Source organism: Dama dama, chromosome 31 (assembly GCF_033118175.1).
Source record: "Dama dama isolate Ldn47 chromosome 31, ASM3311817v1, whole genome shotgun sequence".
In the NCBI taxonomy this organism is placed as follows: Eukaryota; Metazoa; Chordata; class Mammalia; order Artiodactyla; family Cervidae; genus Dama; species Dama dama.
The window spans coordinates 28,176,044-28,320,222 of NC_083711.1; the positions used below are offsets into that span (position 1 = coordinate 28,176,044).

General features: G+C 37.1%; 2 protein-coding genes across 2 annotated transcripts; one reads left to right on the forward strand and one right to left on the reverse strand.

Annotated features, from left to right (window-relative positions):
* Positions 1-14,828: 14,828 nt before the first annotated feature.
* RBM11 (RNA binding motif protein 11) lies at positions 14,829-30,072 on the reverse strand. The gene is made up of 5 exons (XM_061134121.1): positions 29,820-30,072; positions 25,825-25,987; positions 24,454-24,526; positions 19,668-19,764; positions 14,829-16,552 (listed from the first exon to the last, which is right to left on the reverse strand). Exons 1-5 carry the CDS (start codon positions 29,913-29,915, stop codon positions 16,241-16,243), a joined length of 741 nt encoding a protein of 246 aa, XP_060990104.1. The 5' UTR covers positions 29,916-30,072; the 3' UTR covers positions 14,829-16,240.
* Positions 30,021-103,041, forward strand: LIPI (lipase I). The gene is made up of 10 exons (XM_061134048.1): positions 30,021-30,102; positions 53,445-53,830; positions 56,054-56,162; positions 59,373-59,474; positions 69,725-69,814; positions 70,916-71,083; positions 72,816-72,920; positions 79,815-79,926; positions 85,043-85,219; positions 102,954-103,041. The coding sequence occupies exons 2-10, from the start codon at positions 53,519-53,521 to the stop codon at positions 103,039-103,041; spliced, it is 1,263 nt and encodes a 420-aa protein (XP_060990031.1). The 5' UTR covers positions 30,021-30,102; positions 53,445-53,518.
* The last annotated feature ends 41,138 nt before the right edge of the window (positions 103,042-144,179 follow it).

A 144,179-nucleotide genomic window follows, 5' to 3' on the forward strand; every position in this document is an offset into this window, starting at 1 on the left:
TGGAAGGGGCACGGATACTCCATAAGTCCACGAGAGGATTGCCAAGGAATTTATGCCATTTTTACTGTGTGATAGCTTGCCTGTCCTCTGACTTCACAGAGGATACATTCAGCCCCTCCCATGACGCCTGCGTTTTCATTGCAGCATCACACTCAGGCCAGGTACCAGGTGTGAATGGGGTGCCTTCACTTTGGGGGCTTGATTTCTATCTGATAAGCTATGAACTAAAGACACAAGTTTTTCCACTACCACACAATGCTGAGACAAAATAAGAATGGTAGAAAATCCGGTTCGAATAAGGAGGGAATTAGAGGAAGAGTGTTTATTGAAATCTAGAAAGTGTGAAAGTGTTAGTTGTACAGTTGTGTCTGACTCTTTATGAGCCCATGGACTGTAGTCCTCCAGGCTTCTCTGTCCATGGGATTCTTTGGGATTCTCCAGGCAAGAATACTGGAGTGGGTTGCCATTCCCTTCTCCAGGGGATCTTCCCGACCCAGGGATTGAACCCAGGTCTCCTGCATTGCAGGCAGATTCTTTATCGTCTGAGCCACTGGGGATGCCCATTGAAGTCAGGGGTTGGGGATAATTTTATTCCTTTGGAATGATTCCCCTCTATTCTTGGCATTGCCTTCTAGCTCTTGGTTCTGCTTTTTAGGTCCTTCTCTACATTTACTGATCGATTTTTTTTTGCAACAAGGTGACCTCAACAGCCTGCTTCCTGCCCATGGTAGGTTGGAGAGGTCCAAAGACTCCTTTGTATTTTGTACTTTTAAAATCCACTCCATTAGCATAAACCATTCACAATTTTCCTTTTATCTTTTTCTTTCTTTCTTTTTAAACCAGATAGGCCCTTTCTACCTAGGGTTAAGAGTAATGATGCTGCAGGGAAGCATCTATAAGATCCTTTAGAGCCTAAGGAGTCAAGGTTTACCTTTTTTGAGGTCTCAACAAGGGGATATATAGCAGCCACACATTTACAATCTTTACTGTGAGTTTCTTTTAGGTGCATTGGATTTTACATTTGCTAAGGCTATTTATTTCTTTGAGAGTTTTTGGGGATGATTAGGTATGAAAAACAGTTTTCAAGCCCAACAATCCCTGGATCTTTTGTTATTTTCTCTAAATTCTTAAAGGCTAAGTGAAAATGGTACAATTCTTTCTTTTGTTTCTCTTTCATTTCCCACCCCCCCCCCCTTTTTTTTTTTTTTTTTGCATTTTGCATTTAATCATAGGAAGAAGCCTATAGGAATTTTCCACATTCTGTCTATAAGTTTCTTCAACAAGTTCATTAAATACCTTATTTATTTTCTACATTATGACTGAGAGCTATGTTACCAAACTTTCCAATAACAATTTTCTTACTGTTTTTCAAATTTTCACTGTCTTCTGTGGTCTCATCAATGTTAATCAGACCCTTCCAGCTTCTGCCTTCTATCTTCTTCCTGCTGTGCTGTACCCAAACCAATGTCAACTGATTTAGGTTTTTGCTATGACAGCACCTTGATTCCAGGCACCAAATTTTGTAGGATGCGACCCAGGAAGAAGTACTATGAGTGATAAGGGATGGGGTTTTATTCTAAGGATTAAACCTTGCACCATCATGGAACCTGGTATACAACCCTTGGAAGAATGTTATCTCTGCATCCAGTAGCCAGCCTGAAGTTGCTATAGGTCATTAGGGTCAGAAGCAGAGAGAAGAAAAGCGGATGTGAAAGTGGGTGATCAGGGACAAACTGGAACCACGTCTGTTTCTCAGAATCTCCAATGAGGATGATGTGGGTGACTGCAGAAGCAGCTGACACCTTCACACGGAACTATGCACATGCCTGCCCCAGGACTCAGAAAAACCGAACAAGGAGATCCCAGGGATAAGGAAGGGCTGTGGGCTTGAACGTTGCCCTGTACAGGAGCCTGCAGATCAGTAACCACGTGGCAGTGAGCTGCAACAGCTTCTGACATCCTTCATGCACCCGCAAAGCCTAGATTTGCTGCTTCCATGTGTCCTTCCAAATATGATTTTCACTATGCCTACTCTGACCTGAAATTACAGAGATAAGAATCCTGGGAAATGTAGTTCCAGTTCAGCTAAGTTGATACTCTGCAAATTCACTGAAAATGGATATAATTCCTTCGAGGTGAGTCCATTCTCTCAAATCTCTGAGGTACCCCAACTTTTAAAGAGTTCAAGAGTTAATAGGAAACTTATAAATATCCCAACCCTCAGCAAATTTAGAAAAAAAGCCAATTCCTAGCCATCAGGGCTATGATTCTGGAACTCAGTAATTAGCATTGCCAAAGTCTGTTGCAAGAGACTTAGTTGTAAATGAGTACAGTGATGGGTGGATGCGATGATGGATAGGATATTCTGGTTTCAGCTCTGACTGAATACTAGTGCTATCCATTTAATACCAGACAGTCAATGCTCATGGTATAGATACATAAATTGTAAAGTTCAACTCATTCCTGTAGGAGGATTATTTTGATGCAAGTATTTGCCATATTTCTGGGAAAAATCCACAGACATACTTTTTTTTTTCTTTTGAAGTGGCATTCAAAACATCGTTAATGTCTTAGAAAAGTGTGGATATTCGCAAAGTTGGAAGCTTTCTTTGAAGTTTGGAAAATCCTCTTCATTTTCACTCCCTGACTCCTCCCTGCTGTGTTAGAGGGGAGCTTGGTCAGGTAATGTGGGCTCCACATGTGGGAAGGTATTCTTAGTCCTGTTGTTTTCACCTTTCGGCTGTAGACTTGCTTAGACCCACAAAATCTTTCTGCTTTCACATTTGTTTCAGCTAGAGAAAACGTCCTCTGTAGGTTTCTCAGCTGAAGCTGCTGTTGATGTTTCTGGTGTCCATGTAACTAACTGCCCAGAAAGAACAGATAACTCTGTCAGTGTCTCCTCCACTTCTGAATTCCATAACATTCATGTACATGTTCATTTAAGACAGTTAATGTTAGCATGCCCACCTGTAATAGCTCTACCATCCTGATTATTTCCAATAACAATAGTGCTTCCTGCCCTTAAACTGGAGGTCAGGTTACATGAATTCCAGATTAGACTCTTCCTGTTTTCCGGATGCTAAAGGGCCATATCACTGAAAGTCTCTCCATAAGGAAACACTTGTCTAACATAGATATATTCAGGCACTAGGGGATGTTTAGTCCTTTTAAAGTGTTATGTGCAAATATCACTGGGAAAAGAGTCGACACATTTTTATAACTAGAAAATAATTTGAAGGAAAAGAATTTTCATGTTACAAGAGCTACCGTTGAACAAATAAGACAAGAGTCAAAAGAAAAAAGAGAGCAATATTAGAGTGTTCACGTTCCCTTACGATTTATTTCTAATGACACATTCATATAAATGTTCAAAAATATTGATTTTATTTTATCCTTTACACCCTGATTAGAGACTACTTAAAACTGGAATGACTGATAAAATGTAAATCACACTGACACAAGAGGGCAGGATTCTCATACATATTTTTGAAATAAGTTGCCAGGACTTAAAAAATTCTAGATATTTTGACACACTAGAAAAGAAGTAAAAGGTATCCTAAGCAAAATTAGCCCTTCAAGGTGATTGTTTTGCCAGGTTCTTTATTTAATTATTGGTAAATAGTTCTTGAATTTAAACTATTTACCTCAATAAAATAAAATAAGCAGAAAAACAAATTTAACTGAAGTAAAATTGTGCTGATTTAAATGTTTTATGGAGATGCAAGAAATAGCATCATGTATTCTTATATTCTTTGTTGTGTATTACAACTATGCCGTATTTTTGTAAAGCCAGATACTTCAGTGGAGTGTAATAAAAAGCATGGAAACAGAAACAAGTAAGAATTTATTATATAACAGAGAAATCATTTTAATTAACCATTTGAAGAATAAATAAGGTTAGATCCTTAACTTACACCATGCAATAATATTAGTTCTAGATCGATTATATATTTGAATGCTTAATATGAAATAACATGCCAGAGGGAAAGCTGGAAAAATTCACATAATTTAATGATGAAAAGGCCTTCTGAAGAATGCCACCCAAAAGAAGGCATCACAAAGGAGAAAATGACAGTCTTGAGTGCAAATTGCAAGATTTTAATTTCAAAGATCCCCAAGCAAAATGTGACAATAAGGAAAGTCCATTTGCAGCAGCTATGTTTACAATGGTTTGTATTCCTTTCATATAAGGATGTAAAAATGATTGAGAAAATTGTGAGTCCCCAAGGAAAAAAATGGACAAAGAACTTAACTTACATAGATCAGGAAATGATCAATAATTAAAGTAAAACACTCACCCTCTTTTCCCTGGCATGCTGCAGTCCATGGGGTCACAAAGAGTAGGACACGACTTGAAGACTGAACAAGAACAACAACAAAATCATATACTTGGCTTATTACATTAGTGATGGGCAATCTTAAAAGAAATTAAATATCTAGGAGGCTAAGATTGTTGGAAAAGGAGCTATCTAGCTATCTTCTATTGTTATGGATGAAGGCTTGTGTTCCCTTAGAGTTCATTGTTGAAGCCCTGTCCCCAGTGTCATGCTATTAGGATGTGGGGCCTCTGGGAAGTAATTAAGACAAGATGGGGTCATGCCTATCTGATCACATGGACCACAGCCTTGTCTAACTCAATGAAACTATGAGCCACACCATGCAGGGCGACCCAAAATGGACAGGTCATGATGGAGAGTTCTGACAAAACGTGGTCCACTGGAGAAGGGAAAGGCAAACCAGTATTCTGGCCTTGAGAAACCCATGAAAGCATGAAAAGGCAAAAATATAGGACACTGAAAGATGCTGTCTAGGTGCGCAATATGTTAATGGAGATCAGTGGAGAAATAACTCCAGAAAGAATGACGAGACAGAGCCAAAGCAAAAACAACACCCAGTTGTGGATGTGACTGGTGATGGAAGCAAAATCCAATGCTGTAAACAGCAATATTGCACAGGAACCTGGAATGTTAGGTCCATGAATCAAGGCAAATTGGAAGTGGTCCAACAGGAGATGGCAAGAGTGAACATCAACATTTTAGGAATCAGCCAACTAAAATGGACTGGATGAATTTAACTCAGATGACCATTATATCTACTACTGTGGGCAAGAATCCCTTAGAAGGAATGGAGTAGCCATCATAGTCAACAGAAGAGTCTGAAATGCAGTACTTGGATGCAACCTTAAAAACAACAGAATGATCTCTGTTCATTTCCAGGGCAAACCGTTCGATATCACGGTAGTCCAAGTCTATGCCCCAACCAGTTAAGCTGAAGAAGCTGAAGTTGAACAATTCCATGAAGACCTACAAGAACTTCTAGAACTAACAACCAAAAAAGATGTCCTTTTCATTATAGGGGACTGGAATGCAAAAGTATGAAGTCAAGAAACACCTGGAGTAACAGGCAAATTTGGCCTTGGAGTGCAGAATGAAGCAGGGCAAAGGCTAATAGAATTTTGCCAAGAGAATGCACTGGTCACAGCAAACACCCTCTTCCAACAACACAAGAGAAGACTTTACACATGGACATCACCAGATGGCCAACACCAAAATCAGACTGATTATATTCTTTGCAGGCAAAGATGGAGAGCTCTATACAGTCAGCAAAACAAGACTGGGAGCTGACTGTGGCTCAGATCATGAACTCCTTAGAGCCAAATTCAGACTTAAATTGAACAAAGTAGGGAAAACCACTTGACCATTCACGTATGACCTAAATCAAATCCTTTACAATTATACAGTGGAAGTGACAAATGGATTCAAGGGATTAGATCTCATAGACAGAGTGCCTGAAGAACTATGGACAGAGGTTCATGACCTTATACAGGAGGCAGGGATCAAGACCATCCCCAAGAAAAAGAAATGCAAAAAGGCCAAATGGTTGACTGAGGAGTCCTTACAAATAGCTGTGAAAAGAAGAAAGAAAAAGGCAAAGGAGAAAAGGAAAGATATACCCATTTGAATGTAGAGTTCCAAAGAATAGCAAGGAGAGATAAGTAAGCCTTCCTCAGTGATCAATGCAAAGAAACAGAGGAAAACAATAGAATGGGAAAGACTAGAGATCTCTTCAAGAAAATTAGAGATACCAAGGGAACATTTCATGCAAAGATGGGCTCAATAAAGGACAGAAATGGTATGGACCTAACAGAAGCAGAAGATATTAAGAAGAGGTGACAAGAATACACAGAAAACTATACAAAAAAGATCTTCATGACCCAGATAATTATGATGTTGTGAGCACTCACCTAGAGTCAGACATCCTGGAATGTGAAGTCAAGTGGGCCTTAGGAAGCATCACTATGAACAAAGTGAGTGGAGGTGATGGAATTCCAGTTGAGCTATTTCAAATCCTAAAAGATGATACTGTGAAAATGCTGCACTCAATATGCCAGCAAATTTGGAAAACTCAGCAGTGGTCACAGGACTGGAAAAGGTCAGTTTTCATTCCAATCCCAAAGAAAGGCAATGCCAAAGAATGCTCAAACTACTGCACAATTGCACTCATCTAACACACTCATAAAGTAATGTTCAAAATTCTCCAAGCCAGGCTTCAAAATTATGGCAACTGTGAACTTCCGGATGTTCAAGCTGGTTTTAGGAAAGGCAGAGGAACCAGAGATCAAATTGCCAACATCCACTGGATCATCAAAAAAGCAAGAGAGTTCCAGAAAAACATCTACTTCTGCTTTATTGAATATGCCAAAGCCTTTGACTGTGTCGATCACAACAAATTGTGGAAAATTCTTCAAGAGATGGGAATACCAGACCACCTGACCTGCCTATTGAGAAATCTGTATGCAGGTCAGGAAGCAACAGTTAGAACTGAACATGGAACGAAAGACTGGTTGCAAATAGGGAGAGCAGTACGTCAAGGCTATACATTGTCACCCTGCTTATTTAATATTTTTTGCAGAGTACATCATGAGAAACACTGGGCTGGATGAAACACAAGCTGGAATCAAGATTTCTGGGAGAAATATAAATAACTTCAGATATGCAGATGACACCACCTTTATAGCAGAAATTCAAGAAGAACTAAAGAGCCTCTGGATGAAAGTGGAAGAGGAGAGAAATTTGGGTTAAAACTCAACATTTCAGAAATCTAAGATCATGGCATTTGGTCCCATCACTTCATGGCAAATAGATGAGGAAACAATGGAAATAGTGAGAAACTTTATTTTCTTGGGCTCCAAAATCACTGCAGATGGTGATTGCAGCCATGAAATTAAAAGACACTTGCTCCTTGGAAGAAAAGTTATGACCATCCTAGACAACATATTAAAAAGCAGAGACATTACTTTGTCCACAAAGGTCCATCTAGTCAAGGCTATGGCTTTCCAGTAGTCATGTACAAATGTGAAAGTTGGACTATAGGAAAGCTGAGCACCAAAGAATTGATGCTTTTTAACTGTGGTGTTGAAGAGGACTCTTGGGAGTCCCTTAGACTGCAAGGAAATCAAACCAGTCCATCTTAAAGAAAATCAGTCCTGAATATTCAATGGAAGAAGTGATGCTGAAGTTGAAACTCCAATACTTTGGCCACTTGATGTGAAGAAGTGACTCATTTGAAAAGACTGTGATGCTAGGAAAGATTGAAGGCGGGAGGAGAAGGGGACGACAGAGGATGAGATGGTTGGATGGCATCAGTGACTCAATGGATATGGGTTTTAGTAAACTCCAGGAGTTGGTGATGGACAGGGAGGCCTGGTGTGCTGCAGTCCCTGGAGTTGCAAGGAGTTGGACATGACTGAGTGACTGAACTGAACTGAACTGAATTTACCCAAAGTAACCTTAATAAATTTGAAATTTGTACTAAGTTTAGGCACAGTCTTTACCCAGAACCTCATTTTTAGTCATAGTGACCATAAGGTGCAGGTTTATGTCTAGCACAAGTGACGATGAAATCAACCCTGAGTGAGTGAAAGTCTCTCAGTCATGTCTGACCCTGTGTGACCCCATGGTATATGGGGTTATCCACGTCAGAATACTGGAATGGGTAGCCATTCCCTTCTCCAGCCAGGGATATAACCGAGGTCTCCTGCATTGCAGGCAGATCCTTACCAGCTTAGACATCAGGGAAGTGAAATAATTATGATAGCTGTTAATAAATTTCCATTTAAAAGCACCATCCAGTTATTACAGATCCTGCAAGCAAATCTTAAGTACCAACAGTGTGGTAGTGTATTTAGAGCACTGGAACAGGTCTCATGACACTTTTAAACTAGGTTTTCTCTGCTGAAAGATGTGTAGTTTTGGGCAATTAAACTTCAGCTTCCTCATTTATAGGGTGTGTTTCTCATGACAAATGCGTGGCAGGCAGCTGCCTGAATAAGTAATATTTGGGTTTTCAGCCTCTTAAAGCTTCAGTCCCTTATTTCTTCACCAATTCGTCCACCCATTTATTCATTCCTACTCCCCTAATCAAGTAAGGACATCTTCTGCAGTAAACAAAGGACATCTGATTAATATTTTCTTCTGCTATTGCCTGAAGATTTAATTATTTGAAGCAGTTCAGTGAACTCATCTCCAGTGTTCTTCAGAAAAGTACATTATAGTAAACTGCACAATTCTTTCATGAAGTTCCCAATTACTTCTGGGGTATAGTGGGTCAGAATGATTATCTCAGTCCTTCTTTGATGGGGGACAGGGAGGAAAGAAGCTGCCTCATGGGTGGCTGGATAATCTGTGGGCAGAATGTGGTGGTGGTACCAATTTGCGATAAAGATAGATCTGAGATTTTCATCAAAGTAATGACTTGTAACTGCCTCTCTCCGATTTTCACATACAACCCACAGGCTGACATTTGGAGTTTCTTATCTTCTTGTTTTCTAAGTATGATGTTTATTTTAATCAGATTCTATTTTTGTGCTCGTATTCTGAGTTAGGGCAAGTTGGGTTGATGGCTGATCTGATCTGCCATCCAAAATCTGGCTTTGGGGTCTGAGCTTTGCTATTACTGAGGGATGCTCTTTTAAGTTTAGGCAATTTTATGTGAATTTTAAAGCAATATAATCACTCACTTAAGAATCTCTGATTAAAGGAAAATGACCAGGTGTTGCAGAGACACTCAATTTAAAAAAATGCCTGGCCACTCATAGAGAAGCATATGTTAGTTGGACTCAATATACTTTAGCTCATAATAAACAGAATTGAAGTGTTACTGAATTTTACCATTTAAGAAAGACTAATTTTTTTTTCTTCAAATTTTAGCATCAGGTTCCTTACCTGAATATAAACAGACAAGTGAATTTTCTATTAAAGGGACCAATCACCCATGAGAATGATATAAGGATTACTTTAAAAACATCTGAATGAACAGCAGCCTTGGAAAGAAACCTTACTTAAACTTCCTTTACTGGTTTAAGAGCTGTAATAACCCCTTGGAGGGAGTTTCTTGTTTAGGAGGAGACTGATTCTTAGTCCTGGGATGTGAGAGTTCAGCGGCCTTAAACTCTCCTTTAGGGGAGCTTTCCGTCCCATTAGAAAATACCTTGATGCTGGGAAAGACTGAGTGTGGGAGAAAAGGTGACGGAGGATGAGATGGTTGGTTGGCATCACTGACTCAAAGGACATGAGTTTGAACAAACTCCAGGAGATGGTGAAGGACAGGGAAACCTGGCATGCTGCAGTTCATGGGGTTGCAGAGTCAGACACAATTAGTGACTGAACAACCAGCAACCACCCCAGAAGAGAACCATCCCTAGCACCTGGATGGACGATTGTGTAAACAAACCTGAGAGAAGCTTCTATACTTTCCCACTGAAGCTCCAGCTGCTCCTCCTTTTGTTAAGCAGGTCTTGAAACCATGGTCTTTGGCAGTTTGGGGAGTCCTTCCTTCTCACATGCATGTGGATTCTTCTCCTATGTGATGGTTAATTTTAGTGTCAACTCGACTGGACTGCAGAGGGCCCAGACATTTTGTCAAACATTCTTCTGGGTGTTTCTGGATTAGTCTGATATTTAAATTGATGACTCCTTAGTAAAGCAGACTGCTTTCCCTAATGTCAGTTATCCTCATCTAATCTGAGGATCACAGTCCTGGGTGGAACAAAAGGTTGACTTCTCCCCCTGGAGAAGCAGGAACTCTTCCTGCTTGCTTGATTTCAAGTTGGGACACTGGGTTTTGAATGTCCTTCAGACTGGAAACATACCCCTGACTCTCCTGATTCTCAGGCATTCAGAGTTGGACTGGAACTACATGGCTGGATGCCCTGGGTCTCCAGCTTGCTTACTGCAGATCTTGTCAGCCTCCATATCATGTGAGAAAATTCCTGACAATCAATCTATTAATCAGTCAACCAATCCTATTGGTTCTGCTTCTCCAGAGAACGCTAATACATCTTGTTGATCTGTATGTTGTTAATTAGTACACAGGTCCCCAGCCACTTGGACACAAGTTGGTTGAGGAAAAGTTTTCCTCCCAAGAGTTTTGATAATGAGGATGGGGTATTCAGGACTCCCCACTCACTCTGGAGGGTGCAGTGATTTTGAAATCTGCAACGATGCCAGAGAAATTCAACTTTCTTATCAGTCTGACTCTTGGGTCTCTGCCACATGTTCAATTAAATGAGGGTGATAAGAACTTTCCCTTTTTAAAAATGGAGATACTCATAGTTTAGATATACAGGAAAAATTCTGGGCTAGAACCAGTTCTCTAGGTATTGTGATTCTCAGTTTTCTACAAGCAATAAATGCTGGAGAGGGTGTGGAGAAAAGGGAACCCTCTTACACTGTTGGTGGGAATGCAAACTAGAACAGCCACTATGGAGAACTGTGGAGATTTTTTTAAAAACTGGAAATAGAACTGCCATATGACCCAGCAATACCACTTCTGGGCATACACACTGAGGAAACCAGATCTGAAAGAGACATGTGCATCCCAATGTTCATCGCAGCACTGTTTATAATAGCCAGGACAGGGAAGCAAGCTAGATGCCCATCAGCAGACGAATGGATAAGGAAGCTGTGGTACATATACACCATGGAATATTACTCAGCTGTTAAAAAGGATTCATTTGAATCAGTTCTAATGAGATGGATGAAACTGGAGCCCATTATACAGCGTGAAGTAAGCCAGAAAGATAAAAGCATTACAGCATACTAACACATATATATGGAATTTAGAAAGATGGTAATGATAACCCTATATGCAAAACAGAAAAAGAGACACAGATGTACAGAACAGACTTTTGGACTCTGTGGGAGAAGGTGAGGGTGGGATGTTTCGAGAGAACAGCACGTATATTATCTATAATGAAACAGATCACCAGCCCAGGTGGGATGCATGAGACAAGTGCTCGGGCCTGGTGCACTGGGAAGACCCAGAGGAATCGGGTGGAGAGGGAGGTGGGAGGGGGGATCGGGATGGGGAATACATGTAACTCCATGGCTGATTCATGTCAATGTATGACAAAACCCACTGCAATGTTGTGAGGTAATTAGCCTCCAACTAACAAAAATAAATGGAAAAAAAAAAAAAGAAAAAAATAAATAAATTAGTCCTTCCCAGAGATAACAGCTTTTCCTAGTGACTCAGATGGTAAAGAATCTGCCTGCAATGTAGGAGACACCCAGGTTTGACCCCTTGCTCAGGAAGATTCTCTGGAGAAGGGAATGGTGACCCACTCCAGTATTCTTGCCTGGAAAATCCATCAGAAAAAGGAGCCTGGGGGACAAAGATTTAAACACGACTGTGTACCTAACATCTTCGCTTTTCCAGAGATAGTCATTGTGTCCATTTGTCCTCGTCTTTTGTGTTATTGTTTTGTATTGTGCTATCTATAAGTGTTTTTCATAAGAATGAGAATCATAGGGTAGACAGAATATACAGGCATAGGTTCTATATAGCTGTTGTTTGAACTGGCCTCAGAGACCAGTGAATTTGAGATTCTCACTGGACTGATGTTCACTTGAACAAACTTTGTTGTGAGTTTCCTCTAAAACTGAATGAGGTGCTTCACTGATCTTGATTTTTTTAAAATTAAAAAAAAAATTAATTGTATTTTGAGCTTTTTTTGTATTTTTAATTTTAATTGATAATTGCTTTACAATATTGCATTGGTTTCTGTTATATATCAACATGAGTCAGCTGTAAGTATACATATATCCCCTCCCTCTTGAACTTCTCCCACATCCCATCCTATCCCACCCCTCTAAGTTGTCACAGAACACCTGTTTCAGCTCCTGTGTCACAGAGCAAATTCCCACTATTTTACATATGCTAATGTTTATGTTTCCATGCTACTCTCTCCATTCATCCCACCCTCTCCTTTCTCCACTGACTATAAGTCTGTTCTCTATGTCTGTCCAGACTCATCACTTCATGGCAAATAGATGAGGGAAACAATGGAAACAGTGAGAGATTTTATTTTGCGGGGCTCCAAAATCACTGCGGATGGTGACTGCAGCCATGAAATTAAAAGACGCTTGCTCCTTAGACAAAAAGTCATAACCAACCTAGATAGCATATTTAAAAGCAGAGACATTACTTTGCCAACAAAGGTCCATATAGTCAAAGCTATGGTTTTTTCCAGAGGTCGTGTACGGATGTGAGAGTTGGACTATAAAGAAAGCTGAGCACCAAAGAATTGATGCTTTTGAACTGTGGTGTTGGAGAAGACTCTTGAGAGTCCCTTGGACTGCAAGGAGATCAAACCAGTCCATCCTAAAGGAAATCAGTCCTGAATATTCATTGGAAGGACTGATGCTGAAGTTGAAACTCCAATACTTTGGCCACCTGATGTGAAGAACTGACTCATTGGAAAAGACCCTGATGCTGGGGAAGATAGAAGGCAGGAGGAGAAGGGGACGACAGAGGATGAGATGGTTGGATGGCACCACTGACTCAATGGAGATGAGTTCGAGCAAGCTCCGGGAGTTGGTGACGCATAGGAAGGCCTGGTGTGCTGCAGTCCATGGGGTCGCAAAGAGTCGGACACGACTGAGCGACTGAACTGAACTGAACTGAACTATCTATGTCGGTGTCTCCATTGCTGTCCTGCAAATAGGTTCATCAGTACCATCTTTCTAGCTTCCGTATATATGCATTAATATGTGATTTCTATTTTTCTTTCTGAGAATGCTTTTGAACTCCTCCTAACACCATACACAAAGATAAACTCAAAATGGGTTAAAGACCTAAAAGTAAGGCCAGAAACTATAAAACTCCCCAAATTTAGGCAGAACACTCTATGGCATAAATCACAGCAAGATCCTCTATGACCCACCTCCTAGAGAATAGAAATAAAAACAAAAATAAGTAAATGGGACCTAATTCAACTTAAAGCTTTTGCAAAGCAAAATAAACTATAAACATGGTGAAAAGACAACCATCTTGATTTTGGGGTTCTGAGAGCTTGGCTTAGCTGCAGAAGGAGCATCCTCTCTTGTTGTCTGCCTATTGGGGGTGCAGATCATAGGGTCTGTGCCTGGATGAGGCCGGCTGTCAGGTCAAGGTTCTGAGAGATGAAGAACCATTATTGGCTCTCAGGGGACTGTCTAATCTACAACCCTTACTATCTCACTATCTTTGTAGTGTTGAGAATTCCTTTCTCAGTACTGTCTACCAGGAATCATGGGTTAGATGGCAGATAGATAGACGGATTTGTGGGAGACTGGAGTACCATCCTTACTGCCTGTGGCAACTTGTTCTCCTTCTTTTCAGCTATTTTTGGGAGTTCCTTTGGATTATGGAGGCTGCATTTTCTGTGTCCTCTTCTGCACCTCTGCACACCTCTGATGCACATAGTTAAATTATATTCTAAGCTTGGAAGTTTACCTCCAGGTCTTCCCCCAAAGAAACAATAGTTTGTGTTACATTTGAATAGATATACTCATGCAGATCCTAATTGTGAAAGGCCAGACAATGGATCATATAATTTATAAAAGCTTTTATATTTAAGGGGCTTATAGAATGCTCTCATCCTACACAAATACCCTCTTGGTACTCTGGGAGGATCAAATAGCAAGAAGGGCACAAAACGTATTAAACATGGTGAAACTGGCCTAAAATGTTCCCTCGGGTTTCCCAGCTGGCAAAGAATCTGCCTGCAGGGGACACTTTGATCCCTGGGTTGGCAAGATCATCTGGATAAAGAAATGGCAACCCACTCCAGTATTCTTGCCCAGGGAAATCTCATGGACAGAGGAGCCTGGTGGGGTACAGCTCATGGGGTCACAAAAGAGTCAGACACAACTGAGCGACTGAGTGACTAAACAACAAGAAAATATCTCCTTAACAAAATTCAAGAGCAGAAGTCAGACTTAGAACAGAAATTTGTTTTACTGTAAATTCTCCTCTGCCTCCTTCTTATACTTACCTTTACCTCTAGCTCCTTATTCCTGACTCCCCAGAAGATCTTTTAGATCCACCTTCTCCAAATCCAACTCCATTTCTTCAACTAATTCTTTTAATATCCCAAACTTCTAAGGCTTCCCCGGAAAAATCTCTTGACTACCTAACTACCTGCTTTAACTTCCCTTTCTTTACAATAATTACAAGAGGCTTTAAAAAAGATGACTTTAAAACATAAGTCAGTCATCATTCATTATGACTGTTGTCAACCAAAAAATAGGGGTCTCCTGCATTGCAGGCAGATTCTTTACCAACTGAGCCATCAGGGAAGACACCAGTGTAAACAGGTGAATTTGCCTTTTGGTTGGTTGACTTGGTAAAGTTGATATCCAGATAATTCCAGCCTGTGATGAAAGAAATTGCAAGAATGCCTTGCAGTTCAAAGATTTTAACTCATGTAACAATATTTCAAGATAATTTTCTTAACCTGGTACTTGTTAAGATATTTCTTATGTGTATATATTTCCTATAATGCCAATTACAATGAAATAATCTGGGGCTTAGGAAATTTGCAAGGTGTAAGAACTGAAGAAAGTGCAGAGGTGAAGTTAATGTGTTTTAGATATATAGCACTTCCTATTTACATAGAAAGAAATTTTCCCTTTGGTATGATTCTAAATTGCAAAAGTGTTAATTTTAAAAAAGGTCTTCATTTTTAGTTTGAATATTCAGCAATATGAAGTTATATAGATCAAGCTACATTAAGCAGAATTTAGATTTTCACATTTGCCAGATCAAATCAGACTAATATTTACATTTAAAACATGACTGCATTGTATAATCATACCCAGAAGTTAAATTCAGCTACTATTTTTGCTAAAAATATTTTATTATTTTAAGTCATAATAAATATCTATAAGGTGCAATGCAATACACAAAAGAAATATCAAAGAATGATTAAAATTGGGTGGTTAGCTCCTAATGAAGCTGTGGGATCCTTTCAATTGGATTCAATAAATAAATATTTTCAGCATTCTAGTTTATGATGAGCTACAAAGTTAACAAGATTGTCCAAATAAATCATTAATTTTACATGTAGTCTGTTTATCCCTGCAAATAAATGGTCCAGAAATAGGAAAGCTAATTTTATGATAAACATTAAATATCATACAATAGTGACATTTTCTATTGAAATTATTGTTCATTATCAAGATCTAAATGTGTCCAATATATGCTCTCCAACCCGGATGGAAAAAGAGGTGGACAATAAATACTGACATAGCCAACTAATTTTCATAAAATACAATTAATAAGCAGGAAGTAAAGAGGCAGGTATTTCTATTTATATATAATCATATGAAGGGAAGGAACCAAAAGCTAGCCACATGATAATCGTCTTTCGTTTGGTATCACTGTTGTATATCCTTGTTTTATGAAGTAAATATGTATGAGAGTAAGGCTGAGACAAGATATTTAGACATAAAATAAAGTATTAGTAATAAAGGAAACTAAACGCTGCTTATTCTCTCTTCTTAGGAAAAACATACAACTCAAAGATTTGTATTAGTTTCATTCAGAAAACTGACCATTCCACTCCTAATTTCAGCTGAGGGTTACAGGCAACAATGTAGATCATGGTGTCTTCTCCATAAGTGCTCAGTAAGTGACTTTTGATTAATGGTTTACTGTAAGTTCATCATTGATCCTAAAACATAACAACTCAAGAGTGTTTCTTGTTAACAACACCATTACAAATACAAAAAGCACATTATATTGTTTTTAAGATTTTTGTCATTCAAGACAAAAATTAAATAGCAAATCAGATATCATATTGTTATATATTTCAAAGAAGACAAGAAAGCCATGGAATTGGTCCTTTCGTAGAATACAGATTTCTCTTTTAAGAGAATGAAGACTAGCAGAAGTACATTTCATTTGAATGTAAATACTAGTATCTCTTTTTCTTACACTTTTGGAACTTTGGGCTATACTCATTTCCTCTGCTGTTTTCTGGGCTGCTATCGCTATCGCTGCTTTGTCTCTGCCTCTTTCGTTTATTTGTCTGATAAGGGTCTGAGTCACTTGGTTGCTGCTGAGTCCATTCGTAAGAGCTGGGTCCAGCCTCCAGATCTGAAACATGATTCAGCGAGGGAGATGCGGAGGTGCTACTAGGAAGTGGAGCTGTCATCTCATAGTAAGGAAGCTGCAGTGCTGGGCTATATGCAGGCCACTGCTGTGGGAAAAACCCGCACATATTCACCTACCGGAACAAGCCCACGAAGGAAAAAAAAGAAAAAGTTAGAGTATACACTTACTATACAAACAACTACGAGCAAACCAAACCATGGGTCAGTATAGGAAGGACAGGGATGCGGTAGTTTCCTTAGACGATTAACAAAGATTCCAGCTGGTGTATGGCGCACTACATTACAGATTAGTGCTGTCCTACAGAAATGAAAGCCACATAGGTAGTTTTAAATCTAAAAGTCACAGGATGAAAATAACAATGAAACAGGTGCAATTTAAATAATGTATCTTGAGTGTGTGCTCATCTGCTTGGTTGTTTCGATTCTTTGCCATCCCATGGACTATAGCCTGCCAGGCTTCTCTGTCCATGGAACTTCCAAGGCAGGAATACTGGAGTGAGCTGCCATTTCCTACTCCAGGGGATCTTCCTGACCAAGGGACTGAACAACCCACATCTGTGTCTCCTGCATTGGCAGCTGGATTATTTATCACTGAGTCACTTGGGAAGCCCTGATATATTTTATTTATCCCCAGATGTCCAAAATATTGTCATTTCAACATGTAACCAATATAAAAATTATTCATGAGATATTTTACTTTTTTATACTAAGTCTTCAAAATCTGGTGTGCCTTTTATACTTATGGATGTGGTTTAGTAGCTAAGTTGTGTCCGACTCTTGTGACCCCATGGACGGTAGCCCACCAGGCTCCTCTGTCCATAGGATTTCTTGGGCAAGAATACTGGAATGGGCTGCCATTTCCTTTTCCAGGGGATCTTCCCAACCCAGGGGTTGAACCCGGGTCTCCTGCACTACAGATAGATTCTTTACTGACTGAGCTACCAGGGAAAGAAAGAAAGTGATGTTGCTCAGTTGTGTCCGATTCTTTTCGGCCCCATGGACTGTAGCCTACTAGGCTCCTCCATCCATGGGGTTTTTCAGGCAAGAATAATGGAGTGGGTTGCCATTTCCTTCTCCAAGGGAGCTACCAGAGAAGCCCTATATATTTATGTACTTATACGTATATTCAAAAGCATATTCAATTTGGATACTAAATTTTCAATGAAAATATTTAATCAGAATTTAGATTATATAAAAATGTAGTTGAAATAGTAGATATACATACCCAAGTTTTTTTCAAACAGACTTCAAAGTTTTGCAATAACTGCATCAAGTTTCTGTTTCTAAACTTAAACTTTAATTAAAATTAAGTAAAATGTACCAGCCCTGAGCACTGGTCTCATGCATCCAACCTGGACTGGCGATCTGTTTCACACTTGATAATATATATGTTTCAGTGCTATTCTCTCAGATCATCCCACCCTCGCCTTCTCTCATAGAGTCCAAAAGTCTGTTCTATACAGTAATTAGCCTCCAACTAATAAAAATGAATGAAAAAATAAAAATAAAAAATTTTTGGAGTGGAAAAAAGATTAAATAAAATGAAAAAAATCACTCCTTATGGATGGCTGATAGTCACCATATTGTACAGCACAGCAGTCAATTCTTAAGATAGATTAACTCAATTTTCCAGCTATTCAAAGTGGATTAAGGACCTATTTGCAGGGCAGGAATAGAGACACAGATGCAGAAAGCAGACTTGTGGACAAGGCAGAGGAAGCAGAGGGTGGGACAAATTGAGAGAGTAGCACTGAAAAAAGTATATCACCATGGGTAAAACAGACAGCTAGAGGGAAGCCGCTATAAAACAGAGGGAGCTGAGCTCACCTCTGTGCTCTGCGATGACCTGGGGGGCTCGGATTCGGTGGGTAGGAGGGAGGCTCAAGAGGGGGGCATATATGCATACTTGGGGCTGATTCATGGTGTACAGCAGAAACCAACACAACATTGCTAAGCAATTTTCCTCCAATTAAAAATAAAAAATAAAATTAGTAACCAGTAATACTGAATGGGGCAACATTAGTACTTACTAATATTTTTGAATGAAAGTATAAATAGACTGTGGACAATGTGATCATAAAGTTATTTACTTTCATTAAAAAAGATTAATAGGGAAAACAAGCTCTCGTGTGTGCGTGTGTATGTATGTATTTCTCATCTCATCAAAGATAAAAATAATGCCACAAAGAAGATATTGATGGTTTTAGATGAGAATTGGCTGTTTATTAACATCTCACCATAAACAAGAAACGGGCTTTCCTGACGGCTCAGTGGGTAAAGATTCTGCCTGTAATGCAGGAGACTTGTATTTGATCCCTGGGTTGGGAAGATCCTCTGGAGAAGGAAATAGCTACCTACTCCAGTATTCTTGCCTGGGAAATCCCACACACAGAGAAGCCTGGTGGGCTACAGTCCATAGGGTCATAAACGAGTCAGACCCAACTAAGCACAGACCGTATAACCAAGAAAAATTTTTTCCAAAAATGAAATTATCAACTTTCATTATGTTTACCAAGTGAAAATGGCTAATTGAAAAATGTGAAGCTCATATGTATGTTGGATGTTTGCAAGAAATCACGTGTGAATCAGAATACCTGTGTATTCCGTGGGACAGAATACCTGTCCCACAGCTGTCATTAACAAGTTGTATAATCTTGGGCTTGCTGATTAATCTCTGAACCTCAATTTTATTATGTATAAAATGAGAAGTTAGAAGAAAACATTTCTTAGTTCCCCTTTAACAATATAGTTCACCACTGTGATTTCTAGGCCAGAACCACATTTTTGAGAGTCTTTGGAAATAAGGTAGTTTACTCTACCAATTGAGAAACTTTGCCTTTAGTTAAAATAAAAATATATGTACAAAAGCAGTATATTGTGATTGGTGACTACATTCTATCAAAATGCTTCATTAAATAGTATTCAATTCTAGAAACATACCTTTTAAATTTAAAAAATATAGTCATTTAAGTGATTCAAATTTTACTTTACCACAGTGCATTATCACTTGCATCTGTTATTTTTCATTGATACACTGGCTTTTTGTGGAGATAACATGTGTGGGATTTCAGATGATAAAAGAGCAGATCGCCACCGGGGCACAGTGCTCAAGGCATCTTCTGCCTTCACTCTAGGCTTAGAGTTGAGCTTAAGTTCCAAGCAGTTTTCATATCCTTTATAGTTTGTATTATCATGTTACATTTTCAACCAAAGGCATATCAAACTTACCATCTTCTGAAAGAGAAAATATTCTTGAGATAAAGATGCATTATTAATTGGAGAGAACTGCATGGAAAAGGGAGATCTGCCCATGGCTTCTTCATTTCTTTAGGGAGGTAAAAGAAGAAGTAATATGAAGTTAAAATTCCTATGGACTGGGTTCCTATTCCTAGGTACTCTAGTCTTAAAAAAAAAAAAAAAGAGACAGCTTCATAATTAAAGAGCATCTCTAAAAGCTCAATTAAGATAAATTAACTTTAAACATACAATCAATTATTACACTGATAATGTAGTGACATAGCAGTAACTCTTCTTATTAATTACTACATACTGAAATTTCAATATTTAGAGTCATATTTGGCTTTCTGATAGGAAAATGTTAATTCATGTTATAGTTGTATAAAGGCATAGAACACTCAGATTCTATGAAGAAAGCAACATAAGTCAATAATAATTACCAAGCGTACACTCAATCTTCTACAAATAAAAAAAGGTTAAAGAAAAAGAGGATTTTTTTCAATTTATTTTTGAAGGTACTATCACTGTTTAACTAAAAAAATTATGCTCTTTGTTAAACAGGCTGCTGATATTAGCATGAACACATATTTGCTGATTTCTCCCACACAGTGATAGTGGTAAAGAACCCGCCTGCCAATGCAGAAGATGTGAGAGACTCGGGTTCGATTCCTGGGTTGGGAAGATGCCCCGGAGGAGGGTATGGCAACCCACTTCAGTATTCTTGTCTGGAGAATTCCATGGACAGAGGAGCCTGGAGGGTTACAGTTCATAGGGTTGCAAAGAGACAGACACGACTGAAGTGATTTTGCACACATGCCCAATCCCTTATTAACATCAGAACTGTCAAAAAATTTCATTTATATATGTAATGTTTGCATCTATGGAGATCTCTAATAAATTCCAATGTTACATGTACTGGCTGGATTCTCAGCTAGTCCTCATTATAGCTAGTCTTCATTCTACTTGCTCCACAGTATGCCACAATTTTGACACTAATACTGCTAATCTTAGGACAGGAAGTTTACTGTGGGAAGGGTGAATTAAAACAGGCAGATGGAGGCAAAGACAACAGCGGGAGAACAAGAAGAAGCTGTCAGACTGACAGGCGCTGGTTCATGGTGAGAGCAGGATCACAGAAGCTAGTGGAAAAGTGGGTTTCAGTGAGGAAATACTTAGTCAGTGTTGGTTTTTAGAGTAAACTGGGTAAGCATCAGAGCTATTCTATCATTGATCAGAAGATTCCTGACAACAAACTGTTAAAAGAACAGCTTCCAAATAACAGTGGGGTTAAGAAGTGAATAGGAAGTAAAGATGTGAAGGATAATTTTTCAGTGAGAAGAAGGGGAAAAGATAACAGACCGATTTGGACAAAGTTCAAGGAGACATGAACATGTGTTTGCAGTCAGTGATGGTAAATAAACAAGATAAAGAGCACAATGACTGGGGAAGATGTGACCCAGTAGCAGAGGTGGTGAGATTAGCACCATTATGAAAATAGATGCAAAATTTCTAAAACCACTATCTTTCCCATGAGAATCTTAGGGCATGCATATGTTTCTCCATAGAGGAGTCACATGTAACTTGGGAAGTCACAAGTTGAACTGTGTCAACTCAAAATTTATATGTTATAGTCCTAACCCCAAATAGTTCAGAATGTGACCTTATATGTGAGAGTTACACTATAAAGAAAGCATAGCACCAAAGAATTGATGCTTTTAAACTGCGGTGTTGGAGAAGACCCTTGAGAGTCCCTTGGACTGCAAGGAGATCCAACCTGTCCATCCTAAAGGAGATCAGTCCTGGGTGTTCATTGGAAGGACTGATGCTGAAGCTGAAACTCCAATTCTTTGGCCACCTGATGTGAAGAAGTGACTCATCAGAAAAGACCCTGATGCTGGGAAAGACAGAAGGCAGGAGAAGGGGACAACAGAGGATGAGATGGTTGGATGGCATCACTGACTCAGCAAGCTCCGGGAGTTGGTGATGGACAGGGAAGCCTGGCATGCTGCAGTCCATGGGGTCACAAAGAGTCAGACATGACTGAGTGACTGAACTGCACTGAACTGAACTAGCACTGGTGGCTGTGATGGTAAAGAATCTGCTTGCCATGCCTGAGACTGGGTTTTGATCCTTGCGTTGGAAAGATCCCCTGGAGAAGGGAATAGCAACACATTCCAGTATTTTTTCCTGAAGAATCCCATGGACAGAGAAGCCTGGCAGGCTATAGTCCATGAGGTCAAAGAGTCCGACACGACTGGGTGACTAACACAAGCACACTAATACAGTAACTATTTACTAAAAGCAGAAGGTATAAGAGGTAGTAACAAGCACAAAAACACATTTCCAAGCAAGACTAGTGAAAGACTAGGGTATGACAAGAGCAGCATTCTCTGCACAACACTTCTAGGACACTACGGCCTTTTCTCATTCTTCCTTTATAATGCAGCACATACTAGAAGAATAAGGTATTACCAGTGAAGGGGAGTATTATGGAATATATACCTATCTCTGATCTTTTACCCTAGAATTTGTGATAATTAAAAGTATATCAAACAGAAGTAGAACATGTAAGAGTTACTGCTGTCTTTTAAGTTGTTTATCTAGTCTTTCTTCTTCTGACCCACACCTAGCAATACCTTGTTTTTTTCCAAACTCATAAGGAAAAAGAGGTATCTTGTGCCACTAGAAGAGGGGACGTTTTTATGTAACCTAAATGGCACAATTCATGAGTCCACAATTCCTTTCATACCAAGGGAGTGAATCACCACTGCCTCCCGCCAACATTTGCTGAAAGTACTCACTGGATACTTGCTATATGCCCACTATTTTAAATACCTTGAAACTATAACTTTTGATTCTGACAATAATTATCCTCATTGTAGATATGAGGTACAGTGTGATCATTTGTCCAGGGTTATACTGTTAATAAAGTGACAGAGGCAGGATTCAAATTCAGATAGTCTGAATTCAGCACCTACTTTGTCCCGATTTCACGGATTTAGAAATGTGGGGGACAATGGGGACGTGGAGCGCACTGTGTTATGTGTGGGGTGCAGTACTTCTGCAAAAGATGAGTCTGGGTAACTGCCAGTCCTAAGAGGTCACTCTTTTATGCTTAGGAGGGTAGATATAATTAGCAGGCATGGGAGGTTCAAATGTTGTTAGTTTACTTGAGAACATTCAGTTCTGCTACAGAAAACAAGAAAACCACCAGGGTGGATAAAACTCAGAAGAAACGCATATGGAAGCTTTTACGCAAGATACACTGATGGATCTGATGCAGCAGCAGAGAGAAACAGGGGCTATGAATGAACATTAGTGTAGCTAGAACTCAGCTAATACAGATTTATGAGATAGTGATGATACTGTAATTAGAACAAGCAAGTGACTTGGGAGACTTAGGCAGAATTCATAATATACATAACATTTTCAAAATAAATAATTTAGTATGTGTTAAGAGATGCCACAGATAGATTCAGTAGAAAATACGATGGAACAAATAAGACTGTTAGTCACAGGTAGAAAGGGAAGGAAAGACCAAGTCATTATCATGGCGCCTCTGGGCTAAGTTGTGCTGTTCTTGTGTCTGCTCTGCCTAAGAAACTCAGGTAGACCTTGTGGGTATGCAGCTCCTTCTGTGGCCAGGTATATTTGCCCCTCGGTCTCTTTGAGAAAGCAAGTAAGCGAGATTAGCTCTAGGAACTTTCTATCTGAATGGAATCTCTTACTCTAACCTCAACTCTAGGGCTCATGAGTGCGTGCTTGCTAAGTTGATTCAGGTGTGTCTGATTCTGTGCGACCCTATGGACTGTAGCCTGCCCAGTTGTAGCCTGTCCAGAGATTCTCCAGGCAAGAATACTGGAATGGGTTGCCATGCCTTCTCCAGGGGATCTTCCTGACGTAGGGATGGAACTTGCATCTCTTAAGTCTCCTGCATTGGGAGATGGTTCTTTACCACCAGAGCCACCTGGGAAGCCCACTCTAGGGCTAATAACCTCACGATCAGTGGGGAAGGCTGATGCAATGGAGAGAAACAGGTCGTATGAATATCAGTGTAACCAGAACTTGGCTAGTAGGGTCCTCTGCCTACTTGTATCCTATCCTCCAAATGTTAAATTATCCAATACCCAAAGCTTTCCTTTTGCTTTTCACTGTATCTTTTAAATTGGTTTAATAAATGCTGTGATTTGAGCATCTTAATCTGGTTTGGGAGACTTTCTGTTCCATGACCTTTGGTATAGCTAAACTGAGAGTGCCCCTGCAGGCTATGGTTGCATCAAGAAATAAGTCTACATCAAATGAGAATATTTTGAAAATTACCATAGAGACATACTAAAAAGTAGTAAAATAAATAGAGTGACTTAATGTTCAAAGGCTTAATTTCAAGCCTAGAAACTATCACCTTTTCATCTTTGTGCCCTTGGCAATTAGTTAACTTTTGCATCTCTATATTCCAGTATAAAATATGGATAATAGTATTTCTATGATCCATCGCAGTGAGACTTTGCACACTTAAATGATTTCACGGTAATGAAAAGTACACGGTAATCTATAAACAATGCTACAAATATAAATCTCTCCCACCTACTACAGAAAATATTGACTGAATTTTAAATGAAAATACTTTCTGTCACTTTTCATGGCTTTAGGAAATATGAATTCTTTAATATTAACTTATGTCTAAATAGAAAGGTTTTATAGAATATATGAAAACCCTTCCTGGTATTAAGACCATATTTATTTGCCTTACCTTTATGAAAAAAATATTTTTAATTACCTGTAGCTGTGTGAGTTTATCTTAACACAGCTTTCAAAACTTTGGTTAGCAGGTTCATAAGAGCGAGAGCTCCCTTCAAAAGAAAAAGAATAACAGATTACTTCATGGTACATCTTTTTGGAGTTCTCACATTAAGCCATTTTCAAAAACTCCATATAAAATACACAAGATGTCTCTGACCTCCCAAGTACTATTTACAAGGTTGCTTATATCACTGTAAGAGCCTGAATTATAACCAAGCTTTGTCCAAAGCAATGACTGTAGAAAAGAATTAGGCTGACATTGCCATACAAAGTAGGTAATGCTGCTTGCTAATATATACCTGTAAACTAAAGATGGCAAGTAATCAGTGTTATTTGCCTTCTGTGTAGAAGGCATGCATTCTCTAAACTGCACTGACAAATGTGAGTGTAACCTGAAGAGGCTGCTGCGCAGCTGGCTGGGGATGTGTCAGAACAGGACACAGCCCGACCTGTTTTACTGTCGGTATGAGTTAATCGGTGGTTAATTGAGAGCATGATGGGGCCAATTAATTATCTTTGTTAAGACAAAATGAAATGTGAAGTGGCCCTTTTCCTTTGCAACAAGACAGCATTGTTTTCTTGTTCTTATGTTTTTTTTTTTTAGTACAGCAAGAAGAATAAAAACCAAACAAGGGGTACATCCATAAACCTGAATCATTGAGCAAGGAAGGAACATAAGTACCATAAGCATTGCAACGTAACTATAAGCACTGCCTCTCTGAGTCCTCAAACTATGAAAGGGCTAGAGTAATAGTGCCATGTTCTCTGGGCATCTAATCAGTGATGAACAGTGTTGAGCAGGAGAAGGTGTTAGAGGCCATTCATGTCAGGAAGCTTTTCTCTGTGGCTATGAAGGGTCAGACTTTGGCCAGCTGCTTTTACAGGGCTCAGATCCAGGGTTATATGTATAACATGGTAAACCCAGGACAAAAACTAAGGCACCCACCCTATCATCCAAATGGTAGATATTTGATACCATTGACAAGAAGATTAGCAAATAGCCTTGCTGCATAAAAGCTAGAGTTGGGTATCCCCAGTGCACTTAGATTTGTTTAATTTTTAACAGCCAATAGCAAACATCATGGCTATTTTCTGGCTGACATTAAAAATGACAACTTTAAATTTTAATATAAAAAAGATGCTATGGATTTGGCAATGTCCTTGGTAGTATTAACTAATCACATAACATTATGAATGTGTTCTGAGAAATTTTAAGATGCTACAGGAGCACTTTTTTGGTCTTAGGCTATAACATAAAAAACATAGGGGAAAAAAAAAAGTTTACACCTCTGGGAACAACACCACCAACAAAACACACTTGGAAGATTTCATCAGCAAGAGAACCTACCAAATCGATACTGCACATTAATTGGTCTTCCATACAAACGAATTCCATTCAGCAAAGCTATGGCATAAGACACTGATTCTGGGTGTTTAAAGCAGACAAATCCAAAAGATTTCGGCTTTCCTTCTCTGTCTTTGCATATAGTCACTTTGGTTAATGGCCCAGCCTGCAAAAAACTTAAAAATTATTTTGTCATAAATCTAAAGATTTTTTTACACTCAGAAAATCGACTATATTCAATTTAGGCTAAAATTCCAAATCTGTTAGCAATAACAGCTTTACATACTTCTTTTGATCATGTATTTTCCTAACAATAAATATCATACTTCATCACACTTTCTTGGCATTTTCTGGCTCATCAAAAAACACTTATGTTGTTAAGGTCAGGAAATTTTAGGTAATAGTTCCAAATCTTAAAAGGAAAAATAGGCCTAACAAAACAATTTAGAGTGCATTTAGATCTAAGATTAAAATACTACTTTGCCTCTACACATATAAACCATGTTTAACTCAAAAATAATTGAAAAGATAAACATTCTCAAGCATTCCTTGAGATGTTAGCTTCATGTTACCATAAAGAAACTGGTAACATCACATTAAAACCTACTTTTTTTCTGACAAGATTAAAACGTTTTCACAAGAGAAATTAAATTTCTGATCTATATAGAAACTGTATTTTAATATGGTAAGCCCCTTTGGTAAATATTCTCAAAGGGAAAAGTGTTTTAATATGTTTAAGACTTTTAAGTAGGTGCACTATTTGTAAGAATGAAAAATTAGTAAGGGTCTAAGTCTAACAACTGGGGAATATTATTCCATGGTATATCATTAAAATAGGATAAAATAAAATTGAAAATATTCAGATCTTATTGTGACTAAAACCTATAATTAGCAATACAGAGTACAAAAGCAGAGTCAAATATTGTAGAAGAGTGCTAATTACACCCTCAAATGTCACATTCCCATCATGACAATGATTAGAGGAAGTACTTACCAAGCCTCACATAGATTTAAAGGTAGATGGCTCCTACTTTTTCATCGCACTTTAAAGATTGATTGCTTTTCTCTGTTGAGTTGGATACGTATATTAAGGAATTGTTTTTAATCTAATGAGAAATGTTAATTATCATCTTTAAAATGATACTGTATTTCAAGACTCAATCTTTCCTTCTTTATTCTCTACTTTCCCAGGGAAAGACTCATCCTCCCTTCTGGCTTCAAGAACCACCTTGTCAACAAATCTCTTCCTCCCGCTCACGCCTCATTCATGGAGACAGTCTCCTTGAGAGCTCCAAGCGATTATACTTCAAACAACACATTTGAGACTAAATCCATTATCTCTCCCTTGAAATCTCTGCACTGTGCTATGCGCAGTCTCTCAGTTGGGCCCGACTGTAATCCTTTGGACTGTAGCCCTCCAGGCTCCTCTGTCCATGGGATTTTTCAGGCAAGAATACTGGAGTGGGTTGCCATTTCCTTCTCCAGGGGATCTTCCTGGCCCAGGTTTCTTGGTTAAAAGTACAAAGATATTAAACCTGATTTTCACTCTTCCAAGGATAACCAGAAATTTGAAAGAAACTAGTAAAAAGGAGAACCATATAGTAATAAAACAAATCAATTTTAATCAGTGTTTTTCCACAAGTGATATTAAATATATGAAATTACAAATGGACAGAATATGCTTACATGCTTTGAATTTTACAAATGCAAAAATATACCCATGCATTTTTAAAAGATGAAATTCAACAAGAAGACTCGCTGGTAGTAAAAAATCACATCACAAGTTTTTAGGATTTTTAAACCAGAGTCAAACACGTCAACAGTGCTGCCAGTTGTCAAGATTTGCAAAGTTTTGCTGGGTTGAAGCCTTTCTAAAAGACACCTCACTTTAGTAAATCCTCCCAGAATACAGAAGAGCATAGGCAAAAATAAAAACAAATGCTTTGCTGCCTGATCTATTGAGAGATGAACATTTAGATAGAAATTATAAAAAAAATGAGACTATCAATCTATCTAATGTATCTTGTAGTTTCACATACAACTGATACAGATCCAGTTCCTATTGACTAGAAATAATATATGCACATGGGGGCATTCAGGTCTATCCATCCCACTGACCTCATCATTCCCAACCCCCTCTTTTTGTTGGCTCAACATGAGAGAAGCTTTCTGGAGAAAAAGAACTATAAATTTTCTTTCTACCTCCCTCTATCCCTCCTCTTCTTCTTTCCTTCATTTTTTTTTAAGTTAGAATGATAAATTCCAAATAATACTAGGATGAAAAATAACTGCAGGAAAAGATAAGTATTAGAGTAGATTAAAAACGCAGGTTTAAAAGGATGTCAAGTTAGGAAAATAAGCATTAAAGCCTTAAAATCAGCAATATTTTTCAAGTAATGTTTTATGTCCAGGAAAGGAAACTATGTTCCTGGAGAAAATTCTATCAAATTGTGTGCATCTCTTGGTGGTTCAGATGGTAAAGAGTCTGCCTGCAATGCAGGAGACCCAAGTTTGATCCCTGGGTTGGAATGATCCCCTGGAGAAGGAAATGTCAACCCACTTCAGTTTTCTTGCCTGGAGAATCCTATGGACAGAGGAGCCTGGCGGGCTACCATCTATGGGGTTGCAAAGAGTCAGACAGGACTGAGCGACTAACACTTCCACTTTCACTTCATAATTAACAGAGGGGCACTTTAGTTCAGACACAAAGGTAGAGCCTTTCAGAAACTACATAAAGAACCCCTTTCACCTCTGGTACTCATGCTTAGCCTTCCGTATTTAGTTTTGCTATCGTCTCCCTTGGAACTTGCTCTTATTCTGATAGAGGAAAGTCACTTTTGATTTCTCTTGAGATAAGCATCATTACTATTAATAATAGTAATAGTAGTATTATTTAGCAGTAGCAGCAGCAGCAAACACTTAGGAAATACCAGGTTCAGTTCTGTCTGATCTGGATGCGTTTACTCACTCTTCACACCACAGCATACTGTAGATACTATGACTCCCATTGACATTTGAGGAAACTGTGGTGCTGAGCTATTTATGTACTTGGCCAAAATCACATTGCAGATATCAGAATTCACACTTGAAATAACTTTGCTGTACTAAATGTCCCTCTTTTTGCACATTATTTTAAAACATGATGATTAATTTTAAATTTCTCCTTTTAGAAAGACCAAGGACTGTCTCCAATGTGTATGTCTAGCACCTTACTTACTGTCATTGTAATTATAGATCACTAAACGGTTAAATGAACGGCCGAATGTGGATATCTCTTTAGCAAGTAAGATCTATGTGTATACAGTAGGTGTATACAGGAGACATAAGTTATCAGGTCTGAAAAAGTTTTCGTAAGATCCTCTTGGTATGAAATAAAGGGAACTAGTCACGGTATCTATCGGTCTCAATCATGATTTGGCTGCCCAAATTATGCAGAAATCTCATTTATCATTCTGGTATCTATCGGTCTCAGTCATGATTTGGCTGCCCAAATTATGCAGAAATCTCATTTATCATTCTGGAGTAAAATCATCTCCTGTATAGAAGGGCTTGGGAGAGTAAGTAAGTATATGGAAGCATTTAAAATATCTTCCTCTCATTTCGCGGGATGTAAGGCGTCAGGGTGCTGATTAACTGAAGGAAGACAGTGACAGAGCTGTTTTCTGTTGTGCCTGAGCATACCAAGGCCAGGCAGCCCCTGCAAAGCCCTGACTCAGGGCTGGGGGTTGGGGGTATCCCAGTCACTGCACACCCCAAGCCTCTGCAATGGGGATGGGGAGGGGAAGGGTTGGGAATGAGGCGCACTTTTTGTCACTTCACTACCCACTTGCTAACCTGGAGACAGCTGAGCCAAAGCGGAACTAAATTAAAAGCAGAGCAAAGGATGCGGAGGGAAAGGGAGCCGGACTCCGGGTGGTTCAGGTGCGCCCCGCCCCTCCTGCTGCGCTTCCGGCTCGACGCGCTCCGCCCCTCCGATACCCGTTCCCTGCCGACTGTACCTGAAGGAACAGCTCGTAAAGAATCTCTTCCCGCACTCGAGCCTCTAAATTTCCCACAAACACCGTCCTGTCGGCTTCCTCCTGAGTAGGCAACATCCCTCCGGCTCGACCCCAGGATGGAGGAGGCTCCGAGGCCACGCCCTCTCTCCTTGCTGGCGGAGCCGACGAGGAGAGTAAGAGCGCCAGGGGCGGGGCGAGGCTGCGGGGCCACGCCCCCAGCACCCCGTGGTAACCGCCCACCGCACCTTCGCCGAGTCCCGTATCCGACCGTGACCGTGGGAGAGTGAGTGAGACTAAGATTAGTCTGCAAGGGGCCTTGACATCTTGCTTGTGGAGATACGTTCGTTTCTTCAGGGCACGACATTATTAATTGATTTGGGGTTTGTTCAACAAACATTTCAATAAAATGACTTTAGAGATGATTTAAGACATACTAACTTCATTACCGAAGCTCACAGGCTAATGGGGGAAGACTAATTTCTTTGTTTCCAAAGAGTAAACGAGTAAGTCATTGGGGTTTAAAATTGGTGTTTTTCATAAAACTCGCTTTGAAAGAATGAGCGCATACGTGCATGGATGTGAATAGAGTACTAGAATTACTTTAGCCAGGAAGTGTTCTCTAGTGAAGTCTTTGAAAATGGACACAGGATTTAGGTAGGCTGCAGAAGGCATTTGAACTTGAGAAAATAGACTAAACCAAGGAATGCTGGAAAGATTATAGCAAGTTTTGTTACTGAAGCCAGAATTTTTGAGAATGGCTGCTGGGTGACTGTGGGCTTCCTACCTGGCTCAGTGGGTAAAGTATCTGCCTGAAGTGCAGGAGACACAGGAGACAGGAGTTGGGTCCCTGGTTTGGGAAGATCCCTTGGAGGAAGGCGTGGCAACCCACTGGAGTATTCTTGCTTGGAGAATCCCATGAATGGAGGAAACTGGTGGGCTACAGTCCATAGTGTTGCAGAGACTCAGATAGGACTGAAGTGACAGCATGCACGCCTGCTGGGTGACTAGTAGGATCTTATGTTTGTATTTTATATCAGGGCTGTACTTTGTAAACTGTGGACCGAGGTGAAGAATTAACTCTTACTTGAGGAGGATTGGGGAAAAAATTCCTGAAAACAGTAAAGATAGTTGAAAGGAGGAAGAAAACTTACTCAGAATCTATTTTGATAAATTAATCAAAATATTGTCAACTGTTAATCTGGCTTCCTTTCTGATACCATATGTCTACAAAGAAATGTGGTGATAGTTCGTTTTGAATTGAAAAAGTATTCTTTTACATGGACCAAAGAAGAGTACTCTTTTACATGGTTACTGGACCAAAGAAATCATCTTTTTTGATGGAAAGGGACACATCTTTGGAATCCAGATTTCTAACTGAATTCTGACATTACTTAATTTTATAACTTCAAGTCATTTCACTTTTTAGAATTCAGGATCTATTTCTTAAGGATTGGGTTGGACTAATAAAATTACCTCATTTAATAGCTATTTTCTGAGTGCTCACTATGTGCCAGACACTATTTTTAATCCTTGGAAAACAAAGGTGCCTATAAAGATATGCCCTTCTAAATCACCTTAGAGCATAATGGGAGAAGCAGATTTCTTGAACATATAAATAGAAAATTATGTGTCAATAACTTCAGTTGATATATCATAAGTCTTTAAGTCCTGTCTCCACTTCTTTCTTTCTTCTTTCATTGGTATTGTAGTATAGTAGGAGGGGGTTGTGAAAATGTGCACATTGTATGTGTGTGTGTATGTTCAGTTGTTCAGTCATGTCCGACTCTGCGACCCCATGAACTGTAGCCCACAAGGCTCCTCTGTCCCTGGGAATTCTCCCAACAAGAATACTAAAGTGGGTTGCCATTCCCTCCTCCAGGGGATGTTCCCAACCCAGGGATCAAACCCAGGTCTCTCACATTGCAGGCAAATTTTTTACTGTCTGAGTCATGAGGGAAATCCTGCACATTACAAGCGGATGGCAAATATATGTTGATCAAATAAGTGTATACTTGAAGGTCTCTATTATGAGTAGATCTATTGATTTTTAAATTCATTTACCTCCAAATTTGTATCCAAACCAAGATATTTTCTCTTTAACTCCCCCTCAGACATTGCTTATCTGGAAGCTGTAATTTCAGGTTTGACTGTAAAATATGCAGGGCATGTAAGTCATCATGTTTTCTTGCTGGACTGAAATTTGCATCTTTTTTTTTTTTTTTTGTCTACAGTGTGTATGATTTTGGTGTTCTTATCACATCTTTTATTTTGGAAATACATAAGTTTATGGCATGTGTACCTTGAGAGTAATTATTTAATGTTTTAAGGTCTGAAAGTCAACTCAGTGCAGTTAGCTGTTTGCTCAGAATTTGGCCTCTCTTTGTATTTCCTAATTGATACTGAGTAAATGAATGGTGATAAACCTAGTGGTAGCTTAAAAAGAATCCACTTTATTCTCAGCATTTCTTGTACCATCAGTCACATATAATCACATAGAAGGTCTAATGGGTTAGATGCATGGACAAATAGTCTTTTTTCACTCATATCAGGATGCTTTATACCCCTAACTGCATGAAGACATCAAAAATGTGTGTGTGTGTGTGTGTGTGTGTGTGCACGCGTGCATGCACGCACTTCCCTGATGGCTCAGCAGTAAAGAATCTGCCTGCAATGAAGGAGATGCGGGTTTGACCCCTGGATCGGGAAGATCACCTGGAGGAGGGTATGGGTGACCCACCCCAGTATTCTTGCCTGGAGAAGCCCATGAGCTGAGGAGCCTGATGGGCTACAGTCCATAGGGTCACACAGAGTCTGACATGATGAAGCAACTAAGCACGCACACATGCTCACCTGTATATGGTGATGGTGGTTTAGCTGCTAAGTTGTGCCCAACTCTTGAGACCTCATGGACTGTAGCCCGCCAGGCTCCTCTGTCCGTGGGATTTCCCAGGCAAGAATACTGGAGTGGGTTGTCATTTCCTTTCCCAGGAGATCTTACCAACCTAAGGATCAAACCCATGTCTCCTGCATTGACAGGCAGATTCCTTCCTGCTGAGCCACCAGGGAAGCCCATATATGTATGTTTATGTATATATAACTAGAGCTCCAGAGTTCCTTTCTCCCCTTCTTTGTCCAGATGAGTTATTCTCTTTTGTAGTTCAGCCCAAATAGCATTTCTTGCAAGGCTTGCCATTCAGCACTGTAGATTCAGCACTGGTTGCTCCACCTGTCTGGTTCCATAGTTTTCTTGATGTACCTTTTCCAATCCCTCCTCTCTGTGAAATACTATAAGGTAATATGTTTCAGTATCTAGAACAATCCCTGATACCTCTGTAGATATATCATAAATAGTTGTTGAAATAATACAGTTTGACTAAATGAGTGTCTCTACTTTTTATGTTCAGCAACCAAGTTAAACCTGGGAGTCAGTAGATGCTTAATAAAAGTTGCATAAATGAATGAACACATGAATAAATGAATGGAGAAACTTGGGAAATTAATGTTAAGGGTGTGCAGTGGATATCTTTGAAAAATTAACCTCTCCTGTCTTCTTTATTTTTCTTACTCTCATTTTGTCTTTGTTTTGATTTCCTTAATCATATTTGTCTCAAGTAAATATAACTTGTTGTGTTGTTTTACTTGCATTAGATGTTTATTATAAAGAAATGTTTGTAGTATTAAAGAGATAACTAAGACAGTGAATTCATCAAGGAGTCTACCATGCAGATATAAATATTCTGGAGGAAAACCTTCCTAACATACATATATACAAGTCAGGATGCATGTCCTTTCCCCAGGAGACTCAACTCCTGCAATGTTCACCAGGTCTGCCCATGAGAGCTAGTCAGGCTGGTCCCCCTTGGAGCAGGGATTGAGCACCCACACATGTGTGGTGTTGGAGCGGTGTGCAGAGCTGGCGTGCCTGGGTGTGTGTCTGCTTCTGCAGCCAAGAGTGTCCTGAGAAGGAGCCTGCTTTTGTAGATACCTCTGTGATTTCAGAGAGCTTCCCAGGGCGCTAGTGGTAAAGAGCCCACCTGCCAATGCAGGAGATATAAGAGACGTGTGTTTGATCCTTGGGTTGGGAAGATCCCCTGGAGGAGGAAATGGCAACCCACTCCAGTATTTTTGCCTGGAGAATCCCGTGGACAGAGGACCTTGGCAAGTTATAGTCCATAGGGGCAAAAAGAGTTGGACAGTACTGAAGTGACTTAGCATATACATAACATAAAACATATTTTAGGAAAATACATGTGTATCTTACTATGTACGTTACTATATGTTTTATCTTTAGCTTGCTTTTTATCAAAATGCCAACATCTGTTGGATCATAGAAAAAGCAAGAGAATTCCAGAAAAACATCTATTTCTGCTTCATTGACTATGCTAAAGCCTTTGTATGGATCACAACAAACTGTGGAAAATTCTTAAAGACATGGGAGTACGAGACTACCTTACCTGCTTCCTGAGAAATCTGTATGCAGGTCAAGAAGCAACAGTTAGAACCAGACATGGAACAGTGGATTGGTTCCAAATTGGGAAAGGAGTATGTCAAGTCTATATTGTCACCATGCTTATTTAACTTATATGCAGAGTACATCATGTGAATTGCCATGCTTGTTGAAGCAAAAGCTGTAATCAAGATTGGTGGGAGAAATATCAATGACCTCATATATGCAGATGACACTACCCTTAAGGCAGAAAGTGAAGAGGAACTAAAGAGCCTCTTGATGAAAGTAAAAGAGGAGAGGGAAAAAACTGGCTTTAAACTCAACATTCAAGAAACTAAGATCATGGCATGCAATCCTATCACTTCATGGCAAATAGATGGGGAAACAATGGAAACAGTGACAGACTATTTTCTTGGGCTCCAAAATCACTGCAGATGGTGACTGCAGCCATGAAATTAAAAGACGCTTGCTCCTTGGAAGAAAAGCTATGACAAACCTAGACAGCATGTTTAAAAGCAAAGACATTACTTTGCCAACAGAGGTCCATATAGTCAAGGCTATGGTTTTTGCAATAGTCATGTATAGATGAGTGAAAGTGAAAGTCACTCAGTCGTGTCCAACTCTTTGTGACCCCATGGACTATAGTCCATGGAATTCTCCAGGCCAGAATACTGGAGTGGGTAGCCTTTCCCTTCTCTAGGGGATCTTCCCAACCCAGGGATCGAACCCAGGTCTTCCACATTGCAGGTGGATTCTTTACCAACTGAGCTACAAGGGAAGCCCAAAAGTACTGGAGTGGGTAGCCTATCCCTTCTCCAGCAGATCTTCCCAACCCAGGAATTGAATCGGGATCTCCTGCATTGCAGGCAGATTGTTTACCAACTGAGCTGTGAGGGAAGTGTTTAACCATAAAGAAAGCTGAGCACTGAAGAACTGATGCGTTTGAACTGTGATGTTGAAGAAGACTCTTGAGAGTCCCTTGGACTGCAAGGAGATCAAACCAGTCAATTCTAAAGAAAATCACTCCTGAATATTCATTGGAAGGACTGATGCTGAAGCTGAAGCTCCATACTTTGGCCCTCTGATGTGAAGAACTGACTCTTTGGAAAAGACCTTGATGCTGGGAAAAATTGAAGGCAGGAGGTGAAAGGGATGACAGAGGATGAGATGGTTGGATGGCATCACTGACTCAATGGACATGAGTTTGAGGAAGCTCCAAGTGTTGGTGATGGACAGGGAGGCCTGGTGTGCTGCATTCTGTGGGGTTGCAAAGAGTTGGACACGACTGAGCGACTGAACTGAACTTATCACCCCAAAACCATGTAATGAAGGCTTTCTACACCAATAAATATTGATTTCTCTGCATCACTAATTTTAATTCACAGTGTGTATTAACATGTAATTCGCTAGTGGCTCAGTGATAAAGAATCTACCTGCCAATGCAGGAGACGTAGGTTCTCTCCCTGGGTTGGGAAGATACTCTGGGGAAGGAAATGGCAGCCCACTTCAGTATTCTTGCCTGGGAAATCCCATGGACAGAAGATCCTTGTGGGTTACAGTTTATGAGTCAACACAATTTAGCAACACAATTTAGCAACTAAACAAACAGCAAAACAATGTATATAATTAGATGAATCCCCCACTGTTCAGCATTTATGTTGTTTTCACTTTTTTTGGCTATTATAAATGTGCTGAGATGAACTTCCTGGCGCATATATCTTTGTGCATGGGTGTGATTATACTTCTTTGGCAAAGTATCTGGGATATTTAATTATAGAACCAAAGGGTGAGAACATTAAGCATTTTGACACATATTGCTAAATTACACAACTTTTTGTCCAAACTATATTCTGACAAAAAATGACTCCTTCATCTAAGTCTACTCAACTACCTACTATAACTAACTATAACATGCCTAGAAAGTTACTTGGTATATAGGGCTTCATCAATTTTATATCTTCATTATCATCATCCTCATTTTCACTCTTATAGTATGATTTATACTGTATACATGTCTGGAAGGTCTTAAAATCATTCTTTTAAATACAAGGAGACTAATTAGTACATATATATAGTCTTAGTAAACTATACTCCTTTTATATAATATTTTGTCTTCCCTCTAGTTTTGCTGTTTAATGCAGTGGACATTAATGGCCTCAACTTTCTCACAGTTTAGAGTAAGTGAAATGTATGAAGTAAAGCATAATTTTATATTTTGAAATTTGGCCATGAATTGTTTTGTCCTAAATGCCAACATGATATTTTCAATATGAGCTCTTTAGGATGGTTAAGATGAAAATAATGTGCAGGGGTCATATTAAAGTATGACATCAAAAGCATAGAGCAAAAGGAAAACGATATGTGAAGAAAGACTTATCTGTTAATTTGACTATAAACTTGTTTAGAGTTTCTCTTAAAATGTATGACATTTATCTTTCTTCCCACATTCTGAAAATATGTAGTTTACTTATATCTTTGTTAGAAAAGTACACTTGTTACAGCTAAATGATTATTTGTTGGTCTCCAGTCAAATTATCATGTTGGCACCCTTTTAAAACTGAAGTCTCACATAAAATTCCCAGAGACTGAATAGGTCAAAATAATGACGACATCTCAGCAGCAGTTACATTTTTCATGATTTTTAAATGAATACCTCATTTTGTTTGTGGCTTCTCTGAAACATCTCCCCAGACCTCAGCATAGTTTATACTGATTGATGTGAATTAAACAGGCCTGTTCTTAAAGTATCTTTTGAAATTTACAGAGACTTGAATTTCCAAACATTTAATTTTTGAACTTACAATGCACATACATAGAGAATAGCGATTCACTCTTTTTCTTGCCTACCAACATCTATTGTTAGAAGGAAAATAAGGGAAAAATGAAGTAAATCGTTGAAAAGAAATCTTGTAATAATTTTAAAATGTTTGCTATGTTAAAAAAAATATTTTTAAAATCTTCAAATAGTAGATCTCAAGAGACAGGCTAGCATTTTCAATTTTAAAATAGCCACTGAGTTTGGGTTGCAAAATGATATATATATATAAAAAGGCCATATTTTATACTTGGAAGCTTGGTGGATATGGATTTTATTATTGATTTTACGGTTATAAAGACAACTTAGTTTGTAATCAGAATGAACATAAACCACAACTTTTTCTGACTCTTTTTATTTCTAGCATTTCCTAACATCACATTTGGTTTAAGGTTTCAACAAATATCTTCTTCCCAACCACTTCTGAAATCCTGAGGTTAAGAGGAATAAAGAAAGATATAATTATCTTTTTCTTTCCCTTAAATTCACCTCATGTAGTTGAATGTTTGTGACTTATTACAGTGTTTAACTTATAAAACCTTCTCACAACTACAAGCTAAATGGGAGAAAATGAACTGCCTCACCTTTTCAACAAACAGGGAGGAGCAAAAGCCAAGGATATTTTACATTAAAACCTATCAGACTGTGACAGTCCTACCAAAGAGAAACCTTAATGAATTTTAGAATTTCTTTTTTGGTGAATCTGAGTGCTTCTTTTACTTTTATCAGATTCCAAATGAGAGTATACATTTTTCTCTGTTTGATGTGCTGGGCAAGATCTGGTAAGAACTGATACTATGATTTATATTAAAATATGTATTAAATATTCAGTATGGTTTGAATTCTTGGGTAAAGAATGATATGACATTATGGTGTAAAAATATACTGTAATTATGGGTATTCATATACAAACAGATTATCATGAAGAATGTGTGTGTTTGGTACATTGTATGTTCTGTATTTTATTTTACTTACTAGAAAGCTTTTTCAAGGAGATATAAATAGAACAAATACAAATATTCAAGAGAAATTTAGAATAATTTAGTACTGGAGAATTTTCTTCAGTACTGGAAATCATGGCTTAATAAACATCTTGTTTTTTTTTTTCATTTATTTAAATAACCCTTCTTTTGAGGACAATTTTTTCATAGGTAAATTGTCAGTTGCAAAAGAAACAATAGAAGCATATTCTACAATGTTTTGTTTTTTCCTATCACGTTACAGCAAAACAAAAACCAGAACAAGTTTATGATAATAAAGTAGAACTTGATTGTCCTGGTTTACTGGCTTATGGTAATAAAATTTACTAATTTTAGTAATATCATTTACTACTTTATGGTAATAAATAGTTCAGTAGAACTACTTGTTCTGCTTTATGATAATAAGTAGCAATTTTACAACCACATTGGTTTTCTGTAGAGATTTTGCAAAAGAAGGCCATTTCGTTTGTTTTAAAATTCTTTTAAAAATTTTTTTGAATGCATACTTGAATAACCTTAAAATATCAACTGAAAATTCAAATTATTTCTTGTTTCTTTTCATTTGTATATATGAGCTTAAAAATAAATTCTGGAAATGTTTGTTTTATATTCAAATACAGACTTTGAATGGTAATAATATACAGTTCATTATTTATATTTTAATTACTTGGAATTCTTTTGATAGATGTTTTATGTTTTTGTAACGTACAGTGAATGTGAAAGTCACTCATGTCCAAGTCTTTGCGACCCCATGGACTATATAGTCCATGGAATTCTCTAGGTTAGAATACTGGAGTGGGTAATCTTTCCCTTCTTCAGGGGATCTTCCCTACCCAGGGATCGAACCCTGGTCTCCCGAATTGCAGGAGAGCCAGCTGAGCCACAGTGTATAGTAGTGGTACCTTAATTTGAAAGAATTCTTAAGTATAGACCCCTATCCTTTGTGTCATGTCGTAGTTGACATCATTCTACATCAATATCATGGTAGACTTTCTCAAATTGTTGCTTTGATTAGTAGATAGTAAGTTGTTCTCAATTGAGAAAACACAGATATGATTATAAAGTGTGTTTCTGGCTCCGTCGACAGAAATAAAATATCAGACCTTTTAGATATTAATAACAATAAATAAAAAAATAAGAAAAATTAAAAGATTTGCTGAGTCTTAGAATCATCCTTAACCCATGCAAGTGTTCTCTCATTTTACATAAGTTCCTACCTACATAGGATATTTCATTGAAATTTCAGTAATTTATTTCAGATAAATATGTTTTTATTCAAATTATACATGCTTTTCCCTTCTTCACTAGCGGTTCTGAAATATATTTTTCAGAGAGCATTTCTTACACTCAACGTGAGAATCGTTACAATTACATCTGCCTTCAGAAATGGAAAAACATCCTGAAAAACTGGAATTAGTCAGATCATTTCAAAACTTAAATAGAATCGAATAGAAGTAGAGAAGTAGCTGAACAAACTACTGTATATACAAATATATATGTATATGCATATATATTTAAATTATATGCACATGTGTTCTTAGTACACTTTTGAGTCCTAGTATCTGCTGAAATGGTGGTTGTGGCTGTTACCATTATTACTATAGCAAGTGTCAGCAAATATTTCTGTAAAGGGCTGGATAGTGAATGCTTTAGTCTTTGAGGGCCCTACTGTCTTGATTACATCCTTTCAACTCTGCTATCATGGCGTGATACTAGCCATAGACAGTTCGTAAGCCAATGAGTCTGGCTGTGTTCTAATTAAAATTTACTAATGGACACTAAGGGCTTCCCAGATGGCTCAGTGGGTAAAGAATTTTCCTGCAATGCAGCAGATGCAGAAGACACAGTTTTGATCCCTGGGTTGGGAAGATACCCTGGAGGAGGGCTTGGCAACACACTCCGGTATTCTTGCCTGGAGAATCCCATGGACAGAGGAGTCTGGCGGGTTACAATCCTTAGGGTCACAAAGAGTTGGGCACGACTGAAGTAACTCAGCACGTATGCACAATGGACACTAAAAGTTGAATTACCAAAATTTCACATGTCACAAAATATTTTTTTTTAATTTTTTTTTAATTGTAAAATCATTCTTAGCTTGCTGGTCAGATTTAGCCCACAGGCCATAGTTTGTCAACTCCTATGCTCCAGTAAGTAACTAATAGAAGAGATGTTCAAGCTAGACTAGTTCATCTTTCTCATTTCACAGGTGAGGAAAATGAGATTCAGAAAGGTGGAGTCATTTTGTTACGATGATAGAACTTACAGTCCTGGACTCCTGGGCATTGGTGTTTAAAATTCAGATTCTTTTCACAGGATGGAGGGTGAAGCCCAAGATTCTGCAATTTTAATTCACTCCCAGTTGATGCCCATGTGTATGCAGACCACACTTTTAGTAGTAAGAGTATATTTGTAGAACCTTACTAAGTGAACTGTCTATAGGGCAATAGTCATTCCAAAAGCCATGGAATTCTGAGCCCACTGACTCAACAAAGTCATCATTATTTTTCTCTAAACTTTATAAAAATCTTTCTGATGTGATTAGTAATTTATTTCTATTGATTTACTAACATCAAATGTCCACAAACAACTTTGTAATTTATTGTACCAAAGTTTCTTTAAAATAAGAGTGTTATGAAACAAGCTGGGATTTACAGTTAAAAGACTCAGATTCAAGTCTGGTGGCTGTTCTCCCAGGCCAAATCATTTAACCTCCCTGAGCATCAGTTTCTTCATTTTTAAGTGGAAGTAAAATTTATACCATTCAGTGCATTTTCAGGCTCAAAGGAGATAACATAAATGAGTGATTTGGTCAATTATAAAGCAATATAAATTAGGTTAGAATAATCCACTGTTTTCTTCCAGATGCATTTTCTCTTTAATTCTCTAAGATTGATTTCCAGCTGTAGGGCTTCATGCAATATCTACCCATGTACAGTTATGGTAGACTTGTATGTATTATGTATATCAGAATTCCCTGAGTTGTGCCTTTAAAAATGTTAGATGTATCTTCCAAATCAGAATCTCTGGGCATGGCCCAAGAAACCACGTTTGAATAAACTCTTCTTGTCATTTTTTATACCCATTTTTAAACTCATGCTTAAGAATTCCTGATCAAAATATTTATCAGTCACCTACTGTATTTTGCTTGTTTGGGCAACTGTTAGTGTATTTTCAACAGCTTTTCAAATATTTGCACAGTTGACAAGTTACTGATTGAATATCTTGATTTCTTATTACATGTTAAATAAATGTATCTTCTAAATGTGCTTTGTTTGCTCCAGAATCATAAAATTAAGCATACTATGTCACTCTCTCCTGGAAGCCTTCAGGGATTTTAAAGTTCTGCCTAAAGTTTTGTGCCTCAACTGGCTCTATAGCCATGCAAACCTCTGTCTTCAGTTTGGTCAATTGGCTCATAGTATCAAGTTAGTGGTCAGTCATTTGTACCTGGAATTCTACTGGCCCCTGAAAGTCTTCATTTTTATCACACATGAATAAATAATCAAGCTAGTGGACTCCTGGTAGAGTTTTATTTATGTTGCTCAACAGTTTACACAATAACTTACACAATAAATAAGCTCATGCCTTTCAGATCTGTCCCACAAATGTTGTGTTGCTTCTGTATATTTGTATATATATATACAAATTTATATTTGTATATAACCTTCCACAGGTTATTTAATCTTTTAAAATTTCACTTTCTTGAGGAAAAAGATAGCAAATATAAAACAGTACAGTGCCTGACATGGAGTGATTGCTAAATAACCATAAACCATCATTAATATTATTGATGTTATAGCTGTTAACAAGTACATTTTGCTTTTAGAAATGAAGAAAGAGGAGGAAGTACATTTTGCTTTTAGAAATGAAGAAAGGGAAGGAAGGAGGTTTTCATGCAGGCTTTTGGGGATGAATGTGGGTTTCAGAGGATTATCAGAGGAAGAAAGTAAACCTGTACAGAGTGTGTTAGGATTGGTAATTTTTTATGACTGGGTTTTGAGGACTCTTCTGTTATTCATTCTGTCAGTGCTTAAAGTAGCAAGACAGACTAATTGGTGTGCAAGTGGGTTTGAAATCAAAGAACATTAGAATAATAGAAGTCTCAGGGGACCATTTATTTCAACTCCTTCCATTTAAAGAAACCGAGGCTTAGAAATGAGAGCAGAAAAACATTTACTCAAATTCACAAGAGAAGTCTGAAAGAAATTGGAGGCATTTGGGTCTCAGTGGTCCATGTCCAAGGTGCTGTTCACACCTCTGAACTCTTGTCGGTTTGGATCTCCTTATTCTCTTCTTCACAACCATTGCAACTATAATGGAAATATACTTCAGAGTTAGAGCTGAACAGCCTAGAATCATTATTCCTATGTCATATGTCTTTGATATTTTTAAAAAGTGTACTGCTTCTATAATTTGAAACCTAGGAAGATTTTCAGAATTCTTTCTCATGCACTACTCTGTTGAGATTATTGCTAGAGTCATTATCTTTCTGCATATTTGATAATGAAATCCAGTATTGTGCCCTTGCTATTGAATTTCTAATCAGAGTAATTTAGACTAGTCCCCAGAACCTCAATTTGTTAAATTTTCAAACATCAATACTTATTTTTCTGTTCTAAATATCTTTATCTTTCAGCCAATAACATTATTTGTTATCATTTTTTTATCAACTCAAGTCTATTTAAACCATTTCTTCTCCCTATAACACTCACAAATTAGTATGTTAGTTAGATTTAGAACATTGAGGAATGTTAAAATTCAGGAGGGAGAAACACAGAGAAAATACAAAAAGATAGACAAAAAATCTAATCTTACCATCACCACAAACTACAATTATCATAGTGGTTTATTTCCTACCAGTTCTAATACAATAAATATGTGTGTATGTGCACAAATGCAAGTTGGAGTTTACTGCACGTATATTATGTATTATAGATAAAATTAGGACTATATGTGTATATTTATAGACTATATAGATTTCTTACTTGCTGCATTACTATGGATACATCATAATTTATAGACTCTGCCATGTATTTAGTTGATTCCTAAATAACCACTTTAAAAATGATGTGATATATATCGGTGTTAATGGTCATGGTATAATGGTAAAAATGATACAGTGATGTTATTTTAATTAATCTTTACTAATCTTTAAGAAGATTGAGCACATTTTGATACATTTATGTTTGAATATTTAATTTTGTAAAATGTCTTTATATTCTTCACTTGGTGTTCACTTGGGGCATTCTTTTCCTTCATTAATAGTTCTTTATGTATGTTAATTCCTCTTCTACTTTGTATTGAAAATATTGTCCTAATTTTTTTTTGTCATTTGGCTAGTTTATAGTTTTTATGCTGTTGTTGTTGTTTAGTTGCTAGGTCACATCCAGCTCTTTTGTGACCCCACAAACTATAGCCTGCGAGGCTTCTCTCTCCATGGGGTTTTCCAGGCAAGAGTACTGCAGTGGGTTGCCATTTTCTTCTCCAGGGGATCTTCCTGACCCAGGGATCAAACCTGCATCTCCTACATTGGCAGGTGGATTCTTTACCACTGAACCACCAGGGAAACCCGTAGTGTTTATGTGCAGAAGTTTTAAATTCACCTGCTGTGAAAACTATTGGTCTGATACTTTATGGTTTCTTCCTTCTTTTAATGCTAAAATGTCATTCCTCAATCTGAGATGAGATATATATATATATGAGATATATATATATGAGATAGATATATGAGATATATACATATATATTGTATATATATAAATTGTATTCTTCTTCTAGTTCACATAATTTTACTTTCAAATGAATGTTTTTATATAACTCAAGTCAAATAATTATCGTAGTAGTTATTATATTTAAAAATCCATCACTGTTGACTCCGAATGATGTTGAATTTCAGTTTTGAGCCTCGTGGCCATTAGACCACTCTGTTGTGAAGTGCCTTCAATTCCTTTTGTCATTTTTTTAAAAGTAACTTTTTAATTTTACATATATGTATATATGTACTGGAGAAGGAAATGGCAACCCACTCTAGTATTCTTGCCTGGAAAATCCCATGGATGGAGGAGCCTGGTGGGCTACAGTTCATGGGGTCGCAAAGAGTCGGACATGACTGTATACGTGTATACAGGGCTTCCTAGGCGGTGCAGTGGTAAAGAATCTGCCTGCCAATGCAGAAGACACAAGAGATGCGGTTTCAATCCTTCGGTAGGAAGATCCCCTGGAATAGAAAATGGCAACCCACTTCAGGTTTCCTGCCTGGAAAATTGCATGGACAGAGGAGCCTGGCAAGCTACAGATCATGGGGTTGCAAAAAGTCCAATATGACTGAGGGAGCATAACAGCACACGTGTGTATATACACACATAAAACATACACACATAATATATATATTATATATACACACACACACATATATATTTGGGATATAGGTGCTTTTTCATATGTACATTTTGCAAACCTGAACATTCACATTCTTATCAGTTCTTTTTAGGAGCAGACATTCTTCACTATGACAGTTTCAATTTATTATCTTTATGTTTCATGCTTACTGTATCATATCTGAAAAGTCTTTGCTTACCTCAAGATTGTTAATATTGTCTCTCAATATTTCACACACGTAGCATGTTGTCTGCCAGAGAATGAAGCCAAATCAGAGCCAGCAGAGCTGAGAGAAGGAGGAGAAAGGATCGGCCTTAGTTCTTTTTTGCTCTAGAGCTAGTTTAGCTCCGTCACAGTAAAGTCTGACCCTTCTAGAGTCTCCACTGAATGTCTGTGATGCTCATTAAGTTTTCTCCACTCTGGCTGGTCAGAACTGCAGTGCCTCCTAGCAGGCTGTGGCCTTTGAAGTTGTTGAGCTCACAGCTCTTTGTGGAGTTTCCCCCCATGCAGGCACGTTTGTCTTCAGCAATGGATTCGAAGGGACTCCTCTCAGAGTTTGGAGCTCTGCCTCTGCATAGCCCCCTCCTTTGTGGTACGCTGTGATACAAATTCTAGTAGATTCAACTTCCTCAAACTCCAGTCTTTGTCCCCAGCTTGGCAAAACCGCCATGTTTTGTTGGGTTCAGCCCTCCTGCACTGAAGTCTGGAAACTGCCTCCAGGTAGAAAGGTATTAGATATAGGGTTCAAATCATTTGTTTACCTTTTTAAAGATACCGTAGCTGTGTGCTTGTTGTTGTCCAGGGTGTAAACTTTTTTTTCATATATTTTGTCAAGTGTTCTAGTTGTTTACAGAGGTAAAGTAAGTGTAGAATCACATATCCATAATATAAGGATGGGAATTTGATTCCGTAAGATTTTTGTTTTTGTTTTATTGTTGTTGTGTGTGTGTGTGTGTGTGTGTGTGTGGTCACATAGTCATGTCCGACTCATTGTGACCCCATGGTAGGTCACTCATTGTGACCCTGTTGGGCTTCATTGACCCCAGTGTAGCCCTCCAGGCTCCTCTGTCCATGGGATTTCCCAGGCAAGAATACTGGAATGGGTTGCCATTTCCTTCTCCAGGGAATCTTCCCAACCTAGGGATCAAACCCAGGTCTCCTGCATTGGAGACAGATTCTTTACTATATGAGATACCAGGAAAGCCTTTTTTATTTTGGTAAGACATATATTAAAAGTTACCATTTTAAGTGTATAGGTCAGTGTTATTAAGTGCATTCACACTGTTGTGCCATCACCCATCTCTAGAACATTTTCATCCTTCCAAACTGAAAATCTGCACCCCATGAACTCCACATTTACCACTTTTTTCCCAGCCCTTGGCAACCATTGTTCTACTTTTTGCCTTGATAAATTTGACTCCTTAGGTACCTCATTTTAATGAATCATATAGCATTTATATTAATATTTTGTGACTGTCTTATTTCATGTAATATAACATATTTAAAGTTCTTTCATGTTGTTTCATGTGTAAGATTTTCCTTCCTTTTAAAGGCTGTGTAATATTCCACTGGATATATACACCAGGTTTTGTTTCTGCATTCACCTTTACTGGATACTAGGGTTGCTTACACCTTTTGGCTATTGTGAATAATGCTGCAATGAACACAGCAGCTGCACCTTTCAGCGGTGCATGCAAGTTCCAATTTTTCTACATTCTTGTCAACAATTATTTCCTGTTTTTCTTTTTTTTTTTCCCGAATAGTAGCCATCCAAATGGCTTTGAAGAGTCATTTCTTCCTTTTTTTTTTTTTAGTTGATTGTTTTGTGCTGACACATTTTGATCTCTTTATCTTTTTTGCTGTATATTCTATATATTGTAATTATCACAGGGATTATGTATAACATCTGAAGTTATGTCAGTCTATCTTAAATTGATACTACTTTAGCTCCAATAATGGCAATAAAGACTTCAGTAAAAACTTTCACTTAAAATACTCTACTCCTTTAAGCTCTGTTTTACTCACTTTATGTTATTGATGACACAGTTATATCTTTATATATTGCATATACATTGACATAGATTTGTAATTATTTCTATACATTTGTCCTTTAAATCCTATGGAAAATAAAAAGTGGAGTTACAACTCAAAATTTCAATAGTATTTTTTATATTTGTTCATAATTTGCCTTTACCAGAAAATTTTACATTTTATATGATTTCAAGTTATTGTATAACACTGTTTCACTTCAACTTGAAGGGCTCCCATTTGCACTTCATATAGAGCAGTTATAGTGTCAATGAATTCCCTCAGCTCTTGTTTGTCTCATTCACACAAAAAATGTGTTAGTCGCTCAGTCGTGTCTGACTCTTTGCAACCCCACCAGGCTCCTCTGTCCATGGAATTCTCCAGGCAAAAATATTGGAGTGGTAGCCATTGCCTTCTCCAGGGGATCTTCCCAACCCAGGGGTCAACCCCCTGGTCTTCTGCATTGCTGGCAGATGCTTTAACGTCTGAGCCACCAGGGATGTGAGTCTGGGGATGTCTTAATTTCTCTCTCATTTTTGAAGAACAGTTTTGCCTGATATAGAATTCTAGGTTGAAAGTTTTCCTCTTTAACCACTCTACATATATTATCTTACTGCCTTCTGGTTTGCAAAGTTTCTGCTGAGAAATCCACTGATAATTTTATTGAGAATCCCTATAAGTATTACTTTACCTACAAAGGTCTGTCTAGTCAAAGCTGTGGTTTTTCCAGTAGTCATGTATGGGTGTGAGAATTGGACCATAAAGAATCGGATATGACTGAGCAACTGAACTGAACTGTTAAGTATTTGATTTCTAGAACTTTATTTTTTTTTCTTTTCCTCTAATCTACCAGAGTTGAGTCAGTTTGATATTCTTTAAGAGCTTTACAGTACATTAGTTTGACTTTTTTTGTGTCATTTGAAAAGTTTTGTTTTTCTTTACCTGATATTAATATTATTAATGAAATTGACTATGTGTGTGTACATGCTGAGTTACTTCAGTTGTGTCTGGCTCTTTACAACCTTATGGACAGTAGCCCACCAGGCTCCTCTGTCCATGGGATTCTCCAGGCAAGAATACTGGAGTGGGTTGCCATGCCCTCCTCCCTGGGATCTTACCAACCCAGGGATTGAACCAGCCTGTCTTATGTCTCCTGCATTGGCAAGCAGGTTCTTTACCACTAGTGCCACCTGGGAAGCCCAAAATCGACTAAACAATGTCACAAAAAAAGCTAAACAAAACAAAACAAAAAACACAGACACTCCGGGGTGTTTAATGTAACGTAGCTGCTACGTTTATGGATTCAGGTGGGAATTGTATAGGCCCTGCTCTTCTTTGTTGGGTTTGCTGGCATGTTTGGCTTTTAATTGGGTGTCAATCAACTAGAGAGACTAACACAACTTAGCTCTTTTACACCTGTCTCTCCTTTTCTAGCAGGCCAGACCTGGGGTATTCTCACTGTGATGGCAGAGGTGTGGGATGCCCAGCTCTAACGTGCAAGCCCAGTTCAGCATCTGTTTCCATTACATCACCAAGGTCCTATTTTCCAATATTTCAAGGTGTAATACTTGTACCCATGTCAAAAATTGGGGCAGGTCATCCCGCTTATGATGGGAGAATACCTCAGAGTTACAAGCCACATGACATAGATTCAGGAAACCGTGATATATTGGAGCCATGATTGCATCTAGTATATCAACCTAGTTTGTCTTTATTTTATTTGTGTAGAATATACCTACCTATCCATTTATTTAAAATTTCCTGTGCACTTCTTTATTTTATAGCTAGATTTCTTTTTTATGAAGCTGATTTTTTTTAATAGGAAGACTTTGTTACAGTTACGCAACTTTATCTTTTGTGTAAGTTTATCATTTTGTTTCGTGCTTTCTACTTTCTATATTTTTCATTTTCTTTGTATCTTTTGTGTATGTACACGTTTGCTATGCTTTCATATATTTTAGTGTGTAGAAAGTCATGTCTGTTGTTTTACATAGTGTAATGGTTAATTATTAAGGTTATTGATATTTTTTAAAACCCATACATATCTATTTATTAACATTTTTTAAACTGAAATATTCTGAATCCCCCAGTTCAGGAATTTTCGTACCACCTTATCTATACCCCTTTTAACCTAAATTCCCATCTTACATTAGTATACGTTGAGGCCTCCCTGGGGCTCACACAGTAAAGAATTTTCCTGCATTGCAGGAGACCCACATTCAATCCCTGGGTCAAGAAGATCCCCTGAAGAGAAGGCTTCCTACTCCAGTTTTCTTGCCCTACAGAATTCCATGGAGAGAGGAACCATATTATTAGTATATATTGACTTATACTAAACATTCTTATTAAACATTTGAATAAGAATAATTTCTGATATTGCATTTATGTTTTACTCAGTTTTATCCTGTTTACACTTACATTGGTATCTGACTTGTTTTTATGCTCACTTTCTTTTTTACTGTGAGTTTCTATGGATTTTGTCTTCAATAAATCTCTCATTTATTTAATGGTGATGATGTCAGGAACTTTACTTACTCAACTTTGGGTGGTGTACTTTAGGAAGAATAGAAAATTATTGGGCCACAAACTTTTGCACTTACAGTCTTCATTTATTACACTTTTATATGTCTAATGTATTATTTTGGAAGACAAATCTGAAGTCATCATAAATTCATTCTTCTATCTGCAACCTGGGTTTTCTGCTTTAATATGTTTAGGATATTTTTCTTTTTCATTGAAACCAAAACTGTTCTAGGAGGTCTCTTAGTAAGTCTGATGAACTGAATTTCTCCAGATACTGGTGAACCTTTTTCAGTTTGCATACCCTGGTATGCAGTTATTTCCTTAATTGTTTTAACTGCTACCCTCTCTCTCCCCATTTCCTCTCTACCTGCCAAGGGAATGATGATTTTAATTTGATCTTTATTTTCTATCCCATGTCTATGTTTACCTTCATAATTTAAATATCTTTTCTCCTTCATTTCTTACTATATATAAGGTGAAATTTTCATGTTTTAGCATATGTGAAATGAATTTTTATTCTGCAATTGCACTTTTCCTTTTTGTGAATTGGAATATATTTTTATTCCGTTTTAAACTTAACCTATTGTTTTTGCCTCAATACATTTTCTCTTAATACCCTCCTGTTTTTGAGATGTGTTTTTTCCTTGCCTTCTAATGAGAGTTTTAAAGAGTTTCCTGCAAAAGCTTTTAAGTTTCATTAGGTCCCATTTGTTTAGTTTTGCTTTTATTTCCAATATTCTGGGAGGTGGGTCATAGAGGATCTTGCTTTGATTTATGTCAGAGAGTGTTTTGCCTATGTTCTCCTCTAGGAGTTTTATAGTTTCTGGTCTTACATTTAGATCTTTAATCCATTTTGAGTTTATTTTTGTGTATGGTGTTAGAAAGTGTTCTAGTTTCATTCTTTTACAAGTGGTTGACCAGTTTTCCCAGCACCACTTGTTAAAGAGGTTGTCTTTTTTCCATTGTATATCCTTGCCTCCTTTGTCAAAGATAAGGTGTCCATAGGTTCGTGGATTTATCTCTGGGCTTTCTATTCTGTTCCATTGATCTATATTTCTGTCTTTGTGCCAGTACCATACTGTCTTGATGACTGTGGCTTTGTAGTAGAGTCTGAAGTCAGGCAGGTTGATTCCTCCAGCTCCATTCTTCTTTCTCAAGATTACTTTGGCTATTCGAGGTTTTTTGTATTTCCATACAAATTGTGAAATTCTTTGGTCTAGTTCTGTGAAAAATACCGTTGGTAGCTTGATAGGGATTGCATTGAATCTATAGACTGCTTTGGGTAGAATAGCCATTTTGACAATATTAATTCTTCCAATCCATGAACACGGTATGTTTCTCCATCTGTTTGTGTCCTCTTTGATTTCTTTCATCAGTGTTTTATAGTTTTCTATGTATAGGTCCTTTGTTTCTTTAGGTAGATATACTCCTAAGTATTTTATTCTTTTTGTTGCAATGGTGAATGGTATTGTTTCCTTAATTTCTCTGTCTGTTTTTTCATTGTTAGTATATAGGAATGCAAGGGATTTCTTGCACTACAAAGGAAACTATAAGTAAGGTGAAAAGACGGCCCTCAGATTGGGAGAAAATAATAGCAAATGAAGAAACAGACAAAGGATTAATCTCAAAAATATACAAGCAACTCCTGCAGCTCAATTCCAGAAAAATAAATGACCCAATCAAAAAATGGGCCAAAGAACTAAACAGACATTTCTCCAAAGAAGACATACAGATGGCTAACAAACACATGAAAAGATGCTCAACATCACTCATTATTAGAGAAATGCAAATCAAAACCACAATGAGGTACCATTACACGCCAGTCAGGATGGCTGCTATCCAAAAGTCTACAAGCAATAAATGCTGGAGAGGGTGTGGAGAAAAGGGAACCCTCTTACACTGTTGGTGGGAATGCAAACTAGTACAGCCGCTATGGAAAACAGTGTGGAGATTTCTTAAAAAACTGGAAATAGAACTGCCATATGACCCAGCAATCCCACTTCTTGGCATACACACTGAGGAAACCAGATCTGAAAGAGACACGTGCACCCCAATGTTCATCGCAGCACTGTTTATAATAGCCAGGACATGGAAGCAACCTAGATGCCCATCAGCAGATGAATGGATAAGGAAGCTGTGGTACATATACACCATGGAATATTACTCAGCCATTAAAAAGAATTCATTTGAACCAGTCCTAATGAGATGGATGAAGCTGGAGCCCCTTATACAGAGTGAAGTAAGCCAGAAAGATAAAGAACATTACAGCATACTGACACATGTATATGGAATTTAGAAAGGTGATAACGATAACCCTATATGCAGAACAGAAAAAGAGACACAGAAATACAGAACAGACTTTTGAACTTTGTGGGAGAATGTGAGGGTGGGATATTTCAAAAGAACAGCATGTATGCTATCTATGGTGAAACAGATCACCAGCCCAGGTGGGATGCACGAGACAAGTGCTCCGGCCTGGTGCACTGGGAAGACCCAGAGGAATCGGGTGGAGAGGGAGGTGGGAGGGGGGATCGGGATTGGGAATACATGTAAATCCATGGCTGATTCATATCAATGTATGACAAAACCCACTGGAAAAAAAAAAATAAAAGTAAAAAAAAAAAATAAATAAAGAGTTTCCTGCAATTACTTCTGCATCTGGTAATAGACAGTAGACTTTTCTGTTGCTTGTTTTAGGTGATTTCTTTCCCTTATTTCATCATGGGGATTTTGTTTATTCATTACTCATTCCAGGGCCAGGTAAAATCTACCTTGGCTTTTAGTGGACCAGCAGTTTGGATGTATCAGTTGCATTTGGACTTCTCAGAGTTCCAGCTGGTGGGAAGGTGGATAAGCACAATTGTCTACCGTATTTGTATTCTGTTAAGCATTGATATTGCCTTGAGGTTTAATTTATTCCTCCTCTCCACTTCCTCATTCCTTTGTACTTAGAACAAATGAAGTATCAAAGTTTTTCACTTGTCTTAGTGTCTCTCAGCTGTTAATCTGGGAATTCAATTTCACTTCCTTCCTTCTTTGTCTTCTTCTGAATAATTATGATAATATCACTTATATAATTTCCCAACTAGAATGATTGCAACTAGTGCATATTATTATGTATTTTCCAAATATATTTGTGTATAAATAGATGTATAGTTTTAAATGTGTATTTATATATGTTAAAATAGATACTTAAATTTATCAAATACATATAAATATATGTAGTGACTTGACCACATTTATTTCTGTGCATTTAAATCACCTCTATTTCTGCAATATTCAAATAATGTATATTCATTTTTTAATGTGTTTTCAGACTATTTTCTTGGTATAAATTCTTAGAAGTGTAATTACTGGCATAAAGTTTACCAACACTTTTGTGAATTTTTTCTATGTATTGACAAATTTTTTCCCAACTCTTCTTACCAAGTTAAATTTCCAGAAGTAGTACAAGCATATGCTCGCATTAAAAAAATACTTTGAGATTGTATCCTCATTTTAAAAAAATTACAATTCTTAAAAATTATGAAAAGACAAAACAGACATGTTTCACAGCCTAGTAATAACAATTGCTTTGGTTTGGCGTAGATATTTCATTTTCTGCTCTGCTTTCATCTAGGATGGATGGCTGCATAGATAGATATGTAGGTATATAGATGATGGATAGGATGCACACATTGATGAAATTACATATGATGATAAATAAGGTGTTTTAAATTTTTGTGTGATTATGCATAACCCTATAATTAATATCTTTATATTTAACACAGTGCTCATTTCATTAGTGTGACTCTAGAAAGAAAATCAGGAAGAGTAAATATTTTAATATTTTGTATGTGTGGTATACACATACACACATATACAATTTCAAAATGATGTATCAACTTTTGCTCTCAGCATCCATATATATGAATCTTTGTTACATTTACCCTTATAAGTATTACATATTGAAAGGATTTTTTTCATTGTATTTAATTTGATAGGAAGAAATTGATATATTTTTGTTTTTATTTGATCACTAGTCAGGTAAAATATATTTTTCCTAATGCTTATTATCTATATCTTGATATTCTTCTGCAAAACTGTTAAAATTCATAATCAACTTGTGGACTTTGTATAACACTGTCCTTATTAACAATATTAATTATTTCAATCACATCATTGCTATTTTGTACTGATAAAACTAATTCTTAATTTTTAGCCAGCCACATTCATTTCTATATTTCATTGTAGATTTTGAATATATCTAGTTCAAAATTCTACTTAAGTAATCAATGAATTACTTTCAACATTGCAGTTGCTCAGTATATTATGTTAAACTGCTAATAAAATGAAATCCTCCACACTCTCCAAATTCAATTATTTTCTTTGCAGCAGTGACAAGAATAGAATCAAATAAATACTATCCCAATACTCAGCTTAGCTGACTTTTTTTTTTTTTTTTTTTTTTTCAGAGAATAAGGCACCATGCCTTGAATTTTCTCAGCTAAGTTTAAAGGATTCCTTCAGAGATCTGTTTAATCCCAAAATGGAGATATCTTTGATGTTGTATACAAGGAACAACCCGACTTGCGCTGAATCACTGTTTGAGAAGAATGACTCACTTAATGTTAATTTCAACACAAGCAAGAAAGCCGTCTGGCTGATTCATGGATACAGACCACTGGGCTCCACTCCTTCGTGGCTTCAGAACTTTGTGAGGATTTTGTTGAACCAAGATGATATGAATATAATTGTAGTAGATTGGAACCGAGGAGCTACAACTTTTCTTTACATTAGGGCAGTTAAAAATACCAGGAAAGTTGCTGTGAGTTTGAGTAGGTACATTCAGAATCTTTTGGTAAGTCTGGAATTTTATGGGTTATATATGTTATACAATAAATGGTGGCTTTATAATACTACAAAATGGTGATAAATAAAATACTATTTATTAATAACTTGTTAATCAAGAATTACTGCACAAATGTGAAGAATTACTGTTTTGATGTGCTTCACATATGCAGCCACTTTTCTTTTGTGTTAATGGATAATTCTATACCTAGACATGACCTATCTTATTTCTTAAAGTTCTCTTAAAGGCTCAATTATTGTATTTTATCTTAAAATATTTTAAGATTTTTATTTAACTCTGCCTATGCTGACTTCAGGATTAGTTAGTGATTTTATGTGGACAGAGGAAATAAACTATTTGATCATTAGACCTTTTAGATATATTTTCTAAGATATGTCTAAAATGACAAAGTGTACATTGGTCAAAGTGAAAAACAACTTGAAAAATAGCATATTTTTGCCACCTTGGAGGCAGGTGTCAGTTCCTTTTAGGCTTATCCAGTTTAAATGAAGTCCATTTAAATAAATTCAGGCCATTTCTATTTTCATCTGTGTTTCAAATGATCTTTAAGTCAATGCATGTGGAGATCTAGAGATCTATGTCTGTTCTAGAGAGAGGTTGTATTAATGGCGCTCGAGAGAAAGAAAGGTGTTATATGACTTGGGGTCATTCTTGAGCTTGAAATCCACCTTCGAGTTGTGTTATGCTGAACTTCCAAGCCTCTCCTGAAATTCAGCAAACATCATAGATCCAAGAAGCAGTTGTACGCAGTTGTTAGAAGTCAGATTAGAGGGATTCAAAGACTACCAAATCCACCCCATCAGTGTGAGGCTGAGCAATAGCTCAACCATTCTGCCTCACTTCCTTGTCTATTCATTTGAGATAACAAAACTTTATAACAATATTTTATTTGAGTGTTATGGGAAATTAATTCTTAACCAGTGCTTGTTATGTAATAACCATTGAATGAAATCAGCTATCATTATTATTTTTACATCCACAAATTTGGACAAAACTAAACCATCCCTCTGGAGACACAGAAGGCTATTGATTCACTTGTTCTTACTGGTAGCCTAAAAATTCCATAATTAATTTTTCCTTTTTGCAGTGATCTTTTCTATACTTAATACATATGTACGTCAAAGTGTGGAACTTGTGAATATTAAATACAGAAGTTTAGGAAAAGTCTAATGTTAGATAAATTTCTAACAGTGCTTTTGTTTGCAATGGCTCCATGTTAATAAGGAAGGATGAAAAATTCAGTAGCACTAAAGTTGAGAGAGATACTCCCTGGAGGTTGCAGGTACTAGTCTGAGAAATTTTGAAGAAAATTATCACCCTGTGCCTGGGAAACCAGAATCTAGTTTCTCATTAGAATAAATGTTCCACATCTTTCTATCAGCCATCAGATGTGTGACTGTGTAGACTGGACCATGACCTGCTGCCTGAGAGTGTAAGAGAATGTAACAAGAGAAATTCTCCCTTGTTTAAGCTCCCAGTGTCTCCATACCCTTCTCCTGGGCTGAGAGTCTAGGAGGTGATCAAAACTTGGGCTTGAAAAATCAGACTCCATTGCTCTCCAGCTTGTAATCAGGGGAAGTTACTTAAAATTCCTGCGTCTCATTTTATCATCTCTAAAGTAAGGGTGGATATTCACATTGTTCCGTCTTCCTCAAGTTTTTGATACAATTTACAGATAAAACAAGGAGGCAGGTTAGTTTATATTTTGAAGTTAAACAGACCTGGACTTGAAGTCTATCTTTTTCCCTTATAGTAATAAGTATATATGACTTTGGGCAACTCACTATAAAACCATATTTATTAAGCAGTTAATAGGTACCAGGGAAAGTTGTAGGCAATGGATAAAAATAAATAGCTCATAGGACTTTGTGAATATTAAATATGAGATTTATAAAGCACTTATCAAGGTCACTAGCACGAAGTATCCAAATATGTTTTATTTTTATTACTATAAAATACTTAATTAAATATATTATTTTACATATGCTTTTCTAGATAAAAATTTAATGGTATTAATATGTAAATAAAAATCAGATATTTTATGAAAAAAGTTGAACAAAGATATAGTTGTTTGAAATTATAAAATTGCATTCCCTGTCTCCCAGAAGTGGACTAAATCAGAAAAAATAATGATTTTTAGAACACTGATGCAACGAGGCATAATTTGTGATTTCTGAAATGAAAATTGTAACACTGCATTTTGAATTGCAGAAGCATGGAGCATCTCTTGATAATTTTCATTTCATAGGTGTGAGCTTAGGGGCTCATATTAGTGGATTTGTTGGAAAGATATTTCATGGTCGAGTTGGAAGAATAACAGGTAAAATATTTTTAAAACTATATTTATTTATTTTAAATATTTTTGATAAAATTAATGTTTTAGTATACTTTTAAGTTTCAGAAATTGTTACTTTATTTAACAGGGCAGTATTTAAGCAATGGAAATGATGCACAAACGTTCATCATTTTTCTATATTATATTCAAAGGCTGGTCTTTGTTTTAGTTAGACTCTTAAGTCTTACTTATTTCTTAACCAAACTTAAGTTACCCATATAGAAATGGAAGGAAAATGATTTATTTTTGCATGTGAATTAACTGTGCATGTGAATTTTAGGAGACCTTATTGTAACAATCCTGAGGAAAGTTTTACCCATTAAAACTTTTACACATGCAAAACTTTTTTCATGTATTAACCAATAATATAACCTGTTATCATATATTTAATTTTTAGAAACTTTGATATAATTTAATTCTTTTGAAATTTTTAATTGAACACCTGAAGAGAGAATCATGAGTTGGTATTTATACCTGGGAGATTCTGGACCCCAGTTCTCGTTGTATTTCCTTAACAAAGTTACTGCATTCACAAAGCTTAGTGACCAAATAATACTGACATGGATTTTCAGGCCTCCCTTTAGGAATGGCAGTGATTTTAAAACTAGAAGGATCGTATCCTTCCCCAGTTAATTTAGCTTTCTAGAATTATTGAGATCTATTCCATAGAATTATAATTTCAAATGTTAATACTAGAGTCTTAAGCAAAGGGGGAGGGGAGAAGTGAATACATTATTTATAGATATTTAGAGTCTTTAAAGACTTTAAGTATACCTTACTTGCTTGGATTAGTCTTAATTTTATCTTCCTTATAAAGGATGTAAAAATTGATGTTAACTGAATAAATTCAGGAGGGTCAAGAATTTAACATCTAAGCCAGGATTTATACAAAGATCTCTGGCATCCAAAGCCTATTCTCTTTCAACCACCATACTAGCTCAGTTTGAACTGTTGGTCAGCCTACTTTATTTTAAGATGTGTTTATTCACGTATTAGACTAGTTAGAATGACTCCACATGCCAAGCAATCATCAGGGTTTAAAAGCCAGCAAATGTGTTGGATCTACATCAGGGCAATTTACAGGAAGAGAGAAATTTCTGCTTCATTCAGTCATGTCGGATCTAGCAACCATTGGATCATAGAAAAAGCAAGAGAATTCCAGAAAAACACCTACTTCTGCTTCCCTGAATATGCAAAAGCCTTTGGGTGAATCACAACAAACTGGAAAATTCTTAAAGAGATGGGAATACTAGACCACCTTACCTGCCTCTTGTGAAACCTATATGCAAGTCAAGAAGCAGCAGTTAGAACCAGACATGGAACAACAGACTGGTTCAAAATTGGGAAAGGAGTATGTCAAGGCTGTATATGGTCACCCTGCTTATTTAATTTATATGTAGAGTATATCATGTGAAATGCCGGGCTGGATGAATCACAATCTGGAATCAAGATTTCCATGAGAAATATCAACAACTTCAGATATGCAGATGACACCATCCTTATGACAGAAAGCAAAGAGGAACTAAAGAGCTACTTGATAAAGGTGGAAGAAGAGAGTGAAAAAGTTGGCTTAAAACTCAACATTCAAAAAACTAAGATTATGGCATCAGTCCCATCAGTTCAGTTCAGTTCAGTCACTCAGTTGTGTCTGACTCTTTGCGACCCCATGGACTGCAACAGTCCATGCCAGGCCTCCATGTTTATCACCAACTTCTGGAGTTTGCTCAAACTCATGCCCATCAAGTCGATGATGCCATCCAACCATCTCATCCTCTGTCATCCCCTTCTCCTCCTGCCTTCAATCTTTCCCAGCATCAGGTTTTTTTTCCAGTGAGTCAGTTCTTCACATCAGGTGGCCAAAGTACTGGAGTTTCAGCTTCAGCATCAGTCCTTCCAATGAATATTGAGGGTTGATTTCCTTTAGGATTGACTGGTTGGCTCTCCTTGCAGTCCAAGGGACTCTCAAGAGTCTTCTCCAACATTACATTTCAAAAGCATCAATTCTTCGACACTCAGCTTTCTTTATAGTCCAACTCTCACGTGAATGCTGAAGAATTGATGCTTTTGAACTGTTGTGTTGGAGAAGATTCTTGAGAATCCCTTGGACTGCAAGGAGATCCAACCAGTCAATCCTAAAGGAAATCAACCCTCAATATTCATTGAAAGGACTGATGCTGAAGCTGAAGCTCCAGTACTTTGGCCACATGATGTGAAGAGCTGACTCATTAGAAAAGACCCTGATGCTGGGAAAGATTGAAGGCAGGAGGAAAGGGGGATGATAGAGGACCAAATGGTTGGATTGCAGCACCTACTTGATGAACATGAGTTTGAGCAAACTCCCAGAGATGGTGAAGGACAGGGATGCCTACTGTTCTGCAATCCATTTTGTCACATAGAGTTGGGCATGACTGAGTGACTGAGCAATAACCACTACTCAATCATGTGAGCCAAATAAACTAAGGTTAATAGAAGATTGAGATAAGCAACATTGTATTTTATTTTTAAAATATCTTTTAAGATAATTATTGCCCTATTGAATAGATGTTCTCAAGGCATTTCGTTTCATCTCTTCCTCAGCATTTTTTGATACTCTGCAGTAGATCATGAGCTTAGAAGTTTGTAGAATTCTGAATACACTAGAACTATTACTATCTTTTATAACACTTTTAATGTATTTTTTCTTTTTTGTGTGCAGTAAACTTTTGTGAGAAATGAATGATAAGCTAATAATAAATATGTTTTATCCCACAGCTCAAATTGCACTTAAAATCATTTTAGCCCTTTCAATAGACCCAGGATGAGCTGGTAAGGAATGAGATTGAAGATAGGACCAGGATAATATTTATTATTTTCCCCCCCTCAGGAGGAGTAGTGGTTACTTTCTATTAGATAGAATTTTACTGCCAGCATATTCTTAATTAGTTGTTAAATGAAAGTCCTAAAGAAAGCCACAGTGTTTTGTCAAGGTATGTGTAGTGTGGCTTGACAGTGCATCATTGATAAACTCAAGATTGGGAATAATGTTATTCAAATAAAACAGATACTTGCTATTAATCTAATTTCATTTATCTTTAGATTTGTTTTTGGACAGATTTAAACTTGTTATGTTTATAGTTAATAATAATGCAACCATGTGATATGAACTCTGTAATATAACTTGATTGATATATTAATAATTTCCTTCCTGAATTTCAGGTCTTGATCCTGCTGGGCCACAATTCTCTGGAAAACCAGCAAATGGCAGATTAGATTATACTGATGCAAATTTTGTGGATGTCATCCATACTGATACCAATGGTAACAATGCAGGATTTATTTCTTACTTATTTGAAAATGCAGAAAGTGATGTGGACACTGGGGAAGAGGAAAAAGGAAACAGTAGTGGATGAAGTGTTAAGTCTGAAATTATATGATTGTTATATTTCCCACAAGCAACATTTCTTAGAGTTAGTTTATTCTGTGGTATAAAATGACACTCTGCCCTTAGTTTTCAGGAACTGTCAGGTCATCCTAAAAAACTGAAATTTGATAAAAATTATACTTCATCCTTTCGTTCTATTAACAATTTTATTGATTTGATCACAATTTCCCCCATGCTCAATATTCCTGATATATTTAGGTTACTCTTCTCTCTTCTCATTTTATTACTTTGTTGTGTATCAGCTTAAACTAAGCAGATATATTGAAGCACAGAGAAAGAATACTTTTCCCTAAAGATTTTAAATTATTTTTCTCTAAATGTCTAACTGGCTATTGATAGTTTTGACCAGAGTACCTTGGACAAACACTTTCCAGAAATATTTTAGATGGCCCTGATCTCCTTCCTGTATTGAAACTGATATTGAGTACTTCCTATACACTAATCACTTTAAATTATTTATGTGGATTAATTTTGGAATGCTCCTAAGTCCCCATGAAATAAGTAAACATTTTCATCCCCTTTTTGGCTGACGGAGAGGCTCGGGTCAAAGTGACAAGGTCAGTAAGAGGCAGAGTCACAATTTGAAATATTATCTTTTGATTCTGATGTCTTCACTTCACCAGTATGTTGCTCAGATTAACTGGTAATTTCCATGTATTATGGTTGGTGGCATGGGAAAGATATAGTGCCATGATACAGATAAGAGAAAGTGACCCAAAGATGGTTCCCAATTCCCTGTTTCTTCAAGTCTATTTTCTCTTAGACCCAGGTAATTTATTTGCTCCTATATTATCCTGAGTTTACTCTGTGAGAATCGATATCAATGATTTTGTGAGATATAAAGGCCGTTAATGCAATAGGTGACAAGTTTTCAACTTCTATGTCTACATGCCAGTGTGCTGAGCCTGTAATCAGAACAATTATGCTCTTTATTTGGAATGTAACTTCACCTACATCATACAGAGTCATTGTCTAAAGTTTCATAACTCTAATATGATAGCCTCAGCCTTTTCTTCCTAATCTCGAGCCCTTTATTATCACACACGACAGCACACCTAGTACCCAGGTACTCTGCAGTTCTTTTGAAATTCCAGCTTCAGTTCTGCTTATGGCCTTTTGAATTAGTGTTTCATACATTTTATTGCTTTTAGTTTTCTTAATAAAATTTTTGGATTGTCTTATATTCTTAATATCTTTTGATGACTCAGTTTATCTAATATGACTTGCCACTAGGTGCCATAAATTGGCACCTTTAATTGACCTTTTTATGACTATCACCAGTGAGGAACATAGATTTTTGATACTGCATATTCATTGGTTTCAAGGAATCCCTGAATAAGACACTTGAGGTCAGCACATAACCTGACAGATTTCTCTTTCCTGAAATACTAACCCATGAGTGCATTTTCTACTTGCCAGTAATTCTTGTCCTTTTTCAGTTGTTTATGTTAAAGAAGCTTTGTTGCCTTTCATAATTGTTGATTAGATAATCTGAATAAATATTCTTTCTGGGATATCAGGAAAAAAGTATCAGTTCAATATCCAGAACATTAAAAAAAGCACAAAAAACTCCAGGGAGGTGAACTAGTAATTTAGAGTCACTTGTCTCAGGGATGGTTTTCTGACGCAGGGAGTATGAAAAGTGTTTTTGAAACCCTCATAAGAAAACATCTTATGCTATTTTTTTAGACCCCAATAGAAGTAACAGTAAGCTTGAAAGAAACCAGACTTTTTATAGTCTTTAGCAAGCTTTTAGTAATTCAATGTTGTCCAGAAAAATCTCACATATTAAGTTTTGTTTAAGGAGTTCCTACATTATCAGACCTTCTAGGTATCTGATAGAAGCAAATGATAGTCCTTTATGTACAAGGGTCATGTCATCTCTGGTCTCAAATTATTTTTATGAATATATTTTAAAATGCCCAGCATCCATTGGAGACAGCCAGGTACACTTGAAGCAAGAAACGCATATGAGAACCAAGAAACAATAGTCAACAGAAAGAGCCCCATAGGTCTCTGACTATTGGAATTATTGTACATCAGCTAAAATGTGCTTATTATTTTCAAAGAGATAAATAAGTTTGGAAATATCAGCAGAGAATGATATTTAAGTATAAATATAACCTACTATATTTGATAAAAAATAGTTCTTAACCTAAGAAGTAAGTTAATTGACAATTATTGAGTGGGTTTATCAAAAAATTTGAATCAGGTACAAAGAGAAAGCATGTGACTTGGAAAATGGTGATAAGTCTATTTCTAGAATGAAGGAAAAAGATCCAATACAGAGAAAAAAGCAAATAAAATAGACAATACAGAGAGGTAAGAGGTTCATAGGAAAAATAGCAAGAAGGTCAATCATATTTCATTCAGATTCCAAATAAAAAGAAAAATGGAACAAAAGTGATATTTAAGGATAATGTCTCCGAATTTCTAAAAACTCAGGAATTATAATCAGTCAAAAAGTTGAAATGCCCAGTTAATTCCAATGTGAAAAATAGACAAACTCATTGAGACATATGATGAAAAATTTACAGAAAAGACCACATCAAAGCATATAACATAAAATTAAATGATAAAAATGATCTAAATTACAACTAATTCCTAAAGAGAAACAATGGAAGTTAAGCAAGAATAGAGTTATATTTTCAATATGTTGAAAGAAAATAGCTTCCTAGTATTGCAGTGTGTTTCAGGAAAAACATGAAACTATACAGTTTCAGACAAGTATATACTGAGATAAATTATCATCAAAAGAAGGAAAATTATCCTTTTATGGCTATTCACAAAGGAAGAACACTGAAAATGGTAAAACATACTTCAGTTTAAATGTATATTGATGGCATAAAACATTGTCATTGTTTTATAGAATTTGGAATATATGGAGAATTAAAATATGTTACAAAAATAGTATATTGTTAGGGCTGTTAAATGAAATTCAAGCATTCTTTGTTCCTTAATTATATGTAAGAAAGTTTAAAAGTAATTGTCAACGTTTGGTGTTCATAAATCAAGGCTTTCTGTTAAATCTCTAGGTATTTAAAAAGATAAAAAATATATAAGAATACCTGACTTCCATTCTAATGGAGGACAAAGATGGAATAGTTGTGTTTAAGTCTAAAAGAAGGCAAGGAGAGAAAGAATCACATAGAGCAGGCAAGTAAATAGAAGTAAATAATCAGAAAATTAAACCAAGCTCTACCATTAAATGTAAATATTTCATAGAGGTGGAAACATAAAGAGTAATGTTCTCTATAATCAAAGAAATTTTGATCAAATTTCTTCTCTATAATCAAAGAAATTAAACTATAAATAGATAAGAAAAATATAACTTGAAAACCCATATATTTATAGAACAAACATAGTTTTAGATAAGTAATGAGGGAAGAATAAAAAAGACACAAATGTACAGAATAGAATTTTGGACTCTGTGGGAGAAGGCAAGGAAGAATAAATAATAATGGAAATATAAAATATTTTAATTCAATAGTATTGAAGTTACTACATATTAAAATTTGTTGGAATCTTGATTAGAAGTAATGTCCAGCTTTTAATACAGATACTTTTAAAGACTAAAAAATCAATAATCTAAGCATCTATCAAACCTAGACCATGTGTTAAAAAGCAGAGACATCACTTTGGTGACAAAGGCCCATATAGTCAAAGCTATGGTTTGTCTAGTTAGTCATATATGGATGTGAGAGTTGGACCATAAAGAAGGCTGAGTGCCCAAGAATTGATGCTTTCCAACAGTGGTGCTGGAGAAGACTCTTAAGAGTCCTTTGAACAGCAAGGAGATCAGACTAGTGGATCCTAAACGAAATCAATCCTTAATATTAATTGGAAGGACTGATCTTGAAGCTGGAGCATCAATCCTTTGGCCACCTGACGGGAAGAGCTGACTCACTGAAAAAGACCCTGATGCTGAGAAAGGTTAAAGGCAAAAGGAGAAGGGGACAACAGAAGATGTTTAGATAGCATCACTGACTCAATGGACATGAATCTGAACAACTCTGGGAGAGAGTGAAGGACAGGGGAGCCTGGCATGCTGCAGTCCATGGGGTTGCAGAGTTGGTCATGACTTAAAGACTGAACAACAAAAAGCATCTATCTTCATAAATTAAGAATTAATCAAAAAGCACACCCATACATATGGAGAAAGAAACTAATAAAAACATAAAAATGGAATAAAAAGTCAGTTAGAAGTGATTTAAAAAGCCAAAAATTTGCACTTTACTTCCAGATTAAGTAGTCCATGTAGAGAAAAAATAGAAAGGACAAGGAGAGAAAACACAGTATCAATACCAGTAAAGGAAATAGTGTTATAGATGCCATAGGTATTAAAATCATCGTAATACAATATAGTGAGCAACATTTACAGATAAATATGACAATATATGACCATATGCTATGATATGTAAAGTAGAAAAATTCTTATGAAAAAGCAAAAGCATTTTCTGACAAATGAAAAGGGAAAATTTGAAAACTTTTATAATTACTGACGAAATAGACACTGCAATTTAAAGCCTTCCAACTAAATACTCAGGCAAATTTTTGTTCTCTACTAAACAATTAAGTGATAAATAAGACCACTTTTACACACACTTTCAGGTAATAAAAAGTAAATAGGAAATGGTTTGTAAGCGTTTGAGAAGGCCATCACAAACTTAATGTCAAAAGAAAGACATTGTAGCAAAGATAGTTTGCTGCACATTCTCTGTTAAAAACAAAGATGCAAAAATTCTGTATCAAGTATCACACTAGTAAACCAGCAACATAAAAAGTTGGTATTGAATCACATCCAATTTGGATTTATTATTAAGAAGCAAATTTAGTTTACTATTCAAAAATCAACTTCTTAAGACCCAGCAATCCCACTCCTGGGCATACACACCGAGGAAACCAGATCTGAAAGAGACACGTGTACCCTAATGTTCATCGCAGCACTGTTTATAATAGCCAGGACATGGAAGCAACCTGGATGCCCATCAGCAGACGAATGGATAAGAAAGCTGTGGTACATATACACAATGGAATATTACTCAGCCATTAAAAATAATTCATTTGAATCAGTTCTAATGAGGTGGATGAAACTGGAGCCCATTATACAGAGTGAAGTAAGCCAAAAAGAAAAGCACCAATACAGTATACTAACACATATATATGGAATTTAGAAAGATGGTAACAATAACCCTATATGCAAGACAGAAAAAGAGACACAGATGTATTGAACAGACTTTTGGACTCTGTGGGAGAAGGCGAGAGTGGGATTATTTGAGAGAACAGCATTGAAACATGTATATTATCAAGTGTGAAACAGATCACCAGTCCAGGTTGGATGCATGAGACAAATGCTTGGGGCTGGGGCACTGGGATGACCCAGAGGGATGGGATGGGGAGGGAGGTGGGAGGGGGGTTCAGGATGGGGAATACATGTAAATCCACGGCTGATTCAGGTAAATGTATGGCGAAAACCACTACAATATTGTAAAGTAGCTAGCCTCCAACTAATAAAAATAATTGGGAAAAAAAACCAACAAGAGAAAATTCATTTAGTGATCTCATGTAAATGCAGAAAAAGCTCTAGGGAGGGTTTATGTATGGCAAAAACTGGCAAATTGGAAACAAAAGTAAAAGTCCACAATTTGGTAAAACATATCTATCCAAAAATCCATAGGAAATGTCACATTGCCGATAGACTATGGAAGACTTTCTTTTTGAGACTGGGAACTGGACAAGGATACCTATCATTGTCATTCTGCAGCAATAGTTAACTGTATGTCTTCAGTGCAGTAAGGGGAGAAATGTATTCAAAAATATGAGTATAAAATCATTTTCAGATGATATGCTTGCATAAATAGATAACCCCAAAGAATCTCCAGATAATTAATTAGAATTCACAGGAAAAATTAGCAAGGTTGTTGAATATAAGTTATATATACAAAATTCAGTTTCTAGAAACCAGAAATAGGACTTAGCAAATAAAATTCTAGAATTATGCCATTGTAATAAGATACAGCGTACCTGGTAATAACTCAATAAAATTGCACAAGCACATTATGCAGAAAACCACTAAACATTGCAGACCAAAATACTGATCAAAAGAAAGTAAACCACATATACAAACGTGAATTATTATTATATACGTGTCAATTTTTTGCAAGCTAACTTGCAGCCCTAGTGCAATCTTTATTAAAGGCCAATCATTAAAAAAAAATAACCTCACAAGCTAATTATAGGATTAATGTGGAATGCAAAGGGTCAAGTACCGTTGAAGTATTCTTGCAGAAGAAAAAAGCACAAAGACATGTTCTTCCAGTTATCAAATCTTACGGTAGTAATGAAGACAGTGTCATATTAGTGTAAGGGTAGACAAAAAAGTCAGTGAAACAAAATATAGAGTTATGGAACTTATTAGATTTGTTATGATTTGGATACCGCTAGACAGCGTGAAAATGATTCTCATTTTTTCTGGGTTTCATTTTTTAAATTGAAGAAGAGTTGATTTACAATATTGTGTAAATTTCAGATACACATCATAGTGTTTCTGTTTGTTTGTTTGTTTTACAGATTATATTACACTATAGGCTATTACAAGATATTGGGTATCATTCCCCATACTATGCAGCAAAGCCTTGTTGCTTATCTGTTTAATGTATTAATCCCATGCTCCTAGTTTGTCCCTCCCCCTATTTGCTCCCCTTTGGTAGCCCCTTTGGTAGTTTTGTTTTCTATGTTTGTGACTCTGCTTCTGTTTTTTTATATACATTTATTTGTATTATATTTTAGATTGCACATATAAGTGATATCATATAGTATTTGTTTTTTTTTTTTTTTTACTTATTTCACTCTGCATATTCTCTAGGTCTATCCACGTTGCTGCAAATGGCAGTGTTTCACCTTAGGCTGTATAACATTCCATTCACTTCTTAACCCGGCAATCTGTTATGGGCACTTGGGTTGCTTCCTGTCATGGCTGTTGTACATACTACTGCTGTGAACACTGGGGAGCATGTATCTTTTTAAATTAGCGTTTTCATTTACTCCAGATATATACCCAGGAGTGGAACTGCTCGGTAGTTCTGTTTTTAGTTTTTTAAAGGACTTCCATACTGTTTTCCATAGTGGCTGCACCAATTTACATTCCCATCAATAGTGTATGAGGGTTCCCTTTTCTTAACAATATCTCCAACATTTGTTATTTATAGACTTTTTGGTAAGTGGTTCTGTGTCAATCAATTGAAAACTCAAAATGAAATAAAACGTCTCTAATGCCCGTAAAACACAAAATAGGGAAATATAGGAAATATATAGGAAAATTCTTTTCCTATGGTGAAAGGAAAAGCAATAAACATATTATGAGCTATTATTTTAAAAATATTCATAATATAACATTTTTCTAAAGTGTGCATGAAAATCCGTAACCCAAATTGAAACATTAAGATGTTTGATTGTATTAAAATTAAGAACTCATTAAAGAACCCTTCATGAAAGCTAACAGCAAGCCAAAACAGGAAAACATATAAGTAAGCCCTATACATCAGTAATAAAGAAAAATGCAACTTAATTAAATCAAGACTTGATCAGACATTTTACAAAAAAGGAAATTCCAACTAGGCATTGGAAAGTTCTTAAAATCTTCAGTAAGCAGAAACATGTAAATTAAAACCTCATGTAATACCACATGCCTACCAGAATGACTAAAATTAAAAAGCCTGACAAGACCATCTATTGGAGGGTATGTAAAACAGCAGAGATACTTTTATGTTCTTGGTAGTGGTATAAATTGGTACAACCTCTTTGGCAATTTATTTAGGATCATTTATTAAAATTGAATATACTTATATTTTATAACACAGCAGTTCTATTCCTAGGTATGTGACCAACACATATGCTTTCAAATATGCATTAATGTGTGTGTTCAAGGATGCTCATAGTATTAACACATATGAGTTACTACGTTTATACCTGACAATGTGGTCTAATATCACAAATATACTGATAACTGAAAGAAGCCAGACACAAAAAGATGCTGGAAATATGAGTCAATTTATATATATTTCCAGAATGACCTAATATAAAATATATTGTTTTGGAAGCATCCTTATAAGGTAAAGAATAGAAATAGGAAAAAGTGTGAAAAGAAAACATGATTTTTATTTTTATAGAAAAGTAAGGTGCTGGTTATTGGGTTATTTCCTCACATTGGTTTGGTAGCTAAGTGGCTGTTTGCTTTATATTCATTAATTAATCTTTAGTTTTATGTTCTTTTCTGCATGTATGTGTTATATTTTACAATAAAAAGAAAATTAAAAAACCATACCTGCTCTCCCCACCCTTCTTGAAACCAAGAGAATGAATGAGCCAAGCAGACTCAACTGCCCTGCCCCTTCCGTCTGATAAAAGGGAAATGACATGCCTGAATCAAGGGCTACTTGTAAGTTAATAATAAATATTTTTTGCTTCTTCCTGATTCCTGAGCAGTCTTCTTAGTTTTGACTCTACTTCAGATGCAGATTGGAGAAAATGATGGCCCTAAACCCTCGTTTTAGAACTCTTACGATGAGTTCAAACATGAGTTTTTAAAGATCTCTAAAATTGTTGGACTTCACGGGGGTTATATTTCAAAGACTGTTCTTCCTTACTAAAATTCCACAAGCTAAGTGGGTGACGGAATGGAAGGAGGAGTTGGTTAGTTTATCCTCACCACTGTCACAATCAAATCCTACATGCGCTTCCCTGGATTCCAGGGGATTCTGAGGAAGTCACCTAAGTCGCCTTTTGTCTCTCCTTATACCCTGTATCCCCTTCCCTATAATGCTCCTGCCCAGTGTCCCCAGGTCCTGGTAATGCCTCTCCTGCGGTTATCTTGTTCTGATACAAACTAGAACTAAATCAAGTAGCATCTTGATCCTTACTGTCAGACCCAAGTATTTATCTTTGCTGTGCTCAGTCTATTTGCTGATCTCACTCAAGAATTCATTATGTTGTAGGAAATTTCTTGAAACCCAAGCCAAAGCATTATTATCTTAGTTGGTAGAGAGATCACAGTCCCAAATATTCTGAGCTTGCTACTTTTTTTTTTTAATTCCTATGGCTCCCCTAGGTTACAGACCCCATATTGGTTAATGTACCTAGAAATTGCACCTCCTCTAATGTCCCAAGGCTGTACAGATACAGTTGGCTGTCCATATCCATGAATGTGGAACTTGTGGGCAAGGGGAAATGACTGTGCTGTACCGTTTTATGTAACGGACTTGAGCATCCTCAAATTTTCGTGTCTCTGTGGGAGAGTGGGAGATGGAGGGGCATTCCTGGAACCAATACCCCATGGATGCCAATGGATGAGTGTATACAGAAGTTCTTAAATCATAGCTACATGTTTCATGTCACTCTGGCCCAACTTGTTCCAGTTGAAGTAGCATCTTTTGATTTTTCCAGTTAGTGTGTCTAGCATCAAATGCTATGCATTATTATCCAGAATGAGAGTGAATGATCACACCTAAAAAGTCCTAAATGACTTAGCTTCATTTCCTCCAGTGCGCTTTCTCACATGTTATACCTGCTAAACTGGATTCTTTAATAGCCCATATGCACACAGAAACCTGCTTGATTCTGCCTCACTCATCCTTCACACTTCACATCTTTGTTCACTTCTCACCTCTTCAGTAAGAAATTTCCCGAACTATTTAAAAGTCCAACCTACCACATTCACTGTCCCTTATTCTGCTTAATTTTTCTCTGCAGCACTTATTATTATCTGACATACTGCATTTTTACTTGTTTATGATGTCTCTCTTCTGCTAGGATGTAATTTCCACTACAGTGAGAATTTTTTGCTCTATTTTCCTTTTTCAATTGTACTGATATTTTCATAGCATAAAGAACTGTTATGGGCCCATAATACACTGATCACATGTAAATGCATTAAATTAATGAAACACAATTTGCATGAGAAGTTAAATTGAAGAAATAATACTAAAAAAAGTCATCTTTTGAAAAAGAGAATTTTATTTTCAATTCACATTTTGAGTTACTGTCAATGAATTTTATAGGAAACTTTGTTTTATGTGTGTTGCTGAACTGATTATATATACTTTGTGATTCTTGGGTCTTTTCTTCTCAGGTTTAGGCATTAAACAACCCTTGGGACATATAGATTTTTATCCAAATGGAGGGAAAAAGCAACCTGGCTGTCCTAAATCAATCTTTTCAGGTACACAAGAAATATTTTAGAATAAATTGTGCATGCTTCAAAAGAATGAAAGAAAAACAGTTTTTTTCCTTCTTAATCTGTGGGCAACAGTTTTTTCACCACTGCTCATCATTCAGGAGTTATTGGTGGCAATGGTGTAATTTGATCCTTCTGAGTTCGTAAATGTTACCAGTAGACATCTGATTTGATTATGGATGAAACCTATTATCTTATAGTCTCAACATTTTTAGTTTATCAGTTTAAACTAACTGATTAACTTTTATTAGAAGTTATGTCAGTGAAGAAGCATGTGTAGCCAAAGTATTATATAACACAATGGTTTCAGGATTTAATTTTTACCATTGTTGTTGTTCAGTTGCTAAGTTGTGACTGTTTTGTGACCCCATAGACTATAGCCCACCAGGCTCCTCTGTCCATGGCGTTTCCCAGGCAAGAATACTGGAGTGGGTTGCCATTTTCTTCTCCAACCATTACCATAGTATTATTGTGTGTTACTCACAGATTATCAACTCTTGCACTTCATCATTCTGTACATAAAGAGCTGAACAACTGCTCTCTGTGTGGAGTTTGGCTAACTTTAGAGCCACGGTGAGAAATGTCCTGAGATCTACAGTGGGAACTGTCAAGAACCACATCTTTAAAGGCCACAAAAACTAGAGTAGTTTAATCAAAGGGACAGGAATGTGAGAAGTTAGGAAAGGAAAGGGACATGATAAATCTTTAATGTCACCTGTTTTCACAGGTATCTTTGACATTGAGTAGGAATGTTAGGGATGAGAGTTTAGAAGGGAGTTATATGTACACTAATCATTAAATATGGTAGCAGTGTGTGTGTAATTTGTTAACGTACTGAAATTAAACATTTTTGCTACTTTATTACTTTAGAAAAAATTCTTATATATCTCATGTAAAAGGCATACTATATTTAAGCTTTCAGTGGTACCGTTTATTAAGTTGCCTGAGATAAAACTGCATTGTAGTCAGCACTGTGATATTCATAAAGTACACAGCATTAGCTAGAATTTAATCTTTAAATTTTTTTTTCTAATTTACTTGAACTTGGCTTAATACATCTAACTGCTTGATTTTTTAACATTTAAGGACTTGAATTTATTAAATGCGACCACCAGAGAGCAGTTTACTTATTCATGGCAGCTTTGGAAACGAGCTGCAATTTTATTTCATTTTCTTGTCGTTCATACAAAGATTATAAGACTGGTTTATGTGCGGATTGTGCTGACTTTAAGGAAAAATCATGTCCTAAACTAGGTAAGAGAGACTGTTATAATTACTCTAATTCTTTGTGGAAAGTGAGCAACATAATTGTGTTATTATTTTCTGCTGGCAGCTTTTATGTTTACTTGTTAGCATACTAACATTTTTTGGAAAAGTCTTCTGTGGGACAGAGAAAATAATTCATTTCCTAATAAATGGTTTTAAGATTCTTAGTGAGAGGAAATTGGTCAACCTCTTTTCTGTGCTGCATGTAGTGTATGCATGTGGTGGCCTCTTGATGATCCTTGTTCTTAATACACAGAAGGATCTATCATCCATCTATATTTCCACTAAAGAGAGAAACTTATTCATTTTTAGTGATACTGAGGGTTTTGTTTGCTGTTAGTTTGTATTTTTAAGGGAAGTCTTAAGAAGTGAAGAGATATGAGCCATGGTTAGTTTTGCATTTGTTATTAGTAAGTTGACATGAATTACACATGGTTTATACTTTCTAAATCAATAAACTTGGTAAGAACAGTTAAGTATGGCAACTTTTGACTAACTGAAGTCTGACGGTGGGAAATTAAAGAGAAAAAAGAATCCACATAAAACCAGAATTTTAAAGCTGGAAATGAATCTCAGAGGCTGTTTGTTCAGTGTTTGCCAAAGATAATAACAGATCCTAAGTATGTCATGAGCATGTAGACATCTAATCGTATCACAACAGGTCTACTAGGAATGTTTCCAAAGCCAAGTAGCTTCAATTAAGTGGGTAGCAGTGACAAAGTCTGAATAAAACAGCCTGCTGTGATCTTCTTTCATAGAAGGTTTATACTAATATACGTAGAGAATCACTAGAAGAGGCAAGCAATCTGAAGGCTTTGCTAGACTTATTTCCTCATAGACTCCTCTTTCTAGAATATATTTTAGTTTATATAGTATATCTCAGTGGGATTGGTTTTCTTCAGACCTCATGTTGGGGATTGCTTTTCTGGTTCTATTGCGTTTCTAAAGTAAATTGTGACCCAATCTGAACATGTGGATTGCTTAAGGGCACAAGTGAAAACTAGAATTAAATCTCTGAATTTTCAATTCAATATTCGGTCTACTGCATTCAGATTTCAAAGTTGGAGGTAGCAATGTAGAAATAGACACATACATGAAGTAGGAAGCATCTTAGATATGTGTGTATATATTACATATTCTATATGTACAAATAAGGTTTATATCTGAAATATATATTATACATACAATAATAGTATTGTGTGTATATATATATATAGCAGAGATGATATATATATTTCATATATAATAGAGGTGATATCTATACTATATACCTTGTATGTATAATATGTACATATATATGCTGTATCAGCATGAATATGTATATAAGAGAATTGGAGGCTGTGCTCATGAAGTTAAATTTTATGTTCAAGTTTTATCTAATCAGTTTATTCTGCTGAATTCACTAAAAGGAGTTTCAAGTAAAATTACCAATTTATAAACAAAAACTTTGACAAATGGACTTTAACCATATGCAGTATGCAAAGATCTGATATGATTTCCAGGGAGTAGATTTATTTGTGAATCTTCAATGTAAGAGTTGTTACAGTTGAAATAAATAGGATGTGAAATTATTTGAAAAGTGATTTTTAAGTTATAAAAATCCATAAATTGTAATTATTATTATAATACATTGATCCTTTAGTTCTTTTCAGTAATTTGATATTTTTGTATGCTATTTGATGAAAGTTCAATGACTGATATTCTATTTCTCAAATCTCAGGTTATCAAACTGAGCTATGGAAAGATATTTTAAAAGAAAGGATAGAAAACACAACTCTCAGGACAACTGTATTTTTGGATACTGTTGGAACAAATCCATTCTGTAGTAAGTTAATATTTTTTAACAAATGAACTAATTATTAGTTTTATATACTAATTTCAATTTTTATCCAAAATTCAAATTTCATAATGTGCTTTCAAGGAACTTTAAAATTTGCTAGAGGGTCAGTTGTACAAATTCAAATAAAACTTAATTTTTAAATAAAATGAGCATATGCTTTGAGTAGTATTCTTCCAAAAAACAATTAATGTCTTTTGTTTTCCCCCTCAATTTCCATGGTTATTCTCCCATGTTTAGTATTATGTCAGCATATAACAACTCACAGAGTTTAAGACATCTATCTACACTGTTAGTGCCACTTTGGAAACTGAAACTAAATTATATAAATACAAAATGCACAAGTAAATAATAATCTTCCCAATTTATTTAGAGTTAAATAAGAAGAGAAAATTTGGAGAACAGGAGAAAATCTCAGAAACTTATTAACTAATTAGATTTATGAGGAAATATTAAAAAAGTAGAATTATTATGTTTAGCGATTGGGAGCTTAAAGTGGTTTAAATAAAGCACATCCTATTATATGAAAATATTATGAAATATGTTTCTATAAGTTTGCCATTGATTCTGGTTCCTGAGGAATGAATATTTGAAATAGACCCAATAAGATATTTTTGGTAAGTTATTGTAGATATTTTGCAGTCAAAGTTGTTATCAATTTTTAAGATATTCTTTAAATGTTTGTGATGTGTCCTGTCATTCAGAATTGTTCAGTTGCTAAGTCGTGTCCGACTCTGCAACCCCATGGGCTGCAGCATGCCAGGCTTCCCTGTCTTTCACTATATCCTGGAGTTTGCTCAAACTCATGTCCATTGAGTCGGTGATGCCTTCCAACCATCTCAGCCTTTGTCGCACCCTTCTCCTCCTACCCTCGATCTTTCCCAGCATCAGGATCTTTTCCAATGAGTTGGCTCTTCCCATCAGGTGGCCAAAGTACTGAAGCTTCATCTTCATCATCAGTCCTTCTATGAATATTCAGGGTTGCTCTTCGTTAGGATTGACTGGTTTGATATCCTTACTGTCCAAGGGCCTCTCAAGAGTCTCCTCCAAAACTAGAGTTGAAAAGTATCAATTCTTCAGCGATCAGCCTTCTTTATGGTGCAGCTCTCTCGTCCAGACATGACTACTGGAAAAACCATAGCTTTGACTCTGTGGCGCTTTGTCATCAAAGTGGTCTTTGCTTTTTGATAACATTGTCCAGGTTTGTCATAGCTTTTCTTTCAAAGAGCAAGTGTCCTTTAATTTTGTAGCTGCAGTCACTGTCAACAGTGATTTTGGAGCCCAAGAATATAAAATCTGCCAGTATTTCCACCTTTCCCCCATTTATATGCCATAAAGTGATAGGACCAAATGCCATGATCTTAGTTTTTTTGAATGTTGAAATTTAAGCCAGCTTTTTCACTTTCCTTTTCTGCCCTCATTAAGAGGCTCTTTCAGAATTCAGAATTGGGCTCATCCATTATTTTTCATTAAGATTTTTATTGAATTAAATTTAGAGTCACATGCAGATCTAAGAACCAATGCAGAGGGATCCAGTGTGCACTTTATTCAGTGGTAAAATTTTGTAACACTATAGAATAAATATAATATCACTATGACATGATATTGCTGCAATTCGTCCATCTTATTTATATTTCCTCACCGGGGGTGTGTCTAGTTCTCTAGAACTTAATCATCATATATAGAGCTCTGTGTCTATCACCCCAGTGAAGATATTTAGCTGTTCCATCACTATCAGACCTCTTGGGTGGCACTTTTATAGACATATATATTAATACCACTTTCATATCCTGCTGTTTCTAATCCTTGACATCCATTAATATATTCCTAAAAATTTGTCATTTTGAAAAATATTTTATAAAGGGAATTATTCACTATGTTACCTTTTAATTGGACTTTTTAAACTCAGCATCATTTCTGGAGGTTCATTTGTGTTGTTCCATGTATCAATAATTCATTCCTTTTTATTGCTGAATGGTATTCCATGGTATGTATGCACTAAAGTTTGTTTAATGGTTCATATGTTGTAGAACATTAGGGATGTGTTTAGACTGGGCTATTATGATTAAAGCTGCTTTGGATATTTGTATACAAGTTTTCATGTGAATTTATCATTTCTCTGGTATAAAGTCTCAGGAATAGAAATACAGCATCAGAAGTTAATTGCACATTTAGCCTTATAAGAAACTGAGAATTTTTTAGTGTGGCTGACCATCTTATATTTCCCGCAGCAAAGAATGAGTGATCCAATGAATGATTTCTTACTAGCATTTGGTGTTGTCATTATTTTTTTTTTAAATTATCCTTCCTGATAGTATATAGTGATATCTTGTTAAGGTTTTAATTTTTGTCATCCTAGTGGCTTATGAGTTTGCATATCTTCTCTGTATGGTGAAATGTGTGTTTGTGTCTTTTGCTCATTTTCCAATTGGGTTTTTTAAACTATTGGCTTTTGAGGGTTCTTCATATATTTTTATTGGTAGTCCTTCTTTCCTTGTTGAGGATTTGGTCTGCAAATATTTTTTCCTAGTTGAAACTTGAGTGGCTTTTCTTCTTCCTTACAAGGGCTTTCACAAGGGCACAAGCGTTTACTTTTGATGAAGTCTAATTTATCACTTTTTCTTTTCAAGGAACATTCTTTTGATATTTAAGAACTCTTTGATGAGCCCTCCATCCTGAAGATTTTCACTCAAATTTTTTTCTAACAGTTTTATAATTATATGTGTTCCTTTAAACATAGACAGTCTTGTTTTAAATTTATATTGAAAAGCACATATCTTAGAATATCTAGAATAATTATTACAAAGAAGAATAAAGAAGAAACAATCACTTTGACCTTCCTTCTGCATTGCAACTCTTTTTCTGATTCTCTTCTTTTGTCCTCCACTTTCACCTTTAAAGGCTTTTTGATTACAATCTTTGGAACTGTATGGTGCCCACTTGGGTAATTCAAGATAACCTCTGTCTTCTAAGGGCAGCTTATTAGCAACCTTAATTCCATTTGAATTCTTAATTATTCTTGGCCATTTCAGGTAACATATTCACAGGTTCCAGAGATTAGGACATGGACATATTTGGGGAGGTCTACTGCAGTTAAATATTCGTATGTGAGTTTTCACAGTCTACTGGTATCAATATTTACTGCTTCAAGTGAAATGTGAGAACTTCACTTCCATTTAGGTTATTTTACGTTCTCCACTTTTTAATATTATTGTCTCGAGTATCAGATCATGTGATAATTTTTATTTCAGGTATCAAATATGATTTATAAATTCACAAGGGTAAGGATAATTTATTGTGAAACTGTTAGTCACTCAGTCCTCTGCGACCCCATGGTCTATAGCCCCATGGACAGGCACCTCTGTCCATGGAATTCTCCAGGCAAGAATGGTGAAATGGGCTGCCATTCCCTTCTCCAGGGGATCTTCCCAATCCAGGGACTGAACCCAGGCCTCCCTCGTTGCATGCATATTCTTTACTGTCTGAGCCACCAGAGAAGTCCACTTTATTGTGTGTACCCATATTTTTTCTTTTCTCATTTTCCCCTTTTTGTTTCTGATACTCCAGAATTATTTACTTCATCAATTCCTCTGTGTTCCTTCTTACAATATATAAGAATGGGTCTGCTAAAGAGAAATTGTTTTCTTTGAAAATGTCTCTATTCGTCCTTTATTCTCAAAGTATAGTTTTTCTGTGTGTAAGTATTAGAGCTGAGTTCCTTCTTTTAGCACTTGACAAGTGTTGTTATCACTTCCTTTTGGCCTCTGTGGTTTCAGATTCATTGTAACTCAATTGGTTGTTCTCCTGTAGATAACACATCATTTCTCTTTGGCTGCTTTCAGGATATTTTTCTTTTTTCTTTTAGTGTTCTGAAGCTTGATTATAATTTTTTTTGCTATAGTCTGACAGGTCCCTGGGGCTCTGTCCTTTTTTTTTTCTCAGTCTGTTTTTTTCTCTGTTTTCAGATTGAATAGCAGATTGATCTGTCATCCAGTTCACTGATTTCTGGCCTCTATTATTTGCACTCTACTATTGAGACTATCCCATAAGTTCTGTGTCCATTATGGTAGTTGTCATTTATGTAATGTCTACTTTATTTTCTTTTATAGTGTTTATTTCTTGGCTGAGATTTTTCTACTCCTTCATTTTTTTTTCAACAGCCTCTGACTCTGAAGCATTTTTATGATGGTTCCTGTAAAATCCTTGTCAGATTTTCCCAGCATCTAATTCATCTCAATGCTGGCATTAGTTGATTGTCTTTTCTTACCAGAGTTGTGATTTTCTTTGTTCTTGGTATAACAGATAATTTTCAGTCACATCTTAGACATTTTCTCTATGTGACAATTCAAATGCTGTTTAAATCTTTTATTTTAGCAGGAGCTACATTGTTTAGGTTTTAGCTTTATGTATTCTGAAGCTGTGAGTTTTAGCTGTATAGTTTTAGGATTTTCATATTTTCCCGCAGACTTGCTTTTTTTTGCTTCATAATTAGGAATGCATTTTTTGCCTCACAGACATTTATCAGATTCTGACATAACAGCAGTTTGTTTCATAGAGCCTTTAAATCTTGTACCTTTTTTTCTATCTTCAATATTCTGTAGTTTTTTATTTTACTTATTCAACAATGAATAATTATTATGAATATTATCATTAATCAAATGCTCACTTATATTTACTAGTTTATTTTCTACATTTTAACTTGTCCTTTTTTCCCTCCTCATCTTCTTCCTTTTGGACTTAATCTTTATCTTGCTAAAATAGATCCTTAATAACTTTTCACTAAGTAATGTCTCTCAGTTTGTTTTCCTGAAACTGTCCTTATCGTTTTCTTACTCTGGAGTGTAATTTTAGTCTAGAATAGAATTCTACATTGAGAATTATTTTCATTGAGTACTTTAAAGATATTAGTTCTCTTGTTTTAATATAAATTTATATTTTCATTTATTAGTAATCTAATGCAGGTAATCTATAGTTTTCTTCTTGTTAAACTTATATATGTATATATGCATTTATTTATTAGTCTGTAAATTTAAATAATCTATTATTTTCTTCTGGTTAACTTATGTATGTGTATATATATTTATTCATCTAATAATTTAGTCATGATTTCTTGTTATTTTCTAGTCAATGGTCAATCCAAGTCTCTTAAAATTAAATGAAAAATGTTTGTGTTATTTCAAAATAAATATTCATGCCACGTTTTATCATAGAAAACTCTCATCACTCTGCTCTTCGAAATTCTCCCTTCAGAACAAGGTGGATTTTGTTTTTTCCAGAATTTATGTACCATAACCCTGGAGGATTTTTCATGTAAATTTATGGAGCTCCTTAACCAATAGAGACTTATAAATTTAAATTCTGTGTTACCTGGAGTGTATTTTAGTCTCAGGGAGTTTTTTTTTTTTTCCACTTAAGACTAATACACACAACCGGTAGGAAGAATTTTCCAAGTTTCTCTTTCAATGACAAAGCAGAGAGTTAAGGTCCCTGACTCTGTACAGGTTTTTCATTTCAGCTCCATCACTTCGTGTTGCGTGGAGGTTGACACTTCAGTCTCTGTCTCTGTGCTACAACCAGTTCTCAAGTCCTTTAGAGACCCAGGGCTTCAATTCTTAAGACTTGCCTTTAATTTCTCTTCATTGCTGCCTCCTAGTATTTTGTCTTTCTTCATCTGTGCTTGGTTATATATCTAAGTTATGAATTTTAACCCAGAGTTTCTATGTAATTATACCAGGAGTCAGGGTGATTATGTAACATCTCAATATATCATACTTCCAGGAATCATCTGAGCAATATGAGCACCCACTTTTTTGGGTGAGGGGACCAAGATATTTTATCTAATGCTGGGCAATCACTACAAAGTAAGAAGTGTTCCTTTATTTCTTTTGTGCTATCCAATTGATAAGGGCCAATTACTTTGAGGTGTACTAAGGATCTAAGTACTCTTAGCTGTTTAATAGAAACATTTAACAGCTAACATGCACAATTTTTGTACATGTGTGTCTCAGAAGAAAGGTTCATCTATTCCACATTCTGTTTCTATGCATTGTCTTCTAAGACTTTTGCACAATACTTGGGAACATTCACAGAGAGTAGGAAATTTCTGTGTAGCCCAGACAATAATGGGTAAAGGGATGAGTTAAGCATCTTTTCCTCTGAAAGATATATCAGTTTTTGTAATGACATTTTGAGAAAGAGATACTGTGATCTCACTCTGTATAGGATTGTCTAACTTTATTGTCTGGCTTCCCTGGTGGCTCAGTGGTAAAGAATCCACCTGTCAATGCAGGAGATGAGGGTTCCATCCCTGGCTTGGGAAGATCCCCTGGAGAATGAAATGGCAGCCCACCCCAGTCTTCTTGCTTGGAAAATCCCATGGATAGAGGAGCCTGGCAGGCCATGGTCCATGGAGTCGCAAAAGAATTGGACATGACTTAGTGACTAAATAACAATTTTACTGTCATTCCTAAACAGCCAGTGAGATTGGGAATTATATTTGTCAGGCAAATTTAGGTAGTACTATTAATCATATAATTAAGGAAGCTTATAATGTTTACCTTAGATGTACTGATAGAGAAAGATTAATTGACTTAAATTCTGATATTTTTTGGGTTTGAGACCAGTTAGTATTTACTAATTATTTGACCAACTTTTCGCCATACTTATGACTGACTGGCAAGCTTTCATTCCTCATTTTTTCAAGACTAGTTAAAATTTAGCAAGAGGGAAAATATATTACCTGTGTACCAAATGAATGCCTCTCAATATTATTTGTGGATATAATATGTGCCAAGATTACATAAATATATATTTACATGCATATCTGAACCAAAATAAAGTTTAAAAATAACATGAATTGCATTCCACACTTTTGTTTTGTAGCCTATTATTTTGTTCTCAGTATAATTGTTCTGGATGAAAATATGAAGGATGGCTATGTTACATTTAAATTATTAAACCAACTTGGAATCGTTGAAGAGCCAAGGCTCTATGAGTAAGTATAATTTAGTGTCTCTTTCTTTTGTAAAATATATTTTCTCAAGCATCCACTGTGCAGGATAATCCAAACAGTATAAATTTTCTATGCAATGAGTCTTAAATTGTTAACTATTAAATGGATCTCTGGTTGTCATATTCTAATTCACTCATTCTATGAATGGAGATGCAAAATATGGAATAAACTAAATAATTTGTTCATGTTATACATCTAGCTACTGCAAGAGTTAAAAGAAAAAAACTCTCCACCTAATTTTGAGCACTGCTAGGATGTGTTATAATAACTATTGATATTATTCCATAATATTGGGTTGGCCAAAAAAGTTCTTCCACATTTTTTTGTAACATCTTGTGGAAAAACCCAAATGAACTTTTTTGACCAACCCAATAGTTTATTACTTTAAATTGCTTAAAATTGTGTATAAATGTATATACCCATGCACACATATATGTTTGATTCATTACTTATTCTTATCAGACACATGCTTTGTTAACTTTTAAGTTTACTTATTCAACAAGTGTTATTTAGTACCAACCAAATGTATTCAGGTGCTTCATTAAATAATGGGGATCCAAACTGAAATAGCAATGTTACCATTCTCAAGGAGGTCACAGAATACTGGAGGAGACTAATGCATAATTACAGCTTTGAGTAATAAGTCTTAGAGTAACAGAACATTCATGAGCTATGGGAGTCCAGAGAGAGAAGCAAGGAAATGTTCAAAAGGATGGTATTACCATCAAGGAATGGATGAGGGTGCTTTCAAAGGCATGGAGATAGAAAGTGGCTGAGTTCAGTAATAGCACACGGACTGCAGTCCTAGAACAATTGTTTCAAACTTGTTCAGAAGGCAAACAAATTATGATTCTTGATTTCAAAGAATCACGTTCTGTGCAGAACACTATTTTAAATACTGATGCATTTTATTCAAATACCTGATGAGTACATTTTTCATGAAAAATGTAAAAATATGAAACCCATACACAAGGTAAATCTGTCCATCTAAGCCTGGCCAATGACCTTCATGTTTTTCTATCAATAATTGTTTGCTAATGAAGTTAGTCATGCTTTGGGATATTAACTGTTTTAGATGCCATTAGAGTGAGATACTTTTAAATGATCTTTTATTTCCCTTTTCAAAATTAAAATAGGAGTATTTTCTTGCTGGAGAAAATGTGCTATACAGTAGAAAGTGAGAATAATCTATAATTACATCATGCAGGGATATTCCCATTTACCAGTTAGTTTATAACCATTCCTTTTTTTCCTCCTCCTCCTCCTATTTCTCCTTCCCTTCCACCCCCACCTCTTCCTTTTCCTCCTTTTTCTTCCTCTTATATATGACCCTGTGCATGCATACATTATTTTTCACTTAGCAAAATTAGGATATTTTTGCAAATGTGTTCTGCTTTCTGATTTTTACACTGGATGCTATGGCGTTCTTGTTTTTTTTTTTTTTACTATGTCACTAAAAATCACTTACACATTGTAATATGATGCCAAATATATTGATATGCCAATATAGGATTTTAAACCGAGTGTCGATATTGTGTATTCAGGTTAGAGTGACTCCTCACATGATGACTAATGGGGAGATTGGTGTGAAACAGGTGCAGAGTGGTGGCTATCATAATAATTTATATGAAACATAATGGGGGCTTGGATCAAGTCAGTGGAAGTGGGATTTTAAGATTTAGAATAGATTTGTTTTTGTGTTTAATTAAACGTGAAAGTGAAGGGAAAAGTGATTAGGAGTGACTTTGAGTTTTAAAGTTGGTGTCTATTTGAATTATGGTGTCATTCATTGAGCTAGGAGATACAAGGAGAGGAACCAATTTAACCATTCAATAACATTTCTTGAAGTGTACTAGAAACTAAGGACAAATTTAGGGAAAATTAGATTTCTGTTCCTTCATACTTTCAGTCTGGTGAGAAGATAGAATTTATAAACACAGTAAGTTCCCTACGTATGGATGAGTTCCATTCTGAGAGTGTGTTCATGAAGCCAATTTGTTCAGAAGTCCAACGAAGTTAGCCTAGGTACCCAACTAACACCATCGGCTACCTAGTACTGTCCTGTAAGGTTTATAATACTTTTCAAACAAATAATACATAAAACACAGACACAAAAATAAAGAAGAGGTTTTTAATCTTACAGTACAGTACTTTGAAAAGTACAGTAGTACCAGCTACATCACTGCTGCTTTTACACTTGCTCTCGGACTTCCTGCTTGAAATAACCATGCTGGACTACTGTACTCCATGCAGTGCTTTTGTGTACTTAATTGTGCACAGCTACTTGTAGCAGATTAAGCATGTGACAGTCTACACCAGACACATGAACTAACTTCTGATTGGACGTGAGAACACATGTTCACATCTTCGAAACTTTACAACTTGAAGATTCGTATGTGGGGAACTTGCTGTACATAATACAAATAAAATAATGATATTCACCATTTCCATTTCCAAACAACTTTTAATATCTATATTGAGCTCTGGAGAAGGAAATGGCAACCCACACCAGTATTCTTCCCTGGAGAATCCCATGGATGGAGGAGCCTGGTGGCTACAATCCATGGGGTCACAAGAATTAGACATGACTTGTGTTCATTGGAAGGACTGATGCTGAAGCTGAAACCCCAATACTTTGGCCACCTCATGCGAAGAGTTGACTCATTGGAAAAGACCCTGATGCTGGGAGGGATTGGGGGCAGGAGGAGAAGGGGATGACAGAGGATGAGATGGCTGGATGGCATTACCGACTGGATGGGCATGAGTTTGAATAAACTCCAAGAGTTGGTGATGGACAGGGAGGCCTGGCGTGCTGTGATTCATGGGGTCGCCAAGAGTCGGACACGACTGAGTGACTGAACTGAACTGAACTAGCAGCTAAACCACCATCACCATATTGAGCTAGGCACTGTACTAGGAGCTGAATATCCTGCTGCTGCTGCGGCTGCTAAGTCGCGTCAGTGGTGTCCGACTCTGTGCGACCCCATAGACCAGGCTCTGCTGGCCCTGGGATTCTCCAGGCAAGAACACTGGAGTGGATTGCCGTTTCCTTCTCCAATGCATGAAAGTGAAAAGTGAAAGTGAAGTCGCTCAGTCGTGTCCGACTCTTTGCGACCCCATGGACTGCAGCCTACCAGGCTCCTCCATCCATGGGATTTTCCAGGCAAGAGTACTGGAGTGGGGTGCCTTTGCCTTCTCCAGCTGAATATACTAGGATGAGAAAAACATGATACTATCCTCATTAAATTTATAGTCTAATAAAGGATATAAAATAAACAAGCAATGATAAAATTATGTAAATAAGATCTGTCTATGAAAAATGTCTAGAGGCAAACCATAGAACGTATGGGAACATAAAATAGTGGAGTCACTAAAGCTTTTTCTAAGGACTTTTTATATTTGTTGAGACAAAACTGAGGAGCAGAAGTTAATCTGCTCTGCTGATTCCAGGCAGAGGTGCCAACAAAGGCAAAACTCCTGAAGCAGGAGGAAGTGTAGTCCGTTTCAGGAGCTGAAGGAACTTTAATATGTCTGAGAACAGAGACAGGGAGAGGAAGAGGATGATGAGACTGGTAGAGAGCACCTAGATTTTGTAGGAATTAGAATTTTTAGGGCGTGTTCAAGGGTTTTTATTTTAGTCACTGAGTAAGTGAACACCAATAAAGTATTTGCTTTGGGGCAGTCTGGATAGAGCCAGGACTGGGGTTTTGTTTTGGAAAAACAGTTTGACCAGAGTGGATTGGAGAGTGAAAAGACAGGATGCTGTTACAAGAATAAAGGCACAGAACAATGGTGCCCTGAGATAAAGTGTTCTCAGTGGAAATGGAAAAATGAGGATGGATGCAAAGAAGATTCAAGATATTCCATAGAGTATAGGCACATAGGATAGATTAGATGTAGGAGTTGAAAGAGAGGATGATCTGAAGCATGAAGCCTAGTTGTCTGGTATGGACAGTGCATTGTGGTGCCATATAAAATTATAAGGAAATTTCTAAGTTTTAGGGTTTTTGGTGAGAGGTGAGTGTTGGGGAAGATGTCATTAAATTTGAATTTACTGAGCTTTAGGCATTCTTGAGATATGCAAGTAGACATGGTGAATAACAGTTGTCTGGGTCTCATTAGACAGGGCTCAGCTGGAGGCAGAAACATGGTGATCAGGAGCAGACAGTTGGTATTTGGAATGAATGGGATAGAAATGAGTTTTGTGGGGAAGACAACACGTTTCCATCTGGATACACTGACTTTGAAGTATCTCTGAGAAATCTAGATAAGTTCTTGGACAGAAGTTAGAGATGTGACCAATGACATTATGTTCCGTGAAAGAGGAGGTAGTCACTCTGACAGGGATGGGTTTTGAGGGGACTGATAACAACCTTTTTGGGGTCTAGATGCTTAAACAGGCCAAATATAAAATGGCACACGTGCTGGGTGTGCCGCCAGTTGGTTTTCAGCCATTCTGCGTTTGATAGTTGCCTCAAGGAAATTATTTAACAGATTTTAAAAAAATTTCCTGTCCTCTACTTTTCCTTTCCCTCCCCTCCCCCACCTTTCCCCTCTCTTCTCTCCTTCCTTCTTTCCTTCATGTCTCCCACCCATCCTCTCTCCTTTCCTCCTTCCCTTTCTTTCCTCCTCCTCTTCTTTCTTATTTTTTCCTCCTGCTCCTTTGTTCTTTCCTTTAGAGGCTGGCAGACCCATGATATGATAAAGTGGCACAGAATAGGAAAGGATTATTATTTGTGGGTCCAGTCTATTCAAAGAATGGTGATAGCTATTCAGGGGCTTATAAAAAGTAGCAAAATATGGATTCTCTAATCTTAGACAAGTGTAGAATCTAGATATTGAGGTGGAAAGACAAGATGTCCCAATTTTTCTCCAAAATATATTCCCAAAATATTTGCGTGTGGGAGTTACATATCTTTTTATTTTATCTTGCTTTTAATTAGTTTAGATTATTTTAATAAATGTCGCATATTTTATTGTTTGGCCTTTTCCCTGTAAGATTGGTATTTGTAACTAACATTGATAAGGTTATATTGATTTTAAAGTTGTCTTACATTTCAAATTACTAATATGATGAGATATCAAATTTTATGTTTAGGAGGCACAAAATATTTTACAAACTTCAAGAATTCAAGATTCTTGGTCAATTTTTAAATGATGTTGCAAATATTTCAAGCATTGGTTTGGCATATTTTCAAAGTTCAAATCAGCAATGTTCCACATGCAAGTACACTATTCGGCTTCTCAAGCTAAAATCACTTACATATCCAGAAAGGTAAGAAAACTAAATTCTGATTCCAATGTTATCCTTTAAACGTGAAAATATTCCTTTGCTAAGGAGTGGTTTAAAAATTCATGTTCTCGAATGTTTATTGTATATTTTAGATTATATTTATAAAAACAGTAGACAATCTAAAAGATATATAAAATTGTTTGGCTTAAATGAGATTTATTTTGGAATCACATTACCCAAGCAGAGAAAAAAGATATATAATTACTTCACGAGATACAGTAAACATGAGAAAAAGTTAAACAAAAGTCTGCCTTCGAATTTTAACAGTTATTTCAATAGGGTTCTGGATTGCTAAAAAATGTCTCTGCCTTTGTTGACTGCAACACTTTCTCTTTATGTTCCTATATTTATATACTTGATTTCCCAATTAACTTTTTGTGAATGTTGACATAGTAAATAAGAATTTTTGGAGAATAAAAATGATAAAAGTGGTAAGTGGTAAGAATATTCATTTAGATGAGGTCTAAATTCACAGAGGGGAGGGCTGGAAAATTCTTTGAAATAATTTATAAATTATTTTGTAAGCTTTTGGCATGAGAATATTTAGTCATTCAAAAGTTAATGAGTGAAAAGTTATTGTAATGGAAAAAAAATCAAAGGGTAATTTTACTTTTGCCATTGACTGAAATACTTACAAAAATATCAAGTATGTGGGCATCTTCAGTTAGGAATATTAGCAACACCATTCCCTGACAAGTATATCAGACAGAAAGAAACTTTTGTAGCAGGGAAGGCAGTCATATATAAAGGACTAGAGCTGCAAGATTTTTAATCTTCAACTGATCTCTATATCTATTATTTTAACTATGTAAAGTCTATACTAAATATAAGAGTAGAAACTATATTTGTAGTGCTCAAAAAATAGATCTTAGAGAGGTCAAGTTTATTGTACCATCATATTCCCGTGGTCTCCTCCATTAATACCTCTCTGAGCCTCAGGATGGTAAGTATAAATAAAGAAGTGTAGTTGTTGTAGTTTTACATCCTCTGTTTCTGGCACTTAAATGGAATCAATATACCCCCACTGTACAGATTTCACCAGATGACTTGCTCATTAAAAAACTTCTCCCACTCTTCAAAGGTAAAGCAAGAGGCCAGCTCCCTCCTTCTGCCCGCTTTGTCTAACTAACTTATTCATTGTTGTCATCATGGTAAGAAAACTTAAAGAGAGATCTACTTTCTTGGCAAAGTTTTAAGTGCACAATACAGTATTTATAATAGGCACAAGGTCTACAGCAGGCAAAAACAAGCAAACAAGAACCTCTTACAGGGCTTTCCTGGTAGCTCAGTAGTAAAGAATTTGCTTACCAATGCAGGAGACGCAGGTTCAATCCCTGATCCCATGGGATTCCACATGCCCGGAGCAACTAAGTCTGCACTGAGCCTGTGCCCTAGAGCCTAGGAGCCACAGCTACTGAGCCCGTGCAACTACTGAAGCCCGAAGCCCTAGAATCCATGCTCTGCAACAAGAGAAGCCACTGCAATGAAAAGCCTGCACAGGGCAACTAGAGAGGAGCTCTCGTTCGCCGCAGCTAGAGAAAAGCATGTGCACCAACAAAGACCCAGCACAGACATTAGTAACTACGATTTTTTTTAAAAAAACGCTGCACTTCCACTGAAGGGGGTGAGGGTTCAAAAAAAAAAAAAAAAAAAAAAAAAGCAACTTACTAAAGACGGAAAATCCAACCACAAATTCCAAAAGATAAAGGGGATAATGTGCATGCTAAGTTGCTTCAGTCATGTCTGACTCTGTGACCCAATGGACTGTAGCCTGCCAGGCTCCTCTGTTCATGGGATTCTCTAGGCAAGAACACTGGATTGGGTTGCCGTTTTCTTCTCCAGGGGATCTTCCTGACCCACGGAAGAAGCCTGCATCTCTTTGTCTCCTGCATTGGCAGATGAGTTCTTTATCACTAGGGCCACCTGGGAAGCCCAAGGGGCTATGTAGCCAGTTGTAATTGAAAACCCCATGGAAGATGTGGCTTCTGGCTTGGCCACATTCCGAGGATGAAGGATTGTTTGCTTGGCATCTCTTGGCTCAGGCATTAACATTGCTTCATTCTCAGTCTTCATGGTATCAAATCAGCTGCCCATACCTACTTGATTCCAAGTTCAAATCCCACAGGAAAAGAAATAAAGTTTTAAGATCCCACTGCATCTCACTGATTTTCATTAGGCAAATTCATATCTCTGGACCTCACAATGTGTTTAGGGAATTAGATTCTTCTGATTGTCCAGGGAAATAAGTTCCTTCATTGGTTTATGCTTAACTTTGAGACAAGATGGGATCAAATTTATCAAAAGTTTATAGACTGAGGATAGAGTACAGGAAGATAAGGGTATTATTACATGAAAGGGATAGATGGTTGGTGACAAAAATTACAGACCACTACAGAGAGACTGAAAATATTTTTATATCAGGCAAAAGATTAATTAAACATAGATTGTCCTCCTTGGAATATAGCCTGTGTGTGTGTTAGTCACTTAGCTGTGTCTGACTCTTTGCAACCTCATGGACTACAGCCCACCGGGCTCCTCTGTCCATGGGATTTTCCAGGCAAGAATGCTGTAGTGGGTTGCCATTCCCTTCTCCAGAGGATCTTCCCAACCCAGGGATCAAACTGAGGTCTCCTGTATTGCAGGCAGATTCTTTATCATCTGAGCCACCAGGGAAGCCCAATATATCCTACTAAAGTTAAATATTGATTTTACTAAAAACCATAATTTTGACTGGCTGACACAGTTAACTTGTGAATGAAAGCAATAAATGAATAGTTATGCTAGAGAATGCAAATTAAGATCATTTAAGATCTGGGTACTTCAAGCAGTTGAGGGTTAGGTTTCTTAAATAGATATGTTTATGTTTCTGCAAGGCTATAATTAATATTTTGACTTGATAAGACAGGTGAGAATAAGCATTGGAGTAACTCCTCAAATAATTTAATCCAGTGTCATAGAGGGTTTATGTACAAATTTATACATTTTTCTTTTTTCAAATTAATTAAACATTTAAATCTCTAATTTTGTAGCTTTGGCCTCTATGTTTTACTTATTTTAGGATAACTTCTCTTGTTAATTCAGTATTGGTTTCATTAAATATTTTCAAGGTTCTTTTGAAAAATATAAAAATATTGAATTTTATATTGAAAACATTATAAATGAAGCTTAGATTTAATGAGGTTAAGTATTTGGCTAAGAAGAGCCAAAAACTATCTTTAGAGAGTAACCTCAGAAAACCAGTTCAGTTACGCTATTTGTGCTGAAGTCATTCACACGTCATTTTGTCTTTTAAACTTCCCAATTAAAAGTCCAAGGTACCTTGGGAGAATGTGGGAATTGAAACTCTAGAATTCTGAAGGGTGTTTAAAGGAAGCAATTTTGGCAAAACTATTTTACATTTTTGACAAAGTTTGTTCATTTATCCTGAGACTTGTCCATCATCTTCACTATCCACACTCCATTTTCTTCTGGATCCTCAAATGATGTTCTAGGTCAGTGTAATGTTGAGAGGTGATACAGATTAAGAACTCTAAACAATGTCAGCAGTGTGAACAACCACTGTGTGTTTCTATTGATATATGCAATGTAAGCTATGCCTCGTATATGAAGAATTCTGTGGTTTTAGGATGACTGGATATGAGTTTTTTTACATACCATTAGAGTATTGAACATGAAGGTTATTATACCTAAATGTTTTTAGAAATCCAGTATTTTAATTGCCATATTAAGGGACAAGATATTATTTTCTACTTCTAAAATTGTTTTAAAGTTTTGTTGAAGTTGTATATGATTTTTGAAAATGTTTGATAATTAGGATAAGTGATTATCTTTTTAAGTTGTCTAAAATTATGACATAATTTTATCTGATAATTGTATAATTGGACAGTGTAAGCAGGAAGTTTCAGGTTAAAATCCTAAAAACTACAGCACATGTATTTTCAATAACTATGCTTACCCAGTGGCTCAGTAGGTAAAGAATCCACTTGCAATATAGGAAACCTGGGTGACACAGGTTCACTCCCTGGGTCAGGAAGATCCCCTGGAGGAGGAAATGGCAACCCACTGCAGTAGTCTTGTCTAAAAATCCCATGGACAGAGGAGCCTAGTGGGCTATAATCCAAAATGTAGCAAGGAGTCAGACATAACTGAGCAACTAAGCATGCAATGCTGTAAGATGTAATTATACTTATGTAAATACCAAGTAATCAATACACATCTTAACACAATTTGATTAAAAGTACATTATATAAATAAATATTTAAATAAAATAGTAACTAAATATAAATGTATTTTACAATCAATCCTCATTCATAAAATAGTTGCTGTTCTTTATGTTTTTGCCTTGTAATATGTTCCATAGGTTTTCAGTGTCATTTATAAAATATATATTTGTCTCTTAGCAGATGCTCGACTAGGGGCTTCCCAGGTGGTGCTAGTGGTAAAGAACCCAGCTGACAATGCAGGAGAGATGCAGGTTCAATCCCTGGGTTGGGAAGAGCCCCTGTAGGAAGGCATGGCAGTCCACTCCACTATTCTTGCCTGAAGAATCCCATGGACAGAGGAGCCTGATGGGCTACATCCATAGGGTCACAGAGAGTTGGACATGACTGAAGTGACTTATCACTCATGCACAGATGCTCAATTTATAGCAGTCCTTTCTTTTCATTTTCATTCCCTTCTCTTGTTGGTCCCCAATTTAACTTTTCTTATACTCACTTTGTCTATACACATATTTTTCAAGCAACAGACTGGACAAGTCAATAACTATATGAAAGATATTGGTCTGTTTTGCTGAAATAATTCATCAATAAAATGCTTTGTTCCCCAAAATTCTATGAAGCTATGTCTCATTCTGCAACCTCATAAACACCTCTACCTTTTTGTAAAAGTTCATTCATTGCTAATTTGTAAACTTCTTATCCAAATACTGTATTCACTTCTACCACACTTCTCACTCTTATAATTTAGTGATCAGAATAATCCTCATCCATCAGAGTTGTTGGGGATATAGGAAGACTCCAAGCAGAGTTAAGAACTTCATAAAAAGAAATCTGCATTGATTGCAAATTTATCTGATAAAATGGAATTTATCTTGTGAGTTATTTGCCCTAAAGTCAATTCAAGCTTCTCCTTTAGGGAACAAATATTTTAAAAAGTGTTGGAGAAGACACTTGAGAGTCCCTTGGACTTCAAGGAGATCAAATCAGTCAATCCTAAAGGAAATTAATCCTTAATATTCATTGGAAGGACTGATGCTGAAGCTGAAACTCCAATACTTTGGCCACCTGATATGAAAAACTGACTTCTTGGAAAAGAGCCTGATGCTGGGGAACACTGAAGGTGGGCCAGAAGGAGACAACAGAGGATGAGATGGTTGTATGGCATCACCAACTTGATGGACATGACTTTGAGCAAGCTCCGGGAGTTGGTGATGGACAGGGATGCCTGGCATGCTACAGTCCATGGGGTTGCAAAGAGTCGGACATGACTGAGCAACTGAACTGAACTGATATAAGAAAGATTTTTAATTTTTTTCCCAAGGTGTATTTTTTGGATGATGTATATGATTTAAGGAAAAATTATTGTATGCAAAGGATTAATGACTTAATTGAAGATTTAGGCATTAAAGGGAATCCCAGAGATGTTTGGCTTGTTTTACTATTAGTGAACTTCTTATAAGATGAATAATAGTAGTTAAATTTATTTTTGGTTGTTGTTCAGTTGCTCAGTCCTTGTGACCCCATGGACTGCAGAATGCCAGACTTCCCTGTCTTTCATCATCTCCCAGAGCTTGCTTAAACTCATGTCAATTGAGTCAGTGATGCCATCCAACCATCTTACCTCTGTTCTCCTCCTGCCTTCAGTCTTTCCCAGCATCTGGCTCTTTTCCAGTAAGTTAGCTCTTCCCTTCAGGTGGCCAAAGAATTGGAGCTTCAGCTTCGGCATTAGTCCCTCTAATGAATATTCAGAGTTGATTTCCTTTAGGATAGACTGGTTGGATCTCCTTGCAGTCCACGGGACTCTCAAGAGTCTTCTCCAACACCACAGTTCAAAAGCATTAATTCTTCAGTGTTCAGTCTTCTTTAAATTTATTTAGCATCTACTACATCTCAAATGCTATTTTTACAATCTTTGCAACAACTCTACAAGTTAAGTATTTTCTTTGTTTTGTTAGTAAAGGAACAGAAACTCAAGAGTTTTAAAATAACATGTCTAAGGTCTCTTAGCTGAGAATTGCCTTTGTCATGACAGGAAGCCAAACTTTTCTTGTTGTTGTTGTCGTTTTTTTTTCTTGTCTTGGTTTTTTTCATTTGTTGTTTCCTTCATTTTTAGCTGCTGCTATTTTTATAGGAATAAAGTTTTTCACTAATTAATATAGTCAGTTATTCCAATTGTGGGACACTTGGAAATTTTAATTCACATGTAGTCCTATAACTAAGAGATAACACCATTAATATTTTGTCATGTTTACTTATAATCACACATGCTACAGTTGAATCATGAATTTAATTATTTGATTCACTGTCTTCTTAATCATGTTTTACATAGACAGGTGTTACATACAACTCCATCGCTCATTAAGTAGAAACAGGGTAAAGTCATTAGGATATGCCACAGAAGAAAAAATAAGCATGTGTGTCATTTTAATTTTTATGTAAAAGTCTAATCTATTTTTTTACATAAAAATTTAATTTTTATGTAAAATCTAAAATCTACAGTCTAAATAGTGTCATTTTAAGTTTTATGTAAATTCTAAACAGAAAGTCACTAGGATATGCCACAGAAGAAAAAATAAGCATGTGTGTCATTTTAATTTTTTTGTAAAATCTAAGCAGAATTTTTATGTAAAATCTATCTAAATAGATAGACTATGAAAATTTGCTAAATTTATAAAATTTAGATGCAGTTACTTGTACTCAGGGAAAAAACTAAAATACCTTATGTGGGTGGTTAACAGAACTCTTAACATTCCCTGTTGGCTGTGGATGCTAACAGATGCTTGAATGAAATGCGTGCTTTAAGTTTAATTACCTAGATAATTGCAGTAACCATTTAGTTGCTTTTCCTGTTTAGATCTGTCCATACAGATAATGTGCGATTAATGAGAATCAGCACTGCCAAACTATTGGGAGTGTGAGTGATAAAAATGTGATGTCTCATAGTCCAGAATAAACTGTGTGTCTAACTCAGTCAATAATTAGCTGTCTGTAACAAACAGTGATGGAGACTACACAAACAATATAGTTCTTCTGAGCATTTCCAGTAGACTGGCCTTCCAGACTTAGGGACTGAGAGGAATATTTGTAGTGGAGGCACCTGTGTGACTTCTTGAGAAAAGTTGAATTAAATCTACTTTAAAATTTTTTGCTTAATAAGTAAAATGTACTCTTTTCGGCATATAGTTCTATGAGTTTTAGTAAGCACATAGAGTCATGTAACCACCACCACAATTAATATACAGAACATTTTCATCAATCGCAAAAGCTGCTTATGCTGTCCCTTTATTGCCAGCTCCCCACAGCTACTCTCTCGCACCTAGATTGGCCTTTTCCAGAACTTTATATAAGTGGAATCATATGGTATGTTGCCTTTTAAATATTGCTTCTTTCATTTAGCTTTAGACATTTAAAACTCACCCATGTTGTTGCTTATATCAATGGAATGTTATTGATACATAGTATTTCATTGTATGTATATACCACAGTTCCTTTATCCTAGTTGGAGGAAAAATATAACTTGTTCATAATTTTTTATATCTGTCCAGGATAAAGCCAAAAGAAATATTTACCTGCAGCTTTTTATGTGAACCTAAGTTTTCATTTATCTTAAATACTTAGAGATTGTAAGGTCATATTATGAGTGATGGGGCTTCCTGGTGGCTCAGATGGTAAGAATCTGCCAGCAATGCAGGAGACCCAGGTTTGATCCCTGGGTTGGGAAGATCCCCTGGAGAAGGGAATGGCTACCCACTCCAGTACTCTTGCCTGGAAAATTCCAGGGGCAGAGAAGCCTGGTGGGCTACAGTCCATGGGGTAACAAAGAGCCAGACATGGCGGAGCAACTAACATGTTCACTTTTCACTTTCATTGTGAGTGTATGTTTAACCTTATAAGCAACTGCCAGACTGTTTTCCAAAATGACTGTACATTTTGCATCCCCACTGGCACTTCCCAGAGTTCCATTGCTCTCTTACACCCAAAACTGCACCTTCACCAGTTTTTTGTTGTCTTTGCTCTTCTAACACGTGTGTAGAAAACGAAAACACTTCTGTTCACTATGTTTTTAACTTTGTCATTAACTCTAATAACAAATGATGTTGATGACCTCTGCCATTTAATTGAGGGTATCTGCATCTTTAATGTAATTGTAGGTACAGTTGGGTTTAAATCTGCCATCTTGCTATTTTGTTTTCTGTTTGTCCCATCTTTTCTTTGTTCCCATTTTCTCATTGTCTGCCTTTTGGATAAACTGAGGAGTCTATGATTCCATCTAGAGGAGGACATGGTAACCCACTACAGTATTCTTGCCTGGAGAATCCAAAGGACAGAGGAGCCTGGCAGGCTATAGTCCACAGGGTTACTCGGAGATGGACATAACAGAAGCAACTTAGCATGCATGCTTATGATTCCATTTAATCTTCTTTATCAATGGAAGAAGTTGATTATTTAGTGGTTCCTATGGAGTTATATTATAATCTTCATTTTATCACAGTCTACCAAGTGAATTTTACCACTTCACATATAACATGAGGACCTTACAGTAGTAACTTCCATTACTCTCTTGTGCTGTTCTTGGCATATATTTTAATTATACATATGCTAAAATCTCTATAAAGTGTATCACTTTTCTTTAAAGAGACATTTCTGTTAAAATACATGAATAATTAGAAAGTCTTACATATTTTTTCCATACATTTACCATTTCTGGTGTACTTCTAACCTGTATTAGATACATATTTTCATCTGGTATAATTTACCTTATGACAAAAGGAGCTCCTTTAAGATTTTTTTGTAAGATCTGATAGTTGTGAATGCTTTCAACTTTTGTGTGTTTTTATGATGTCTTTATTTTTAAAGATGATTTCTCTGGGTGTGGAATTCTAGTTTGACTGTTGTTCTTTTACTTTCAATACTTTAGGGATGTTACTGGGCTGTCTTAAACCATGCATTGAGTTTAACGAGAAATATATTATTACTATCCTTCGTTTGTTGCTATGAACAAAATAAAACTCTTCTGTGACTGGTTTTAAGAGTTTCTCCTTATCACAGATTTTAAGCAGTTTAATTCAATGTGACTTTTTAAAATTTTTTCCATACCTCTTGTGATTAGTGTTTGTTGACCTTTATTGGATCCATGGGTTTATAGATTTCATCAGATTTTATCTAAACTTTTCACTAATTTTGAAATATCTCTTGCTGTGTCCCTACTCTCTAGTATCTCTTTGGGGACACTAATTTTCAAATTTATTAGGTTATTTGAAGATGTCCCACTGTTCACTGATGCTCTGATTTTAAATTTAATTTTCTCCCTGCATTTCATTTTGAATGTTTCTCTTGCTACGTCTTCAAGTTCATTATTCTTTTCTTCTGCAATGTCTAAGCAGTTATTTAACTATTACAGGGCATTTTTCATCTCAGATATTGTACTTTTCATCTATGGATGTTTCATTTTAGTCTTTGAATATCTTTCATGTCTCTACTTACCTATTTGAACACATGAAATACAATTATAGTAACTCTTTCAATACCTTTACCATCAGAGCCACCAGGGAATTGCCATCTGTTGGATCATAGAAAAAGCAAGAGAATTTTAGAAAAACATGCACTTCTCTTTCATTGACTATGCTAAAGCCTTTGACTGTGTGGATCACAATAAACTGTGGAAAATTCTTAAAGAGATGGGAATACCAGGCCACCTTACCCTCTTGTGAAACCTGTATGCAAATCAAGAAGCAAGAGTTTGAACTGGCTTTGGAACAACAGACTGCTTCCAAATTGGTAAAGGAGTATGTCAAGGCTGCAAAGAATATAATCAGATTTTGCTGTTGACCATAAGGTGATGTCCATGTGTAGAGTCTTCTCTTGTATTGTTGGAAGAGGGTGTTTGCTATGACCAGTGCATTCTCTTGGCATAACTCTATTAGCTTTTGCCCTGCTTCATTCTGTACTCCAAGGCCAAATTTGCCTGTTACTCCAGGTGTTTCTTGACTTCCTACTTTTGCATTCCAGTCCCCTATAATGAAAAAGACATCTTTTTTGGGTATTAGTTCTAGAAGATCTTGTAGGTTTTCATAGAACCGTTCAACTTCAGCTCCTTCAGCATTACTGGTTGGGGCGTAGACTTGGATTACCATGATATTGAAATGTTTGCCGTGGAAACGAACAGAGATTGTTCTGTCGTTTTTGAGACTGCATCCAAGTACTGCATTTCAGAGTCTTCTGTTGACTATGATGGCTACTCCATTTCTTCTAAGGGATTCTTGCCCACAGAACTAGATATAATGGTCATCTGAATTAAATTTACCCATTCCAGTCCACTTTAGTTCATTGATTCCTAATATGTCAACGTTCACTCTTGCCATCTCCTCTTTGATCACTTCCAATTTGCCTTGATTCATGGACCTAACATTCCAGGTTCCTATGCAATATTGCTCTTTACAGCATTGGACTTTGCTTCCATCACCAGTCACATCCACAATTGCGTGTTGTTTTTGCTTTGGCTCCATCTCTTCTTTCTTTCTGGAGTTATTTCACCACTGATCTCCAGTAGCATATTGGGCACCTACCGACCTAGAGAGTTCATCTTTCAGTGTCCTATCTTCTTGCCTTTTCATACTCTTCATGGGGTTCTCAAGGCAGGAATACTGAAGTGGTTTGCCATTCCCTTCTCCAGTGGACCATATTTTGTCAGAACACCCCACCATGACCCGTCCGTATTGGGTGGCCCCACATGGTGTGGCTCATAGTTTCATTGATTTGGACAAAGCTGTGGTCCATGTGATCAGATCTGACCCAAGAAAAGGAAGTTCAGAAAAGCAAAATGGCTGTCGGGGAGGCCTTACAAATAGCTGTGAAAAGAAGAGACACGAAAAGCAAAGGGGAAAAGGAAAGATATACCCATTTGAATGCAGAGTTCCAAAATATAGCAGAGATAAGAAAGCCTTCCTCAGTGATCAGTGCGAAGAAATAGAGGAAACCAATAGAATGGGAAAGACTAGAGATCTCTTCAAGAAAATTAGAGATACCAAGGGAACATTTCATGCAAAGATAGTCTCAATAAAGGGCAGACATGGTATGGACCTAACAGAAGCTGAGGATATTAAGAAGAGGTGGCAAGAATACACAGAAGAACTGTGCAAAAGATATCTTCATGACCCAGATAATCATGATGGTGTGATCATTCACTTAGAGCCAGACATCCTGGAATGTGAAGTCAAGAAGGCCCTAGGAAGCATCACTACGAACAAATCTAGTGGAGGTGATGGAATTCCAGTTGAGCTATTTCAAATCCTAAAAGATGATGCTGTGAAAGTGCTGCACTCAATATGCCAGCAAATTTGGAAAACTCAGCAGTGACCACAGGACTGGAAAAGGTCAGTTTTCATTCCAAGCCCTAAAGAAAGACAATGCCAAAGAATGCTCAAACTACCACACAATTACATGTATCTCACATGCTAGTAAAGTAATGCTCAAAATTCTCCAAGACAGGCTTCAACAATACATGAACCGAGAACTTCCAGATGTTCAAGCTGGTTTTAGAAAAGGCAGAGGAACCAGAGGTCAAATTGCCAACATCTGCTGGATCATCAAAAAAGCAAGAGAGTTTCAGAAAAACATCTATTCCTGCTTTATTGACTATGCCAAAGCCTTTGTGTGGATCACAATAAACTGGAAAATTCTGAAAGAGATGGGAATACCAGACCAACTGATCTGCCTCTTGAGAAATCTGTATGCAGGTCAGGAAGCAATGGTTAGAACTGGACATGGAACAACAGGCTGGTTCCAAATAGGGAAAAGAATACATCAAGGCTGTATATGATCACCCTGCTTATTTAACTTATATGCAAAGTACATCATGAGAAACGCTGGGCTGGATGAAGCACAAGCTGCAATCAAGATTGCTGGGAGAAATATCAGTAACTTCAGGTATGTAGATGACACCACCCTTATGGCAGAAAGTGAAGAAGAACTGAAGAGCCTCTTGATGAAAGTGAAAGAGGAGAGTGAAAAAGTTGGCTTAAAGCTCAGCATTCAGAAAACTAAGATCATAGCATCCAGTCCCATCACTTCAGGGCAAATGGATGGGGAAACAGTGGCAACAGTGGCAGACTTTATTTTCTTGGGCTCCAAAATCACTGCAGATGGTGACTGCAGCCATGAAATATAAAAACGCTTACTCCTTGGAAGAAAAGTTATGACTATACTAGACAGCATATTGAAAAGCAGAGACATTACTTTGCCAGCAAAGGTCTAATCAAGGCTATGGTTTTTCCAGTGGTCATGTATGGATGTGAGAGTTGGACTATAAAGAAAGCTGAGCACCGAAGAAGTGATCCTTTTGAACTGTGGTGTTGGAGAAGACTCTTGAGAGTCCCTTGGACTGCAAGGAGATCCAACCAGTACATCCTAAAGGAAATCAGTCCTGAATGTTCATCGGAAGGACTGATGTTGAAGGTGAAACTTCAATACTTTGGCCACCTGATGCAAAGAGCTGAATCACTGGAAAAGACCCTGATGCTGGGAATGATTTAAGGCAGGAAGAGAAGGGGATGACAGAGGATGAGATGGTTGGATGACATCACCGACTCAGTGGACATGAGTTTGAGTAAACTCTGGGAGTTGGTGATGGACAGGGAAGTCTGGTGTGCTGCAGTCCTTTGGGTTGCAAAGAGTTGGACACAACTGAGTGACTGAACTGAACTGAACTGAATTGATATCAAGGCTGTATATTGTCACTCTGCTTGTTTAACTTATATGCAGAATAGATCATGCAAAATGCCCGGTGGATGTAGTACCACTTGGAATTAAGATTGCTGGGAGAAATATCGATAACCTTAGGTATGATACTACCCTTATGGCAGAAAGCAATGAGGAACTAAAGAGCCTCTTGATAAAAGTGAAAAAGGAGACTGAAAAAGTTGGCTTAAAATTCAGCATCCAAAAATTTAAGATCATGACTTTAGGTCCTATCACTTCATGGCAAATAGATGGGGAAACAACAGAAACAGTGACAGACTTTATTTTCTTGGGCTCCAGAATCACTGCAGATGGTGACTGCAGCCATGAAATTAAAAGACACTTGCATCTTGGAAGAAAAACTATGACCTAGACAGCATGTTAAAAAACAGAGACATTACTTCGTCGACCAAGGTTCATATAATCAAAGCTATGGTTTTTGCAGTAGTCATGTATGGATGTGAGAGTTGGACCATAAAGAAAGCTGAGCAATGAAGAATTGATGCTTTTGAACTGTGGTGTTGGAGAAGACTCTTGAGAGTCCCTTGGACTGCAAGGAGATCCAACCAGTCAACCCTAATAGAAATCAACTCTGAATATTCATTGGAAGGACTGATGCTGAAGCTGAAGCTCCAATACTTTGGCCACCTGAAGGGAAGAGCTGACTCACTGGAAAAGAGCCTGATGCTGGGAAAGACTGAAGGCAGGAGGAGAAGGGGAAAACAGAGGACGAGATGGTTGGATGGCATCACTTTTTCAGTGGACATAAGTTTAAGCAAGCTCCAGGAGATAATGCAAGACAGGGAAGCCTGGTGTGCTGCAATCCATAGGGTCGCAAAGAGTTGGACACAATTTAGCAACTGAAATCCACCACCACCACCAACAGTGTCTTTGCTGCTTCTCACATCTGTGCTAGCTCTTGGTTGATTTCAATTGGTTGCCTTCATATGGGTTAATTTTCCTGCTTTTTTGCACGCTTGGTGTTTCTTGATTAGATGCCAGACACTGTGTATTTTATCATGTTAGGTGCTCCATATTTTTGTATTCTTATAAATCTTCTTTTATTCTCAAGATACTATTTAGTTACTTTTAGGAAGATTGGTTCTTTCAGGTTCTGCTTTTAAAGTTTTTTAGGTAGGACTGGAATCATGCTAACTTTATGGGTAATAATCCCCACTACTAAGGCAAGATCATTCTATTCTCTTTACTCAGTTACCTGCACATAGGAACAGATACCTTTGTTAGTGCTAGGAACCTTATCCTAAGTAACTTTTTAAAAGAACCCTAGATGCATAAATGTGATATGTTGTACAAAAGCCTTAGGGGAGGTATTTTAGAAATAAAGAAGCATGTATACTTATTGTATTTTGTAAAATATATATGGATTAAAAATAAAAAACTAACTATTTGAATTTTAGAGATTTTTTTAATTCTTGGATTTCTTCTGTATTTTCACTGAAGTTTATGCTTTATCAATGTACTGTGCTCATTTCTGCTAATTTGTGGTAAACAAAGCTTTAGAAGTGTAACATCCAATGCTTTTTTTATTTAAAAAAACACTAAATATTCTTATTCCTATAATATTTCAACATATATCACATTTTTTTCTAATTATACAGTTTAAATTTTTTTTTTATCCTGGGGATAAGGAACTAATAATAACATAGAATAAATGATCTCAATATTAGAGTCTCCTGGCAATAGAACTATATAGTCTTTCACAATGTAAAAACAGGAAAATTAATTTTCCTCATATATTTTGGTAAAATTTAACTCTGGAAGCTGTAATGAACCTGACCAAATTGTTTTATAATGCTTGTGAAAGCTTTGTAAAATGTGGAATATTTAATAAAATATATGCATTTACTATATTGAACATATGTCAATCGTAATAGGATAGTGAGCTTTCATCTTATTGTAGAAAATAAACGAAAACACGCTTGCTTTAAGATTGTATTAAAATATGTTAGTAGGTCAATTACTTGATGACAGATACAATTTATTGTTAGGTTGGTGCAAAAGTAATTGCAGTTTTGCGTTGTTGAACTTTGCCATTTGATATTGGAATACATTCTTAAATAAATGTAATCATGTTATACATCATTTTAATGCACATTTCTCACTGTATTTATTTATATTTTTGCTAATGACTTAACACTTCCTGTTTATTTTATATTTATTTTAGACTAGGGAAATTATGTTAGACAGAAAGCAATTCGAGAGATTTGAGTTCAAAATGGGCCAGAAAGCAGCACCATCGACAACACGTTTGGCCCATGCGCTGCTAAGGAGCATTCAGGGCAGTGATGGTTCATGGAGCTCTGCAAAGGAGACGAGAGCCTTAACGCGAGGAGTGTGGTGGCCGGCCGTAGGAAGTTGGCAACAGCAAATTGAGAGCCATCATCAAAGCTGATCCACTTACAACTCACAAGAAGTTGCTGAAGAACTCAACGTTGACCATTCTATGGTCGTTTGGCTTTTGAAGCAAATTAGAATGGTGAAAAAGCTCAATAAGTGGGTACCTCTTGAGCTGACTGAAGATCAAAAAAATCATCCTTTGAAGTGTTGTCTTCTCTTACTCTATGCAATAATGAAACATTTCTCAATCAGATTTTGATGTGCAATGAAAAGTGGATTTTATATAACAGCCGGTGACTATCAGCTCAGTGTTTAGACTAAGAAGAAGCTCCAAAGCACTTCCCAAAGCCAAATTTTCACCAAAAAATGGTCTGTTTGGTGGTCTGCTGCCTGTCTGATCCACTAAAGATTTCTGAATCCCAGCAAAACCATCACATGTGAGAAGTATGCTCAGCAAATGGATGAGATGTACTGACAACTGCAATGGCTGCAGCCAGGATTGGTCAACTTAAAGGGCCCAGTTCTTCTCCATGACAACGCCTGACCCCAGATCACAAAACAAATGATTCAAAAGCTGAAGGAATTGGGTTACAGAAGTTTCGCCTCACCCACTATATGCACCTGACCTCTCGCCAACCGACTGCTACTTCTTCAAGTATCTCAACAGCTTTTTGCAGGGAAGACACTTCCACAACCAGCAGGAGGCAGAAAATGCTTTCCAAGAGGTCATCGAATACTGAAGCATGGGTTTTTATGCTACAGGAATAAACAAACTTATTTCTCATTGGCAAAAGCGTGTTGATTTTACTGGTTCCTATTTTGTTTAATAAAGATGTATTTGAGCCTAGTTACAGTGATTTAAAATTCACAGTCTGAATCCGCAGTTACATTTTCACCAACCTGATAATAAATCTGACACCCTTGTTTGACTATGAAAACTTAAAACTGAAGTGAATCAGGGACATCCAGACCATTGAAGGCTCACTCAGTGAAGAAAGTCTTTAATTTAGCAGGCTAAATTAAAAATTGACATAAGAATATATGCATTTGTTAGGGGAAGTGTTAAAGTCATTCTTCCCCTTAATAATGGAGAAAGGATTATGTCTGATTTTTCAATTACATTCTGGTCTCTGACAATTTACCACAAAGCTACTTTTGCTAATATCTAAGAATCTTTTAAGATTGAAGTACTGATATTTCACACTTCTATACTATTAAATTTTCAAATGTATTTATTACTTCAAGTGGAAAAATACTGTAATATCCTATATCAGCTTTTATAATTAAAGATACATGTGTCCATATTTTATTAATTTTCAAATATTATCAGATATAGGAAGTTGATGTAAAATGGAAGAATTTAACCTAACACTATTGTTGAATATTTTAAAATGTGTTTAGTCATGTCCCAAGTTAGAAGATGATGGGGAGAAATGTATCTCTTGATCTAGAGCAGTGCACGTGTCAAATAAGTGTGAGCTACCAGCACCTGTGCAGTTGAATTGTCCCCTTTTCCTTGATTAAATTAGTATGGCTGGTACTGGAAATTTCCATTTATTTCTACCACTTTTTTCCTTTAGCTCCTTTCCTCAACTTTGACCAATCTATGTTTATTTCAGTTGATTACTTTTTTGAGGGTTTCAAGATATTAACAAGAAGATAAATTACTGGACATAATTCACCACAGTGATTTGAATTCTCAGAAATCTTGAAATACTGAATACACAATTTCTCCAAGATATAGAATGATTTAAATGTTATTATTTCCATTTTAGCAGGTGGCAGAGGATTGATTAAATATTTTGGCAAAATTGTCTGTGAATTCAGTCCAACTCTTCTGTGGTGGCTATCATGATAGAAGAACTGGCCTAGCCACTAAGAGTTGAGTTCAGTTTTCAGCTGTTTCAGTATCCCAAAATATTTCCTATTCAGTGTAAGTATTCCAGTGAAGCAACAAGGAGAGAGGGTGTTGAACTACAGAGAATTTTTTCTTTCTCAAAAATATTATGTCTATTCATCTCTACATAGACAAATGAGATGGAGCAGAAATGATCCTGTAGGTTTTTTTCCACTCCCTGCTTTTAGAGAACTTGTTAGTTATAGGCATGTGCTATGCTTAGTCCATGTTCTACTCTTTGTGACCCCATGGACTGTTAGCCTGCCAGGCTCCTCTGTCCATAGGGATTCTCTAGGCAAGAATACTGGAGTGGGTTGCCCTGCCCTCCTCCAGGGGATCTTCCCAACCCAGGGATCGAACCCAGGGATCGATCATGCATTGCAGGCAGATTCTTTACTGTCTGAGCCAGTTATAGGCATAGGATATTTTTATATTTATAAGAAGAAAGTAAACTTTGCTGTTATTACTAACAGTTATTTTTTCTCTCTTTTTTTCTCTTTCACAGACCACCACTGTGCATCTATAATTTTGTACTTAAAGAAAGCAAGGAATTATTTCTCACTCCAAGCACATGCAAACCACATGAAATATAAAATGCCTTCATCCATCAAATGTAACAGCTTGTTTGTGAATTGAAAAACTTGTAAATGGAAACAGTGCAATTAGTATTTCTTTTAGACTGCATTGTTCAATCTGAAATTTGTATATTTCTTTTTCATGTACAAGTTTTTAAGAATTAAAAATATAGAATACTTTAAGATGCATATAGTAAAGCATTCTGAATATATTTTAAAGCTGTTTATTTCTGTTTACCTTAATCAAATATTTCTCTTTGAGTGTTTCCCTTTTTTACTTATTATTAACAGATAAAATGTCTTTAGGAAAAAAAGAAGCTTATTGCTTCAACACGCCGTCTAAACAGTATCGTTCTCCACTCAGAATGCAGTAATGAAATAAATGAACTTTTAAAAAATGTGTAAATTTTGAGAAGTTCCTTGGATTCATGTAAATCCTGTAAACAGAAATATCCCTGTTTAGTGATCCATTTGGCATTTCATAATGCATTGTAAATAAAGGCTTTGTTTCATGGAGCACAATAATTTATAGGCCCATAATCGTTAATGTCAGATCCGGGGTCTACCACTTATTCGCTTACTAATGGTGTGATCATGAGTAACAAAATTTACCTTACCATATTTCAGGCACCTAAAAATTTCTGTGAATATTGATTCAACACTTTGACTAGTGTCTGCCTTTAATGATAATAAATAATAACAGCTAACACATGTATCACTGTATTCTTGGCCCAGTTTAATACTATATATATATAAATATATATATAAACTAATTCAATCCCTACAGAAACCTTCTGAGATTGGCCTTGTTATCTTCACTGATGAATAAACTGAGACATAGAAATATTAACTAACTTACCCAGGATTGTGTACAAAATCAAAATTGAAACCTAAGTCTCTTGAGTCTGTGGTTTTTAACCCCTATTCCTGTTTCTCCAGGCTTCCCTGGTGGATCAGTTGGTAAAGAATCTGCCTGCAATGCGGGAGACCTGGATTCTATCCCTGGGTTGGGAAGACCCCCCCCGCCCTGGAGGAGGGCATGGCAACCTACTCCAGTATTATTGCCTGGAGAATCCCCAAGGACAGAGCCTGGTGGGCTACAGTCCATTGGGTCACAAAGAGTCAGACATGACTAACTTTCACTTCACATGTTTCTCAAAGTTCAATACATGATAATTGTGATATTTATAAATGATCACTTTTGAAATACAGTCATCCCTAGTTATCCTTGGGGGATTGGTTCCAGGACCCACCACAAATACCAAAATCCACTGATGCTCACATCCCATAGTTGGTTTTCATTATCTGTGGTTCCACCTGCGTGGATTTAACCAGGCACAGATTACATAGTGCTATAGTATATTTTGGGGGAAAAAAAACCCTCTGTAAGTGGAACCCATGCAGTTCAAACCTATGTTGCTCAAGAGTCACTGGGAATAATCTAAATGTCCTTGGCATTCCCCCATTTACCCATTCAGTCCAGGAATTCCTATTCCTCAGCTCCCCCTCACTTGTGTCTGGAAGCTCCCAAGATTTGTTTAATATGTGTTTCTAAACTCATCTGTCAACTACAGTCACAGTCTCTATGCTTTTGCTTTCCTGCTATATTAGTTTGCTGGAACTTTCATTAAATAAATCACTGATTGGATGGCTTAAACAACATAATTTATTTTCTTAGAGTTCTGGAGGCTAGAAGTCCAAGGTCAAGGTGTTGGCAGGTCTGCTTTCCTTGAGATCTCTCTCTTTAGTTGCAGATGGCTACTTCCTGTCTATGTCCTCACATGGTCTTTCCTCTGTGCTGGGTGTCGCTTTTCTGTGTCTTGATTTCCTCTTCTTATAAGGATTAGTAATATCACTTACATATAACACTGTATTCTTGCTACAGTTTAATACTTTATATGTATATATACATATATAGAGAGAGATGTGTGTATATATATATATATATATATGTATATCATATATCAATTCATTTAATCCCCTACAAAAATCCTATGAGACTGACCTTTTCAATATCCACTGGTACAGAAATGGAGGCCATAGAAATGTTGACTTAACTTACCCAGGATTTCATACAAAATTAGAATTGACTGGTGCCCTTATGTGGAGAAGGCAATGGCAATCCATTCCAGTACCCTTGCCTGGAAAGTCCTGTGGATGGAGGAGCCTGATATGCTACAGTCCATGGGGTCACAAAGAGCTGGACACGACTGAGCGACTTCAGAGATTACAGCATATCGAATGGGCTCATTTTAATTTAATCACCTCTTTAAAGACCCTGTCTCTAGATAAAGCCACATTCTGAGGTACTGGGAATTCATCTCATAACACCATCCATCACTCATTAGCACCAGCCCAGCTGTGTCCAACTCTTTGTGACCCCACAGACTGCAGCATGGCCGGCCCTCCCTGTCCCTCACCATCTCCTGGAGGAGTTTGCCCTAGTTCATGTTCATTGCATTGGTGATGCCGTCCAGCCATCTCATCCTGTGACGCCCTCTTCTCCTTCTGTCCTTGCTCTTTCCCAGTTTCAGGCACTTTTCCGATGAATCATCTCTGAGCATCAGATGACCAAAATACTGGAGCTTTGGCTTTAGCATCAGTCCTTCCGGTGAATATTCAGATTGATCTCACTTAAGATTGACTGGTTTGATCTCCTTGCTGTCCAAGGGAGTTTCAGGAGTCTTTTCCAGCACCACAGTTCAAAGGCATTCAATTTTTTGGCATTCTGCCCTCTTTACGGTCCAGCTCTCACAACCGTACATAACCACTGGGAAGACCATAGCCTTGATTATGTGGACCTTTGTTGGCTGAGTAATGTCTCTGCTTTTCAACATGCTGTCTAGGTTTGTCATTGCTTTCCTGCCAAGAAGCAATCATCTCTGATTTCATGGCTGCAGTCACATATGCAGTGATTTTGGAGTCCAAGAGAAAGAAATATGTCACTACTTCCACCTTTTCCCCTTCTATTTGCCATGAAGTAATGGGGCCGAATGCCGTGATCTTAGTTTTTTAATATTTAGTCTTAAACTGGCTCTCTCACTCTCCTTCACCATAATCAAGAGGATGTTGAGTTCCTCTTCACTTTCTGCTATTAGAGCAGTATCATCTGCATATCTGAGGTTGTTGATGTTTCTCCCACCTATCTTGATTCTGGCTTGTAACTCATCCAGCCTGGCATTCCTCATGATGTGTTCAGGGTATAGGTTAAGCAAACAGGGTGACAGCAGACAGCCTTGTTGTACTTTTTTCTCGATTTTGAACCAATCAGTTGTTCCATACAGGGTTCTAACTATTGCTTCTTGACCTGCATACAGGTTTCTCAGGAGACAGGTAAGATGGTCTGGCATTCCCATCTCTCTAAGAGTTTTCCAGTTTTTCATGATCCACAAAAGTGTTAGCCTAGTTGATGAAACTGAGATAGATGTTTTTCTGACATTCCCTTGCTTTCTCTATAATCCAGTGAATGTTGAAAATTTCATCTCTAGTTCTTCTTCCTTTTCTAAACCCAGCTTGGACATAACGGAAGTTCTTGTTTCGCAAAATGCTGAAGCCTAGCTTGCAATATTTTAAGCATAACCTTACTAGCATGGGAGATGAATGAAATTGTCTGATGTAGCACATTCTTTAGTACTGTCCTTTTTGGGAATTGGGATGAGAATTGGCCTTTTCCAGTCCTGTGGCCACTGCTGGGTCTTCCAGATTTGTTGACATAATGAATGCAAAACCTTGATGGCATCCTCCTTTAGGGATTTGAATAGTTCTGCTGGAATTTCTTCACATCCATTACTGCTGTGTTTCTTAAGGCCCACTTGACTTCATACTCCAGAATGTCTGGCTCTGGGTGACTAACCATATCATCGTAGTAGTCTGGTTCATTAAGGTCTTTTTCTTTTTTTTTTTTTTAATTTTTTTTTATCAGTTGGAGGCTAATTACTTCACAACATTTCAGTGGGTTTTGTCATACATTGATATGAATCAGCCATAGAGTTACACGTATTCCCCATCCCGATCCCCACTCCCACCTCCCTCTCCACCGGATCCCTCTGGGTCTTCCCAGTGCACCAGGCCCGAGCACTTGTCTCATGCATCCCGCCTGGGCTGGTGATCTGTTTCACCATAGATAATATACATGCTGTTCTTTCGAAACATCCCACCCTCACCTTCTCCCACAGAGTTCAACATTAAGGTCTTTTTTATACAGTTCTTTCATGTATTCTTGGAGAAGGAAATGGCAACCAACTCCAGTACTCTTGCCTGGAAAATTCCATGGATGGAGGAGCCTGGTGGGCTATAGTCCGTGGGGTCACAAAAACTTGGACACGACTGAGCGACTTCACCTTCACCTTCCATGTATTATTTCTGTCTCTTCTTGATCTCTTCAGCATTTATCCTCTTCATGGATCACTGCCTTGTCATGGCAAAGGGGCTTGCATAACTCAATGAAACTAAGAGCCATGCCATGCAGGGCCACCTAAGATGGACGGGTCATAGCAGAGAGTTCTGACAAAATATGGTACACTGGAGGAGGAAATGGCAAACCACCCCAGTATACTTGTCATGAGAACCTCATGAACTGTATGAAAGATCAGAATGATAATCTTTGCCTCATGTGGTATTTGAAGATGAATCAGGACCATTATTGATGCCTACCTGGAAAACACTGATATGTGAAGACTCAGTGTATTAGATATGTGTTCCAGGCAGAAACTTGTAGAAGGGTTTCCACATTTTGCTTAGGGATTTTGGCAGTGCTCCCTGCATCTCTACTGTCAGACATTCCTTCCTCAGTGTCTGCCTCAGCCGTTCAGTCCATGGGCCTCTGACTCCAATTGATAGAAACACATCCTCTCTCCTGTCTGTCATTTAGCCATTTTATCACGAACTTCTCATATTCTAAAGCAAAACCAGAAACCCTTTTGTAATTTCACTTTTCCAACACCCCTCAATTAGTTTTCCAGATATCCCCGGAAATTCTGAATCTTAGTTTGTAACATTAATGACATTTAAAATTAAATAAAATGCATTAGAGATATCTTCCTAGGGGGAGAATTCCTATTCCAGTATTTGAGACTGCTTAGAAACTTTGGATAACAGCACCTGACTTGTCTCATAGCTTGTTAAAGGACCCCGTAACTCTCATAACAAAATTTCCTTGTCATAGGTGATGGAATCCTTCAAGGATAACTTGAGGATATAAACTTATGAAATGTTTATAGGTTTCCATACTGGAATATCTGGGAGAAATATCAACAGCCTCAGATATGCAGATGATACCACTTTAATGGCAGAAAGTTAAGAGGAATTAATGAGCCTCTTGATGCAGATGAAAGAGGGGAGTGAAAAAGCTGGCTTAAAACTCAACATTCAAAAAATTAAGATCATGGCATCCGGTCCTATCACTTCAAGGCAAACAGAGGGGGAAAATGTGGAAACAGTGTCAGATTTCGTTTTCTTTAGCTCCAAAATCAACGTGGATGGTGACTGCAGTCATGAAATTAAAATACACTGCTTGGAAGAAAAGCTATGTCAAACCTAGGACAGTGTTTTAAAAAGTAGAGATATCATTTTGCCAACAAAGGTCCATATAGTTAAAGCTGTGGTTTTCCCGTAGTTATTACGGATGTGAGGGTTGGGCCACAAAGAAGGCTGAGCACTGAAGAACTGATGCTTTTGAACTGTGATGCTGGAGAAGACTCTTTTAAGAGTCCCTTGGACTGCAAGGATCAAACCAGTCAATCCTAAAGGAAATCAATCCTGAATATTCATTAGAAGGACTGATGCTGAAGCTGAGGCTCCAATACTTTGGCCACCTGATGGGAAGAGCTGACTCATTGGAAAAATTGATGGCAAGAGGAGAGGGAGACAGCAGAGGATGAGATGGTTGGATGGCATCATTGACTGAATGGATAGAAGTTTGAGCAAACTACAGGAGATAGTGAAGGACAGAGAAGCCTGGCGTGCTGCAGTTCATGGAGTCGGAAAGAGTCAGACACGGCTTAGCAACTGAACAACAACAACAATGCTGCAATATCTTCTCCAGTGTCCTAATTCCCTCTACTTTTTTTTTTTTTCATGATGAACAATGAAAGGAAAACTTTGGAACTTGTCTTGGGAATGAGAGGAAGTAAACTCCTCTGACCCACAAGTTTATAGTCTTCAAACAATATTTTTAATCACGTTTTCCCCAAATTTGTAGAAATCATAGATCAAAAATAGTAGTGAGAGGGAAAATTGCACTTTTTGGAGGACTGATGAAGCACAGATATTTTATAGCAATCATGTACGACAACAGAAGGAACAGCTAGCCATTCTGCACAAAATGGGTTACACCAGGCTACTTTGAAGAAACTCTGTCTGGGTCAGATACAGAAAACTGCAGAGAAGCACAATTATGTAGTAATGCTTATAATCAGCTATAATCATGTAAGTGTTGTTGTGGGTCATAACATCTATGCATCAATCCTGTTTTTTCACATAGTAATGATAACAGTAACAACAAATACATAACGAGTAATTACGATGTGCCAATCTGTGTTTTAAATCTTTGATTTTCAATTAGTCCTTACAAATGCCTCATCAGGTATGTAGCTTTTTCACCTTCTGTGTCAGAGGGGAGAAGTGGAGAAGAAAATCTATTAGACTATTTCTTTCAATACCTGAAAGGTATGTTTGTTGTGTTTCGATAGTTATCTATTGGGTATATATTAGGTATTCTGTAAATGCTTGTGAATGAATCAAGGGATGGATGGGTGAACAGGAAGTCAATTCCTCTGGATAAAAAGCACAGGACAAAAGGCAGCCGCTGGCCCTGAGAAACTGTAATGTGGTTAGTGAGTGCCGGCCGACAGCCATGGAGCAGTAGCCTGGAAACATCCTGGCAAGTCCTCAGACACATGTGTTGGTTTTCCATTCTGTGCTGTCAAGATCTTAGGATGAAGCCACTGCGAACAGTTACCCAATACCTGAATTCTTCCCCAAGATAATATAACCTGCCTCTTCAGGTGGCATAAGCAACATTGTCAGAGAACATTTGGGGATGACGTTGGCATTATGTAATGTAGGACTTCGAAGCACAGATAACATTTTCATTCATGATTTCTTTTTTCCCTATGAGCATGCGTTACATGTAAAAAGAAGGAAATTTGGGAGGTGAACAGCTGGTTATGCAGATGGTGTTGATGAGTTGAATTTGGATCTCTGTACCATGACTTGAGTTTCTGGAATGTGGGTCTCTTGGCTAGGGGTAGGATTATATATCTCACAGGGACATGGAAGAATGTGTTTGCATGTAGACTAGCAGTCATGATTAAAGTGCTTTCACTGGAACATAACATTACAGGAAGTGTTTGAAGATTTAAAGCAATAGATCACTCACCCAGATTCACCAGGACCCTATTGAATATTCTTCCAGATTTCCTATTGATCCCTGTCAGCACCTTGCAATTCTTAACTCAGGTTTGCCCTCACAACTTCCTTCCACTTCAGCCCTTTCGTGGCCTTTTCCGTTGTTAACTGATCTTTCCCAAACTCATTCCTCACTTTGCTTTTCTTCCTCCTCTGCTTCTTAAAGGTGATATTTCATGTCTCTGTTAAGGTTTTGCTTACTTGTTTGTGTCCACCACTAAAACATAATCTCCTTGAGAGTAAGAAATTCTGTGTTACATACATATTTTTGTATTTTCAGGGTTTAGATAAATGCCTGGACTATTCCAGGGGCTCCAAAAACATTTGTTGAATGATAAATGCAAAATTTTGAAAATTAAGCAGCCTCTTTTTTGGCTTAGCTGGGGAAGAGTGGGCAGATACCAGTGTCTGCTGGCTATTTAGAAGAACAAAATGTTTCGAGTGGTTCTGGTTTGAGATCAGAGAGCTCTCACAGTACAGCAGACTTAAGATTTTCTTTGTCTTACATTATTTTCTAAGAATGTAGTAAAACCAGGTATGATTTTAATATTAGATCATTTTAGTCAAGACAGATATAGTACTGAAGAATAATTTGCATTTATAATTAAATTTGAAACTTCTTTTACATATATTGTTAAAGTGTTAAAATGTTAGCATTCTAAACACAGATGAATTATAAATTTCAGGTTTTTCCTTAATAGTTCTCTGGGAAAATAAACAATTTGAAGATTTAAAAAAATAAAGTCTACTGCAGGCATAGATTCTGAAATCATTGAAGCTTTGTCAGTGGAACTTGTCATCAGTTTCCAGAGCATTTTTTTACTCTTTAATATTTAATGTTATGTTTCTCTTTAACACTGGGTAGGAGAGATGTTTAATTAGGAAAATGTCTATGGAATGAACATGCCAATATGTGTTTTCTCCCCTTGTGATGAACAAATGTATGGGGAAAACAATACAGTGCTTCTCTCACTGTCACAGTTTTTTCCCCTGAAATCTCATTTTACAAAATAAGCTACAGAACGACATTGGTCATCCTTCAGGACCTTCATGACTTGAGCAATTCTGAATGTATTTCGCAGAACCGGAGTATCTGGGGTTCTGACTTTGTTGGAAGATGGCTCCTGCCACAGGGATGTGGTGCTCAAGAGTGGTTTCAAATACAAGCCTGGGCAACAGTCTTCCTGAGTCCAAATCTTGGATCTACCATTTGCCATCTGGGTGCTTTTCACCAGACTACTTAAGTCCTCTGTGTCGCAGTTTCCTTAAGTGAGAAGTGGTGGTATTAATTATACTTTCTTTACAGGGTTGGTGTGAGGATTAAATAAGCAAAATGTCTAGAACACAATGACAGAATTCACAGAGATATTGTAATTATTACAACTATTACCTGTATGCACAGTGGAGATCAGAAGCAGGACCTTGGTCATTGGTGTCAGCTACTGCAGGAGCTATGGAGTAGCGGTCAATATGTGTCAGGGTAAGATTCTGTTCAGACATCACTGAAAGCTGGTCCTTTGGCCTCATCATAAGCGAGGTGGTCTCAATTTGAATATTGCCTGAAAAATTTATTAAGACGTAATATTTTAAAAGCAGTTCAAGCTTCACAGTAAAACTGAGAGGAAGGTACAGAGATTTTCCACATGCTCCCTGCTCATGTACTTACAGAGCCAATGGCATTATCAACACGCCCCATCAGAGTGGAACATTTGCTACAGTTGATGAATCCACATTGACACATCATAAATATCAAAAGCCTGTAGCTTACATTGTGGTTCAATCTTAGCATTGTACATTCTGTGTTTGGGAAAATTCCATAGCTGTACTTTTTCCAGAATGCTATATAGTTGGAATCATACAGTATGTAGCCTTTTCGGATTGGCTTTTTCCCTCAGTTATATGCATTTATGTTTCCTCTATGTGTTTTCATAGCTTGGTAACTCATTTCCTTTTAGTCCCCCAAAATTATTCCATTGTCTGAATATATCACAGTTTATTTATCCAGTCACCTACTGAGGGACATCTTGGTTGCTTCCAAGTTTTGGCAACTATGAATAAAACTGTTATAAACATCCACGTGTAGGTTTTTGTGTAGACATAAGTTTTCTGTTCTTTTGAGTAAATACCAAGGAGCACAATTGCCGGATCATATGGTAAGAGTGTGTTTAGTTTTGTAAGAAAACCATAAAACTGCCTTCTGAAGTGGCTGTACCAATTTGCTACTGGTAATGAATGAGACTTCCTGTTGCTACACATCTTACCAGCATTTGGCGTTATCAGTGTTCTGGACTTGGGCCATTCTTATAGATGTGTAGTAAAATCTCATCATTGTTTCAATTTAATTTTTTCTGATGACATATGATGTTGAGCATTTTCAGTACCCTCATTTGTCACCCTTGTATCTTTTATGGTGAGGTGTCAAAGTCTTTTTCCCATATTTTCTTATTGTTGAGTTTTAAGAGTTCTCTGTATATTTTGGATAAGTCTTTTATCAGATGTGTTTTTTGTAAATATTTTCTCCCAGTCTGTGGTTTATTTTCTCATTCTCTTGGCATTGTCTTTTGAAGAGCAGAGTTTTTAATTTTAATGAAGTCCAGCTTATCAATGACTTCTTTCATGGATCATACCTTTGGAGTAACGGACATGAAAAAGGTCATCTAGGTTTTCTTCTTTGTCTCTTGGAGGAGTTTAATAGCTTTGCATTTTACATCTAGATCTGTGATCCATTTTGAGTTAATTTTTGTGAAGGGTAAGGTCGTTGTCTAAATTAATTCTTTTGTATGTTGATGTCCAAATGTCCCAGCACTGTTGTTGAAAAAACTGACCTTTGCTCATCGTATTGCCTTTGCTCCTCTGACAAAGATCTGTAGACTATATTTAAGTGGGTCTGTTTCTGGAATGTCTGTCCTGTTCCATCAATCTAGTTGTCCATCCTTTCACTGCACCATCTTGATTACTGTAGATTTATAGTAAGTCTTTGCTCCCCTTGTGGTTCAGCTGGTAAAGAATCTGCCTGCAATGTGGGAGACCTGGGTTCATTCCCTGGGTTGGGAAGATCCCCTGGAGAAGGGAAAGGCTACCCACTTCAGTATTCTGGCCTGGAGAACTCCATGGACTATATAGTCCATGGGCTGCAGAGTCAGACACGACTGAGCGACTTTCACTTTCACTTTACACTTTCATAGTAAGTCTTACAGGAGATCAGTCAGTCCTCCAATTCTGTCCATTTCCTTCAGTATTGTGCTAGCTCTTCCTTGAAACAGGTTTGAGAGAGTATACCTCTGAAGACTTATTTTTTCAGCTTTAAAATATTTGTAAACACTCATGTGTTCATCGTGTACCTGTCCGAAAGGAATGAGATTAATGTGTATTTGACAATGAGCCTTGCTCAAGTATGACAGGTATTTGGAACATAGAAAAGAGAATAATTTGAATCCTTAGACTCCACGAAGTTATATTCTATTAGGAAAGCTACCTGGTTGAACACATGTTGTCATACCCCTTGATTATCGCAGAAATAATGATGATTCCGAGGGCTGGTGTGGAACAGAGTCTCAGTATCAGCTGCAGTGGAGGTGTGTGAAGGTTTGGCTGGACAAAGATGATATTGGACAGATGTTTAGGGACTAGCTCACGTAAAGAGGGAGCTAGAGAGGAGAATGTAGCTTTTTATAGACGTAGAGTATGAGGAAGAAGGGAGAACAGATGTGATACATGTAGGCCAATTATATGAAGTTGTGAATGTCATGGAAAGGAGTTATTCTAGTCAGGAGCTATTTAAGCTTACCAAGTGAGAACAGGACATGACCATACTTGTGTTTTTAAAAGAGATATCTCTCAAATGCCTAATTGGAGAGGATGTTACCAACCCCTCTGCTGGTGTCCTGACCAAGGCAGGATAATAAAAGGAGACATGGGTAAACAAGTGGGATGAGATGGAGAGACTCAGCACAGAGATGCACTGGAGTTTTGCCACAACAGCCTGGCAAAAACGAAGGAAACGTTCATATGTTGTGTAGACGCGGCCCTTTCATGTGACATGATTTTCTTCATCCCTTCTCTAAAACATGTTGAGACCCCCTTTTGAGCTCCAAAGGGAAAACCTAGTAGGAGTTCTGTTAAATGTCCTCAAATGTAATGAGTGAAAACAAGAGAAATGATTAAGGATTGCTATATGCCATCCACTTAAAAATTGTATGGGTTTTAATCTGAAAGAGCACATAGGCTTTTTTTTTTTTTTCCTGACAATAGCAGGGACTTGAGGAACGTGGCAGATTGAGTTGACTTACATAATAAAGTCTGAATGGGACCCGCTATTTGAAGGGCCACTAATAGTGGTGGTTTGAAAAGCCACGCCTGCCCAATGTAGAGATCCCAAAGGAGTTAGATCTATGCTCTCTAGGTCAAAATTGCATCATATCTCTGCAATTCCTTCTCCAGAACAGGGTAACTTTCATTTGCTCAGTTTTTTAAGGAAAGCCTAATAAGAGTTTTAAGTGTTATTTTTTTTTCTTTCTTCCAATTAAAAAAATCGCATACTCACACACACAACACAACACACACACACACACACACACACACACACACACACACACTATGTCCCTGTGTGGGGAAAGGGAGGGTGTTAGAGGCATTAGAGATCTCCCAAAGTTTCCCACTGAGAAGATCTTGTTTTTCATGTGAACAATATTGAATATGTAAATTGAATATAGAAGTTACGCTGTACAGAAAAATTAAATATCTAAGATTTATGAATTATATACATTATGTAGGATGACATGCTGATTTAGAAATTCTCACATTTTATGAAAAATTTACCCAAGCTCTTCACAGGCATTTTTTTTATATAAATATATCTTTTAAATCAATTAGGTCCCCTTTAAAGTTACCTAACAGGGTTTTCTAGGCCATCGTTTTTCTGTCTTATCTAAGTTGTCTGAGCTGCAGAACTTTTGGAACCTATATGTAATGTTATAGGGAATTTCCCATTGCTCATTTAAGGGTTTCTCTCTCAATATGATGAAGAATAAAAGTGCACCAGCAGGGCATATATTTAGAATTCCTTGCTCCAGAGATGAAACTATTACCAAATCTTGTATATCCAGCTATCTGTATCTGGAGTTAAAACTAATCATTTAAATAATCATGAAGTGCCATGTTAAATTGCAATTTTGATTTACACTATTAGGATTAATTATCAAGTGTTTGGTGAAATTAATTTACTCCTCTTTTGACTCTGAGGGGGCCAAAAATTTCTTCCAAATCAGAGTAAAGAAGTCATATCTTTTAGGTCCACATGATCAGTCCTTGGCTATGGGCTGTCCATGGGAAGGGGCTGTGAACTTAGATGAGATCATTTTATTTATCTGGGGGCATTATTGCAAGGAGTCAGCTGCCAACACTCCCAGGAGCCAGAAGAATGGTGCCTTAGTCCTGAAGATGGCATGAGGTGGCAGAGCATAGCCTTGGGGAACAGAGCATGGGGGAGGGGTGGTGGGTAGGCATTTAGAGCTTGACCATCTGTCCATACAGTCTGCTGGCCTTTTTTCGTCCATTCCTGCATAAGACATTTAGGACAACCAGCTCAATTTATCATACTTGGAGTGCAAAAATCCTCCATCAGTCACCACATGGCCCCTTCTACCTACCTCTTCTACCTTGTTGCTGTCATTTTTTTTTCTTTTTCTGGGACCTTTACATATCCTAGGATATTTCTAGAGAGCTATTCTTAGATCTCTGTGGTCTATCAAGAGGCCCCTCTGTTTTCGCTCATCTGAACTACGGGGAGAGAATGTAGAGATGTGGAAACTGAATTTTTTTCCCCCAGTCTGGGGACAATCTTTCTCCTTCCACATTTATACAAGTCTTTCTCACTCAGCAAAATACTTATCTCCACCAGTTTCCTGATGCTTCTAAATTCTCCCTAAGGCTTAGGCTTCAAGATGTCAAAAGACAGAAAGAGTTGCAGGCTTTTCTTTCTTTCCATGAAATTCTTCCTTCTTTGCTATTTGTCTAAATCAGTGAGCCCAAAATAGTTTTGCTCCTAGAACTGGGGAAGAAGACCTAAGCCAGGAGATAGGTACCATTCACCATTCCATTAGTGATGTTTACTGATTTTAACTGATTCTTTAATCTGGAGGTGACATTTACAGTTACAGTAAAATAGATGATAAGTTATTAAGTTACATGACCTGTGCCACTGATACATGATCTAGAGTGAAATTTATTTACTTATTTTTAAACAGAAGAGTGGTTTACCAATGTTAGAAATATATCCATTAGGTAAGTTAAATAATGAGAGAAGTTTAAACCTTTAGTTCCCTGGAACATTTATGTAATCAGAACTATCCATTATCCAAAATTTCCATATAAACAAATGTTTTTAAAATACTCCAAAATGCAATCAAGTTTTATTTCTCTTTAATACTATTATGAGTTGATTTCTAAAGAGTATAAGGTCAAGTTTTACCAATAAAACATACAACACATTGTCACAAGAGGGCAGCCTTTTAACATGGATTGTTCCTCAATCTGCAGCCATTCCTTGACAATTTAAGACAGTTATTTTAATCCATGTAACTAAATAATGATAAAACAATACAAAATATTCAGGCATATATTTTTCATTGTGCATGTTTTTTGTATTATTATCAATAAAATATTTAAAACCCACAAGGAAAATAAGAACTGAATTGTTTCATGTAGAAAGAAGGGTTTATATAGGTTGTATCTTTTAAATATCAACTGAAGGTCAGTGGCTGGGTTGAGTGCACCAAAATCTCACGTGATCAAATATGAAATTCTCCTCTGAGCTACCCAAGATTCTAATCAAGAAAGGGCAAGCTGGAAGGATCCAGACTGATATATGACCCACGGGCAAATGAATGTCAGTGGATGTGTGTTTCTAATTTTTAACTTAGAAACTGCCTAAAGACACAGTGCTATTTGGACGTATTGATCAGGAGTACATTTTCTTGGTGGATGGCTGGTCTTGTCTATAAGACACAGAGAGAGCACCCTCAGATGCAGGGTCACGTCTCTCCCAGGCTGCCTGTCTGCCCCTGTCCGAAGCTGACCAGTAACTTCTCTCCAAGTCAGTGTTCTTCTCAGGAGTAGCCCACAGTGCTATAAATGTCCATCTTGCCCCGACTTGATCCAATCTGGGCTTCTTACAGAACTGGAAACTCTCCCAGCCAACTGTGGTTTCACAAGCCCTCCAGGTAACTCTGATTGAGAGCTACTGGTAGCTGCTGGCAGACAGCAGCAAAGACCAAATAGCCCTATGGGGTATGAAGACTGCGTAAGTTTTTAACCTTAATACCTTTCTCCTATCCTTAGCCTCAATCCTTCCGTGAATTCTTTGCCGAAGGATTGAATCTTTTGAACTGTGGTGTTGGAGAAGACTCTTGAGAGTCCCTTGGACTGTAAGGAGATCAAACCAGTCCATCCTACAGGAAATCAGTCCTGGATATTCTTTGGAAGGACTGATGCTGAAGTGGAAGTTCCAGTACTTTGGCCACTCGTTGCAAAGAACAGACTCATTGGAAAAGACCCTGATGCTGGGAAAGATTGCAGGCAGAAGGAGAAGGGGACGATAGAGGATGAGATGGTTGGATGGCATCACCAACTTGATGGACACGAGTTTGAGCAAGCTCCAGGAGTTGGTGATGGACAGGGAAGCCTGGCATGCTGCAGTTCATGGGGTCACAGAGAGTCAGACATGATTGAGACCCTAAACTGAATGGATCCATAGCCTGGTCTCTGCTGCTAACACACACTTGTCAGTAGGTTTTCTCTCTTTCACAGTCTCTAGGACCAATCCAGGGATTTTATTTCTGCATCACCTCTGACAGTTACGGAGTTTTCCAATGATGTTCTTCGGCTACCCCATTTATTTCCAGTCTTCTGCTCTTCCTCTCTACCATTTTCTACCTTATAATTATCTGAATAATTTGGCAAGTAAGTTTCTGTCCCCAAAGAATCTATATTCCTGCACTCCTGTTTTGGTAATTGGTTTAGTAATCCAGTCATTCTCACTGCCTGGAGGCCCAGCAGAAAGCCTTCTGCCTTGGCTGCTTCTAAATTTTTGGATTATACATCCTCGTAGGGTCTAATTTTATTCTAAAGCTGGATCTCTGCTTTTTTCCTGCATGTGTCACTCAACCTAAAGGTCTAAACGCTTTTTGAATTTCAAGTATTGACTACTTTAAATGTCCTTTTGTGGGAGATAGACTTTTTCATCTGAGACACTGTTGCTAATCCACTTTTATTGGATGTAACTGATTAGTTTAATCTGTATTATTTTCCAGTAGCAAGGACCTTCTTTCCCAAACCCTATAAGTGTACACGCTAAGTCACTCAATTGTGTCCGACTCTTTGCGACCCCATGGTCTGGAGCCCACCAGGCTCCTCTGTTCATGGAATTCTGCAGGCACGAATACTGGAGTAGGTTGTCATTTTCTCCTCCAGGGGGATCTTCCTGACCCAGGGATCAAACTCAAGTCTCTTGTATCTCCTGCATTGGCAAACAGATTCTTTACCACTGTGTTCCCCCACTGCGTCGCCCCCCACCCCAGGAATCCAACTCTGAAGGCGGGGAGGATTTGGGGGGGGGTGTCTATCTAATAGCATGTGATCTACTCCTTGTGCGGACTTCATGTCCGGGAATCTCCTTACCTAGCTTGTCTCCCAGTAACTAGATCTGCCCCACAAAATTCCAAGATAATGCTCATGAGTCTGCACAGTTCCTGGGGTTAATACAAACTGAAATAAGCCTGCGTTACATATGGAATTGTAGTGTAAAGGGGAGGGAAATAATTATTTTTTTCTTTCCTGATAGATCTTTAATTGTTCAACTGTATTCACGGGCTTGTGAGTTTTGAAAGCTTTTTTCTTTTTGCCTTTAATTAGTGAAGAACTATTCTTCCTCTTAATGTTCCTTTTTTGGATTGCAAGTGGAAATTGTGGATGACCTTGATACCAACTAAGCCAGTTTGAAAGAATTTGAGTATTACTCTAGGATTTCAGGTAAAATATTCATTCCTTGAGAGGAAACTAAATTTTATCACCATTTATACTCAGATGGTAAAGAATCTTCCTGCAATGCAGAAGACCAGGGTTTGACCCCTGGGTTGGGAAGATCCCCTGGAGAAGGGAATGGCTACCCACTCCAATATTCTTGCCTGGAGAACCCCATGGACAGAGGAGCCTAGCAGGTTACAGTTCATGGAGTCACAAAGAGTCAGATAGGACTGAGCAACTAACACAATGTATTTAAAAATATATCATAAGAAAGAGGCAGGAACTTTTTCCAAAATAGGAGACAGAAATACACTACAAACACCAATTGTTTGGTGATATGGCATAACTGTGAAGGCAAATGTTATTTAATTTGAATATGGATGACACTGCATAGGGTAAAAAAAGGGGAAAATAAAACAGTCAAGTTTTTGTCAGGCTCTTGGGTTTTAAAACCTGGGTCAGGACTCAAATATTTTGGTGTGAAAGATGTCTTCCCCTTGATTCCCTGGGTTAGGTTGTGGGTAAGGAAGGGAAAAGACAGAAGAGAAGCCACATAGCAAGCGGTTTCTAAGATAGCTTAGAAATGGATGGTGAGAGCCTCTCTTCACTTCAGATTGAAACTGGTATTCGGGAGTGATTGTTGGAAATGGATTTGGAGAATTCAAGAAGAGTGGTTAAAAAACAAGTTCCTGCAGTTCCCCTGTACCAGCTTTTGGACGAGCAGGAGACATATCAGCCATGTGGTGGAATCAGATTGGCCTGAGGGCACTCTTCTGGCACACTGCTCTCGAGAAAAAGTGAGGCATCTCAGTCAAATTAGTGCACTTGGTTCAGTCGGGGGCTTCATCTTGAGCCTGTGGACCTGATCTCAGAAGTATGTGCTCCACTGACCTGTCAGGTCTGAAGAGGTCTTATGGTTGTGTTTGGAACAAAGTGGACCCAGCAGTGATCTTCATGGGCTAATGACTAAAAACCCGGTAAGAATAAGTCTATCTCAGTGGTTAACATTTTGTACTACTTCCTACCCACTGCAAAATCTCAACAGTATAGGAAAAATACCTTCCATGGTCCTTGGAATCTATGTTCAATTCTGGGGAGAGCTTGAAGGAGAACATGAATTGACAGATTTTCCTATTCAGTGGCTGTGTACATGACTATACATGAATCAGCCATTGTCACCCTTTGGGGGCAATTTACAGCAATTCTCAGCCTTGCCACCAGGAGAAAATGACTTTCTGAGCATAATGTGACCCTCACCTTTATAAATTTAAAAATGATGGAAACTTTACATACTTGTCAAGGCAGATGTAAGCATAGAGCACAGAATGGTTTTTACTCTGAAAGATTGACGCCGTCTACACAGCTAATCTGTACGTGAGATAGAGTGGAACTTATTTAAACTAATAAGATTTAAAAATCTACATTTCATCTCCTGATGATAAAAATCATAGTAACTCATCAATTTTCAATCAAAAATATAAATATATCAATGCATTTTGAGCTTCATTAAACTTATTTTATATCAGGGGGGGAAACTCATTAAATTCTGGAAGAACTAAAAGTGAAAGCTTAAAATATAATTTATGAGGGATCTTGGATAGTACATCTGTGAAATATGTAAAGCATTTAATCTAATCACTATAGTCAACTTTGGTCTCAAACTAGAACAAATTTGACTAAAGCGGAAGAGAATTATTAATGATAATCATTTAAAATATGTATATATCATGTATGTTATGAACTTGGCTAATTTTTAAAAATCTCTATTTTATAATCCAAGCCTGCGCCCCATTAATCAGCATTTCACAAACTGAAATCAGGTAAACATTTATCAACTTATGATTGAAGGATTTTTAGACAAGCAAACTCCAAAAAAAGCATCTATAAATAAAATATCTTTAAAAGGCATTGATAGTAAGTTTTTAATGCTTGAAGATTATTTACCTAAAAGTTAAACCATTTCTATGTGACATGGTGTAGTCATAATCTTGTGTATTAGCAGAACTTCAGCCCATATTATAAAAACAGTTGGGAATTTCATGAAATAATGTAGTTCTTTTCTTGGAACTTTACATTTCTTTTTAATGAACTGAGTATACTTCTCTTTTTGTCTTTAAAACAACACAAAATAACTTAGATAATTTTCAACTACATTTCTGGGTCTAGCATATAACTGAAAATATAATTAGTTGTCAATATTGGTTGAATAAATGGATGTACTATAGTTGCAAAGTAACTAAATGATCACATTTATGGTTGAAACTGGCTTTCACATAGAAAAGAAAATTGAATCTGGAAAAAATTAATGAGGTGCATGTGGTTGAATAAGGAAGACCAGACTGCATAGTGGAATCACTGGGGAATTGACAACAACAAAAATTTAGAAGCCTGGGTGTTACCCTCAAAGAGACTAATTGAGCTCTTACACATATATTAAATTTTCAAGCAAATCTGCTGTGGTTTGAAAAGCACTGTATTTTAAGTGAAGAGAGTTGCAAATGATATGACAAGGAACATTCTAGTCGATTTAAGAAATTACATTCCATTATTTAGAAAGTGTAGAATTTAATCAGTATTTTTTCCTCTGTATTCTTCATATTGGAAAATTCCTCTTGACCTGTCTTCAAGTTTACTGATATTTTATTCTGACATTTCTGGTAAGCCCATCATAAAATTTTCATATCAGATATTGTATTCCTCAGTTTTAGAATTTCTATTTCCTTATTTCTCCACAGTTTTTATTTCTTGCCTGAAATTCCCCATATATGTATGAAAACACATTCCTTTAGTCTTGAACATACTTATAATAGTTAATTTAAAGTTCTTGTGTTCAAATTCCAACCTCTACACCATCGCAATGTCTCTTTCTATTCTCTGCTTTTGTTAAAATATCATATTTTCCAATTTCTTTTTACATTTGGTTATTTAAATAATATACTAGATTTTGTGGCTCATATATTGTAGAGACTCTGGGTTCTGTTATTTTCCTTGAAGAGTGATCCTTGTCTAGTATTATCCATCCATCTGTACTCAAACATCAGAATTTCATTCCTTTGTAGTGGGTAGTATTGAAATCTCTGCTCTAATTCCCGAGCTATTGGTTTCTGCTGGGGTCTAATGGCATTTCCTCTATGGGTGTGCAATTTACAAGTTACTCATAATTTGAATGGTGCTTAGATACATAGTTCAAATCTTCATTCTCCTTTGTGACTTTCATTTGCATGATATCCTCTCCCACCCCATTCAATTTCCCAGCTCTTCTGTTCTTTTAATCTGGAACTATGTACTTATTCCTCAAACTGGAAAAACTTTGCTGCTTTGTATAGTCATTCAGTTCTCCACAGAATGCAGAGCATCGTTAGATATAAAACTGAATTAGTGCAAACTTATCCAACAGTGTTATCTCCCTTTGTACTCTAAGAAGTTCTATACAGTCAGCAAAAACAAGACCGGGAGCTGACTGTGGCTCAGATCATGAACTCTTTATTGCCCGATTCAGACTTAAATTGAAGAAAATAGGGGAAACCACTAGACCATCCAGGTATGACCTAAATTGAAACACTTAACGATTATACAGTGGAAGTGAGAAATAGATTTAAGGGACTAGATCTGATAGACAGAGTGCCTGATGACTGTGGACTGAGTTTTGTGACATTGTATAAGAGACAGGGATCAAGACCACCCCCAAGAAAAAGAAATGCAAAAAAGCAAAATGGCTGTCTGAGGTGGCCTTACAAATAGCTGTGAAAAGAGAAGTGAAAAGCAAAGGAGAAAAGGAAAGCTATACCCGTTTGAATGCAGAGTTTCAAAGAATAGCAAGGAGAAATAAGAAAGCCTTCCTTAGTGATCAATGCAAAGAAATAGAGGGAAAAAATAGAATGGGAAAGACTAGAGATCTCATCAAGAAAATTAGAGAACATTTCATGCAAAGATGGGCTCAATAAAGGACAGAAATGGTAGGGACCTAACAGAAGCAGGAGATATTAAAAAGAGGTGTCAAGAATACACAGAAGAACTGTACAAAAAAGATCTTCATGACCCAGATAATCATGATGGTGTGATCACTCACCTAGAGCCAGACATCCTGGAATGTGAAGTCAAGTGGACCTTAGGAAGCATCACTACAAACAAAGCTAGTAGAGGTGATGGAATTCCAGTTGAGCTATTTCAAATCCTAAAAGATGATACCATAAAAGTGCTGCACTCAATATGCCAGCAAATTTGGAAAACTCAGCAGTGGCCACAGGACTGGAAAATGTCAGTTTTCATTCCAAGCCCCAAGAAAGGCAATGCCAAAGAATATTCAAACTAGCACACAATTTTACTCATCTCACACACTAGTAAAGTAATGCTCAAAATTTTCCAAGCCAGGCTTCAACAATACGTGAACTGTGAAATTCCAGATGTTCAAATTGAATTTAGAAAAGGCAGAGGAACCAGAGATCAAATTGCCAACATCTGCTGGATCATCAAAAAAGCAAGAGAGTCCAGAAAAACATCTATTTCTCTTTATTGACTATGCCAAAGCTGTGTGACTACATGGGCCACAATAAAATCTGGAGAATTATGAAAGAGATGGGAATATCTGACCACCTGACCTGACTCTTGAGAAATCTGAATGCAGGTCAGGAAGCAACAGTTAGAACTGGACATGGAACAACAGACTGGTTCCAAATAGGAAAAGGAGTATTTCAAGGCTGCATATTGTCACACTGCTTATTTAACTTATGTGCAGAGTACATCATGAGAAATGCTGGGCTGGATGAAGCACAAGCTGGAATCAAGATTGCTGGAAGAAATATCAATAACCTCAGATATACAGATGACACCACATTTATGGCAGAAAGTGAAGAAGAACTAAAGAGCCTCTTGATGAAAGTGAAAGAGGAGAGTGAAAAAGTTTGCTTAAAGCTCAACATTCAGAAAACAAAGATCATGTCATCCAGTCCCATCACTTCATGGCAAATAGATGGGGAAACAGTGGAAACAGTGGCAGACTTGATTTTTTTGAGCTCAAAATTCACTGCAGATGGTGATTGCAGCCATGAAATTAAAAAACACTTACTCCTTGGAAGAAAAGCCATGACCAACCTAGATAACATATTAAAAAGCAGAGACATTACTTTGCCAACAAAGGTCCATCTAGTCAAGGCTATGGTTTTTCCAGTGGTCATGTATGGAAGTGAGAATTGGACTATAAAGAAAGACGAGTGCTGAAGAATTGATGCTTTTGAGCTATGGTGTTGGAGAAGACTCTTGAGAGTCCCTTGGACTGCAAGGAGATCCAACCAGTCCATCCTAAAGGAGATCAGTCCTGGGTGTTCATTGGAAGGACGGATGTTGAAGCTGAAACTCCAGTACTTTGGTCACCTGGTGCGAAGAACTGACTCATTTGAAAAGATTCATGCTGGGAAAGATTGAAGGCGAGAGGAGAAGGGGACGACAGAGGATGAGATGGTTGGATGGCATCACCGAGTCAATGGACGGGAGTTTGAGTAAACTCCAGGTGTTGGTGATGGACAGAGAGGCCTGTTGTGCTGTAGTCCATGGGGTCGCAAAGAGTCGGACATGACTGAGTTACTGAACTAAACTGACTGAACGGATCTCTACCTATTTTCTTTTTCATTCTGTTACATCAAATGTGTTTTTTAAATGGTTTGATCAGAGTTTATCATATCAAAATATGAGTTATCATATCAAAATATGATTTGAACATCATATTTTGAAAAACTTTTCTAAAATTTAAAAAAGTTTCCAAGTTGTCAATCCTTCTGTAAATAAAATCAAGTTTTGAGTTATCAACATCTCTTGTAGGCAGATGTGCATATGAAACTTCGGCTCAGCTAATCAGATATGCCCATACATTTGAAAGTAAGAAAAGTGATAAAAGATATTGTTCATAGATATTATTTGACTTGATACCCAGAATGAAAACAATAATCAACTTTCACCAAAGAATTCTGTCTTCAGTGACTGTGGATAAGAGGTTAACTTCATGGTGAAAGTGAAAGTGAAGTCACTCAGTCCTGTCCGACTCTTTGCGACCCCATGGACTATAGCCCACCAGGCTCCTCCATCCATGGGATTCTTCAGGCAAGAATATTGGAGTGGGTTGCCATTTACTTCTCCAGGGGATCTTCCTGACCCAGGGACCGAACCCAGGTCTGCCGCATTGCAGGCAGACGCTTTAACCTCTGAGCCACCAGGGAAGCTCTTCATGGTACAGAAGTGAAATTGTTTTTGTGGTAATGGTTGATTTTTGGTAACATTCTGGTTTTTTCTTTGTATTCCTGCTACTTATTATATAATCAATCCCTCACATATGATTCAATTCTAGCTTTTTGTTCCCAGTTTACACTAGATATTTATGGGCAGACTTCTCACTTTTGAATGAAAAAAAAAATGGTTTTGGTTGATATTAGAAATGATAAAGGAAAATAAGGAAATATGGCATCTTATTATGTTAGTGCAACACTGAAAATTCAACAATCCTCTTATCTAAAAAATAGAAAGTTTCTGTTTCTCGTCATCTTAAAATCTATATCATTAAATCATGAAGAGTCTTCAGAAATGTGTCGTACTTAGTGGCATCCTGATCACTGAGGGGGAAATGAAGAGACATTTGAAAGAGGTAGCACTGTGCAGTAATCTAGTTGGGACACAGGTGTGCATGGAGCTGTGTCATCGTGACATTTGTAAAATTAAAGTTAGGTTCCCATGAACTTGCTAATTAGTATGACTTTCACAGACATTTCATTAACCTAAATAGTTTAGATTTCCTGTAGATAGACTGCATGTATTCTCATCTTTAACCTTTTCATAACGGTCCCTAATTATAGATTTCATTGATTCCTAATAGCAAAGGAACAGTAGTGGTTTATAAAGTTATGTTCTAATTTGTTTTTTTACTAATATGTGAAGTGATTTTTATCTTTCAGTTCACCTCTAGAGCTAATTAAGCATTCTAGGTTAATGAAATTTCCTGATCATGCTAGCATTGATTTAAACTTTACAATGAAATCATTATTTCCATGTATTACTCACTTGCACTATGGTGATATTTGGCTAATGAGTTCTCAAAATGTTGTCTGAGAGGTTAAACAGTCCTCAAATGAATGCCAACATTAATTTATTTGTGTGAATTTTCAAAAAAAAAAAAGTTTTCTTTTTAACTCTAAAGGACACTAATGAAGTTAGGATATAAGCACTCTCTGGTTAATGAAATTTAAAAAGTTAAAGTAGATTATTTCATTTTTTTCCCTCATCCTCTGATGGTTATATAATTTCTTAAAATAGTTAAAATATTTAATTTTAAAGACTGTCTAGTATTTTTATTCAAAGGGATAAGCTTTTCAGTTCGGCTGGTTGTTGAAATTTAAGCAATCTTTCTTTCTTTTGTTTAATATAATTATTGACTAGCCCAGGCCTCCAGAGTTTCTGGTATATATAAAATTATACAAACAGTCATTAGGCACATGTATATGGAAGACAGCTTTCTGTAGCAACCTTTGTGCTTATATTATAAATCCTATGCAACTGGAAATTGATTCCTTCAATTTCTAAACTTTGAAATACAAGTGGAAGCACTGTATAGTAACAGTAGCAGGCAATTTAAATTTTGTAAAACTTTTGATGTTAAAGGAAATTCTTCCCAAATGCATATAAGTAGCATATGGGATCTATAAATAGTTATCTATAGGTGAGCATGTCAAGACATCCATGAATAAAACAGAGTTTAATAAAGTGCTTTTTTTCCTGTATCTAACACATTTATGTTGAAGGGTTTCCAGATTATTTAAGGCTATAAAGCACAGATCATGAGGTAAAGGCAGGAGGCAAAAGATGGGGGGGAGGTGAAAATGTGGAGAAACAGAAATAGGCCTTCAAGTGAATATGTTCTTATAAAAAATTATCAGAGGAAAGGTCACTTCAAAACTTGACTTTACCAGGTAGGACTTTCTGAATATACTGCAGAAGATGGCTCATCTTTTTATGTAGATCATGCCAGTGCAACAAGCAATAAGCACTGTTTATTGGACTCTTCAAAGTGGTTGATAGTGAATGAAGTAGTTATATTTATGTTGAAATCAGTAACCTTGATTTACAGGTGGTGTGATGACCTCCTGAAAATATCCCTAACAGATTTCTGAGGCGTATCTAATTTGCAGAAGCTCAACTCGAAACAGCTACCTCTATCAAAGTGTATATCACAGTTAGTTGGATTTTCAAACAAGTTTCAAGTTCTACTATTCTTACAGGTTTTTAAGAGGAATGCCTACCAGAATAAAATATTAAGTGGCAAATTTCATTGGATCTTACAAGTGAAAAGCTAGGTTACAAAAGCTCTTCCCTTGTAATTATTAATTTTCCTAAGTCTATTCATTCATGGCCTTGTAGGTGGAGCAACATTCATGAGACCTTTTTGTGAGACCCATGGCCGCCAATATAACTGTCATGTATACTAACTAGCCCACCTCCAGGGGACTGGTTAAATTAACTTGAAAGTAATCTCCCAATTGGCATATCCTAATATGCCATAAAAATCCAATAACAACATTTGTAAGAATATAAACTTAAAAATGAATGCATTTGAGCAAACCGCGGGAGACAGTGAAGGACAGGGAAGCCTGGCCTGCTGCAGTCCATGGGGTCTCAAGAGTTGGACACAACTTAGCAACTGAACAGCAACAACAAAGCTTAAAAATATTTTTACCAAATTTTATAAAACACAAAATACACATTTTGGTCTCTTGTTTTGAAGTCTGATGGTGTGAATGTGCCAATGTACAACAGTTGTTTAATAAGCAAATTTATGCAAAAGCTTTGGGATGGGTCCAGCTCTATGTAAAGTTGATGCTTGTGTTCAGAGTTTTTCTTCCTTAGAAGTAACTCACATATCAAAAGATATATGCACTGTGGGTAAAACTTCTCAAAATTACTTGTGGGAAATGTGCCTTGCATAAGCAAAGCTCCATAAGCCAGCATTTCAATCTCATAGGCACAAACACAACATTGCAGGCTATCTATCTCCACACACTTCTATACAAAGCAAGACCAAAGAATATGCCTGGTTAAGACGTGCCCAGCTTCCAAGACATATTTATTTGTTACAAAAGAAATTTATTATTCTCACTGTTGAGTTCAGTAAATCAAGTGTTGATCTAACAAGAATCAAGAAATAAGCAGAATCTTAACAACTGTTCCTTATCAAGACAAGTAAAGTTTAGGGTTTAAACCTAAATTAGATAATTGGAACACACAACTATAGATAAGGGCAGTCAAAAGTACAGGATGAGGTTATCAATATTCAGTAGTATTTTCTCTACATTTAGTAACTTTAGCAGTGGAAAGTGTAGCCCAGATATATCTGGAACTGTTGACAAGGCATAAATAACAACAGCACTTGGAATCTATTTAGCTTTGGATTAAGCAGGAGGCCAGGTAGCCTATTTCTCCTTTGCTAACCCTTTATTATTGCATTTTTATCTGTCAGTCAGTTCAGTTCAGTTAAGTTCAGTTGCTCAGTCCTGTCCGACTCTTTGCTACCCCATGAATCACAGCAAGCCAGGCCTCCCCGTCTATCACCAACTCCCGGAGCCCACCCAAACCCATGTCCATTGTGTCGGTGATGCCATCCCCTTCTCCTCCTGCCCTCAATCTTTCCCAGCATCAGGGTCTTTTCAAACGAGTCAGCTCTCTGCACCAGGTGGCCAAAGTATTGGTTTCAGCTTCAGCATCAGTCCTTCCAATGAAAACCCAGGACTGATCTCCTTTAGGATGGACTGGTTGGATCTCCTTGCAGTCCAAGGGACTCTCGAGAGCCTTCTCCAAAACCACAGTTCAAAAGCATCAATTCTTTGGTGCTCAACTTTCTTTATAGTCCAATTCTCATATCCATATATGACCACTAGAAAAACCATAGCCTTGACTAGACAGACCTTTGTTGGCAAAGTAATGTCTCTGCTTTCTAATATGCTGTGTAGGTTGGTCATAACTTTCCTTCCAAGGAGCAAGCATCTTTTAATTTCATGGCAGCAGTCACCATCCACAGTGATTTGGGATCCCAGAAAAATAAAGTCAGCCACTGTTTCCCCATCTATTTGCCATGAAATGATGGGACCAGATGCCATGATCTTAGTTTTCTGAATGTTGAGCTTTAAGCCAACTTTTTCACTCTCCTCTTTCACTTTCATCAAGAGGCTCTTTAGTTCTTTTTCACTTTCTGCCATAAGGGTGTTTATCTATGGACTCTCCCATTTCAGTGTTCTCTAGATGGTTGTAGGTATGGCTGCATTTGGCGTTAGTAGAATATGGTGTCATATATAAGCAAGACTTCACTGGCCAGTGCCTACATCATATCAATGAGTGAGACCCATTTTTTGTTGCTCAAGATGGCATGGTGACATTATATGAATCAGTAGTTAGGACGTTAATGTAAGAAGCTTCTATAACAACTCACAGAACAATGGAATCAAATGTAAATAGGTGAACATACAGGAAAGCTGATCAGACAACTCATTATCAGTACAGCTAATAAGTGAATTATCCGGGAGATGTGATCCTACAACTGTGCTTTTATGGGGATTCTTATCATTAACAAGACCTTGTTTCTACTTGTGATGGAGCTCTAGTGACCATTTCCCATGAAGTTCTCGTAGCATTATCTTATAATGAAATAATTAATGATAGCACTGAAGTACCCATTGTAAATTCAATAAAGGAAGGGTGCTTGCTAAGTTCTGATTACCTGAAATGAGAGTTGACTTTCTTCCTTCCCTCATGGCTTCCTCTTGAAAGGTCAGCTTCCTGAGAAACTGGAATCTCACACATTCTAGAATTCTCTATTGCTGCCTAATGATTACCTGTTATCAACTAAGATAAAATTTTGCATTTTAAGAGTGTGCACTTTCTTTTTAATCTCTAAAGAGAGGAGGCATTGATCTCTCTTGAGTGTTTTGGCAGTCATTATAGACTAAGCTTGGGTCATGACTTTGTGGCTATTAATCATGAAAGACAATGCTTAATTTGAGGAATGTTGTTTTGATATATGATGTGGATAGTAAGTACCATTTTTGAGAGTCTTTCAGTCATTTTAATTGTTAAATTTGGTGTAACCCAGAGGCATGGTTAGAGGCCTTTACTAGCACTATAAAATAGAGATCTCTATCTATGATAGGGCAGGGTTTTAGCCTTTCTTCTAGATTTCTGGGTTGGGGAGCTGGGGATATGTATTCCTTTTACATTTTTCCAAATAACCTTTATGTATGTTTTCCATGGGCTTGAATTTGGAAACAACTGATGAAGGAAATAATTACAATTTCTATGTTCAGGAAGATTTCTACACCTTTTCATATAAACAATGGTAATTTTCCCAGATCAATATCCGGTTTTTGAAACAGTAAATTTTGGGTATTAACTAAAGAGTGTAATTCCCTAAGGCAATAATGTTTGACTCAGGTGAACTGTGTTCTATGCTAAAGTTGTATAGGCTCTGAATCACCATTTACTCATTTGCTGGTCCTTTGTTTCCTAAGTTTCAGGACAATATTAAGCTTTTCCCTATAGACAGTCATAAATCAGATAGTTTATGTAATCATTCTGTTTATTAGAAACACATACTCCAAACTCAGTGTCTAAGGTGTGACAGCCATTGAGAAAGTATCAATTTAACCTTTCCAGTATTTACAACTAAATTTATACTCATGTTATTGCCGTTCATAATATTTAAATACATCTCTACATACAATGACAAGAGAAAATATTGCATATATTAAAGAACAAGTTAGGCATCCTTGGCAAACCTATACATCCACTGGTATTAGCAGAAATATGTGACTATAATAGCAAACTTGCTAGCCAAAAGTGTTGAGAAGTTTTTCAGACTGAAATATATGTTAATTCAGGAGCTATATAAGTAAAGATCAGTTAAAAGATCAAGTATTTGACCTTTTTAAAACTTAAAAAGTTTTACTTAGGTTTCCACTAAAAAGGTAATATAACACTCCAGTAATTTTCTCCTTACTTCTCTGGTTGTTACCTCTCTATCTTTTGTGAAAGTTACCACTAGACTCTCGGTTATCTACCTCTAGCCATGGGTCATACTCAGCACTTTTTCCTCTACTTCCACACACACTTGCTCTCCACAGCCCATCTCTTTCAACTCTTTGGCTTCTATGACCCTTTCCTTCCATCTCCACTGATGGTACCTGATTTTAGAATCTCACGTCATTGGAAGATTTTCCTCCTTCCACAACATCTTCCAAACTGCTGTGGGACTGCTCTAAGATACACGTCTAAGCTTGGCTTTCTTGTATATCAAGTTCTAGGTCTTCTTACAGCCATAAAGAAATCCAAATAGCTTGGCATTTTATGTAAACGCTGTTGTCATAAAATTTAATTATCTGTATATCCTCCTCTCATGGTTTTCCTTTCACAAACTTTTCTCCAGCCATATCATGCTAATGAACTTTCCTATATGCTCTCACATCTGTCTCATCTCCAAGATCCTTTGGCCTAGATGGATATCCTTTCCCTACACTCCTGTCCATATAATCCTCTGTTTCCAATTACTTCTATCTTTATTGTTCTTCTGGTCACAGCACATTATCATCACTTTTGAGAATTTTTCCTAAATAGTCTCAATTGGGTACATGCTCATCAGCTTCTGAAGACTTACCATTTTGCATTTTCATTTCTTGTCAGTATTTTAGACTGGAACCTAGTTGCTTATAGGCAGAGGCTAGGATTTATTCTTACTTTATAATGCCTAATATAGGGTCTATTGTCATAAATACACTGTGGGGCCATAATTCCTGAGGAAATATACACATTGTAGGGACACATGGCTTGGAGTAAACAAAAAAATGTGATAAGTTAGAGGGTCAATAAATTTTGCATTTGTAAAAAGCAGGAGTAGAAGAGGTAATAGGTGATATGCGGAACACTGGGAAAGAAAGTATAGTCAGAAAGCAAGAAATTGATTCTAGGGGCTTAGAGGTAAAGTTCAGAGAGAAATACTTAAAGAAATAGCTCAGGAAATGGAGTGGGAAACAGAACCAAGTAACCACAGTCACCACTAGAAATACAGTCAAGAACATGCATTGGCGGAGAGGACTGATACAGGACAAACAGAATTCAGGATTAAACAGAAGACTAAGCAAGAGGCTGATGGTCTGTGGATGACAGACCTAAAAGGTGCAGAGATGCCATGATCTTCACAGAAGATGTTTTGCACAGGAAGAAAGAATGTCTGGAATGTGACAGAAGATAAATAGTTACATTGTTAAGCACTGTAATATGATCTGAGAGGTCTTTCCAGGTGGTGCTAGTGGTAAAGAACCCCTCTGCCAATGCAGGAGACTTAAGAGATGTGGGTTCCATCCCAGGGTCAGAAAGATCCCCTGGAGGAGGGCATGGCAACCCTCTCTAGTATGCTTGCCTGGAGAATTCCATGGGCAAAGAAGCCTGACAGGCTACAGTTCATAGGGTCTGAAAGAGTTGGACATGACTGGAGCAACTTAGCATGCGCGTGACTTGAGAACCCACTAAAGGTAAAGGTGTTGGTGGTAATCCCCACTTTACTCACTGACAATAGATTTTTAAATCTTAAAAGTGGCATTTAAAGACGATTTCACCCTAACTGTAAGGATCTCCTCAGCCCTACAAGATATTACTGATACCTCTGATTAGATGTTATTGGTATTCTGAGGCACAGACAGTTGATCTCACATGGCTAGGTGACCTAGCTATAGCTGTATCAGCCAGGAAATGATCCTATAATCATAGTAACTTACATGTCACAGGTTTTACACACGTTACCCTTTAGAAGGCACTTCAAGTATGTTATTACTTGTTTCCCTTTACTGCATTTGTCTTGCTTGTTATTGAACTGTCATATCTGCTGACTTCAGAAATGTCCTTTCCCAACACTCTTCAATCATCTTTTTTCCTCTGTCAAAACTTTTAAGTCTCAGGGTCTCTAAGAGATTATTCCAGACAAGCCTGGTCAGTTTCCAGTCACTGATTCCCAACTGTGATCTCATCCTTAGAGGCTTTCCCTTCCCCTTCTCAATTTAACAAGCTTTCAATAGCCTTTCCAGTAAAATGTAGTTGTTTATATGGTTTTATATTTCCTCCTGTTGCCTTTATAAGCATTTATCCATATTGACATTGATTTCTATAAGGCCATAAACTATTCAAGGTAAAGAAAATGGTACAAGATGGCTAATCTTTATCAAGAGCCAGGCACGGTTCCGAGTGTCCTGTAAGCATCAGCTAGTATAGTACCCACCAGCTCGCAGGAGAGGCACAAACTGATGTGTATGTAAAACTAAGACATAGAGAGGTAAGGGAACTTTCCCTCAAATCACACAGATACTAAGGGAGATGGTCTAGAATTTGAATCCAGAGCCCACACTTTTATCCACCATTTGCATTTGTTTCCTAAATTAATCTCTAATAGTTGATGACTTCAGGCCTCAACTATGCCACTGATTATCTGGATGTCATTACAATGTACTCTTTATAAAGTCAGTGTATACCTCATAGTTTTATTGCAATTATTGCTTGAAATAACATGTACAGGATTTAGAAGGAACTGGAAGATGGTAATCTTTTGTTTTCTCAGTAGTATATTACTGTTGTGTATGGCTGGTGTTACGTATGTTTTGGCTCAGGGAATGAAATGTTAATGCTTAATAATGCTAACATATTATTAACATAAAGGTAATAAATGTAATTAGTTGTTGACTAATACTTATTTTCTATTTCTTTTTATTTACTTGTTTGCCAGGCCATGCAATTCTTAAGTTTGATAGAAGAATTCTAGAGAATCTAATTTTAGACTTTCCTTAGTAAATGCTAAATTCCATCATATAGGAGATAGTTTCGTTATTGTTGGTACAGCGGTTTAATATTCACTTTTATCCCGTGTGTGGTGGTTCTGATTTGATTGGTGTTTAAAATAAAGCTTGCTACTTATTATATGTTTTTATAATTGTTAATATATATATATATACACACTATATATATACACTATAATATACATACATATATATATACTGTGCTTTCCTTTATTCCCTTAAATCTTTTTCTGTCTCATAATCATGGCATTGGAAATCTCATAAAACATTATTTGGGGACTTGCTAGAAATGTCATCTACATGGTAATGGCTCAAGTTTGTAGCATTCTTAAAGCATAATAGGAGATAGAATTCATAGCAGAGTAATAAACATCTCTCTTTTAGGGTCTATGTTTGAGGCTGGTATGAATTTGTTCCCAGAGGGCAGTTAGCAAAACAGCATTACGACTGTGTGCAGAAGCATAAAACAGACAAGAAAAAAAAATCTTTGAACTGCATAGAATTATTTTTTGTTAGATTCTGAAGTCTGTGAACGTTACACTTGTAACCTCTTAGTTTAGCTTTATAAACAGGATTTTCAGGGTATGCTTGGATGAATAAATGAATCTGAAAGAACATTGTTTGGACAAGCTTGCTCTAGCTTGGCTGTATCAATCAAAGTATCCCTGTTGGGCGCTGGGTTTTCCATTCCTTCCTATGGAAGTAGCTCTGCTTGCACAGGTAGAAAGTTTATTACACATCACCTGCAAAGGAAGAGAGTTTAGAAGAAAGTGCTAAATTTAAACCAGAGGAATGCCAAATCAAAGAACAATTAGCTTTCCATGTGTTCTTTTCCCCAGGGGTCCTACTTTCAAGATGCCTTGTGTTTCTTACTCAGTCTTATCCAACTCTTTGCAACCCCACAGACTGCAGCCTCTGTCCATGGAATTCTCCAGGCAAGGATACTTGAGTGAGTAGCCATTCCCTTCTCTAGGGGATCTTCCCAACCTAAGGACTGAATTCAGGTCTCCCACATTGTAGGTAAATTCTTTAAGGTCTAAGCCACCCATGAAGCCCAAGATAGCTTAAATGTATTTGAATTCTATGAATAGTTACAAAAAAATCTTCATTAGTGACATCCCAGCTAAAGAAATCTCTTGCTTTGTGAGCCCAAGCACATAGATACATAGTTTCCCTTGGATATCATGAAGTTTACAAAATAATCAGTTGATTTTCCTCCTTATGTTTATATGCCCATGTTATAATTTAGAAATGAGCATCCCTCATAGCTCAGTTGGTAAAGAATCTGCCTACAATGCAGGAGACCTAGATTTTATTCCTGGGTCAGGACTATCCCCTGGAGAAGGAAATGACAACCCATTCCAGTATTCTTGCCTGGGAAATCTCATGCAACAGAGGAGCCTGGTGGGCTATAGTCCATGGGATCACAAGAGCCAGACATGACTTAGCAACTAAACCACAACCACATAGTTTAGAAACTAGAATTACTCAAAGTCAAATTGTTGCAGCAAGTTTGTTAGGCTCTTGAATGATTGAGTATGTATGGATTTTTGCATGAAAAATCAGGATCTTTGCCTAGTTATGAGAAAAGGAAAAAAAAATCCTATTCTCAAATTAATCTAATTAGAAGATTTGGCAGGTTTTAGTCTTTAACACATTATATAATTCTCATAATAGCAGAATACAAGTAAAGGATTTTAACTAAATTCATAGAGAAGCCAGAAATTATTTCCAAGACTAAAATTTATAAAAGAAAGTGCTGTACTTAGTTGTTCAGTTCTGTCTGACTCTTTTCGACCCCATGGACTGTAGCCCACCTGGCTTCTCCATCCATGGAGATTCTCCAGGCAAGAATACTGGAGTGGGTTGCGATGCCCTCTTCCAGGGGATCTTCCCAACCCAGGGATCAAATCCAGGTCTCCCGTACTATAGGCAGAGTCTTTACAATCTGAGCCACAAGGGAAGCCCATGAATACTGGTATGAATAGGAGTGGTTAACCTATCCCTCCTCCAGGTGATTGAATGGGGATTTCAGGCATTGCAAGCAGATTGTTTACCAGCTGAGCTAAGACAAGATCTCTGGTATTAAGGATAAGGTCCTCAGTGATGATACAAACTGTGTAATTGTGAGTTTAGGTTGGGGAAAGATAGTGTTCTATCTTCCTTGCTATAAAAGGATTCAAATGGAAGATAAATACGCTATCAAGAAGTCTTCTAAGAATCATGTTGGAAAAAGTGTTGGCGATTTTGAGAGACTCAAGGAGAGGGTTTAGGCTATTAGAACCCCGAAGATATGTAAGTATCCCAGGTTTAATGAAGAAGCAAATGGTGAATTCCAAGAATGCCCTATCAGTGAACTTCATATTGATTGTGAGCACAATTTCAGGAAGGTCCATTAAATAGGTGTTTTGTGAGCACTTATGATAAAAAGCTGGCAGCAGAGACTCACTAAGAGTGAGTCACATCAAGCTTACCTCATTTCCATCACTAACCTGACTGATAGAAAGAGGTAGACTTTAGATATTGACAGCCTGAATATTCTCAGAGTGAAGTTATTATGGGGCTGCAATCGCCTTCTGCCACTGTTCGTAGTTTCTCCAGAGCTGATTTCTGAGGAAAGAATGGCTGACTTTTTTGATCTAGAAATCTATGTTGGTAGGCAAATAAACACAATAAACTATCCTTTATGCTGTTCTATGCTGTTATAGATCATATAAATTGCGCCTTAACAGGAAGCAAAAAAAGTTCAGATGGCAGACAAACAGAGATTTACTTACATTCTCTTCTGGTTACTGTTTGTCAAAAGATCTGTTATTTTGCTTCAGCAATCAGACTGCCAATTACTTGAAAACACAGACTATATTTTTGGTTTCAAAGTACTTATTAAATGTCTTTCACGTTATGAGGCTCTAACTTTTAATTATTTGGTTATTAGACATGCATAGGTTATAAGTCATAGAGGATGAAAGTAAAAGTATTAGCTGTTCAATCTTCTCTGACTCTGTGATCCCATGGACTGTCCATGGAATTCTCCAGATAAGAATACTGAAGTGGATAGATTCCCTTCTCCAGGGGATCTTCCTGACCTAGGGATTTAACCTGGATCTCCCACAATGCAGGCAGATTCATTACCGTTTGAGCTACCAAGGAAGCCCAAGAATACTGATTGTGCTTTGCTTAATCGCTCAGTATTGTCTGACTCTTTGTGACCCCATGGACTGTAGCCCACCAGGTTCCTCTGTCCATGAGAACTCTCCAGGCAAGAATATTGGAGTGGGTAGCCATTCCCTTCTCCAGGGATCTTCCTGACCCAGAGACTGAAACCAGGTCTCCTGCATTGCAGGCAGATTCTTTACCATCTGAGCCACCAGGGGGAGGCCCATTGAGTACATACTTGTTACTTTCATAAGAGATGTTCTCTATTCCTCGGGTTAATAGAACCCCTATTTTGTATAAGATTTGGATACCATGTGCTTCAATGGGCACTCTTTGGCCTATATCCATATATAGAATCCCTGTGAATACAATACAATATAGTGATGCATCTAAGTTTCATTGGAGAACTGAAAAACTGAAACTTCCATCTGCATTTTTGACATGACTGATCTGGAGTGGCACCTGTGAGATATTTTATGTGCTCCCTATTCTGAGTTGTACTTCACACTTTACTCCATTTCCATCCAAGTAGAATGACCTGTATTGAATATATCAGTGAGCTCCCTCACTCTTTGGCTTCTATCTGTGTTCAAGACATTAGTGAGAAGGAAGAGAGAAGGGTCAGGGGTTATTCCACAAGCTCTCTGCCTACTAGGTCTCCTTGGCCAATCTGTGTCTCCTATGAAGGTCATGTTCCCTTTCTGTCTCAAGGTGGCTTCTTCCCCAGGATTCTCTGCTGTGAGTAAAACTCAAGAGTTATACTACTGTGGTGTCTCTTCTCCTATCTTCCCACACCTTTGTAAGCAGTCTCTCTGTAAATAAAGGTTTGCTTTATCCCTTCTCCAGTGGATCTTCCCAACCCAGGAATTGAACCAGGGTATCCTGCATTGCAGGCGGCGGCTTCTTTACCAACTGAGCTATCGGTTGTGCCTTAAAGGTTTGCTAAGTTATCTTAATTGGAGAATGCTCTTCTTTTTTGTACTCATGCAATACAGATACTTACTTGAGATAATTATTTTGTTAGGAATCAGAACAGACATTCTGCCTTAACCTGCAATGACATTTCTTCCCTTTTACCTGCAAAATTACCATGACAATAGCTTTAATAATCACTTTGCATGTTTATAAAACATTTTGTATGTCACATGATACACCCAATATTGGATTATATTAGCTATACATATATTGTTTAAATCTATGATGTTCTTAAGTATAGATTGGGAAACAAAACACATTTATCTGTAATAGGCTCCTATTGACTTTTAATTTTACAAAGATTACATGTATGAATATATTCAACCTCTTCTGAACTTTCAGCTTTTGATATAAAGGTTATGGAATCTTATGATTCTGATTACCCATCCAACAATGTGTGTAAACTTTTCTCTACATTGTGCGTGTAATATCACACTGCGTACTGTTAGAAAAAGTGCATCTTTTGCGACATGTCTATGAAATTGCCAATCTCATTACACCCTGGTATTTTTTTAAACCTTGTGTCTCCTAAGAGAATTATTGATAGCAGACAATCAAGAAAGGTTTAAAAAGAGAAAAATCTCCTAAGAGAGGAGCAAGCAGTGAAAACAGGAACAGAACATTAATCTAAGTAACTAGCTCCCCTATCTCAAGAACTGTTGTTTTCAAATAACTAATTTTCCTTTTTTTTAAGTTTTGTTTTTCTATATCCTTTCCAACACCAGACTTTCCCATTTGTTTTCTATACCTTTTGAAAAGACACCTACAGTAAGGAAAAAAATATACTGACATTTTCAATGCAGCTGCAAATTTTACACGGCTACAGAAAAGCATTATCTGCTTAAAAGGGGGGAAAAAAAACAACAAAACAATAAACACGTGAACCAAGAAAGCACAGAAGGTAGTGATCACATTTAGTTGTTTATCATGGAATCATCTTTATATTCCATCTGTTTTGATTTCACAGAGCAAGTTGTGAGTAAGTAGAAAGTTTCTCATTTTATAGATTTGGGTTTGGAATCTTGTAAAGTCAAGACAACACAAATTTTGCTTACTGTTTTTTTTTTTTTTTTTAATGGTATTTGAATTTCAACTTGGGTAACTGGCCAACAGGTGCATGATGGAGCCTTATGGAACATACAGATAGCCTTCCTATAGCTTTGATGATATAAACACTATAGTATATTCTCCATTCTCTTTTTATTTAGAAAAGGATATTTCATTTAAAAAAAAGATAGCATCATATCAGCAACTCACAAAATTTAAAGCTCACAAAATTCGGTAACAAGTGTTACCTTCTGCCCAACTCACAGGAAGCCAAAATGGCGAGTCGCCGAAGTTTGCAGCAAAGATAGGGCTTATTCGCAAAGCAGCCAAGAGAGGAAAAGAAATCTCAAAACTGCCTCCCTGAAGGCTAGGGGTTCTGAGTAGTCAGGTGATAATGCAAAAGCAGCAGGGCTGTCTGAGGTTTGGGGAGTGCTGAAGCCTGATTGGAAAAAGGTGCCCTCTAGGCTAGAGGGTCCTGTGCGTGGAGGTCTAGGCCCTCTGAAGTCGAGAGGTCACTGAGCGGACACTCACGCATGCCCAGTAGAAGGTTTGGGCGGCCCTATCTGGTTTTAACCAGCTCCACTCAAACTAGATGCAGCTGACTCCAAGTTCCTGAAAAATAATTCTTGGATAAACATCTTATTGTTTAGGTGAGGCTCAGAGGGCATCCAAGTCTTAAAATGACCTTGATTAGTGTGTACTATGATGTGTGTGCAGTTGCTCGGCCGTGTCTGTCTGACTCTTTGTAACCCCATGGACTGAAGCTCACCAGGCTCCTCTATCCGTGGGATTCTTCAGGCAAGAATACTGGAATGGATTGCCATTTCCTCCTCCAGGGGATCTTCCTGACCCAGAGATCAAACCTCCTGGGTCTCCTGCATTTTAGGCTGATTCTTTACCCACTGAGCCAAGGCAGGTGAAATGGATTTAACCCACAGTATCACAAGAAGAGCAATGTGTTAAAAAATAAGTTTCTGTGTAAAATTAGTTACCATTGTTGTCTTCAAAAATTTTTAACCTCTTTAAATGTAAGACTGGTTTTACCCCAGGTATGTGGATCTGATGGTATTACACATTTGAAACTTAAAAATCTCTATTCGGCATTGTCTACATATCTTTCTCTAGATGTTAAATTTGTATTTTTAGCCATTGTGATGGTAGGGAATCAGGAACTCCAGCTTCTGGTTGGGCCTGATTGGTCCTAATTACATCTGGCCTGTGATGAGAGCTCGGGCAGGATGCATGATGGGTAAAATAGCCCTGAAACTGACCTACTGAGAGGTTGCCTGGAGGTGTAAGTGGACAAGAGGAGAAGGCCTGGCGATATGGCAATGATTTTGAACTCCGGGTTGTCATAAGTCAAGCTTCCAACACCATGAGGCACCACCGTGAGACAAATAAACAAGGATGGTGAGTTGAGCACTTTACTTTTTTTGTCTTGGTAGTTAGGTTAGGGAAGTTTAGGTAAAGAGTTTTCCAGTCTTTATTCCTCTGTCTAGAAAGTGAAAGCATTAGTCACTCAGTTGTGTCTGACTCTGCAATCCTATGGACAGAAGCCTGCCAGGCTCCTCCGTCCATGGGATTCTCCAGGCAAGAATACTGCAGTGAGTTGCCATTTCCTTCTCCAGGGGATCTTCCTGACCCGTGGATCAAACCCAGGTCTCCCGCATTGCAGGCAGTTTTCCTGACCATCTGAGCCACCAGGAAAGGAAGTTTGGGTAAAGAATTTTCCAGTCTTTATTCCTCTGTCTAACTTGGGGCCAATTTGGGATGTGGGCTTAATGGAAAACAGTGTTGAGAGTCAGCAGAAATGCTTGGTTGAACTTAGGAGACAGTATGGTGGCACAAAGGGTGCTTATTTTCTGAAACTTTGTCATCTAGAGTGGGATTTCTTCGTGCTTCCCCTCACCCCTTCCCAGGAGTTGGGGAGAAGTGAAGCTGGCTATATTGGAGAATGTTAAAGAGGGTCTAGCAGAAGTGGAAATGAGCTGAGAGCCACAAAGCCGTCCCTTTGTGGACCAGGGGAGAGGGCTGTGGAAGGCAGAGGAAGGCCAAGAGAACCTCAGCACTTTCTCTACCTTGCGAGAGTGAACTTGTCAGCAATATATATAAATATCAATAATTAATTAGAGGCTTTTTAGAAAGTAAGACTCCTAATAGATACTTTAATAGCTGAAGTCCCTCCTCAATATTACACATGACCTGTGGACAGGTTTTAGTCATCATTAATTATTCATTTATTCAACAAATAGATATTAAGTTCAAAGTCCTAAAGCATGCAGGGAATTAAATTTAAAAGAAAACTTGAAGGCTCTCCGTGGCTCTGAGGACATTAAAATCCTAGGTGCTAACTGAGAAATATAGGGATCTCATGTCATATACTTGGGCTCTAATTATAACTGGAACTCTGTGGTGATCTGTCTCCTTGCGCTTGCAACCTGCCTGTCGTTTGGCTCACTCCCTACCCCTCACATGGCCAACTCGCTTGTATATTAACGTCCCTCACTGTAACTACCGATCTAGATACTTGTTTTTAAATTTCTAGCTAACTTAAAACTGCAATAGTATGTAGTTTGGAACATGAGATTTAACGATAAGTAATGGCTGAAGTTGTCTCAAGTCAAGGTCCTGTTAGAGAAGGAAACTAGTAGCCACACTGCTTTGAAATTTTCTGTCTCACGCATCTGGGGCTGAAATTTTAATTTCTACATCAGTGATGCTTTAATAGGCATTCATGCAGGTGGGAGTTTATCATCCTCCAGTAACAAGTGGTACATTCCTTACTTAAATTCAATGGAAGGATAAATTCCAGATGGTATATAAAGTTATCTTTTTGAATTACAGCTACAGAATATTCTAGACTGTACAGGTTTTAGGACAGTCCAGGTGATTTTCACACACTTTAACCTTTTCAGGAAAGTGTTCCTTTCATTTGAGTTTATATGACTTTAAAGCTTGTTTAAGTTGCCATCTACTAGTTGGAACACTGGCTTGTTTCATCATGCCAGAGTTTATTTTCCTGTTTATCAATTTATCTAAATGCTTCCTGTGTCCCTCTTATAACTTTTTGAAAATAATAGAGAAGTAATCTAAGAATTGTTTAAAACCAGGATCGTATAGTGGGCAAGGGTGTATATTTTTTTTCGGGTGTTCCTAATGGATACATTACATTTTCAGTGTAATCGTTTGTGGATAAAAAAGTCACTCAGCGTGGGTTTTCATCTAAAAATGTTATATAAAGTGAATTTAGGCAGCGAGAGGGCTTATGGCACCACCTATATTTTACTAGAATGTGCTAGTCATCAAACTTGAATGTCTGTCCCTAAACACGGAATATTTTTTTCCAGTTGCCAGGAGTTATCCCAGATTTTTGAGGTTGGATCAAGAGCTAATTTGGTATTTGTTCATAATGATAAACTACCTGGGCCTTGAATGTATTAATAAGACATCTAGAGTAGTTCAAGGATGCTTGATAATTTCTGCTCTCTCAAAAATATGTATCATTTCCAAGATACTTCAGAGTAAACTGCCTTAAAATCTCAAACTAAATTGAGTCTCCAAGGTGGCCTTAGAACTACCTATCTCAATGGAAGCGTCTCCAGAAAAAAGAACCATCTTTCAATCTTTAGATGATAATTGGTAAATTTCTGGTTTAAGTATGCATGGCAATCCATATCAGTTTCTGTATCACATGCCTTTGTGAGTAAAACATGATGGCAGGAATGGTGGCCTTCATGGGGCAAGTGGCTAATTAGACTTTTTAGTATCAAAAGTCCTTTCATTACTAGAATATCTGCATCGTCTTATAATAGAGAGTTGGACTATAAAGAAAGCTGAATGCTGAAGAATTGATGCTTTTGAACCGTGGTATTGGAGAAGACTCTTTAGAGTCCCTTGGACTACAAGGAGATCCAATCAGTCCATCCTAAAGGAAATCAGTCCTGAATGTTTATTGGAAGGACTACTGTTGAAGCTGAAACTCTGATATTTTGGCCACCTGATGCGAAGAGCTGACTGATTTGAAAAGACCCTGATGCTGGGAAACATTCAATGTTTCCCAGGAGGAGAAGGGGATGGCAGAGGGATGAGATGGTTGGATGGTATCACCAACTCAGTGGACATGAGTTTGAGTAAACTCCGGGAGTTGGTGATGGACAGGGAGGCCTGGTGTGCTGCAGTCCATGGGGTTGCAAAGAGTTAGACATGACTGAGCAACTGAACTGAATAATAGTAAACATAATCTGTTGCACACTTGTCTATTTTGATTCCTTTTTGCAAATTAATTTTAAATGTAGAAGTTTTATGCCCTTGGGTCACACACATGGCTTATTTATAAAATCATGCTTTGAATTGGAGATGGATATGGCAACCCACTCCAGTATTCTTGTCTGGAGAATCCCACAGATAGAGGAGCCTGGCAGGCTACAGTCCATGGGGTTGCAAAAAGTCAGACATGACTAAAAGACTAAACAACAACAATATCTTTTTTGAAAACGTAGCTATCAAGCTATTCATTTTGTCAGAAAAATATATTCAAATATATCTCTAGATCAAGAAATGCTTGATATAACTTTTATTCTTGTGACCCATGCATGTTTTATCAATCTATGTTTATTTCTGAATACTTGTAAATAATAGGTATTTCTACTAGTCAGACACATGTGTGGTTAACATTTAAAAGTGCATTGT

What these genes read in the sequence shown, in the direction of transcription:
- RBM11 (XM_061134121.1), bottom strand. Translation starts at nt 29,915, where the DNA reads ATGTTGCCTACTCAGGAGGAAGCCGACAGGACGGTGTTTGTGGGAAAT. An exon ending in TTTACGAGCTGTTCCTTCAG is followed by an intron (nt 25,988 to 29,819) that starts GTACAGTCGGCA and finishes AGTTTTTTGCAG; the next exon opens with GCTGGGCCATTAACCAAAGT. An exon ending in ATAAACTCACACAGCTACAG is followed by an intron (nt 19,765 to 24,453) that starts GTAATTAAAAAT and finishes ACCTCCCTAAAG; the next exon opens with AAATGAAGAAGCCATGGGCA.
- LIPI (XM_061134048.1), top strand. Translation starts at nt 53,519, where the DNA reads ATGGAGATATCTTTGATGTTGTATACAAGGAACAACCCGACTTGCGCT. An exon ending in TCGAGTTGGAAGAATAACAG is followed by an intron (nt 56,163 to 59,372) that starts GTAAAATATTTT and finishes CCTGAATTTCAG; the next exon opens with GTCTTGATCCTGCTGGGCCA. An exon ending in AAAATCATGTCCTAAACTAG is followed by an intron (nt 71,084 to 72,815) that starts GTAAGAGAGACT and finishes CTCAAATCTCAG; the next exon opens with GTTATCAAACTGAGCTATGG.